The following is a 127,267-nucleotide window of genomic DNA, read 5'->3' as shown; positions in this document are numbered from 1 at the left end:
AAATAAAACATTAATACCTCTATATTCACCCGCACACCATATTATTTGATAATTCTAATGGTCTTAGATATTCTAAATCATTTCTAATTTTAGGAGCTCAGCGCAGTTTTCAGAGAATATAAAAGCAACTAAAATAAACTCACAAGACTCATTGATCATCTTTAGATGACCCAATTTATTTACTAACGCATCAACCCCTAACACACTAAAAAATACTCTGCTAACGGTTGGAAATATATAAATCTTAAGGACAATTTTCACAACACCTTAAGTCATAACTTTCTGTATGTTAACTCAACCGACTTTTAATTTAAAGAAAAATACTATCACCAACAAGCGGGCTTAGTTACTAACACTCATTATTAACCTCTACGTGGAACATTTTGAAGTTAGCAACCTCAAAATACCATTCTATACCAAACATTTGGCCCACATAGTTCATAATACATTTGTAATATGATCATGCACTACAGACATCATTCAATAATTCATAAGTAACTTGAACAAACTATAACCCACGGTATAATCCACAATAGAAATAGAAAAAAATACCAAATATCCATTCTTTGACATGATGGTTGTTAAAACACATAACTTGTATACCAAAGTTTATAGGCAATCTAAATATGCGGTTAAATATTTCATTTATAAATTAAACTCCTCAAACGTTTGAAGAATAAAGTCACACACTGTCTAGAAAATATAAATAAAAAGTAATTTTGTTTCATTACATGTTACAACACATTGATAATGAATGTGCTTGCATTCAAAGAGAAGAAACATAGCAATCTCACTACAAGTTTTAAACTAAATTAATCCATTAAATAAAAGAAAACGAAAATATCTTTTTAGTAAATATAAATATATTTAGTTGTTTTGCATGGTTTGGGAAGTTGTTTACATGTTTTTTTTGTGATAAGTCTCTTAAACTATTTCAATCTCACGAACTCCCACCCCCAGTCGCAGTGAGCACCACACTTCCACTATTTTTGTCTCAACAGCCTTATGACTAGCCAAATGACAATTATTGCTTAAAATGTTGATCAGTAGTATCATGTACCTTTTATACAGTGTTAGGTAGATTTCGGCTTATTTTTGTATGAAATTATATTGAAATAGGTAAATAGAAATATTTTGTCATATGTTGAGTAACATTACCATTGTGACTAATTTGCATATCATAAAAATAAATGCCTTATGTTTCTAATAATCTCTACAGACAAGAGTGAATACTCCTCACAACGGGTCCAGACTTTGATAGAATATGAAAAATTAGTCTTAATTAAAGAAAACTGAAACTTTATTCATGGTCAAATTACGGCACGAAAGAGTATGCTCTGAAAAGTACATATGTTACAATGACTCGTTAACGGTCATTTAATAAATACGAAACCTCTTATCAACTTTAGTATACACCATACACGTATTGATAATGCATTTTATGTTAATTTTAAATTATATAGCGTAAACAGGTCTGAAGTTATGAATTAGAAACCAATATATGAATATAAAATGTCATATTTGAGGTAAAAGGTGTTTGAAAATTACGCGCAAAGTTTTCACGTTAAAGGTCTTTGTGTAGTTGAGAAAAGTGTGCGTCATTCTACAAACTGTGAAACTTATACCTTTAATGTTACTGGGTATTAAATAGTATATGTTACCTTAACATTAATACCTCAATATACATAGACATCGTACAAAATTTGCAACAAAATTTGCATTTAAAATATTGCTGAATGAGAAAATCCAGAATATTTTGTGCATTGTTTAATTTTCGAAAAATTGTAAATATGTAAAAAGGATGACAAATCAGTTTTTAAATAAAACTTGCGTATTTTATGCTCGTAAAGAGAATTAATTGTCAGGTGAACAGTTGAGGTAATCGGAGCAAAGAATAATAGCACAGTGGAAGATAGAATATAAGAATAACAGGATATTTCATGATTTGATAAATCTTAGTTTTGTGAAAGGTGCTGTGTACCAAAACATTACTCTAAAGACAATCAGCCTCACAGTGACTTAACGATAACCTTGAATATTCTAGAATTTAAAACCGGGTTTCGATACCGTGCTAGGCACAGCACATATAGCCCATTCTTCTCTTTAACAATACCCTTTAGGAGCAGATAGAAGGTGTTACTATGGGTTCTCCACTGGATCTTAGCTTGTTAATATTTTTTCTTTGTCACTACAAACAGAACTGAATTGACAACTGTCCTTTAAGCCCTAAACCTGTTGTCTACAGAAGGTATGTTGATGGTACTTCCTTATCTTTCACCATATTCATGATATCCAACACTTTATTGACTATCATGATTCACAACATCCTTTTATACAGTTCATTCATAAAACTAAGTCAGATAACTTCATTTTTAACTTTTATCTATCGTAAAATATATTAAATGGCCTTTTCACTCAGTTTGACAGTTTTATACCCTTTTGTTTCAAATGCAATCTTTTTTCTGCGTGTTTACTTAGTAGGCCCTACAAATTTACTTCATCCTCTTAAACCCTTCACAAAAAAATTACTTCCATACAAAACATTCTCTTTCAAAATGGCTACCCTATAGATTTTTTGGAGAAGATAAGTTCCTTTTTTCTTAACTAATTTGTTTGTCAAACCATCTAAGATACCCCTGTTCCCAAACTTCTCTTATACACCTGCTTATCATATCTCTGGAGAAAAGGCTCCGTTTTAACGAAACAATAAAACAATTATGTAAAACTTACTATCCACTAATTGACTCCAAAGTAATTATGAAACCGAATTTCAGACTCAGATGTTTTTCCACGACAAAGATTGTTTGCTGACTACTATTGTTCACATCTCGCCTACTTACACACATGCGGAGACTGTAATGCCTTCTATACTGGTGAAACCAAATGTCACCTTAAAGTACGAGCATGTGAACACATGGCCATGTTTATAAAATCTGGAAGGAAGGTTAGAAACCATCTCTACTGTGCTATCTATCAGCACAATAGAGAAACAGGGTATCTCTCTATAACTTTAGAATTATCTCAAGAGCCAAATATCGTAATGAATTTCTTATAAAAGAAACATTATAAATAATGCGTGTGTTTATGTTTTCCTTTTAGCAAAGCCACATCGGGCTATATGCTGTGTTCATCAAGGGGAATTGAACCCCTGATTTTAGCGTTGTAACTGCAGAGACTTACCGCTGTACCAGCAGGGTACCATTATAAATAAAAACACTCCTCTCGTCCCTAAATAATATACAGTTTGCACTGGATTGTAACTTATTTAATTTAACTATTTTATTGTTCCACATCTTCAATTTTTTGTCTTATATTTAAATAATGAAATTGTTTATTCTTGTGTATATATTTCTGTTGTGATTACAAATACTGTTGGTTTGTTTTGTACTTTTAAATTAGTAACGATGGAATTGTGAGGATTAAATATATAAATCTTTAATTCACATAAAAAACTATGTATAGTAAATGTGTTGTTACATTAAATCATTTTGTAGGAAAATTATGAACAAATACACCATTTACATATTATTCGGTCCAAATTTGGACAAAACGTTTTTTTGGATACATGCTTATATCTGTAATATCCAAAATATATAAAACATTGTCTACACATTGAAGGAAAAAGAACATTGCACAACCTTCTTATTGTAATTTCACGTTTGGCAGATCTTTTCTATGAATGTTCTTGTGGAGGCTAAATGATGGGTCAAAATATTTTTCTTTCCCATTTCCACCAATATAGGCACAGACCCACTAACGTCCAGGTTTATGACTTGGATCCAAGTTGACGATGTACATTTCTCCACAGTTAGATAGCTGATTGCTGACAAACACACCTCCAAATTTCCTTCTCATAACACAAATCTCTGAATCATATGTAGTACATTATATTTTAATTCTGACAATGAGAAACGGAAAACAGAGTTTGTATGTCAGTCAAACAAATTTATCTTTTTATGTACTTTACATAAAAGTACAAAAATTATATATTTATCTTTTAAATATAACTTTAAATTAAATGTAATTTTAAAATATAATTCACTAAGATCTATACCCACTTTTTCCTTTGTAAGAGTTTTTTTGAAACGTAATGGTTAATCATATAAAGAAATGATAGTATTGTCCATTGTCTTACAGTTTCGGCTGTGGTCTTCAGATTTGTCCAAGGGGTAACACTGAGATGTAGTTTCTGGTTCTATATATTTTATCTGGTTTAACAACGACAAACGTGTTTTGTATATCAATGAGACTAACAGTCAGTAAAAAAAAAAAAAACTATACATTCGTATAATTTACATAACTGTTGAAAAATATCTTACCTATTGAGTTACACTTGTTCATGTCTTCCAAGCTGAGAATAAATATTATAGGTTTAAAATGTTGAAACTGTTGTCCTACAGAATTGAACAAAAACTAACAATTGAGTGAGAAAACGTTTTTATCTGTAAAAGTGTGACCCCGTTCCTCAAAGTAAAGGGAAACACTCATATTTAATGTAATTATAGGTGTGATTTCAAAAATAACAGTTGTGTAGGCTAAAAATCAGAATTTCCAAGATTAAATTAATTTTCATACATGTCTGCTTTTTTTTTGTATATATGTTTACAAGTCCCTGCTATGTTGCATAAACAGTTTGGAAATCTCTAATTTAACACTCTGGAATACCTCTCTCGACATGACCACATTTTCAATGATAAATTTCCCTAGAAATAGCTGATTCTAAGTTAATTCATTTGTCATCGGATAAAACATTTGGCTCATTACAAACTAAATCATGCCATCATTCGTTGTAACAAGCCCCCCGCTAGTACAGCAGTATGTCTTCGGATTTACAACGCAAAATCAGGGGTTCGATTCCCCTCGGTGGGCTCAGCAGATACCCCGACGTGGCTTTGCTATAAGAAAGCACACACATCTTTGTAACACATATATGGTGAAACATAACATAACATTTTATGAGTGATATTACTAGCTATTACTTTCTTTTTAAATAGTGATTCATGAAGAAAGTTTCAGTTTCAGTAAAATGTATAAAAAGGGTTTCGAAATCGTAGAAGTTAGTACTAACATGCCAATTCATCTCCATGCAATTTCTTTCCATTTTCGTATTACTTGCAGTAAGCTCTCTAGCATTTATTAGAAATTATTCTAACTGCAGTGTTTCAGTAATTTTATCTTCACCTAATGTTCCAATAAGTTACAACTTCCATTCTGGTGTTACAATCTTTTTAAACATTTCTATCTTTTCCAAAACAAATTTTGAAAAATAATTTTTTCTTTCGTTTCACATTTGTACACATTTTGAAGATAAAAATAAAACTGCATTGGTATTCCAACTTTTATTTAAACAAGCGTTCTAAAACATCTCTGTGTTGTTAGAAAAAATGTCCTACCGAACTGAACTAAAATTAACAATTGATAGAGAGAGCAAGTTACCTACTTTACGAGAAAAAAGGAATGAACACCCTACATGATCAAAAAGTGAGGAAGAAAACGTCTTTTATAAATCGCTGAAAATCTCATTACATTAAATGTGACAACTAAAACATAAACAATTTAACGTCAATTATAGCTATTCAAGAACTGTCTGATTTCTTCTGTTGGCCCGGCATGGCCAGATGGTTAAGGCACTCGATTCGTAATTCGAAGGTCGCAGGTTCAAATCCCCGTAACACCAAATGTCCTCGCCCTTTCCACCGTAGGGGCGTTATAATGTTAAAGTCAATCCCACTGTTCGTTGGTAAAAAGAATAGCCAAAGAATTGGCGGTGGCTGCTGATGACTAGCTGACTTCCCTCTAGCCTTACACTGCTTAGTTAGCCCTCGTGTAGCTTTGCGAAATTCAAACAAAACAAACTTAATCTGTAAAAATGTATAAGATTAAGTGTATTCTATTTCAGTAACTAAAATTAAAACATTTTCAACTAATTGGCTGAAATCATCAACTTTGCAAGCCCAGCAATTATTCTTCCTATGTGAAAATTAAGTTACTTCACGAGAAAAAAGCAACAAAATCGTGATGTCTTCGGCTGTGGTAGATATTGAAAGGTTTTATTTGAAGAACGAACTATACGTTGTTAAAAATAGCATTCAGATGTTTTATGCATTGGCTATACAGGTGTATTTTTCTTTAAACAAATGTCTTTGAAGCATTAACTCCATAATTAATGTACTGTATAACATGTATTCGCCCTGAAAAAGACGCTTACCTAAACCTTTAAAAAATATATAACAATTTAATTGTAAGAAATCTATGTCTGTTTGTTTTTTGAATTTTGAGCAAAGCTGCACGTGGGCTATCTGCGCTAGCCGTCACTAAGTTAGCTGTGTAAGACTAGAGGGAAGGCAGCTAGTCATCATCACCCATCGCCAACTCTTGGGCTACTCTTTTATCAACAAATAGTGGGATTGATTGTCACATTATAAAGTCCTCACGGTTGAAAGGGAAAGTATGTTTGATGCGGCGGGGATTCGAACCCGCGACCCTATGATATGTGTAAACATAGCTTTCTCTTTCTCAGGACGTAATGGTTCTGAAAAGAACCTTTAATCTGTATTTAAACGAAGTCATATCTTCAAATTAATATCCTTTGTCTGAGTAAATCCTCATTTTAAGAGAACTAAGAAGTCGATCTTACAGTAAACCTTTAGTACAGCTAAGTGTTCTACCATGTAAGTAATCAAATATAATAAATCTGTAAACAAAAACATAAATCATTTCTTCATTTAGAAATTCTACAAAACATATCATGTATTTGAAATCCATGTATAAATTCAGTGTTCACTTTGTGCTGAAATTATGTACAATATACTTTTCCACCCTATCACTTACAGTCTGCCTCTATGTCATTTTGTCACTTACAGACCCCGCTTATACAGCGGCAAGTTTAAGGATTTACAACGCTACAATGCGGGGTACGATTTCCCTCGTTGGACTCAGCAGATAGCCCAATGTGGCTTTGCTATAAGTAAAACACACACATCAATTACAGTTTGCTTTTATATCATTTTATTAGGAAAAACGTTTTGACTGTCGCAAATTCTAAGGATTGTTTGTTTGTTTTTTTTAATTTCGCACAAAGCTACTCGAGGACTATCTGTGCTAGCCGTCCCTAATTTTGCAGTGTAAGACTAGAGGGAAGGCAGCTAGTCATCACCACCCACCGCCAACTCTTGGGCTACTTATTTACCAACGAATAGTGGGATTGACCGTAACATTATAACGCCCCCACGGCTGAAAGGGCGAGTATATTTAACACGATTCGGATTCGAACCCACGACCCTCGGATTACGAGTCGAACGCCTTAACGCGCTTGGCCATGCCGGGCCAATTCTAAGAAACACGTACATTTAGCTGCTTTCTAATCCTGGTAACGACATCCAGTGAAAGTAAGTCAAAAACACCTTATTTCTCTAATTGTTTTTAGAATACCAATATAAAAGTTCGTGATAAAATATTTACATTTTGTTTATTCTTTAATTAGATTTTCACGTAGGATTTCAGTTTATGGACTCAGAAAACTGTCCCAGACATTCCGATGTTCCCCTTAACTCAAAAAAGTCCCGTACGATTTTATTTAATACAGAATGATGATAAATTTGTTCTTTTTGCATCCCTGAAACACTTCGAGGAGTACTGTGTAGTTGAAATCATTCTATAGGAAGGAACTACCTTACCAACTATAATAATACTTTTCCACACTTTCCCCTTAGCCGCGTTTTTTGTTATGTAACCTGAGCCCGAGGCTAAGTCATTAATCAACGATAAAAATGTACTTTGCAGTACGTGAAGATAAGTGATGTTATGCCTTTTCGAGCACCTGTTAAATGTATGTTTTATCACAAGTAATCCATAGATACGTACCGTCCATATAAAATGGGATGATATATAATATCTATTTATTTCTCTTTCAATATCTCAGACATTTGTATTACAACATTTCTTTCAACAAAAAAGATTGCTTTTGCTATGGATAGTGCAATCAGTTTAGCTGTTATGCGAAACATGCATAATGGCATAGCTATGTCACGTAGTGGTTTTGACTGTATTGTAAATCATAAATTGACAAAAAATTATATTTATAATGGAGAAGTATGTCGTGTATATCATTTTATGTTGGAAACGAATGTGATTCAGATTCAGTGGCGTTTATGGGTTATTAATAAAAATATAAACAAGGCAAAATAACAAACGCTGGCATATTATATTTAAAAAATAGAGAGTTAAGTCTCACACATAAAAATCAAGTAATGTTGTTATTTTCGTCAGAAAAAAAATCGACTCTTTAATGCTTTCACATCTTTATTCGCCATGCATTTCTATAAGATTACTGAGTCTAAACAAATTCATACATATTAACACAAGACAAAGAGTTTGAGACATAATAAAAGCAATAGTTATATAGCTCATATTAGTAGCCCTAACTACAGTCATGTGAAAAAGTTAGGACACCCTATGAAAGCCTGTGTATTTTTGTAACATATTTCGATATATAGATATTTAATCTCAATTTTAACAATACTGAGAGATTATAGGAATATAACTAAACAATTAAAACTGAAGAAAAAACTTTTCAAGATCTTCTGTAAATGTAATTCTACAAAAATGCATATTCTAACTGAGGAAAAGGTTAGGACACTCCCACATTTATTCAAACTTAAAATAACTCAACTCACACACAGGTGAATCACACCAGGTGCACATCATAAGAAGATCGTTACTCAGCATTTTGAAAGAGGCTTGCCCTATTTAAATCTCAGACATTTAGTCTGATGTGCTCCTGACTGTTGAAGTGAGAGTGAGCATCAAAATGAGAGCAAAAGAGCTGTCAGAGGTCTTCAGAAAGAAAATTATAGCAGCTTATGAGTCTGGTAAGAGATTTAAAAAGATCCCAAAAGATTTTGAAATCAGCCATTCCACTGTCCGGAAAATAGTTAACAAGTGGAGGGCTTTCAAAACAACTGCCAACATGCCCAGGTCTGATCGTCCAAGCAAGTTCACCCCGAGAGCAGGCCGCAAGATGCTAAAAGAGGTCTCCAAACACCCTAACATGTCATCACGGAACCTACAGCAGGCTCTGGTTACTGTTGATGTGAAAATGCATGAAAGTTTAACTTGCATGGGAGGTGTGCAAGGAGGAAACCTTTGCTCTCTAAAAGAAACATCAAGGCCGGACTGAAATTTGCCAGAGAAAATATAGACAAAGATCAGGACTTCTGGAATAATGTTCTTTGGACAGATGAGTCCAAAATTGAATTATTTGGACACCAGAACAGAGGACATGTTTGGCGTAAACCAAATACAGCATTCCAGGAAAAGAACCTCATACCAACTGTGAAGCATGGAAGTGGAAGTGTCATGGTTTGGGGCTGCTTTGCTGCAGCAGGACCTGGACAACTCACAATCATAGAATCCATCATGAATTCTACTGTGTATCAGAGGGTGCTTGAGGATCATGTGAGACCATCTGTACGAAAATTAAAGCTGAATCGGAACTGTTCCCTGCAACGCGACAATGACCCAAAACATACCAGTAAATCCACCAAGGACTGACTGAAAACTAAGAAATGGAGAGTCCTGGAATGGCCGAGTCAAAGCCCAGATCTTAATCCCATTGAGATGCTGTGGGGTAACTTGAAACGGGCTATACATGCAAGAAACCCCTCAAACATCTCACAGCTGAAATAATTCTGCATTGGGGAGTGGGGTAAACTTTCTTCTGACCGATGTCAGAGACTGATAGATGGCTACAAGAAGCGTCTCACTGCAGTTATTTCAGCTAAATGGGGTAACACTAGCTATTAGGGGGTAGGGTGTCCTAACGTTCCTCAGTTAGAATATGCATTTTTGTAGAGTTACATTTACAGAGCACACGTTCCTCGAAACACCTTCCAACCACCTCACTCTGTAGCAAGATTATGATCTTGTTCGTTACTGAGCCCAAAGCTACACAAAGGGCTACCTGTGCTCCACCCACCACAAGTATACAAACCCAGTTTCTAACAGTATAAATCAGCAGACACGCTACTGCACCACTGTAGCGGAAGGGGATACAAGGTCATAAATTCAGCTCTTTAAATAAATAACTTCTAAATCTACAACTCATTTTATTTACTCCAACAACATAAAAGTAGCATTCACATCCTCCCCCAGTGGCACAGCGACATGTTTGCACTCTTAAAATAATAAAATCCTGGTTTTGATACTCGTGTTAGGTAGAGCACAACAGCCTTTTGTGTAACCTTTTGCTTAATTACAAATAAAATATCACTTGCATATATAAGATATATGGATGATAAATATTTTCACCATACTTCAAATTTCATAAGCAATGTTACGTTTAAGCCACTATAAAAACAACCTAAAGCATACGATTACAAATATTCTAAAGTCGGTCAAGCAGGTTTGTTCAAAGGTTATATTTAACTCTTCTGTACACTGTCCGTTTTTCCAGATCTTCTCCTTCCAACCAATATGTCCGGATCATCCCTTTTCCCTGTACATATTATGAAATAAATAGGGCATAAGCCTTTGAAATGGATAGTATGGTATGTGATAATATTACAACAACCTATAACATAGGTATGTACGTATATTTTGAAAAATAGGCTTATATAACATATAACATTTATTGATTATGATTATAGGTTATTTGTCTTTGTTATGTGGTTGAACGTTGTGCACAAGTATGACGAAATAAAATAAAAAACGAATAAATGTTTATTTACTGAATGGAATGGGTTTAAATGTATTTATTAGCTGGAATAAAACAGAAAATAATATTACAGTTCCAACACTAATAATGATCAAACTTTGATTTATATTAGACTAATTGATTACTGAAAAACAATAAATATAGTATCGCATTAAGTATCTATAAAATTAACTCCCTCTAATACAACGGTTTGTCTACGGATTTACAACGCTAAAATCAGGCGTTTGATTCCCCTCGGTGGGCTCGGCAGAGAACCCAATGTGGCTTTGGTATAAGAATACACACACATCTATAAAATTCATTTTACGACATTTATTGATCAAGCAGTTATCTAATCAACAATTTAGTAAAATATGTGTTAACGAAAATTGCCCTGTTGTAAGAGTTTTATTGACTTCGTAATTCAAATTATAATTGTGAGGAGCAAATAAATATCAAAACAGTTTTATATCAATATCCCACAGTATACATTTGTGTTAGTTTGTGGTTATTTTTGTAAAATGAGTTTGTAAATAGACTAGAATGTCTACAATGTCATAAAAAATAATTAAAAGTTCATATTTTTTATTGTTAGGACATAAAATCAAAATATTATGTTACATTGGAATTTGGTAGCAAATTTGAAATAACACCAAATACGAAGTAATAAAAAATAATGATAAATATATAATTAAGTTACTAATTATTCATAATAAAATTACTATGTACCAAATTTTATTTTAAATTTTTCGGTGTGCGATGGCAATAGAATCTTGTGGCTAACTGCCTTATTTTTGTGTTGCTAAGCCTAACGAAATATTTTGAAGCAATTTAAACAAAGCAAATTAAATTTAAATAATCCAAGAGTTTGACAAAAATTATTGGTGCCTTTCAGAAAAATCAACCTTTTGTAGGCCAGACTTCAGTTCTTTGCTTCTCTATTTAAACAACTTAAACCAATCCTCAGATAATTCCAAGGCAACCATCTCTTAGACACTTAGCTGCAGCAGAAACTTCAAACAATTCTGAAAAATAAGTTAAAGAAGTTTCTGTTACACAAGTAATGGAGTTCGTGAAATCTGATCAGATCTCAAACCAGATCTACAAAAGTAATTTGCGTCCAGTTCGCGTAGTTCAGTTGAGTTTAATGTTAAGTGAGTTCTTTCTGAAAGGTATGTGTCAAGACAAACAAAAAAAACGTTCTTTATGAATTGAGGGCTGATTTTCGTGAAGTTCCACAAAACTTTGTCAAAATAAAATGATTGAGAAGAAACCTCTGAGATAACCTTTAACAAAGGTCGTTAGCTCCTGGAATTCTAACCTACAATGAACTAATCCAATACAGACTAGGAAGCGATTTAACTATCCTTGTGACAAATTAATTTATAATGGCCAATTAACATCTGCTTTGGCTTATTCACTTTCCAATGAATGGAGTCACCTGTTAGACTCCCCCAACTTTCTGAAACAAGCATAATCCTTTTTTATTAGATGCGCTGCTTCTGTTGAAGTTGCCAAGAGTAAAAATAATCTATTGGATTATTTCTATCAGGAAACATTCTGCACTTTGCCCCCCTCACACACACAGATCTTTACAGAACATTTCAAATAGTTCTTCTGATTTCATATAGTACTCTGAAAGTCAAGAGAAATTTTTCAGTTAACCTGCATGAAAAATTTTGATATCAAAATACCTAGTACATCAGAAGAAAAAATTCCTGGAAATCGTAATTGACAAAAAGATGAATAACCGTGTATGTTCTGCTTCACAAACGAGTGTCCAGTATTTCTCGACCCATAAACAGCAGCTCACAGATGAAACTCAGATGGCTGGAGGGAAAACTTGCTCAATTGATCAAGGAATTGGAAGGAAAAGCTGCATGCAGGAATCAATGCAGCGATTCATCACATCCACAACAATGGAGTATCTGACAAATATTCAATATAGGCTGTTTCTCTTACTGTTTGAATGAGTTTTTTAGATACAAAATGGATTTATTAATTTCTTACGTTCTATCTGTCAAAGGGTTTATTTTTTACTATGCTATGTAAAGAGAGAAATAAAATGTTTCTGTAAATTCTGTCAGAATCAATGTAACCTGTATATTGTATTTGTCGGTCATCTCTTTTATTGTTTAAATGATTTGATTTAGATATCTGGTACATTTAAATGACTTCTTACGAATTATCTGTCAAAATATTTAGTTTTCACTACATTGTGAGGAGATAAACAAAGGGTTTCCGTCTATAATAATAATGACATATATCCCCCGTTATATCAAGCAAAAGTCATAAACAGCCATAGTTTTTACACAATAAGATTCAAAGGTTCTTTGTACACTTGATAGAATCTTTCCAAACTATAAGATCATTTTTATTTGGTTGCAGTAATTCAGGTAAACCTTAATGTCATTACATTGCCACAAGAGGTGGTAAGCAGGAATGATAGAAATATAACTTAGATGTTCCTTAGATAAGACATTATCATTTTATATTAGTTGTAGTAATCTATATATAAGTTAAAGTATTGTGGGCATGTATATAGCATACGTTGATAAAGAGTTAGAACAATGTGTTTGTGTGAAATTTTGAGCAAGTCTACACGAGGTTTATCTGCGTTGAGAATAGTCAATAAGCTTCTTAGACCATTATATGATTATTTTGTTTTAAATGCAGATGTAACCTAGATATAACTATATGTTTCATTAAATGGTCACATGTCTAACAAATGCTGTAAAATAGAAAGGGTAGAAGTTTAGTTTTAGAACTTCTTAGACCATTAGACCATGATTTGTTTTGGCTTTAGTAATCTAAATATTCTTTAATGTCTCTTATATGGCAATAACCGTAATACTAGAAAATACTAGATTATAGAAACCTAGATATAATTTAATGTCTTATCATATGGCCACATGCATTGATAAATATGCATCGTAAAGTGTAGGTCATAAGATCATTTTATTTTGGTTGTAGAAACCCAGGTATAACTTAAATCATTACATGGCCATATGGTAAATAGAGCAGACAGAAATATTGTCAAGAAATCGTAACACTCGTAGATGTAGATAATCATTTTGTTGTAGTTATAACAACCCAGGTGTAACTAAATGTATATATGGTCGTATTCATAACATACGCCAATATATAAGCAAGGTAAAACTGTAGTCTACAATCTACCTAAATCATAATATCACCATTTGTTTTTGTAATTAGGCCAGCTATAATATGTTGTCATTACATGGCTGCATGCGTAATATTATATAGTAAATACTCAAGGCAAAAGTATTGTTTAGAACTTCCTAGACCATTATTTTGTTTTAACTGTTAATAACCAGAAATATCCTAGTTTCACTACATGGCCAAGTATAACCTGCTCTGATATGTGGGCAAAATAGAAATATAGTCTAGAAATTCCTTAGACTTTAAATAATAATTTTGTTTTTGGATTTTAATATTCAGGTATGTAGTAATGCTGTACATTTAGTTAGTGTTATCGGAATAGTTATATATAATTAATTCATCTGTAGATTTGATGTGTTAATAGTAATTACCAAATGTACATTACTGTGCAAAAATGTTAGGAAAAGAGAATATTTTGCCCTTTTTTTCCATTTTATAGAGTTAGTGTTTCCATATCATTACAGAATGTAAATTTCAATACTATGATAATGTTTCACTGATTCCTGTTGGCAAATGAATGAGGCAGAGTAAGAACACTTATCATTATTTAGAATTCCCATATATTTGTACCAAGGGAATGCCATAAGAGTTTTGCATGAGTGAACATACTAATCAAATTTAGGTTTTTGAAGAGTTGTCATGGTATTCTATGCAGTCTTAACTATATAGAAAGAAGCTATCAAGGAGCTAGCATATGGTGCATATGGTACTGGTATATGCTACATAAAATCAATTTAAGAGTACTTCACAAATAAACCTTGATAAAAACAGTGTTTAACACTAGACGTTAAGTTTTGATGTCATGACGTGGCCCATAAAAATGCATAAAGAATTGTCAGTAGAGCATATCCTAGTCTGTATAAAAGGTTTACGTGATGCTGGTTGAACTATCTAACAAATTGCTGTAGACTTGAAACACTCCCCCAACACTGTCAAGCACACTACAGATCGTGAGACCGAGACAGATAAATTTAAAAATAGAAAAGGAAGAACCAGAACACCTCAACTTAACTATACTGATGTTAAGTATCTCTCGTCTGTGTAGCCTTCGGAACAGAAGAAAGACTTTCACTGATTTTAAGCAGAAGATAAACGACCAATGACAGTAAAGTGTCTACAGTATGAAGAAGACTCAACGAGAATGGAATATTTGGTCGTGTAGCAGTTGAAAACCCTTTACTTTGATCTCAAAGTATTATCAAGAGATTGTAATTTGATAAAAATACAAAAACTGGACTGTTTATTATTGAACACTCCATCCAACCTATGCAGAAATTACTTAACTAAGAAGGAAGCTGTTAGTGTCATGTGATGCAATAGCCCCCAAAGAGCCAATTGAGCAGATTTGGGATTTGATAGATAAAACAAATCAAAAGTTATTTCCAAAGAAATTTTATGGGAGTGTATCAGAGACATTTGTAGTTAAATCTCAAAGGACACTTTTGTTAGATATGTTGCAACATTACCTGCAGTCAGTAAAGCAAAACGGGAGCACATATAATATTAAAGGAAAAATACAGAAAGTAAGAAATAACAAAGGTAATTCTGACACAATAACATAACTTGACTCAGATCAAGGTGAGTCAGTCAGAGTGTTTGAATGTATGCTATACAGGCATGCCAATGACATTTATGAAAAAAAGAGGAAAAGGTATATAGCCTGGCACCAGAGGCGCCACAGCTGCGCCTGACTAGGAGGTCCAGGGGCATGCCCCCCCAGGAAATTTTTAAAAAATGGATGCTATTTGGTGCAATCTGGGACATAATTTCTTTATGTTTTTTGACATTGCAATGTTGGAAAAGTACACAATATATATCATATAAAATAACAAAAGGAAATTAAAAGACTAAATCAAACTAATAAAAAATATAACTTTCATTTACAGTTTTTAGCAGATTGATTTATTCTTTTAATTTGCATTCATTTTTAGAAGATATATCAAAATATCTAAAATTGACAAATAAAATAAAAAGTAAATAAATGAAATTTAAGATTGTTTATTTGCTATTTATTCAGTTTAATTTTTTTCTAAATCAAAATATATTAGTAATATGAGTTAATAAAGCCAAAATAACTCAGTAAATATTTCAAATACAAATAATTTCATTATTATCCTTTTTGTCATCAATAACATCATCATCATCAACTACTGGTATGCTGCCAATTAAATGTTTTACAGTCATTGCCAATAACTACTTCTCTGCTGCATATATTCCATACAATTTTCAAATCACATAAAATTACTCTTTTGACTAATCATGACTACCTACAGTTCAAATTGTTCATCTATGCAATCTTGTCATTATACTACTGGTACCTTAATGTCAGTGAATTTTCCATTCTTTCACAAATTGACAATACAAACTAAAACAGCATATGAGGGAAAGCTATGATATTGCTTAAAAATTCAACTACTGATATGGTTCAATACTGAACCACTGATATCAGTGATATGCCTCAGAAATTAAATTTTGTACAGTCACTGACATCAACAACTACTGCTCTGCTGCATGTATTCCATTAAAATTTCAAATTACTTAAAATTACTCTACATGACTACCTACAGTAAAACTTGTTCATCTATACAATCTTGTCAGTAAATTATTGGTACTTCAATATCAGTATATTTTTCATTCTTTCACAATACAAGCTGAAACAGCAAATCAAGGAAAGCTTTGACATTGCTTCAAAATAAAATTAATGATATGCTTTAAAATAAACCACTGGCACTGTATGCTGCAGATAATAATAAAATGTTTTTCAGTCACTGATATCAACTTCTGCTCTGCTGCATAAATTACAGTCAAATTTCAAATCACTTAATTTCCTTTAATCAATCTTGGCTACTTTCCTCTTTTTCGAGACAAGGGTTTCCAGTGCTCTCTTCCGAGCTTTTTTTCTCTCCTTCTCTGAATGGGCAGCTTTCTGTGCCTATGCGGTTTTCTGAACTTTTTCTTTAGCCAAGGTGGCTGGGCCAGATTTCACAGAACCATAGGCCTCAAGCCTTTCTGCCCTTTTCTTCTGATTCTCCCTCAGCTTTGAGGTATACTTTGAAGCTGTTGATCTAATATCCTTACACATTCTCTTGTCTACAGGATCAAAATGAACATCTTTCCTTTTAAACATTTCAATCGCTGTTATTTCTTTGCAGCGTAGAGAATATTTTATTGTCTGGTATGCACACGAGACCTGCAACGAGACAAAACGAGACTGCCTCCAAGATGGCGGTCAGTTTTGTTTTTTTTCTGCAATAAACATTGAAAAAATACGATTTTTCCTCAAAAAACACCTACCCGGCCCCCAAATCGCTCATATTTTCTCATCGAATTTACACAAATCTCGTGGGTGATCGTTGGCCGTTTGAAAACCGCGGAAATCCGCGTTTCAGCGGAAAAATGGCACGCATGGCTATAAGAGCTGGATAATATACTCTGCACAGCATATAGACACCCAAATGTAAGTTACAAGAGCTGGATAATATACTCTGCAGAGCATATAGACACCCAAATGAAATGATGATCCAGAGTACCCTAAATCCTAGTTTTTCTTAGTAACACAGTCTGTAGAAATGTAAACGAAGCAAATACGCCTGATGCACCCTCACTGGAATTAAGTGAAGTAGCTACTTGGGAGAAGGTACGACAAAACTAGATATATAACTCCCAACATGCTACAGTAAATGTAGTAAATAGTAATAAAATTAAAAAAGCAGGCCGGTAAAACAACCAAAATAATCCCGATGCCTTCCAGTATTTTCATTGGGGCAGAACTGGCTGTGTAGTAAAGAACTGTTTTATTTTGTTTTTTAACAGAAGAGAAATGAGCAGCTATCTTGCTCTATTTGTGGTATTATAGACTACGTGGCTCAAGACTACAGATGCTCTCTGAAGACAGAAAACAAAAAAAAATCCCAAAGGCTCGGGCTTTAAGAAGGAAGTTCCTGAGAAATACCAGTAGCTCCACGTTCACTACAGTATCAAAAAAGTTCATTCTCACCGGGTTTACTAAGCAAAAGTAGAGAAGTACCTCCTTCAGTATGGTATAAAAGTTAAGTGTCCGTAATGTTAATGAAATGTCCGTTACTGGTTGACACAGGCACTCAGTTTCCACTGCTAATTGCGGAACTAGTGGTTAAAAATTCGAGTTGCTGAATAATGCTTGGAAGAAAGTTCCTAAAAGTGTTTTAACTTCCCCAATAGGACATCCTGTTAAGATGCTAGACAAGTTTAGTGTTCAGATGAAAATGAAAAGATTAGATACAGAACACTGATTTTAAATTTGTAGGCAGATAGAATTAGAAACAGATGGTATTATAGGGCAGGATTTCTTAAAAGTTCATGACTGTAATATATGTTGCCAGATGTAAGCTACACATGGAAATCTTAAGCTTTGAAGAGCTTGTACATTCAGCTTTAAGTGCAAAAGTTGAGACAAATGATACTTTTCCTACTGACTAAAATTAATAGTCAGACATCAAACTCTAACATCAGAAAGGTTAAGGATAAACAGTCAAATATGAAAGAACTAATCCTTCTAAGCATAATGATACACGAAATGGTCGGTATGGTAAGAATACGCAGTGTTCAATGCTAAATCCAATGAGTGAAAATAAACAGAAAAGCTCTAGGCCTAGCATCAGTAATAGTAGTAGTGAGAAGACAAATAATAAAGTAAGTGTTAGTGGTATAAGGTAGAATGACATAAAAAATATAAGTTTAAGACAGGGAATTAGTAATTCAGACCCCTCAAATGACTCTATATGTATGTCTAACATAAATGTTTGAGAGAAAGCATATCTGTGAGATTAAAGTAACTGAAATGCTTGTGAGAAGTCAATTCATTGTTGAAGCTAAAGTGTTAACTGATTGAAGTAGAAGAGGCGGGAGTTTGTATGGCTTCCTCTACTAGTAAAGTGTTCGAGAAAGACACAGCACCTATAAAAGTATTGAATATAAAAAGTAATGCTTCCCAAACATGTAGTAGTAGGTAAGACTACTAAAAGAGAAAAATTCGCTACAGTGCGATAGCACAGTATAGGAAATATTACGAAACAAATACAACAAAGTAAGATTGATTGGGATTCCATCTTAGGAAAAGTAGAAGAAAAACATAAACAAGGTTTGGTGCCGTTTCTAATAGCTGTAGAAATAAGGTTAAACTTGAAACAATGTTGAATAACAGTAAACTTATAACACAGAGACTCTGTAGAGTGCCAGATAATCACGGGATCAAGAATGTGTAAAAAAGATGTTTGAACCAGGATTAATAAAGAACAGTAGACATTCCTAGTTGTATTAGTTCCTAAAAAAGACGGAAAATTAAGGTTCTGTGTGGATTTTAAGAAGGTGAATGGTTGAACAGTCAAGAGCATTTATCCCTTACCCGATACCCAAGAAACAATAGACTGGTTAATCAAAATAAGAAATAAACTATAATTAATATTCATATTATTAAGTAACTGATTACGTGTAGTTCAGTGAAGTATATTTTATGTATTATTGCATGATGGATATATGATTGGTTTAATCCTGACCTAGTTAGAAAAAAGTTAAAATATATCGTTAGTTTTGGTAGCAATTTCATACAATACAAAGATTAACATGTTATTTATAACTGACAAATATAATGCTCAATAAATATTTTAGGTGTCTTTTGTTAGAACACCTAATAAGCTACATTTACTAAGAAAAGTATTGATGTCAGTAGCTTATAACATGAAATGTCATTTTAAAAATAGATGGCGATTTGATATTAGTTCTGTAGAGTGCTCTTAGTCAGATGAAGGTTAGTTACTCGATATGTCGCTTTCAAGGAAATTCCTTCTTTGTGTGTTGTCTCTTTTTTTGAAATAGGTTCGATTCCCTTCGGTCCACACAGCAGATAGCCCGAAGTGGCTTTGCTAGAGAAAAACTCACGCACAAGTTTTTAAACATGTTATTTTTGTGTTTATTTTAAATCAAACAAGCAATTATTTTGCTGTAAACAGTTACGATTTCACGCTTCGCCAACCTGCTTTATATGTAAAAGTTGATACTCAAACTTTCTAACAGACAGCTTAGGAAATGTTAGAATAATTATTCACGTCTGTTAGTTAACATGATAAGAAGTTGCATTTTAACAAGAATATTTGTCATATGCGAACTACATGAAAGAGTGTGTACTTTTTCTCTGATGTATTAACATTCAGTGCCAGTATTTTACAGGTTGAAGATCAAAGTGGTGGTTATAATGTTATGAAGTGTTCCATCTACACAGTACTGGAAAAGATAAGATTTTCACATATCCATTACATCTTATAGAACTTGCAAACGAAATCTAAGTTGTACATTGTTACAAAAAATTATGTAAACTTTGGATTGAAAGACTAATGTACCTTAAGAGTAACTTCTCCTCGCAAAGAGATTCTGAATGTCCCAAAATTCTTCAGGATTGTTCTAGTATCTGGGCTCACATGGATTTTCATAGCTGTAAATAAGTTGTTTTTTTTTCATTGATTGACAAATTGGTATTCAGACATATAACATAAGACATAAAATGAAAATTGAGAATTTGAATATTCCTACAAACATAAATTATGAGCTAAATTTTAAATAAATTAAAATTTAATTATAAACTACGTCTATTATCACGTATTAATAACAAAGAGGCCTAATTTTATTCGTTAGACTACTTTGGTGGGGTAAAAAAATATGTAACCCACATACTGGTCCTACTGCAACTATTTTGTTCTCTGGTATGGCCTGAGCCATGATGTTATATGTCAGTGACTTGAATTTTGAACCAGCCCGTGCATCATCCAGAGGACCATCTCGAACAACTGCTCTAGAAGTTCACGACATGCACACATTTACCACTTCATATCAGCAGTGTTAAGTAGTGGAAAGTACAAGTTTAATATTGTATAAAATGAATTTTTACGAATGCTGAAAAACTATTGTACATGATGATAATAGAACTAAGTACCTCTCATCATAAAATCTAGTAAACTCCTTATGGCTATCCACTACTGGATAAACTGATAGTTGATATAGTGTTAACATTATCTTCTAAAGGCTTATTTATGTGAAAATAGAATTAGTGCTATATGTTTGCAATTTATATTTATAGAACCGTTTAAATGAACAAAACGTTATATTAACAATGATTAAAAAAGAGGAGTATAAGTTAAAAACCTTAAAATTCAACGTTATACATTTCTGAACATGGGTTGAAAGGGTTACTTACACGTGCAAATGAAATATTGCTAAGGTTTTCCTAAGTACTAAACCATATTCTACTGAAGAATTAATGTGAACTTCATCCAACAATCAAGACTAAAGAGAAAGATAGAGAATCAGGTGTGCCTGATCCTCCTTGGTCTCATGACCAAACAATAACCAAATGAAATATTGCATAATACACACAACAACAACAAAAAGACGAATAGACACAACATATACCATACGAACAAACTAACACACAACTTATATTACCAATAATGAAGACACCTCTTCTTCCCACATCCCAAAATACATGACACCCAAAAACATATGCTAGAGTAATCATTAATGTTACAACATAGAAAAAAAATTAAAACTAAAACAAACCAATAAAGAAACTTAGAGCCAGAATAAAAACAGTATTTTATCACAATACTGATAAAACTCGCCAAAAACACCTAACAGCAGTACCACTAAATATAATATAAAAAATAACAGCACACCCATTCGCTCACAATGAATAAACTCACAATTCTCCATATTAACTTGAAGGTGGCCTAAATTCCAAGAGACATGAGATAAAAGATTTAACAAATCACAGTGAAGTGGATATAATTATGATCACAAACACAATGCTAAATAAACATAACAGATTTAATTTAAATAAATTTCTTACTGTAAGAAATAACAGACAAATTAAGGGATCATACTAGCCTCTTATAAAAACACATGATATAGCCTTCATTTCCGAAAATAAAAGTATAGGACTAGAAATAACCCTAAAAAATAACATAACCTTACTATCACTAGCCTATATTGCTCTGAAAGCAATAACCTAGACATAAATCTATTACAAGCATTGTACAACCAAAAATTACAAAATAATAGAGACTTATACAAAAAGAAGTATTCGAATGTTGTACAACAACGACTGATGGCAAAAAAAAAAATTAAATTCATTGAGGACACCGATAGCATCTTACTAAATGACAGTGGCATGATGCATACGAGTTTTGCATATAACAGAAACATAATTATTGACCTTTGTGTATGCTCCAGTTCTGTAGTAAGCTCTTCCATTTCCTTTAAGGTTGGGAATATAGACAGCAATCCTCTCTACATTTGATGTGATTTCGATCTCACTGTATATTATAACCCACCAATAAATAAATTTTAAATTAAATAAGCCTAAATTTTAATACATAAATAGGAAAAAAAATTTAAAGTAAAGTCTGGATCGTTGGTTATTCATAGAGTTTCTATTCAAAGTATCCAAACCTAAATATATGCTGAATTAAAAGGTACGTAAGCAAATAAACTGATACAAATTGAACAGACTTTAAAACAATTTTCAATCTCTACTTTAGTTGGAAACTTCATATGTCCCCGTATGGGACAGGAGAAAGTCTACAGATTTATAACACTAAAATAAGCGATTCGAATTCCCTCCGTGGACACAGCAGATCATCCAAAGTGGCTTTCACTTTTACTGGAGCACAAACTTCAATCAAATGAACAACCATTTCTTGATTAATGTTCAAAGTGTACTCTCCTGTTGTTGTTTGTAAGGATTTATTGAAATATCAGTTTCAGTCTTTTGTATCCAGTAAAATATAGAATGTTACTTGAAGACATACACAACTTTAAACGTTTTGATTAAATCGCATATTATGTTAGCATTGCAGTAGTTTGGATTCTAAATGTTTCATCTTTAAAAATGCTGCTATTTTTGACTCTAAAAATGAAAAAAAAAAAGTTCTAACAGTTTATTTCTCGTTTCACTATTACTGTGATAGTTATTTCATAGTTTCATACAGACTAGATTTTTGACATGCATTAAGATTTTGTTTCATTTTGATCCATATAGGTGAATGAAACTGTCTAAATTTTTGTGTCAATTTTCTCGTCTCAAAACAACATCAAAATTTTAGTTGTTTCCTCAATATATATTTATTCATTTTAAAGGTCTATGAAATGAAGGTAACATATATAAATTTTCAGTGTAGCCATATCCCTGATACCTATACCTTTTTACAGGAATTAACACCACAATCATAAATTTATAAAATGTAATCCTTGTATTGATATGGAGATGAGTGTGTAAAATGTAATCCTTGTATTGGTTTAGAGATAAGTGTATAAAATGTAATCCTTGTATTCGTCTAGAGATAAGTGTATAAAATGTGATCCTTGTATTGGTCTAGAGATAAGTGTATAAAATGTAATCCTTGTATTGGTATAGAGATGAATGTATAAAATGTGATCTTTGTATTGGTCTTGAGATAAGTGTATAAAATGTGATCCTTGTATTAGTCTAGAGATGAGTATATAAAATGTGATCCTTGTACTGTTCTAGAGATGAGTGTATAAAATGTGATCCTTGTACTGTTCTAGATATGAGTGTATAAAATGTGATCCTTGTACTGTTCTAGAGATGAGTGTATAAAATGTGATCCTTGTACTGTTCTAGAGATGAGTGAATAAAATGTGATCCTTGTACTGTTCTAGAGATGAGTGAATAAAATGTCATCCTTGTACTGTTCTAGAGATGAGTGTATAAAATGTGATCCTTGTACTGTTCTAGAGATGAGTGTATAAAATGTGATCCTTGTACTGTTCTAGAGATGAGTGTATAAAATGTGATCCTTGTATTGGTTTAGAGTTGAGTGAATAAAATGTGATCCTTGTATTGTTCTAGAGATGAGTGTATAAAATGTGATCCTTGTACTGTTCTAGAGATGATTGTATAAAATGTGATCCTTGTACTGTTCTAGAGATGAGTGTATAAAATGTGATCCTTGTACTGTTCTAGAGATGATTGTATAAAATGTGATCCTTGTACTGTTCTAGAGATGAGTGTATAAAATGTGATCCTTGTACTGTTCTAGAGATGATTGTATAAAATGTGATCCTTGTACTGTTCTAGAGATGAGTGTATAAAATGTGATCCTTGTACTGTTCTAGAGATGAGTGTATAAAATGTGATTCTTGTACTGTTCTAGAGATGAGTGTATAAAATGTGATCCTTGTACTGTTCTAGAGATGATTGTATAAAATGTGATCCTTGTACTGTTCTAGAGATGAGTGTATAAGGCTACCAAAGTAGGGGTTAAATTTTGTGAGAGAAGTTTTAATTCTTGTTTCATTATTTTTGTAGTAAGATCCCTACTTTATTTTAAAATTTATAAATTTTAACACACTTGTTTCTTTATATTTCTATATTATATCTCTCTGAAAGATATACTTATCTGGGCTATCCATCGATATGTATCGCCATCTGTTGTGTTTAAAAGATATTTAAGTACGGGCATGATATGATGAAACTCTGTAAATAGACTGCAACTGCCTGTTGTGGAGACACAAGTGCAGAGAACGACGTTTCGAAAGTCTTTCGTCTTCTATAAAGTTTCATCATGAACACTCTGCCTAAACAAACTATCAAAGAATACAGGGATAATATTTACCATGTCTGAAAAATCTGTGTATATTTATCGGAATATGAAAATCGATCTCCCACAAGGAAGATGTATGTGAGTGAAATGTTGCTGACACATCAAAATTTCTACTTCTTTCCTAGTTCACCGATGATGAGGCGAAATGGAAAAATTCTTATATTCTAACCATTGCAGCGACTAATTGACAACTACGATTAAATCAAATAGAAATTCTACTGCAACAAATGAATAATCAATTATAAATGCACCAAAAACACGAATCACATTATTCACAAAACCAACCAAGATAAGCAAACAACATCCAAAATACCTCAATGGAGCTCTTTTTTTATTCTAATTTTCAAAAATAAAAAAACTTTTGGAACTACTAATTTTGTCATGAGATAAAGTGCAGAAAGAAGGACTCAAACTTGTAAACAACGATGACCATGAATGAATATATTTAATAAGCTGTTCCATCACTAAACTGTAAAAAATAGTTTTTGATTAAATAAACCCAAGTAAAGTAACAGACAAACGTCAAAACTTTCTATCAGAAGACTGTAAAAGTAAGTTATACAATATTAAAATGAAAACTTCTATAAACGCGTCCAAGAACCAAACAGCTAAAAATAGTAAGTTAAACTGTTAATTAGTCAAAACATATCATGTTTAGATACATAATTTATTCTATCGATAAATCTAATAAATAATTAATTATTAACAATGACAGAATTAAGGTTTCTTCAACTTAGTAAATATTTAATTTCTGATAGTAAAGAACAAAAGTTTCAATATTTTACTGAACACGATAATCAGCAATTCTGTAGACATTTCGGGTTTGCAAAAGAAAAAAATTGTGTTTTTTCTTCAATTCATATGATTTTACTACGTGTCAATTTGTAATGCCATAAAATATTTGTTTCCCATTACATCCCTTTCTCCGTAAACTATTTTTTTCCTTAAATCGGTGTAACTTCTCCACTGGAAGTACATAAAGAGAAAAATATTATTATTTAGCAGAAGCTTAAAAATAATAATTCTAAGTAAAATTATCGAAACAATTGGGACATATTAAGTAAAAATACAGTATGGAAGGTTATAATTTAACACCTACCACATGACAAAACCCGTCGTAATGACGTGTATTAAAAACATGAATCTTTATGGAAAGATTTGGGTTCTGTTGATTGGACAAGTTGAAAATGTGTTGCACTATTTCGAAATATAGGCCGCTGTCTGCGCTAGCCGTCCCTAATTTAGCAGTATAAGTCTAGAGGGGAAACAGCTAGACATCACAACCCACCGTCAACTCTTGGGCTACTTTTTTACCAATGAATAGTGGGATTGACTATAACTTATAACGCCCCAACGGCTGAAAGGGCAAGCACGTTTGGAGGCAGCTTTGATGAAAGAAGAACTTATTCAACGATCTCCCAATCGATATGACGCCAGTTGGAATAGAGATCCTTCAAATCATTACTGCATTGAGAGCAAAACATAAAGAAACGAGCACAATAGTATTGGTAACATCAAAAGGAGGAAGGAGTGATTGGAATCATATATAATGTTTCTTAAAAACCAATAACACAGTAAAGCCCAAAGTTAACGTTGAAGCAGATGCGTGATACATTACAAGATGGTTTCCCAAGTGACACCAAATTAAAAGTGCCATTTCTTTAATATGAGAAAGATAGTATAATATCCACTATGGTACCACTACGGTATATTCCATATAAATTTCGTCATGCTATATAAAAATATTCCTAAATCGCCAGTTTCTGGAACTATCTTTTTGTTGGCCATCATAGGCTCTCTACTAAAAGATGCTGGTCTGGCTCGTGCGACAGGTATTAAAATATCAACTACTTAAAAAAATAAAACATTCATATTAGTGCAATATTTTGATTTAAATAATGAAATACATAACAAAAATAATTTTTTCTCACGTTCTCCACTGGTTTCCATTCTTGATGCTGTGTTAACAGTGTCACCAAACAAACAGTATCTCGGCATCTTCAAGCCTACTACTCCTGCAGCACACACTCCTAAAATAGCATCAGTTGAACATTTTAGAATGAACCCAAATACACTTGGGTTTACAACGTTGTTTGAAAAGTACGCTATAACTACACATCCAAAATCGAAATGACGTAATGCATCTCTCACACACACACGGATCAATGATTATCATGTTACTTTGCCAAAACTGTAAATTGCATTAATATTTTCAAGTTTGTGAAAAAAAAAACAACCAAACTTTGAAGATTTTTAGTGAAATGAATTGAAAATCAATTATATGTAAATTCAATAATATTCTTTAAATCTAAGCTTAGATAAAGAACTATTTCATAATGAAAACCAAGTATGGATGTTTGATATACTGCGTGTGAAATATATCGTTGTGTAAAACCTTGTTTGACAAAAGTAGTGAAAACTAGAATATGACTGTTTAATATACATAGCGAATGTGAAATATAACAGTGTGTTAAATCTCATTTACTTAAAATATTGAAAAACCAAATATGGTTGTATTCTCAGTGATGACGAGAAAACCCACTTGTAGAACAAAATTAAAGAAGCCTTACTTATACAATATCTCAAGCCCAAAATAAACCAATACAAAGGAACACCTTTATACCTATATTAATAAATATAATTCAACATCTAAGCACGGCCTATACATTCCTACACTCAGTTACACAACCCCCTTCAAACATGTGGTTAGCTATCGGTCAGTTACCTCTTTCTTTCTTTGTGAACGTGACGATGACCGAAGAAGGTCGAAACGTTGTTCGCTCCTCTACATAAAAATTTTTCTCAACCCAAACAAGCCGTTTTTACATATATATGGTTTTATCCTATACACAGCGTGTGTGAAATATATAGTTATTCCATATCTGTTTGTTTTTTGAACTTCGCACAAAGCTGCACGAGGGCTATCTGCGCTAGCCGTCCCTAATTTAGTTGTGTAAGACTAGAGGGAAGGCAGTTAGTCATCACCACCCACCGCCAACTCTTGGGCTACTCTTTTACCAACGAATAGTGGGATTGACCGTAACATTATAACGCCCCCACGGCTGAAAGAACGAGCATGTTTGGCGCGACGGGGATGCGAACCCACGACCCTTAGATTACGAGTCGCACGCTTTAACACGCTTGGCCATGCCGGGCCTATTCCATATCTTATTTGTTCAAAGTTGCGATAAGTTTGTTTTTGTTTTTTCTCGCAAAGCGACACGAGAACTATCTGTGCTAGCCGTCCCTAACTCAGCAGTGTACGACTAGACGGAAGGCAGATACTCATCACCACCCACCGCCAACTTTTGGGCTACTCTTTTACCAATAAATAGTGGGTTTGATCGTAACATTATTACATCCCCACGGCTGAAAGGGCGAACATGTTTGGTGTGACGGGGATTTAAACCTGCGACCATCGGATTACAAGTTGAATATCTTAACTACCTGGCCATCCTGGGCCGAGCAATGCGATAAAATACAGTTTGTAAATAATATACCAAAAACATTATTTTGATGTAATCCATCATTTAATAAGACATGCTGAGAGAGTCTCTGATTCGCCTTATTATTCAGTCAACTCACTTTTATATATACATCTTTGGAGGATAAATAATTCTTTTTTTTAGGGAATAGTAACTTTTTATTATCAGGTTAGGAAGTATACCTAACATTTTGGAAAAGAGTTTATGCAGAGTATTTGCTGTAGAACTCGTTGTTAACTGTATTTTGTGTGATATTTTCTGATACAGGTGAGAGGCAATTGCTTGCTTGACAAAGTTATATCTGTTGTCACTTCTATCTTGTCAGATCCATCTGGTTGACATGTGGATCTACTCCATTAATACACCATTATTTTGTATTCTTTTCTGTATTGTTTATTGTACTTTTTCCAATATAATGCTCTGGATGCACTTATATTAATTATTCGCTATGAAATTTACCAATAAGAAATAATGACACTTAGCTCTCCAGACTCCTTACGTGCTAGAAAATCTATACTATGTAAATCTACTTAATTTGTTTTAATGTTTTTCAGTATATAATATGCAATTTCACTCATTGTTATATTTCAACAAAAGGCTTTAAGATGTTATAAGAACTATAAAGGTATTTTCGTCTCTCTTTATTGCTAACAAAGCAGTTTCTACGCTACTGTTATAGGTCAAATAATTCAAGACGCTTTTTATTTCCAGTGTTTAATACTAACAATTAATTATACACACAAAAACAATTCACAATCCTTGTAAAAACTCTCCATAGAATTATTAAAGCTGCGTTGAATGTAATATTTAGTTCATAGCAGTTTATGTCACTTTTTGTAAATGATTTCGCACAGAATAGTGAAAAGAAATCTAAGTGCTTCATGATGTCGTTTACCATATTGCACGTATTTCTGACTGTAATCAATAAAGTAGTTAAATAGTAGAAACAAGTTGAATTATGACTTCTAACCTGAATGAATTCCAATTCTAAGTTGAAGCATATTTTGGGGTTGATGACACACTTTAAACAGTTTAATAGCATCACGAAGTTTCAAGGACATTCGGGCAATTTCTCGGGCATGATTCATGCCGTTTCTAATTGGAAGGCCAGACACAACCATGTAGGCATCTCCAATAGTTTCCACCTAAATGTCGCGCAGTAAAAAATTCATTCATATGGTGAGAAACTACTTTTAAAACCATATATTTAAAAGATAGTAATAATATTCAAAATATGTTTCAAACTAACACACAATAACATGTCGAACTTAATTTCATATATCCAGTTTGGTTTATAGAAAACACTTAAAACTGACAAAGATAAAGAAACAAAAAGCAGAAAAAGAATATGGACGGTGGGCGAGTGAATATATTTATACATATATCAAGGTTTGGTTATTTGCGCTAACCATCCCTAATTTACCACTGATAGACTGGAGAGAAGGCATCTAATCAACAACACCCACTGTTAAATCTTGAGCTACTCTTTCACAACGAATAGCAGCTAAAATGACGAATGGCAAGCATATTCGGTAACATGGATTTAAACCTGTCACCCTCAGATTGCGAGTCAAGTGCTCTAGCTACCAGGTATTGATATACAAAGGAATCTTTAAAATACATTATTAGATTGCCTCGTCATACAAAGCTATGAATCATGGAAATTTTCTTTTCGTTTGGTTTGGTTTGAATTTCGCACAAAGCTACATGAAGTCTATCTGCGCTAGCCGTACCTAATTTAGCAGTGTAAGACTAGATGGAAGGCAGCTAGTCATCACCACCCACCGCCAACACTTGGGCTACTCTTTTACCAACGAATGGTGGGGTTGACCTCACATTATAACGCCCCAACGGTTGAAAGGGCGAGCATGTTTGGTGTGACAGGGATTCGAGCCCGCGACCCTTAGATTACGAGTCAAGTGCCTTAACCACCTGGCCATGTCGGGACCTTTCTCTTTTTATCTAAGGCTTGTAAGCACGGTTCACAATAAGCATGAGTAATACACGTACTAATAATATAATTTGTTTTATTTTATATGAAGATAAAGTTAAATTACGGCGGTATTATTCTACTGAACTTACATACGTTTTTTTTTTTTACTTCTTTTATACTGGGTAATTATTTATATTGCTACAAAACTACTGAATTGTATTACAAACCACGACCCACCACGTATTTATGGTACCTACCTTGTACACGTCGAAATTCCCAATTATTGAATCAAATGTTATGTACAGATCGTTAAGAAGGTCAATTACCTGAAAAAGTAATTCATATGTTTAATTTTTATAGAAACGTTTGTGTACGCGATAAGCAATAAAGGTTACTTATGTAACAAAAAACAAATTAAGTAGATATGTTATTATTTTATTTTGCATTTTATATCTGAAAATATTAGAAAACTTTTAAACTAATAACGAAGCTTTGTTACTGAAAACTTTGTTCTCTGTAAACTAACACAATAACTAAAGCTTACCTCCATAGGTGAACTCTCTGCTGATAGTTCTGTAAATCCTACAATATCACTGAAGTATATAGTAACGGATTCAAATGTTTCTGGTTGAACGTGGTGTCCACTTCTTAACTGGTCAGCAACATATCTTCATGAAAAAGTATTTCAGTGTACTTTAAAAGAAATTGTCTTAATTTTGTTTTAGACTGTCCTTTATGAAAAAATTCATAAAGAAGGTAACATTTTTATCATGTAATATTTCATTGGAACAATTAAACAAATGGTAATTGTTCTAAATGTAGTTAACATTCCACCACTATTTATTACAAGTGTTATATTTCAGCCAAATTACTGACTGTAACAATCTGTTAACAGACGAAGCTGAGCCAACAAAACTGCTGTGAAACTCATTTAATTTACATATCTTTATTAGTAACTTTTAACTTCTTGTTTTAAAGTCTTTACGTACAATGTTTGAATCATTCATCACGTAAACCTGAATCAAAAATAAAAATGTTGAAACAAGTCGCAAACTGAAATCAACGTTTGATTAAACCATATATGTCCAATAATACTGGGTATCTAAAACTGTTACTCTCAGAGTAATTTTTAATACCGTTTTCACGATAACAAACTGAAATTATTTTTATGGAAGAAATTGTATTTTCATGAGTGAAAAAAAAAAAAGAGATGTCCTATGTCACACTAAATTAATGTTTTCTTTGTTTATTTCTGTGGTCGGCCAGGTGGTTAAGGCACTCGATTCGTAATCTGATGGATGCGGGTTCGAATCCCCGTGACACCAAACATGTTCGCCCTTTCAGCCATGGGGGCATTATAATGTTCGCTTAATTCCACTATTCGTTGGCAAAAGAGTAACCCAAGAGTTGGCAGAAAGTAGTGATTACTAGTACCTTCCCTCCAGTCTTACACGACTAAATTAGGGACGACCAGCGCAAATAGTTTTCGTGTAACTTTGCGCGAAGTTTAAAAAACAAAATTTCTGTGGTTAAGTTAATAGATATAGAAGTTAATGAGACGTAACGATTGTAAACCTCTTAAAAATATACAGGAAAACGTTTCTCAACTCGCAACATTATTAAACCACAAAGTAAAATATTCTGGATAGCATTGTACCCACACGTGGTACAATGTTTGGACTATTTCAAAACGGCCGTTATGAGGTTTTAACAGTTTCTGTCCGAACTGAAATAAAGCTAAAACCTTGTAAAAACCCATCCGGTTGTAAAAAAGAAATCTGCATTTCAATATTCGACATTTTGTTTTTTACCGGAATAAAGGACTCAGTTTTCACCTGTGTAATTTCCAACATTTCACGATGATGTAGAATTATACACGGACTTTTTTCGAGATGGCCCGACATGGCCAAGCGTGTAAAGGCGTGCGACTCGTAATCTGAGGGTCGCGGGTTCGCATCCCCGTCGCGCCAAACATGCTCACCCTTTCAGCCGTGGGGGCGTTATAGTGTGACGGTCAATCCCACTGTTCGTTGATAAAAGAGTAGCCCAAGAGTTGGCGGTGGGTGGCGCAGACTAGCTGGCTTCCCTCTAGTCTTACACTGCTAAATTAGGGACGGTTAGAACAGATAGCCCTCGAGTAGCTTTGTGCGAAATTCAAAAACAAACAAACAAACAAACAAACTTTTTTCGATATTTAAATATTTTCATTTGCAAGCCCTCGGTCCTCTTATAGAATCCTTCATCAGACAATTATGTACATGTTGATATACCTACGTTATCAGTATTGAACAACAATTTTACGATGGCATCAAACCTACAACGCTGAGAGGTTTGAAATGTGGTAGATTAGCTCGTTACTCCAAATTTAGAGTGGTAGGATTAAAGATGTTGTAAATTAGCTCCATAATTCAGAGTAGTAGGATCGAAAATGTGGTAGATTAGTCTCATAACTCAGAGTGATAGCACCGAAAATGTGGTAGATTAGATTCATAACACAGTGGAAGGATGAAAAATTTGATAGATTAGTTTTATAACTCAGAGTGGATTGAAAATGTGGTAAATTAGTTTCATAACCCAGAGTGGATTGAAAATGTGGTAGATTAGTTGCATAACCCAGAGTGGCAGGATTGGAAATGTGGTAGATTAGTTCCATAATACAGAGTGATAGGATCAAACACTTGATATATTAGTTTCATAACACAGAGTAGTATGATCTAAAATGTATTAGTTTAGTTCCATAACACAGGATCAAACTAATTTTCACTTCCTAAAACTGAGTTTACGAAAAATCGTTCTACCATTTTAATATTTTACTTAAGATTCAGCTACTTGGTGAGTCAGTAGAAACATATGATACATTATCAAGTAAAAATAGACGACCTGCGATGATAATTAAAGTACTGCAGACCATTTTAAATGGAAATTTAGTATATTTATATTAAATTAAAATAATTATGATGAAGTAGAAACTTTGCTGATTAGAAACCGTGAGATAACTATTTATTTAAGTTATATTATAAAAAACCTGAGAATGTTATGCGGATTAAACCATCTTGTGCAGAAATAGTTAAAACTCTCAGTTAACAATAAACCTCCCAACAGTAGTTTATATTACTTAAATATATATATATATATACACCTTATTCAAGTTTAATATTAATGTAAATAATCTTAAATTATCAGTGCTTCATATCTTTTTTTTTATTTAAAATGCATTCACAGAAATTAGGTTTGTATGTTTCCTAATAGCTTTAAGGTTTATTTAAGCAGCTTTCATGATTTTATACCGTTTACGTCTTTACTTATTGGTGTTCTTAACTGAACTACTACAAATGTATTCATTTCTAAATGGAAACATTTCATCGCGTTGAAAAAATTAGAAAATCTCATGTCTAATCACCATTCAGTTTAAGTAATTCACTTTATAAGAAAAGAGTGTGTTTCTTAATAGTAAAGCTACATGGAGTATTTGTTGTCCCACCAAGTGGAATCAAACCGTTGATTCTAGCGTTACATATCTGAAGACTTACCGCTGTCTCACCAGAAAACATTAGGTTTTGAAAATGAAGTCTGTACCATAGAAGTAACGCAATTTAGTTGGGCTTTGACGGTAAAATGTAGCACTAAATCATTAATAATGTGGACATTTTATTATTAAAGTCTTAGTTAGTGATTAGATGAGTTACTTTATTAGGGATAAATCATTCTTTTGTGTTTTTTTTCAGCGGTAAATAAATAGCAATTTATTGGAACTACTAATAAACATATTTCTTCAAAGGCTTATTTGATAAGATGAATATTCCCAACTATAGTTATCAGTTAGTATTGTGCAATAATCTATTGCAGCTAAAAAAAAAAAATGTATATTTTTTGGATTCTCTCAGTTATAGGTTTTCGTATTTCTGATGTTAGAAATATTTTGGAACATGAATTATAGTTTTCAACATTCATAGGTTTATTGTGCTAACATGGTAAAATTATTTAACTATAGTATTACTTATACGGTCCATATCGAATTTATATACAATTTTTTCTAAACCATTTATCTACCAAATTAGTTGTAAACACATAAAATATAAGCAACCGAAATTGTAACAAAATTAGTCACAATAGTGTAATTATAATAATTCCATTAAGTATAAGTGAGCTTCAATATCCATTTTATGTGGCCCAGTATGGCCAGATGGTTGAGGCTCTCGAATCGTTATCTAAGGGTCGCGGGTTCTAATCCCCGTCCCACCAAACATGCTCGCCCTTTCAGCAGTAGGAGCGTTTTATTGTCACGGTCAATCCCACTATATGTTGATAAAAGAGTAGCACAAGAGTTGGCGGTGGGTGGTGATGACTTCCCTCTAGTCTCACACTGCTAAATTAGGGACGGCTAGCGCAAATAGCCCTCGAGTAGCTTTACGTGAAATTTAAAACAAACCAAACCTATTTTATTTAGAAAATAAGTAATTCCACATTTTCTTTTCGTCAGCTGTTTGCAATAAGTATTACATAAGGTAAAAACAAAATTACTCAACATAATGGACATTACCGGTAGTAAATGATATAAAAGTGATGTTTCAATATTTTCTGATTTAATGATAACAAAAGTTTTTTTTTTATGTTTTAATGGAAAAAATTTTTATTCTTAGATCTAATGGTTATTTTTACCATTCGTTCGTAAAAAATACACAATGACTTTATTATTATGGTCAAACTTCATTTACTGATTAGCTAGTCTTATCACCTTCGTTTAACCCGGGACGGCATGGCCACGTAGTTAAAGAGCTCGACTCCTAATTTGAGGGTCAAGGGTTAGAGTCCCCGACACACCAAACATGCTCGTCCTTTCAGTCGTGGGGATGTTTAAGTGACGGTCAATCCCACTGTTGGTAAAAGAGTAGCCCAAGAGTTGGTGTTGGGTGGTGATGACTAGCTACCTTCCTTCTAGTTTATAACTATTAAATTAGGGACGGTTAGTGCAAATAATTCTCGAGTAGCTTTGTGCAAAATTCTATAACAAACAATCATTTAAAATTTTGAAGTTGGCAACAAAGAATTCATATCGATGTGGACAAAAATGTGATTTAATTCATACAAACGATTTAGGCCAAGTTGAAATCTTTTTTTTTTTTCCCTAAATAGTGATTAATTATTAACTAAATATAGCGATTCTTCCTCGGCGAAAGTGTGCAAAATTCCCTTGTAACTATTGTACGTCAGGTTCCTTGACACATTCACTCGTATAAAGTGAGTTATTTGAACTAAGTGGAGCTAGACGTAAGATTTACTAATTGTTCCAATGCAACCAAATATTTCCATTTAGAACTGAATGCATTTTAACAGTTAAATTTTATGAATGCAATAAAATAATGTAAGCTGCTTAAATAAACCTTAAAACTAAATAAAAAATGGGAATAATGAAGATATTTTAGAGATGATGTAGTTGAAAATTACATCTTTTTATCATATATTATAGCAGTTTACAATTTTAAAACTTTACAAATTGAACAAAGTAAAACCATCACTAGTGATAACTATAATGTTCAACAAACGACGTTCTGAGAAGGCTGATTAGTTATCTGACTCTAAATAAACAAAAAAAATCTAACACTTAAATTGTCATCAGTAGAATTATTAATGTTCATAAACACAGATAATATATGCCTGTATACGATACATCCCTAAAACCATCTGAAATTCACTATTCCGTTTGTTTTGTTTTTTTCTGATTGGACATTTTGCTTTAATTTCTTGATAAGCTTGTTGTACAAACTTTGTAACTTGCAGATAAAAAAGAATCAATTCAGTAATTAATGAATGATTTTACCATCTCTCTAAAAATCATACTTTGTAAGATAAATATTGTCAGTCTATTATAGGTACTTCATATTAAAAAATATAAATTCTTTACAACAGGAAAGTGAAATTTGTTTTCCTATTTTACTGTGTAACTCTGTCGTTAGATACATGAAAATAGGGATATAAAATCACCTATAATTACAATGTACAACGTATACTTGAAAGAATTTTCCTAAGCTAGGGCAAACATCATATTCACAAACTTACTATCTGAATCAGTAAACAACAAGCTTCTGAATTATTCATTAATCATTCATCTAATAAATATCTGATTTCCTTGGTTATTATTACTAATAATTGTTTCGTTTATTTCTTAGATGCCTCTTTTATAATTTAAGCATTCAACAATTATATTTATGTTATGCATTTACTTTGTAACTGTGAACTGAGCTTGTGTAGAATTTTGTGATAATCCTATTATTTATACATATATTAAAATACATTCATGAACACAATATTTTCATCCTATTACCTTGGTAAAATCTGGTATAAAAGCTCCTCACTTTTTTTTTTCTCTTCCAGAAAGGCTTGCGTTTTCTCCTCCACTAAATGTTCCAAGTTACTAGCGTATTGCTCCATCCGGTTTAAAAGATTATCCATAAAGTTACCACTGCTCGTTTCCCTAAATTAGAGAAACTCAAATATCAGTGTGGTTCCCAAGAGTCTTGACTTCATACCATATGGCTCGTATCGCTTTTCATTCATATAATTGTTAAGTAATAAACGTTACCAGTTTTGTGAAGGTTTTGATCGTTCTTACATTTCAAAGACATTGCTTTGATTTTAAGAAATAGTTCATCATTCATCACTCGACTCCATCAAGAAACATAGGGCCGCAATCACTTGCGGTTTCTTCAACAGGTATTTAAGTGAGTAGGTTGTTAGCCCACTGCACCGAGCCGTCCTTAATTTAGTAGTGTAAAACTAGAGGGAAGGCAGCTAGTCATCACCACCCACCGCCAACTCTTGGGCTACTCTTTTACCAACGAATAGTGAGATTGATCATCACATTATAACGCCCCCACGGCTAGGATAGATTGGATAGATATCTATCATATCTATTTATGATAGATACATAAATCTATCAATTTATGGATAGATTGTCCATAAACTGTCAATAATCTTACAAAATCTATAATGTTATGAGTTACTTAGTTTAAGGATGGTATCAGCTATTACCTACTGCTATGAGTGAAAACTGTACTCCTGCTCACTGTGAGACTAAACATTCTATTCTAAGTTCACACTTTTCTTCATTCAGTTTCAAAACAGAAGTCCCAATGCAGTGAAATACCATCCCGAGATTCAAAGCTATATTTGAAATGTGCAACCAAAATATCCACAGAGAACAAAACAATTGAAAAAATGTATCATCTACGTACAAGTGACATCATTCTCTCGAAATATTGCAAATATATTACAGACACAATAGCATGATTCAGATGTTAAACAATTTTCAATAAATTTTGGAAACAGTATTAGGTCTATTTCTGTTCTCAGTTTTGATTCACTGTTGCTCGGGTGTTGAACCAATGAATTCATTTCAGTGTACTTAAACATTCATCTGTGTGATAGCAGGTAGATATAAATAGCACGACTTTTACATGCATAAAGTAAACACAGAAAACTGGCTTTTAATCTTTCTGCTTTTTGATAATTACTACTGTAGATAGTCAAACACTCTCTTCTACCTTTTGACATCACTCCAGTCATTGTTAACTCCAGTAATATTCCTGTTTCTCCAAAATAGCTGAAGCAATGATTTTATCAAATGAGCATCATCTGTGTCTATATGATGTCATGCAATTGTTATAAAAGTTCTTTAACTTTACAGCCTACAAATACAAATTCTTGAAAAATTTATTGAGCTCATGTCACTAAGTTGAACGCAAATTATTAGTATAATCCTCAGCTAGATACTTCCGGGAATTTAGAAGCTTTAAAACCATTATTGTATATGGCACTGTAGTTATAACTCTAACTTACGCTTCTGTCACCATGATGGTTACCATTCCAGCTAAACACTGAATAACCATGATACGCCTGTTACAGAATAGCCTGGTACATTGTTAACAATTATATAAATAAATATTCAAATAAATCTCCATCATTTTGATCATTCTATCACCATCACAGTAGATGGTGGCAGTACACTAGACTGTCTATAGTCTATTGTACATAATTAAATGTGGAACACTAAATGCACAAATGAATATATTTCTTGTTATTTCTAAACATGTACCTATGCAGTCGCCTGTCCTCATACATGATCTCATTGGCTCTGAATAATTTTAGTAATGACCTGCATTCCACATGTTGTTCACAAGTTTTGAGGTACGTTCATACTTAATATACCATTGTTTCATTTCTAATTACAGGCCCCCATATGCGATTTGCAAGTGGATGATAAAAACAAAATTGGTGAGCCACCACTTCACTTAAATTAAACTTATTGCTATTTGCAAGAATGGAATTTATATTAGCTACAAAAGAGGTTTTCTTTGGGGTCTCTCGTACACAGCAAGATTGAGCAAGGTTCAGACATGTCTTGTATCTATTAGAAATACAATTTCATGTTTATGTACTGTTATTGACATGGACCAATTACATCATGTCCATGTTTTTCCAAAGTAGGTGTAAAATATGGTGCAAGCCAACTGCTTTGGCAGCCTTAGCTAATGCTAAATCTCAATGAAGCTCCAATACTAGTCTTTTGATCGAACTTTCTGTATATGTTGCAGCATATGCCCAACAGCTTTATATTTAAATAATATAGAAGCATTGGCTACCTACATGATGTTTTTGGTGCCTTTGATAGCTCAATACCTGTTGTATTAGTGTTGTAACCACAGTAATCGGACCTGAGAAGACTTATTGCCCCATCTTGATTAATGAAAGCTGTAACACCTTACCTTGTGGCAACTTCTGCAATAGAAATAGTGGTGAAATCTTCTGTCAGGTCGTCATTGAGCACAGAAATCACATCTGTAGTTACCATTTATGCTGCTTTTGTGCGACTACAGAACCGTTTCATCGGTAGGTAAAATTCACAAGACATATGAATGCCACAGTTTCACTTAACAAATCTATAAATGAGAATATCACTATGATTACTGTGATTTGTGCTCAGGAAAATATTCCATAAACTTCTTTGGATTGTCAGCATAAGTAGCCAAGTAACAAGGAACTTTATTTAAAGCTATGAATGAAGCCCTATGAATCACATTGTTCTTCACAGGAACATATTTGTAATATGAATCATTGTAAAATATGTCCTAATTTTCGAATCATTCTTCTTTCATGTGCTCTAAGGCATTGAGTACTAGTCATTAGAGGCGATAATTGTTTAGAAATACTTCTAAAAAGGTCCATTCTTTTCTTCAGCATCCTTTTAAACACTGTTGTGTTTAGTTGTTTCACATAAACATCATAACCAAACAATAGTAAGTGGCCACAAAAGTTTCAGCAATTGAAGAGAACTTGAACCTTCTCCAGTGACTCGAGTTGCAAACCTCCTGGTTAATGTATTGTTTTCTAAAGTCTGGATAGTATATCGTTATATTCTGTGTCAGCCTCAGATATAAAACTTAGTCGAGAATAACAAAAAGAATATAGTTAATCGCAAAGGCGACAAAAGTCTGGGTGTTAGAATAGGTTGCCAAAATTAATAAAATAAAAATTGCCAATTTTTATGTTTTTGTTATAAGAGTATGACGTTTCAAATTGGTGCTTTTCGTCAGATCGTACATCTTACAACAACGATACATGCACAGAATTTTAAAAGAATACGTGAACAGGACTTTGAACATTGAGCCTAAAATTACTCTGCAAAATTGCATCTTGTACATAAATTTAGGAGTCAAGAAATTATAATTGAAACAAAATTGCAATCAAATATTTTTTAGACCAAAAACCCACACTGGATTCTCCAACACTCAGTTCTACATTTAGTCTAACTTGTACTCACACTTAGTGTCTTTACTTTTAAAAGTAACTACTACAAATAGACCTGCGGTGTCGCTATGGCGACTAAAATGGACCCAACCTTTGCAACTTCTTTACTGAATACACGAAAATCGTATGTTTAATCAATACAATGGCTCAGAAAACATAGCTTTGCGTTACTACATGAAAAACATAGAAGGGATGATTGCATCCATGCGAAAATAAGATTTTCTATCCACCTTCTTTAAACTTTACTAGGAAAACATCCAACACAACAAACACTCCCCTTTTATGAAAATAACATTAGAATGCAAGACGACCATGTGACCCCTAGTATACATGACAAAGAAATAGATGCAAATATGTACCCACATTTCGAATCTTCCCACCCGTACAGAAACAAAAAATCAGTTCCATAATTACAACTTCTATTACTACGCAAACGATGTAGTGATGACAATGATTATAAATCAAAATACAAAGACATGAAATTTTCTTTTCTAAAACACTCATCCCTGATTCTCTCATCCACGACGCAGCTACGAAAGCTAATTCATATACCCAGCATCAAACAATCAACCCTAACAAGAAATAACACACCGATGGTATTACACTTGTAAGTATACCATAAGACCAACAAGTAAATCAAATATATTAAACAATTATACAATACTCACTGAAGACCCTATTATTAAATATATTTTAAAGAACTAACTTATTATTTCTTACAAATGTGGGAAAACGTAAAAGAAATCCTGATGTCCAGTAACCTTAAACAAAAACAAAATGATACTCCAGACATAAACACGAGTAAAAAAAAACAGTTGTGTCACCTGTCCACAGATAAACAGCACTACACATATATAAGGAAAAATACATAACTTGCAGCATAAGAAAGTCCTTTACAAGTACTACTGAATGTGTTGTTTACCACCCGAAAAATTTGCTTGGTGTTCGAGCAGGAGAACATATAAACAATATAAAAACTGTGGAACCAAGTTACACCTACACGTAAAAATTTCACCATCAATCAAAATATATACTTTATCGCAGGAGCAATAACAATATTGAAATTAAAGATCAGGTTAGACGATGACCAAGTTTTTTTTTTAATTTTATTTTAAGAGGGCGTTTTGAATAAGCGCTCTTCGTCTTCTTGTAAAGTGAACGACAGAACAAAGAGAAACAGTTCGAAATGTCATTGCCTTAAAATAAAATTAAAAATCATTGGCGATTGTTTAATCCATTCTTTAATTTCAGTTTTACCATCAACAACCTCACAGTTAAACACTTTTTGATTCTGGGATGTTTAGTGCACCAACAGCTGTTGTTGTATATTATTAATCACAAAGCTACATGCTCCAACAGTTATTGTTTGTTATTAATCACAAAACTACATGCTTCAACAATAGTTGTTGCTTGTTATTAAGCACAAAGCGACATGTTCCAACAGCTGTTGCTTATTATCAAGCACAAAGCTACATGTTCCAACAGCTGTTGTTGTTTATTATTAAGCACAAAGCTACATGCTCAAACAAACTTTCACAAAACATAACTACAGTCTGAAAATCCTACAACCATCTGGAATAAATGAACATTTTTTCTTTCCTATAGATTATTATTTTTCCCATACTTTGTTTAAATTTTAATTTTAATCTGTTTTAACTTTTCATGACTTGTAGTATTTATGTATAAGATACTATTTTGCAGAGAAATTTCACGACCAACACTGAAAATGCTACGCATGCAACTTTTTTAAATTCTGCGCATGCTCCTTCGTTGCAATGTACGATATGATGAAGAGCGCTAACAAGAAACGTCATCCTCTTAAAATATTTTTTTTAAACTTTGACGATTGATTAACCTACTCTTTAATTAGTATAATGGAACATTATTATAACTTGCCAACCAAATATTCTCCTGACAATATGATTTTGGTAACATTCTGATTGTACGGTCAGAAACTGTTATGAAATCATTTGTATATTTCCACTATTCTTGATATATGAAACACAAACCGGAACTTAACAACCCCTAACCATTTGGAGATGTATTAAGTATCTTAACACAGTTCTTACAACAGCCAGGTACTGCTCTAGTTCATACTGCAACTTCCCCTTGTCTTCGTCTCAAAAAAATTCATAGCAACAAAAATATGAAATGAAAAAAAGAAACACATTCGAAAAAACTCTGCAATAAGCAATTATTCTTATTACAACCCCATAACGTAATTTAATAACTTATTATTCACTCTATTATCTTACAAAACATTATCCAGCAGATCATAATGTATCGTCCCCCCCACGGACAGTGGTAAATCTAGGGATTTGTAATGCTAAAATTAGGGGTTCGATTTTCCCTCGGTTGACACAGCAGATAGCTAGATGTCACTTTGCTATAAAAATACCCACATTCATTATGTAACGCTTACAATAAACTTTTAATACGAAAAATGTATTAATTATTATGGAAATAATTATAGTAATTATTAACGAAAAATACATATGATCCTCGAAGATCCCAAATTTTTGTTTCTGGATAATTTTCTGGTCAAAAATAATTAGTTCACTTTTATTTTGTTTCATTCCGACACATTAATGATTGCATTGTTATTCCTTTATTATAAATTCAAAATGAAAGGATATTAAGTTCCTGAACAAAGGTTTATTTTATTTAGTCAGAAGATTTAACAATTTTATAAAAATAAATTATTTGCTGTTTTTTAGTTTTATTGCAAAAACAAAGCCTTATTAATATTTTTACAGTGGATAATGTTAGAAACCAATCTCCTTTCCTTTAGGATAAATAATTTTATTTTGAGAACTGATCATTAAATTTTGGGTATTTTTTTTAATTCTGCGGTTGAATTTTTATTTTCAAGACAAAGTATCTAACAAATTGGCAATGTAGTTCTCAGTAACTGGAAAGTTAAACTAAACATTTAGCTAAATATAAAAACATTAAAATGAAAAATAAATCCAAGTTTACCTTCTCTCCGTTCTGAAAAAAAATATTTGTACAAGATATTTTATATTTATATTGTTATAGTTACATAATCTTGAGATACTTGTAACAAAATAACTTTTCCAAAACGTTTATAAGTAGCACCATAGTTAATAAGACTGTTTTCGGCTTACCTTGAAATTTGCTTTAGTGTGGCTTTTATTACAGCAAACGATGGTCGAATAGATGGATCTTCTGCCCAGCACTGATGGATCAATGTAAGAAGTTCCACAGAACAAGTATCTGAAGAAATTTCTGGTCTAAAAAGAGGTATCCTTCCTCTCCTAATTTTTTCTAAAATTTCTGATGTAAATAAACGATATATTTTGGTTTGTTTAAAGGTATAAAAAATTTGCATATCATATACAAAAATAAACAAATTATTATAAATGATTAACGTATATTTGTCAAAATCTTGCATACACGTCTTTTACCTCTACCTGTGTTTCATCTCATCCCAATTCTACTAAATCTTTTCACGCTGCTGTCAGTGAAGGACGGTTTGAATCTGGCAGTTTTAAAGTAAACATCATTTCTATCCGTATATTTATTGACTGAGGCCATTGCCTATTAGCCCTCGTAAACTTTTCTGTTTGGCCACTAACCTCCGAAGAATATTTGTTCTTATTAACTACTGTTCAAAGAAAATACAGACAGTCTTTAAGAGACAAAAGAAGATTACATCTTTGACTTTCAAGAAGTCAATATTTTCAGTTGATAATTTTACTGTTCAATTTGATTTTTTCTCATTAATATTCGTCTCACAGTCGTTTTTCATGTCAATACACTCTGGTCAATTACATTCATGGACAAGCTTCTTCCAAGGTGTTAACCTCTTCAGGAACACCCCATTACTTCTGTATGTATGGCTATTTGAATGAGTAAATTAATTCCTTCATTATTTACCGTTCTTAACATACCCTGGATGGTGGAGAAAAATACATACTGAAGTACAGAATATGTATATTATATTCAGAAACAAAACAGAGTCATTGATGATATTATCACAGGTACGATATATGTTATGAATCAGATACACAACGTTGTTTTACATATGCCAGTATGGGTCATAAAATAAGAAGCAAAGTTTAGAAGGAAAAAATGTTATATTGGGACAATAACTTTTATTCAATGAAGGAGTCCAGTATGAACTTACAGTATTTTGTCATAGATTATGAGGTAGTCTCTTCTCTTTACATTTATGATGTTTTCTATTTCGACACAACCAACGTCGCCAAACATTAAGGGAAAAAAACTGCGTTAAATGCATCGATTTTACATCCTCTATTTTTGGCCTAACGAGTAATATTAGTACCTTGTTGGCCATCCAATCATTATCACTAACAACTTTTTCTAATCTAAATTCTTATTATGAATGCCTCACATGCAAGTTATATTTCCAAGGAATGGTCAACTAGTTCCAGGCCTAGCATGGCCTGTTTAGACAATTGACTCGTAATATATGAGGTAGAGTTCAAAATCACGTCTCCTAAGATGTTTGCTTTTTCACCCATGGGAACGCCATAATGTTATGGCCAATCCCATCATTCGTTGGTAAATAGAAGCCCAAATAGTTGGTGGTGAGTGGTGTTGATTAGCTCTCCTGTTTACGCCATATTTATTATAGTTAAACTAGTGTTTTTCTTATAATATAGCATAAAAGTGTTTCAGTTATTGTTTGAACTTTTAAATATCCTTTACGTTATGATCAAAATTTTTAAGTGGTTAGGCTAAGTTAAAAAAAAACACATGACTACGCTCTCAATTTGCGAACACACCCGATTATAAGCAAATAATGAAAATCCTTAGATGAACTTATCTTTCTAAACTCCATTGAACTACATCTAAGAAGTTTTTTAATGAAACTATAGCTGTATTCAGTTATGCAAGTGTGGTCCAGAACTTCTGTAATTACCTATCATATTACTTAAGGAGGTGAACTGAACTGGGATCACCCATTTCACAGGCCTCTCAATTCTCCTTCAGTATTTCTACGAGAGATTAAACATGATCTTAGACGATATTGTTGTCGAGATTTGTTTGTTTGTCTTTTTGAATTTCGCGTAAAGTTACTCGAGGGCTATCTGCGCTAGCCGTCCCTAATTTAACAGTGTAAGACTAGAGGGAAGGCAGCTAGTCATCACCACCCACCGCCAATTCTTTAGCTACTCTTTTACCAATGAATAGTGGGATTGACCGTCACACTATAACGCCCCCACGGCTGAAAGGGCGAGCATGTTTGGCGCGACGAGGATGCGAACCCGCGACCCTCAGATTACGAGTCCCATGCCTTAACACGCTTGGCCATGCCGGGCCTGTTATCTAGGTATTCCAAAATGAAACTGAATTGTTATTTGGCTGGAACTAAGATGCTTTATCAAAAATTACTGAAAATTTGTTAATTTATCTGATCCAAAAATCTACTTAAAATAATAGGTTTGTTGGACTTCCACCAATTCTTAAGTACCTCATTGGTTAAGGATAAGTAAAATAGACTAAAGCAAAAGGCAAATCTCTAAAGGTAATATATTCTCTTTATAATAGAACTGTAATTGAAGTCACAGTTAATGAAATAACAGTAACAAGTAAGAAACATGAAGAGATGGTGTAGAAACATTAATTTTCTCTGATGGTGGTCGAGAAACACTTAAATAATTAAATAATTGTTTACTCATGTATCTCAGAACGGCTGGCATGAGTATTAACACTTTTACCAAAATAAAGCTGAGAACAACGTTTCGACCTTCTTGGGTCATCTTCAGATTAACAAAGAGAGAGTTTGCTAGGCACACGTCTTAGTGAATCTGGCATGACGAGGAGGATAAGGCACTCGACTCGTAGTCTGAGGGTCAAGAGTTCGAATCTCGGTCACACCAAACATGTTTGCCCTTTTAGCCGTGAGTGCGTTATAATGAGGCGGTTAATTCCACTATTCGTTGGTAAAAGATTAGCCCAAGAGTTGGCAGGTGGGTGGTAATGACTAGCTGCCTTCCCTCTAGTCTTACACTACTAAATTAGGGACGGCTAGCGCAGATAGCCCTCGTGCAGCTTTGCGCAAAATTCAAAACAAACCAAACCATGTCTTAGGGACGAGAGTGTAAACAGACACGGGATTGTAGGGGGCGTTGCAGGTGGACGTTAGGTTATTAATTAGTATAGGTACAAAGGTGTTTTTATATTAGTTTAATTTTGGTTTTAATTGCTGTATAAGTAAGGCTTCTTTGATTTTGGGTTTGTTTATATTTGTTTCCCTGCTTAGTATCTGAATGTTTTCTATGGTTATATTGTGTTTATTTGATTTGCAGTGTTCAAATACATGTGAAGGTGTTTTTTTTGTGTGTTTTTGAATAGTTTTCATTTTTCTGCTTGTTTCTCCAATGTAGAGGTCGTGGCAGTTGTTACATTGTATTTTATATATGATGTTGTTGTTGATGTATTTGCCAGTGTAATTTTTGCATAGTTTTTTTTTGTATCTGTTTTTTTAATAAATTTGGTGTTTACTGGAATGTTGTATTTTAAGTTTTTTTCAAAATGTTGGTTATTTTTTCACTAATGTCGGGAACATACGATATGCAGCAGTGTAAGGTTTTGTAGTTTGTTGTATCTTGGGATTTATTATTGTTTGTTTGTTATAAATGGTGTTGTTGATCTAGGTGTATGCGTATAATTTTTTCAACGGTTTTTTGAAGAAATTTGTTGATGTTGATGAAGTCTTGTTTTAATTTGGTGATTTCATCGTCAATTTTATCAGGTGAACATAGTTTGTAGTTGTGTTTATTTGGTTTCTTGGTATGTTGAGTTTTTGTTTTATTTCTTGCACTGAGTCGAGGGGAATGTATAATTCAGTATGGGTGATTTTTCTGCAGATATATGTTTTGAATTGCCCCCCCACTCGCTAGTACAGCGGTAAGTATACGGATTTACAATGCTAAAATCAGGGGTTCGATTCCCCTCGGTGGGCCCAGCAGATAGCCCGACGTGGCTTTGCTATAAGAAAAACACAAACACACCGTTTTGAATTTTGTATCGGTTCTTGTGATCTTGAGGTTAAGAAATGCTATTTGATTAGTTTTTCATGTTCACAGGTGAACTTAATGTTGGGATGTATGGAGTTAATGTGACTGAAAAAATTAAGTATGTTCTGTAGATGTAAATCCACCAAATGTATCTCGTCATCTGAGTAAACAACTCAGATTAGAATAATTAAACCACAAGAAAGTGTGTGTTTCTATTGCAGTTTAAAACTACTACACACATTATGAAAAAACGATGAGATAAATGTTTTATTTGGATTTATTAATTAGTCAAAACAAATATATTAATAAAAGTGAAAGAAAGTAAATATAGAAAATAAATCGATATTCTACAAGGGTACTTTTTCAAAAAATGTCTGAATAAAGTTTCAGAAATTTCACAACATGGAAATTTATATAAAACAAAATTTCTTATGAATTTTTAAAGGTAAAGCTATGTAGTATTCAATTTCTGTGTGTTCTAATTTTCGTACAGTTTGGTTACGTTTTTCTTTTACTGAAAAAATAAAAGAATGTCAGATTAACTAAAAGTTTAAGGAAACTTGTTCACGCCTGTGGGATTGATAAGAAGTCTCGTAACATAGCTATACAAATACCATTGTTACAAATGATCTGGTAATGAAAGCTTTAAAATTGCGTCAAATAGAGAATAGTATACCAAAAATCTCAGATATTAAAGACAGATAAGTTTATAGAGTTAAACAATACTAAGATATTCTTATTTTGTAGATTGATCTCACTGTTCTTTCTCCTCTGTGATTAACCAGCATCAGATCGAATTCCAAGTTATAGAGCCATACATTTATAGCTGAAAAAGGTGTTACGTGGTATTCGATTGTAGCAGTATTAGTGTTAGTTAATACTATAAAGTAGACTGAGACAAACAAATGAAATAAGGTGCAGTCATCTAGCTAAAGGGTACGGTGTGTTTGTTCATCACGAGACCAAAGTCTACGTCTGTAAATGAAGTCTCGGACATATAATCATTGACCGAATAAATAACCCAACTATAACTGTTTAACTGTATCAGCTGGTGTGACGAAATTAAAAGATAACTATAAAGACATTCACTATTATAATGAAAATATATTATCCACTACAATTTATATGGTGTAATCAACTTGTCATACTATCGCAAGTTCAGGTGAGGGACTCAAAATAAACTACATATGTATTACACCTTCCAGCGTACTCGAAAAACCACTATTCTTCTGTTGATCCCAAGTGAGAAATTTTCACGCGCATGACGTCACAGAACGCGTGATCTCCTGCCCTCTAATGTGGATGACATCGATTGATTTCCTAACCTTTTAAACCTCCGATGGTGTAGCTTCTTTGGACCTACATTAGGCACTCTTACTATTCAGACATTTTAATTAATTATTACGCATGATTAGAGGGGAAACTAAACAATAATAAAATAATAAATACAATTTCTTTTAATTCTAGAAGAGCGTAATTAACGTAATGGTACATCTTTGTAAAGCTTGTTTGATGTACTTGTCTTCATAAAATACATTTTTAAGCACTTCAAAACTATTCTGACTAATTCATAGCACAAAAATTAATTATTTCCATAAATATTACCTTTAGGATCTAATTCAGTTGAAGTGGTACTATAAGGTTCTGAACGTGTTACCACTTCCTGGAGAATGATAGCAAAACTGTAGACGTCACCTTTCTGAGATCCATGCATGTCTGGATAACGTTCTCGCAGTTGTTCTGGCGAGGCCCAAAAGTAGGAACCTACACGAAGCAGTACCAAGGAAACAATTTGTTACAGTTTTAAACATAAACATGTGAACCTAAAACGCATGTGCTGATGGAGAAAAACATTTGACTTTGTAGTGCTACATGTTTAAATACCAGTACTAAAGTCAGTCTGGTGAATCATTATAAAATGTTTAATACCAGCACTAAAGTCAGTCTGATGAGTTATTGTAGAATGTTTAAATACCAACACTAAGGTCAGTCTGGTGAATCATTATAGAATATAAAATACCAGAAGTAAGGTCAGTCTGATGAGCCATTGTAGAATGTTTAAATACCAGGACAAAGGTCAGTCTGGTGAATCATTATAGAATATAAAATACCAGTACTAAGCAGTCTGGTGAGTCATTATAGAATGTTTAATTCCAACACTAGGGTCAGTCTGGTGAGTCATTATAGAATGTTTAATACCAGCACTAAAGTCAGTCTAGTGAGTCATTATAGAATGTTTAATACCAGCACTAAAGTCAGTCTGGTGAGTCATTATAGAATGTTTAATACCAGCACTAAGGTCAGTCTGGTGAGTCATTATAGAACGTTTAATACCAGCACTAAGGTCAGTCTGGTGAGTCATTACAGAATGTTTAATACCAGCACTAAAGTCAGTCTGGTGAGTCATTAAAATGTTTAAATACCAGTACTAAAGTGAGTCTGGTGAATCATTATAGAATGTTTAATACCAGCACTAAAGTCAGTCTGGTGAGTCATTATAACATGTTTAAATACCAGTACTAAAGTGAGTCTGGTGAATCATTATAGAATGTTTAATACCAGCACTAAAGTCAGTCTGGTGAGTCATTATAACATGTTTAAATACCAGTACTAAAGTGAGACTGGTGAATCATTATAAAATGTTTAAATACCAGTACTAAAGTGAGACTGGTGAATCATTATAAAATGTTTAATACCAGTACTAACGTCAGTCTGATGAGTTATTGTAGAATGTTTAAATACCAGCATTAAGGTCAGTCTGGTGAGTCATTATGGAATGTTTAATACCAGCGCTAATGTCAGTCTGATGAGCCATTGTAGAATGTTTAAGTACCAGGACAAAGGTCAGTCTAGTGAGTCATTACAGAATGTTTAATACCAGCACTAAAGTCAGTGTGGTGAGTCATTATAGAATGTTTAAATACCGGTACTAAAGTGAGTCTAGTGAATCATTATAGAATGTTTAATACCAGCACTAAAGTCAGTCTGGTAAATCATTATAAAATGTTTAAATACCAGTAGTAAAGTGAGTCTGGTGAATCATTATAGAATGTATAATACCAGCACTAAGCAGTCTGTTGAGTCATTGTAGAATGTTTAAATACCAGCATTAAGGTCAGTCTGGTGAGTCATTATGGAATGTTTAATACCAGAAGTAAGGTCAGTCTGATGAGCCATTGTAGAATGTTTAAATACCAGGACAAAGGTCAGTCTGGTGAGTCATTATAGAATGTTTAATACCAGCACTGAAGTCAGTGTGGTGAGTCATTATAGAATGTTTAAATAGCAGCTCTAAAATCAGTCTGGTGAGTCATTATAGAAATGACAAAATATAAATCGACATATTTTTAAAAAAACAATCCTTTTACGATTTGAAACACATTGATTCTCTGTGTAGAAAAACCCTTATCATCAGCTATTGGGAAAGAAAAATAATTTGGAGAGATTATGTCTTAAAAAACCGTTATGTATGAGGAAATTAAAGTAATTTAAATTATTTTTCTTCGCATGTGGTTATTCTGGACTTTACGGCAAAAGTAACTCTAATATGTTTGCCTTTTAATATCTCTGTATATGAATTGGTAGATTGAATAACCTCTTATTTGTAGTTGTTTTAGTGTCTCTGTAATTTTCTTTTGTTGTTCTTATAATTTTCATTTACACAACATTTCCTAATTTGGAGGTATCGACTGTGAGTGATATTTTATTTAGTTTTCGAACGACAGTAAATGTTGTAACTCTGTTTTAAGGACACTGTAACAGTGCAATATTGTATATGGGTAAGGAAGTAGTTAAGCCTATACTTTAGAGTTTTTCAGCAGGAATTAGAATGTAAAAAAAAACCAAAAAGTAATGATCATCGAAATGTTAGTGATATACGTTTTCGAGATATTGGCAGTAGGAGGACCCATATCACTTTATTAACATAATGCTACATTTTAGCGATAGACAAGTCGGTTAGATCAACTACTTTTTCAGGTTGGGATAGATTAGAGTAGCTTGTGTTAGTAGATTTGTTTTTAAATTAAAATATATGCTTGCAAAATCTGTTTTAATCTCTTTGGGTATTAATAATTAGAATACGTTTTTTCACAGTTAATATTTTAAAACAGTTTTTAAAGTTTATATCTGATGGTTATAGTAAACTGAGTTCGTTGGGTTACGAAAAGCAACATCAGATCTCTTGTTAACTAATTCATTATAATCTATTTTTAGGTTGTAAAGAGCAGTGCGTTTTTCTTGGCTTAAAAAAGACTGAATTTATAATATTGAATATTGCGGTAATGTTTTCAAACGTGTTATATTGCTTAATATCGGTGTTTAGAGGAGTACAAGCTGGCTATCTGTGGAGTAACAGCTGTTGTGAAAGAATTATGATTAATATTGTAAGAGTAATTTGACGTTCAGTAACTGCGATAGCTTGGGAGCGATCGTTTGACAACGTTTGGTGGGTAAGAGAGTTATGCTAATTACCTGCTTTCTATAAATTTAGTAATAAATAGTGTAATAATGTGCTGCAATATAATGACCTTTTCTTGAAGGTTATTGAAAAAATGGTGTATTTTTTGGGAGGTATGTCTTGCGATGCAGTAGTGTGTGTGTATAAAAGAAGTCTTACTACTTTGTTATTTTTAAACTAATCGATTTTGTTGTTCTGTTTCAATGAAGTAGATGGAAATTTCCTGTTGATAGTAACTCTTTGACATTTTGACTCTGGCTGATTTAGTAATTTCTAGAATGTTTGAAGAATTATTAAAGACAGTTTGGCGTCTTTTCCTACAGTAGTCAGTGTAATGTTTTCTCTTTATGATAATTCTTATAGTATAAAGTTATTCTTCTAAGCCTTTATTAGTTTCTTTTCTTCACACATCCTCTGTTCTGCATCTTCACATCACCCTCCATAGTGGACATTTTTTTACCAAATAAAGCTAAACACCCCACATTATTAGGACAAGCTACAATAAAAGCCTATGTATAACATTGAGCATGTTTCAACTTTGGCATTTTGAAATTCCAAGCACATTATGTTGAAAAAGAAAAGCATATTTTCCAAAACGATTGAATTATTGTTGTTTGTTGTTGTTCTTTTTCAATTATGACTTAACTATTTTTCAAATATTTGACAACACGTTTCAATTCGGCTGTATTGATGCCTAATTAGTAAAACTATATATTCTACTTTTACTTATTTCACATCAAGTACTGTTTCAAAAAAATAGTCACCCCTTTTAGAAATAATGTAAACGATTGTACTGTCAGCCACTTCCTTAAATAATCACCCCTTTAAAACTGAGCGTGTTCACACAAACTTCTTTAAAAATATTTCTTTTATAATATTGTATTGTGTTCCATCATTCTTTCTTAACAGTTACAGTTTACAAGCGTAAGAATCTATTTTAGTCATGTAAGGCACCTTATGTACACATGTATTAAACGGTCATGTTTGAGAAATTCAGAGCTCAGAAATAAACGCCATTACATATGAAGTAGTGACCAGAAAAAGCAGCGACTGAGAAGCTTACTTTGCCGCAAAGGCTTTTTTTAAATATTGTATCAAATAAGTTGACTATTATAAATCTCCAACAACAAAAAGTACGGCTACCCCCCTAGTGGCATGTCTGCGGACTCACACCGCTAGAAACCGGGTTTAAATACCTGTGGTGAGTAGAGCACAGATAGCCCATTATGTAGCTTTGTGCTTAATTCCAAACAAACCAAAAGTGCGGAGCTTATTGAAAAGCTTTCTGGAGCGAGTCTTGGACTTTCTGATCGTTAATAAATACTAAGACACTTCCGGTTTATAGGTGAAACAGTAAATTTAAAATGTCTGATTCTTATTATAAGATAATAGAAAGACTAAGCACTTTATTGTTTCATTAACTGTGACATAACTTCTTTAGTACAGAACTATGATCGTGGTCACAGTAAACAACAAATCCTTGCCGTAATATTAGATGGCGCCATATTGTTATTCACAACAACGACAGTATGCTATTATGTAAAAATAACCTATCTTATACAGTCAAACACAGTAATGTGTGAAACTGTAAGTGGTTAAAAGCGACAAAAGAACATTACGACAAAGAACCAAGTAAAAGTTGAAAAGTTTTAACTCTAAAGTGAAAAGAGTAGATATCTCTGATTTGGAAGGATAGGTATCGAATTGGGCTATTTTTTTTTACCAACGAATAGTGGGATTGACCGTCACATTATAACGCCCCCACGGCTGAAAGGGCGAATATGTTTGGTGTAACAGGGATTCGAACCCGCTACACTCAGATTACGAGCCGTGTGCCTTAATCACCTGGCCTTCCCGGATCCAATCGATATAAAGTTCGCGATGCAACTGCAGGTATTAGAACTATTTTTGCCATTAGTTCGTTTTATTTTGCTTTTGGGAAGTGGCCCGGCATGGCCAAGCGTGTTAAGGCGTGCGACTCGTAATCTGAGGGTCGCGGGTTCGCATCCCCATCGCGCCAAACATGCTCGCCCTTTCAGCCGTGGGGACGTTATAGTGTTGCGGTCAATCCCACTATTCGTTGGTAAAAGAGTAGCCCAAGGGTTGGCGGTAGGTGGTGATGACTAGCTGCCTCCCCTCTAGTCTTACACTGCTAAATTAGGGACAGCTAGCACAGATAGCCCTCGAGTAGCTTTGTGCGAAATTCAAAACAAACAAACAAGCTTTTGGGAAGGATATGTAATACCGCTTTCCGATACAGAATGTTCATACACTCAGATCATAAAGCAAAAGGTGTTCAGGTCGCGAATTTAAAATTTTAAGACTGGGATATCCCTTGCACGTAATGGCAATAGAAAACAAAGAAATATAGATCAACGTATGACACGAGAACCAACCAGAAAAATGTCTACAGCAAACTATACAGCAGCCATTGTGAGAAACGAGTGACGTCTTGTAACAGGTAACAATATACGAATATAAATGTCAATGGCTAAAACCTTCCACCTGAATAGAAACTACAATGTAGGTATATTATCAGAGATAGTATGACTGCAGCGACATATTGAGGCTTAAAAACTCAATGTACTCAACCTCTGCATTGTGGTGATTCCAGCTTAAAGAAACTCATTTTAATATAGTCTATTAAAATACATAACTGTGTTTCCTGGAATACGTTACACTATTTATTTTTTGTTTTGAATAATGCATGTTAATTACACTAAGTTTCACGTAACATTCTACCATGGCATTGTGAAATAAAAACGTTTTATTACATATCAGCATTGTCAGAAATACGAAATAGTATTTCATAAATATTTACAAATTACAAGCCTAAATGCAAAAACAATGTACAATTAGACGTTCCTATTGTTTATTTACAATTTAATCTTTTGCTGATAAGTAGTATGTGGCTTTGTAAGTGAAAGATTACACATTATTTTCCTGGTGGTGTCCAGCTTTTATGAACAATATATATATATATACCCGTCGACCTATGTATCTTTTCATATGGTGTGTTAGATGATCACTTCCAGGCTATAAAGGAATGCAGCCAGCGCATTTGTAGTCAGTTTAACAGAAATGTGGAAAACCAAATAAACCACAAGGTTCGAATAAGGCTTCATAATGGGTTCACATCTAATAGATGTGAGGACAATATTTTAGAAACTGCTTAAAAACGTTGGCCATTCGAGTTTATCAGCAATGGCAAAAGGTGAAAATAGCGGGTGATATGAGAGAAATTAGTCCAATTGTCGCCAAATAATATATCAAGTGAAAGAGGCATTCAATGTAGGCTACTCCATATCTATTTTCAGCAATACTTTACAGAGAATTTTGCAATAAACGGACTGTAGCAGAAGAAGACTACAATTGAATAAACTACTGGACTTAATTACAAAAAGAAATATACCTTGAATGATATAAGAAGTGCACTGAACTATTGAGAACTATCAAAAGTGATACAGTTCAATGATACATAGTTTTATTTACACAGATGAAAGACGATAGATTTGAAAAAGACCACATAAATTACTCAACTCTCTTATATATGATCTTAACTGTCCATGCCTCTGATGATAAAGTCATGATTTAGAACTTATTTTCCTGGCATAGTTTGGGTGTCGTGGTTCATTTAGAAGGCGGAATGAATATCATATCTTACTTTATCATCATTTCTGATCAATTGCATACATCGGTGCTTCATGTACATCTTTATAGGGTTCGGTTACTTCCAAGATGACATTGTTTCCATGTACTGTACGCAAATGTGTATGCATAGTTTTAGGAACATTATGGTGATATAAGGCATTTGCCATGGCCAACACAATCTATGAATCCTTGTACAATCAAGTATTGATAATGTGAGCGTAAAATACGAATTTCTTATCACAAATAAATCTGCCTACTTCCTTCTAGAAATTGCATAAGATATTAATGACTGAAAGGAGAATACTCCCTAAGCAACATGTAAGCTTTATACCATGTCATATTATGTGGATTCTATGCTATATCATGTCTTGTGGATTATAAGCCACGTCGTTCCTTACGAATTCTGTGGCACATCATATTTTGTAGACTCTGCTACATCATTTTATGTGAATCTATGTCACCTCATATTTTGAATTATGTATTCTATACCAGATCACGTCATTTGAACTCTATGTCACGTTACGTCCTGTGGATCTATACCATGCCATTTCATGTGAACTCCATGCTATATCATGTCTTGAGGATTTAAGTCAATCCACGCCTTCTGGACTCTATGCTATTTCTTATATTTAGAAATATATTCTATATCAAGTGTAGCCTGTGTCACATCACGTTTGTGGGCTTTATACCACGTCACTTATTGTGAATTTCATGCTACGCCATGTTTTATGGCTCGATGTCACTTCATGTCTGTGAATTCTATGCCCCGTGACTTCTCGGGATCTTTTTGTCACAACTCGTCATAACTATTTTTAAGTAAATAATTGTCAAACCCATTATTACACATAGGTCATAATAAATGGATCAACCAGTGTATATGTGTGTGTATATGTTAGAAATATTCATTCCTTACAAGTAGGTAAATGTAGATGACATGAAAATGTAGACAGTATACAAAATATTAAATTAAAGATATAAAATATTTTTGTTGAGTTTAGTACCTACCTTGGAGCAGTCGAGCGTTTCAGAATTCCACGTTAAATATCAGAATGAAAATATTAAACTCTTGAAGACGTTGATTTCAGGTATTAACCATATATAGAAAAACAGAAAATACAGCGTTTAGTTTTGAATACATTTTCACAGTTTCGTAGAACTATTTATTCGATCAATTGTAAATTTTTCAGCAAAACCAGTGTACTATACTCTAAAAACTTGTGCAAAGTTCAGTTTTGCTTGTTTGTTTTGAAGCACAAAGCTACATAAAGGGCGATCTGTGCTCTGCCCACCACCAATATCGAAACCTTGTTTCTAGCAGTATAAGTCCGCAGACATACCGCTGTGCCACTGTGGGGTTCAAAGTTCAGAGGTAATAGTAAAATTGCTGTACACTTTACAATGCCATGTATAAAAGAAAATGTAATATACACATATGTACGGTAAACCATCAGTAACTGGACAGCCAATATTTTACTGTAACGTTTAAGGTTCAGTTTAAAAGTGATTTTTTTAAAATTCTACTTCAGTATAATAGCAACACGCGTTTATTGTTAGGTTATTTCTGTCTCTTTTTTTTCGCGTGCTTACGAGAGAATGTAATTCATAAAGTGTATAATGCTTATTGCACAGCTCTATTTTTAGAGTTTGGTTAATGGGTTTTATGAACTTGAATATGAAAGTGACCAGTTTAAACAAAAGTACCTTTTTCTAGGAAATTACAGTCCTTCAGCAGATCTCTGAATTTTGAATCTGGCTTCTAAACATTGCGGCACTAGAAAATATTGGAGAATCTAAAGGCACAAAAGTTTTGTAATCCAAATAAAGTATAATTGTTAAAAGACCCACCACTTATTTCTCATAAAGTTCTACTATGTTAAATTTGTGGAAGTCTAATACAAAATGATGACGAGTTTTACATAAGATACAAAAGATAAGTAGGTACTGAATAACACAAAATTTTATAAAAACGGAGAAAGGTATAAAAATTTACATGGAGATTAACGAGTGACTTAGAAAACAATAGGAAGACTATTGCCAACGGTAGATTAGTGAGTTTTTGTTTGTTTTAGAGCAAAGCAACATTAGAGTGTCAGTTGTTAGTATTGTAAGTCCGTAAACGTACCGCTATCCCTCCGTGGGCATATTAATTAACGACAAGAGAGAAGACTTCCCTTGCAGTTAAGTTAAAATAGATAAGTTTAACAGCAAATGAAAATCGAAAGATGGCTTTAATTCATCGTATAACCAAGAACTTATAATTTAAATACTAAGTCAAAGGTTTGTTTGTAGTTAAGAACAAAGATATACCCTGGGCTATTTGTGCTCTGCCCATCACAGGTATGGAGGCGCTAAGCCAGAGATATGGCAGAGTAATTTTATAAACTGGAGAGATATGAATAATAAAATTTAAAAAAAAAACAAGAAGGAGAGTATCATAAAATAATAATAAGTTATCCTCCCCCCCCCAAAAAAAAGACACAAGTTTCAAAATATAATAATAAAGAATTTTGTAGAAATTTAAAACCCAGTTAATTGTTTGTGGTGATTCAGAATACGAAACTGTGGTAAAACTGCAATCTAGCTTAGATGCCCCTCAAAACAGAAATAAAGAACTTAATATTATCATGGCTTACCAAAAGTGCTTAAAGAAAAAAATTCTATCTTTTAAAAAGTTTTATAAATGACACCACAGGAGAAGAGATAAAAGCGCTTATTAACTCAGAAGTGATGTCGATATTTTCATAGAAAAAGTGACAACGCCCATGCTGTTGAATGTTTGGACAAGGATGAAATTTATGAAATTATTTGTTTGTTTGGAGTCTCGGGCACAGCTAAACGAGAACTATCTGCCGTCCATGATTTAGCAGTGAAAGACTAAAGAAAATGCAGTTAGTCGTCATCACCCACCGTAAATTCCTGAGTCACTCTTTTATCAACGAATAAATGGATTGACCGTCACATCATAACGTCATCACAGTTGAAAGGTATAGTATATTTGACGGAAAGGGGATGCGAGCCCACAACCCTTATAGTCCGAATCAAGCGCCCTAACCACCTGGTCATGGACTGTAATAGACAGTAAAGTGAAGTTTAGTAATAATTTAACAAACATGTTCACAAATGGTTAAAAAGAAAACCTACAACAGGGCTGAACATTTTATGTTCAAGCACATCTACAATACTGCACGTGCCAAAAGCTCTAAGACAGTTGTTCCCAACCAGGGGGTGCGAGTTAACATTTGTTTTGGCCACCTTCACCTTTATTCTTAAATAAATAATTACTGTGAGGAGTGCGAGAACATATTAGCATTTTTTAGGGATGCGGAACATAAAAAAAGGTTGGGAACCACTGCTCTAAGGTTTTCTTCATGGCATTTGAAAAAATATCGTGTATTTAATTTTGTACCTTAGGAACGTGAATGTTATCTCACATACATCCATCGGTGCACGTGATTTCATCTTGCAGGCACATACCAGGCTCTGAGCTAGGCTGACTTTACTCGCGGTTTATCGAAAATTCATCTTGACTTGATCACGTAATTCACACATATAACTGTGAAAGAGATTGTTAGCTGTGAAGTGTGTTAACAGGTTGAACTTTGTTGCAGCTTTACTGAGGCTGAATTTTTTGCAAATTTCCTGTTTCATTACTGTCTGAAATTAATAACTGTAAATATTCTGAAACTTAACAGGAAAATAAACAATGTAGAAGAGGCCACGTTTCAACAAGATGATATATCAATAGACGCAGTAACATGTTAGACCAGTGGTTCTTAACCTGAATTCAATCGAACCCCAGGGGTTCGGTGAGTCAGTCTCAGGAGTTCGGAGGAGGTCAAGACACACACACTGTGTGTGTGTCCGTTCCGTTCACCCCATTGTATGATTCGTGACGTCATGCTCCACTTGGCCATAATTGGCTACGGCTGATCACGTCACATCACTTGGCCTTAATATCTGTGCTGCAGGGAACTTCGTGCGCTTAGCAGTCGATTTCTGACTGTAGTAATCGTGCATCATTTGTGATTTTTTTCCTGATCTTTCAATCCCTTCATACTATGTTGAGCAAAAACAGAAAGTGGTCGGACGAAAACGTACAATATGCATTCACGTGTATAACGGAACATGATGGGAGTAAGCATCCTCAATGCATGATTTGCAATGCCAAGTTGAGCAATTCTAGTCTAGCACCGGCAAAATTAAGAGAACACTCTCTAAAGCTGTATGGATATGGGAAATACAAGAACACAACGCTTGCTGAATTCAAGGTAAAGAGAGCCAGGTTCGATGAAAAGGCTATTTTGCCTGTTCTCTGCTTTGTACCCATCGACAAACCGATCCTCACAGCATCGTACGAAGTTGTGTACTTGATCGCAAAGTAGAGCAAACCACACACCATTGGTGAAGCACTCGTTAACCAGCTGCGTTGAAGATGGCGAATATTATGCTAGGAAAAGCTGCTGAAAATAAGTTATCCCAAATTCCTCTTTCAAATGACACCGTCAGCAGCAGAATGGATGACATGAACGATGACATCTTGGCTCAAGTAGTTGCAGATCTGATTTCAAGCCCAGCAAAATTCAGCCTTCAACTCGACGAGACCACCGACGTTTCCAATCTAAGCCAGCTTGTTGTATTTGTGGGCTATGTGAAGAACGACGAGATAAAAGAAGATTTCTTATTTTGTAAACCTCTTACAACGACAACTAAGGCAGCCGACGTAAATAAAGTTGTGGATGACTTCTTCAGAGACAACGATCTTTCGTGGGATATGGTTTCTGCAGTTTGTTCGGACGGAGCTCCAGTCATGCTGGGACGAAACTCTGGTTTTGGTGCGCTGGTGAAAGCCGATGCAACACACATCATTGTAACGCACTGTGATCTGCACAGGCATGCGTTGGGAAAAAAAACTGGCAGAAGTATTAAAAATTGTAGTGGGATGTGTGAACTTTATGCGAAATAGTGCCCTGAAGCACCGCATCTTCAAAGAGCTGTCTAATCAAGTGGGCTCTGAATTCGAGGTACTTCTGTACCATTATAACGTTCGGTGGTTATCCCGGAGAAAGGTGCTGAATCGTGTTTTTACCATACGTGTGGAATTAGCTCTGTTTTTGCGAGATCACCAACATTGTCATGCAGATTGCTTCGAAAAATCTGAGTTCATTTTCATTTTGGAGTACATGACCGATATCTTCAATGCTCTCAATCATCTTAATCAACAGATGCAGGGCGGTGGAGTCAACATCATCGAAGCGGAAGAAAACCTGAAGGCTTTTCAAGAAAACCTACCGTTATGGAAACGACAAACAGAGAATGATAACTTCGCAAACTTTCTTCTGCTGGACGACTGTGTAAGTAAGATCGAAGATGTGTCTGAAATCGGAGACATTTCTGTACCCGGGGAACTGAAGCAAACAATTGCCATGCACTTACATGAGTTCACAAAGTCTCTCGACGGATACTTCCCCACCAAAGAGTCATATCCAGCATGGGTGAGACAGCCTTTCACGTTTAGTGTTGCGACAACAGATGTCAATGATGAATACCTCGACAAAATCATTGAAATTCAGCAGAGCCAGATTCAACAGCAACTTTTCAGAACAACAATGCTCTCAACAGTTTGGTGTCACCAAATTATAGCGTACCCTCTTATTGCTAAGAAAGCCCTTGAGATACTCATACCGTTTGTTACAATGTATCTTTGCGAGCAGTCCTTTTCGAGGATGGTAGATATAAAAACAAAGAAAAGGAACAGACTTTGTTGCAAAAATGATATGAGAGTGGCACTTGCCAAAGTGAAGCCGCGCATTTCTGAACTTGTCTCTGAAAGGCAACAGCAAAAGTTACGTTGATTTGCAGTAAATATTCATTGAGTTATGTATTTGTTTTTGTGTGAAATTCATGTTTTGTTGGTTTTGTTCTTTGAACACAGTGATATTGTGTGCAACTGATGCATGGTTCATTTTGTGCACTAATAATATATCTATTTATGTTTTGAATTTGAAAAACTCATATTTTATTTTCTAATTACGAAGAGTTCAGTGAATGCAAGTACGAAACTTCCAGGGTTCAGTACCTCCAACAAGGTTAAGAACCACTGTGTTAGGGGATCCCATTTCTTCCGGATCAGATTTGAAGAAAGAAGATAAACGTGGAGTCTGACATCGAGAAAAGCGCAAGTAAAAACAAAGGTTATTATTCTTTTAACGAATAAAAGAGGTTCGGATTTGCTAGTTTTGGGCTTTTTTGGCAGTCAAAAACAGCTAGGGAAGCTAAAGAGCTACATAAGGTTTAAATAACTTTTAGTGCGTGTACCATACTGGAAGGTATAAACAACTTGTTCCATTCCTTACTGTTGCCAGGACTTTATCTCAACAATGGTAATTACTGAGGTAATACGTAATGACTAAACTTCATTGTATATTATTTTGCATTAGGTTTTGAAAGTCTCTCTTAAGATGAGGAGTTGGAAACGTCTAGATTATTTAAGGATAAATACTAAAAAAAATTAAGAACTCTAAAGACAGTGGTCACTCTTGAAGAAAAAACTGAAAACCAGTCCGCAAAAATAGACCATGAAGGAAAAGGGTAAATGAAAAACTATTTGCTATGCACAACAAATAGAGCGTTATTTTGTAAATAATCGAACAGATAGTTGATTAGATAAATTGCTATGTTTCTTGACCTGAATTTCATGCTCAATCACGAGAGATAGTTAAAATAAACAAGAAAGTGTTTAAAGTTATGTAACTCTTTTGAAACAAAACATTGAAAAGCGAAAGACCAAAGGGAGGTGTTTTTTGGCCCAGCATGGCCAGGTCGTTAGGGCGCTCGACTCATAATCCGAGGGTTGCTGGTTCCAATCCCCGTACACCAAACAAACTCGCCCTTTCAGCAGTGAAGGAGTTATATTGTGTCAGTCAATCGTATTATTTATTGTAAAAATAGTAGCCCAAGAGTTAAAGGTGGGTGGTGATGACTAACTGTCTCCCCTCTAGTCTTACACTGCTAAATTAGGGACGGTTTAAACGGATAGTCCTCGTGTAGTTTTGTGGGAAATTCAAAAACAAAGATGTTTTGCTTACAAAATACACACGTCATGGAAGTTTCACAATCAAAACTACACGCTACGTAATAAACATCAGCAAAAAAGTGGATTAGTTGGAAACATTTCACATATTATAATACAATGTTTATTATACATTCTGAAATTTCTTTTAGCCTTTGAAACTGTTGGCGGACAGTCCCTAAATTTCACCATTTTAATTTGGAGTACATCTTTCTTTGTATGATAAGCATCAGGTCGAAATGAAGCTAAAGTCAGAAATCAATTTATTTACTTACGAGGATTGGGAGATTGCTCTCGTTGGTCCTGTAGAAGAAGAGATCGCAATCCAAAATCTGTTAACTTCACTACAAAGTGTCCGTCTATAACACAGTTTGAAGACTTTAATTTTCCATGGTAGGAAATAGAGCTATCATGTATGAAACTCATGCCCTGTAAAACATTAATAATTTTACATTAATGGTAAATACAATATGGCATGTATAGTGTTTAGTATTCTTATACATGTATGATTTGCTGTTTGTGTTTCACTTAGTTGTAGTTACACATATAAAATATCTCTTGATTAATTTATTAACATCTGTCTTCCTAGTAATCCATTAATCTATTTATTTGTGTGCTGTCTCGCTATACATACATATACTGATGTGATTAATTGTTTGTTCTATTCCTTTTATTTCCTCAGTCATGTATTTCACCTTGGATGTTTAACTATCAATTAATAACATTTTTTGGGTTATCTATAAAAAACACAATGTATAAGTTTCAATCTAATAAACCAAAATTTATTTACTTATTTACAAACGTAGTAGCGTTTATTTTCAGCATCTTAACGTGCGTAATGTAAAAGTGGGATCACAGTTTGTTTGTTTTTTTGCAGCTATGCACTGTGCTATCTGTCCCTAATGTGTAGCTGATAAATTAGAGCAGTGGTTCCCCACCAGGAGTGCGAGATAGCGTTCCAGGGGGTGCGAGATAACATTTGTTTTGGCCACTTTCACCTTTATTCTTAAATAAATAATTACTGTGAGGTGTGCGAGAACACATTAATATTTTAAGGGGTGCGATGCATAAAAAAGGTTGGGAACCACTGAACTAGAGGAAAGGCAGCTACTCAACAGCGTCCACCGCCAAGTCATCGGCAACTTTAATGGAAGATAAGGATTTTATCGTCAGCCTTATAACACCCATTGTCCCAAAGTGTAGAGGCTGGTGTAGCCAAGTAGTTAATGTGATGCCAACCTGTGGATACGTGTGTTCAGTTTCCCCGTTACGTTACCACAACAAAAAAAAAAATATTGCACTTTGAAGTCGACTGTTCTTTCTTTGAGTCTGAAAAGAGTTGTCCAAGAGTTGGTGGTTGGTGACGTTGACTAGTTGTCTTCCATCTAGCCTGTCATATCAAAACTATAAATGACTGTCAATATAACCTTTGAGTAGTTGTGCATGAATACCTGAAAATAAAATATAAACCTGGAACGGATTGTGATACTTTGCTGCAATAGAACCTGAAACATGAACAGATCTATAATCTGAAATATTAATGATTGAAGATCATGCAGACAAGTACCTATAAAAATATTATGTGCATCTCAAACCAGACTATCAGTTAGGACATTATTTATTTACAAGATGCCCACATTACATTTCAAAAGGAGTTGCAGACACACATCGTTTTATTGTTGTTCACTAAAGAGATAAGAAATACAAATATTTTTCACCGCCTTTTAGTAGACGAGTGAAGCAAATATATTATATGTACAAAAGAAAACATCTATAATTGCTTACCTCGACTATATCATTAACAACTGAGTATCTGAAATTCCAGTCAAGAGAAAATCTATCATTTTCCAACAGGTTCTAAGGTAAAATAATAATAATCATTTTAGTATTTATAAACATAATTATAAGATAGTTACAAGACTAAAGTATGAAACAATTATTAAAATGTAGAATATAGTTGAAACTTATTAAGTCAGGTTTGGCAAATGCAAGTGGGCTGCCATTCCTTACCGTAACAATAGAATATATACCACCTGAGAATATTTTAATAAATTTATTTATTTATTTTTACTTGGAATGTGTAAATAAATAAACAGACGAATTGTGATGTTTATGTTTTAATTATTATTATTTCTTGTTTCACGTTGTTTTTAATGTGTAACCAAATTAATCAGATTCATACATTTTTATTTCTTATGTTTTCAGCTTCTAGATGTTTCAAAGTGAGTAGTCAAAGTTTTGTATTTATAAAATACATAAAACAGAATTTACTAATTCCTCTGAGTTCGTCAATAGAGCAAACAGTGTGCAAATTGCTTCACACAATTGTGAAGCACGGGTTTTCATTTAAGTTATAGTTTATCAGTTATTTAGTAAAGTTAATGGAAGAATAGATTTATTGCGTTACAATTTATCATGGGGACACACTCTCTTTGTACTTTGTAATTCTTTCGTATATTCTAGCCTAAATTAATGAGAAGAGGAGAGCAAATGCTCTATGAATAGCATATCATTTATCAATAATAAAGTATTCATCACTCATATCATATATTGGTCATACACACCAAAACACATAATCACTTGCCTTATATTATATAATAGTGCTATGTTATTTCTGTATATCTTTTAAGATTTCTACAAAAGACTAGTTCTATACATAAATTTATGGATTCTGTCTTTCGCTTCATAGCCTACCCATCACGCCTATCGGGAAACACATCCACAACAAGATCTGTAACACTCCTGTTCTTCTGGACACAGACTTCTTTGCTTATGCTTAAAGATCTCGAGAAAGTCAAGAAGAAATATGGAAAACCTTTTGTTATAATAATCAAAACATCACTATTGTGAGTGTTATGTGCTGACAAGAAAAGTCAAAACAACACTGGCTTAATAAGAGGACAGACAATACACCCAGGAGTATTACAGACGGCGTCCTCTATGTGTTGAAGTGTGTGTGGTCTGTTGAAAGATAGGCCACAAGCCTACTCCTGGATGAAGGAGATTTGATATTGCTGTAAAGCTCAATACAAGACATCTCACTAGTGCTGTAGATCCAGAAAGTCAATGGATAGCACCTAGTACACTCAAAAGGGCTTATAAAGTTCTTCCCATGAGTTTAAACCTAGGTAGTAGAGCCTATGTGATGAAGAGTTGTAGATGAAAGACAACAGAGCTAAATGAACTTCATCACTGAAAGCTAGCTCACCATAAAACGAAACAGCAAGTACTAGCCAATGCTCAAATAGATGCTTCTGAATAGGGAAGCAATACAAGAAGAGATGTATCTAGTCTATTTATCAGTGGGAACGGAGGTACCATGGGTAGATGAAGTCCACTTCATCAACTTGTACCACTGGCATGAGACACAGTTAATCCCCCTGATATTGGCAAAGTGGAATTTGTGAAACACAGCTGATGCGAGTGATTTTAGTTGCTGAAGAAGCGACAATAGCACACCTCTTTGTAAACTACAAAGCTCCTCTGATAAGGGACGCAAGTTAGAAACCTCAGATATCATGGAGTCAGTGATCTCTATGACATCCCCATCGATTTAGGCTTTCACTCTAAGACGGACTTCAAGTCCAGCAAAGAAAAGGACACTAAATCACGCGATTTCAAGGTGGAGGTAAAGATAACCTTTCTGCTGGTGGCTGAGAGAAAAACTACTGAAGGGCTTGGTCATGCCTTGTTTGTTTCCGTTCCGGATCTTTCTGGAGTGAGAAGATCTGGAAACAGGCAGTGAAGTGTCTAAGGCTGGACGTGGAGGGTCATGAGCTTGTTTCCTCCAAGGAATCAATAAGGCGTAGCAGTTTCAAGAATCCATTGGTTCATTCGAACCCGCATCCCTCAGACTCTGAGTCAAACTCCCTAACCACCTTGTCATGCCAAGCCCTGGAATAAGGTAATGCATAGTGTATGATGATTGTTTTGGAAAAAATACGATGAATGAAAAGGATGTTTGCACTCTTCTTGCTTTTCAAGCACCTGTGTAATTTTCTGAGTGAAGATCTCCCATTGTGGGTGTTAATTAAGACACTGTGATGGAAGATTGCCTCTTTTATTGAAGTAATGGTAGTTTGCCTAAACCTGCTACGATTTTTGGACAGTCGAGACTCTACTATGCTATGGATTTAATGCTCCAATTGTACGCCAGGGTTTGTTTCTCACAAGCATGTTGATTTTCAAGTTAATGACAGAATAAAAACTTTTAGTGATAAATATTGACAATTCACACTACATGAACAAAAAGTAAACATTATTTTCCTAATAGAGAACAACTTAATAATCTGAAATTATTGATTTCAGGATGTCGATTTATTTCAGAAGTTTGAATAATATTTAACGTTTTAATTTAATAGGCTTCTCTTGTCTCTCTACGAGTTGTAGTTTTGAAATTGGTTTCATTGCCGATGAGGGTAACATCGTTAACAGAATAACTGGGTTGGTTAATAGAAGACTTATGTTCGTTGAGACGTTTTCCGAGAGTCGTTTTGGTTTATCCTGCATACTGGTAATTGCACTTTTTACACTGTATGAGATAAATGGTATTTTCAGCTGCGCCAGTAATTCTTTGGAAATTTTAAGTATTTATGGTAATATATGTGGGAAAAAAGTCAGTGGATTTTACAAATTTGCGAATTAGACAAGAACTTTATTGCTTGGATTACAACCGTTTTTATGAGATGTAATCCACCTTTGGATGGAAAAAAGATGACTCTAAGACCTCTGCTCTCTCAGAAAGAGACGACGGGAACTACAGGATATATTTGTCTTAGGTAGTTATTGAGATGTGGCAAATGAAAACGTTTTTTTCTTGTTTGTTTTGAGAATGCAGGAAACGTTTCTGAGTTTAAAGTGACAAGTAATAACAACAGGAAGTCTGTTTGTGACTTTAATGTTACTCTGTTTAGGATGAATTTTTGTTTAGTTTTGTTAGCTTTTTCAATTGCTATGTCTATTTCGGTAACTTTATATCTTTTTGTATCGTTTTCTTCGTTTAATGTGAGTGGTGTAGCAGCTTTTATAGTGAAAGTATTGTAGCATGCCTGTTGGTTTTATCTACAATCAGTGTGTAATATTCTGTCCTTTGAAAAATATAGTGACATCGAGAAACTTAATTTTTGTAGGGTAGAAATCGAAAATAAATTTGATTGTTTTATGAAAGGAATTGGTATAAGAAATAAAGTATTTGTGTGATTCAAAACCGGTTGTTAAAATTAAAAACGTCATCTATCTAACGTTTCCATCAATACGGTTTCACTGGGCTTAGTCTGTAAAAGATGGATTTCAATATGATCCATAAATATATTGGCATAATTACGAACCATTTTGGTACTAATTGCAGTATGCCGTTAACCTGAAGGTTATGTCCTTCATTGAAGTCAAAAGTATTTACAGATAAGACAAGGCTAGCATGTTCAGTTACTGCTTGATATTCTAATCGGTTGGAAATGGTTAGGACAGATAACAAAATTTTAAGCCCTTCATCGTGTGAAACGTTAACGTAAAGGGAAGAAATGTCCATCATTTATGAAAGGTTGTTAGGCGGTAAATGTCTATTGGTACTGATTTCCTCTTCGATATTATGAAATTGAATATCGTCCACGCACCTTTATTAGCCTATCAGACGAGTTACAAATTCTTTTAAGTTCATTTTCTTTACATCTACGTCACACCACAATGTTTATTCAAATTTTGTAACTTTTGGTTAACTTTGATTTTGCTGCGTTTTAAGACTATGTTGTTACGCCTTTAAAATTGCATACATTTTACTATTTCTTAAGTTTGTTTATTTTTTGAATTTCGCCCAAAGCTACACGAGGACTAACTGCGCTAGCCATTCCTAATTTAGCAATGTAAGACTAGAGGGAAAGCAGCTTGTCATCATCACCAATCGCCAATTTTTGAGCTTCTCTTTTACCAACGAATAGTGGGATTGACCGTAACATTGTGACACCCCCACAGCTAAAAGGGCAAGTATGTTTGGTACGATGGGAATTCGAACCCGTGACCCTCAAATAACGAGTCGAACTCCCACATGGCCATGCTAGGCCTATTTATCTGTTAATAAATAAAAATTATCAATTTTATCATAATTGAGTTTTTCTAAAGTTACTTTAATATATAATATATTTATACTTTATTACAAAATGTTATTGGTAACGACATGACTTCTCGATATGTTGTACAATGACACAGTCCAAACATAAACAAGAAAACATAAATGTGTGTCTCAGTACAAACACAAAAATACACAAGTATTGTTAGATCTATGTAAAAGATAAACTAATAATAATGTTGAGTTCACTTCATTAAATTTTATGTTAGTGTGTGTTTGGTAACGTACAGTGATATAGATATAACCTTTTAAATTACGTGGACTTACTCGAAGGTTTCCACGTGGACAAAACTCTGTGAATAATGCTACATGAGGATCTTCTGGACACATGCCAATAAAACGTACTAGATTTTCATGCGATGAATTACGTATCTGATAATAAAATATGAATAATAATTATTTTAGGCATTCACATGCGACAGATTCAACTTGTGAAAACAATAAAGATAGTTGTAATATTTTGAAAGCAACAAACGAAACTCGTTTTCAAATGTCTTATAGCTCTTACATCATATAAAACAATATTTATTTTAAACAAACCTGTCTAACCCTTAACCTTGATTAACACCACCTTCGTACTTGTATTTGTATAATGTTAAATCATATCAAATTCCATCGAATACTAAAGATACCTGCCTCCAGTAGAAGCATTTATCTTGTAGTATCTTATCTAATATGGCTGAATCCATATTGAATGAATTCCACTCGGCGCATCAGCCTTGAACATGATAATAAAAGATTAACTACGGAGAGAAAACCCTTTCCATTTCAATAAGCAACGAGTCAGAAAAGAGCCCCCCATAACTGTTGGATAATACCTCGTATCTTCTCAACCATTTTATTACTTTACTGCCTAGCGCATCCAATTAATTATTTCTGATTAATATTTAACCACCCACAACATCCTATTTCTGGCAATGCACGAGAAACCATATGCCTGAAAATGTTACATCACTTTAGGCTCATTCAAGAAGACAAATCCATTAAAATCTACCATTCTGAGGTTATCAAAATATAGATTGATATACAGAAAGGCTGTGTGTGCCCACTAGAGAGTGTGACGGCAAAGAAATGATGCCACAAGTTCTGGAATCACATCAAGATATATATGAAATTGATTTATTATAGTAGCAATAATGAAAACGTAAAATATCTAAATATATTTTAATTGCTTTAAACCCTGTGATATTAAATTTTATCCAAATGTTTAATTTATTCATTTCAATTTTCATATTAATTTTAACTTTACATATCTTCACGCCAAAATAAGAGCGATGATACTGTTGGTTATAGTATCATTTTCATTAAACATATTTCTTTTAAATAATACAAAGTTTAGTAAAATACATTTGTAAGATAACCAACAGAGATAACGTTTCATCTCTAACAATGACCATTAAATATTTTTATGAAATTTATAAATGTGCAAAATTATACTTTCCTGCTTCAGTTCCATCAACACCAAGCGAGATAATGTTAGTCGTTTAATGTTTAATCGTTTCACAGCAACTCGCATGCCCTGAAATAGAAATCGTGTCTTTTAAATACTCGCATGTTAGTATATTATTTACGTGAGACTTACCAAGTAAATATACTGATGGATACAAAATATTTGAATTTCTTCGAATGAGGCCGGGCATGGCCAGGTGGTTAAGGCACTCGACTCGTAATCCGAGGGTCGCGGGTTCGAATCCTTTTCACACCAAACATGCTCGTCCTTTAAGCCGTGGAAGCGTTATAATGTGACAGTCAACCACACTATTCGTTGGTAAAAGAATAGCCCAAAAGTTGACGGTGGGTGTTGATGACTGTGTATCTTACCCCCAGTTTTACACTGGTAAATTAGGGACGGCTAGCGCAGATAGCCCTCGTGTAGCTTTGCACAAAATTTAAAGCAAGCTAATCTTCAAATGATCTCATTAGTTTCGAGATTACATTTTCTTTATATACACCTTTTTGGAAGTCTACATAACGATTATTTAAACATGGTTATTTTTAACTAACAATATACTTACAAAAGTAATTGATGTACGTAATCTACTATAATACGATGTTTGGACAAACAAAACCATTAGTTCAGAGATTTACACTTCAATCGTACGAGATTACTTTTAATACTTTGGTTTAACGTTACCATACGATACTTTGTGATGTCAGCTTCAGAGTTTTGCGATTATTTCTATGTTTTCTGAATTTCGCTCAAAGCTACACGAGAGCTATCTGCGATAGCTGTCACTAATTTAGTAGTGTAAGACTAGAGGGACGGCAGCTAGTCATCACCAAACATGGAGGTGTTATAATGTGACGTGGATTCGAGCCTGCGACCCTCAGATTACGAGTCGAGAGTCCTAACCACTTGGCCATGTCAGGGCCAAAAATGTTTCTACGCGCCAAATAAACTCAATAAAATATATTTCAAATATCCTGCTATGGTGTTCAAGGAATTAAAATCGAAGCTGAAATGAAAAACTTTATGCTTTCATCAAAACATTATTGTAGTAAAGGCATGAAGCAGGCACAGATAATACGAACTAAACCATGAAGCTGTCATTACTGAATACACAAAGTTAGATCTTACAATTTTGGATAACGAAATTATTATTAAAGCTGTAGTATATTTTAAACTATTATAAGAAACATAATTCAAAATATAAGAAAGGTCACCTCATAAATGTGTGTTATTTATCAGTTAGTTAAATTTATAAAAATCATTTTCTTTAACAGCTCTAGTTCAGAGCAGCGATCTACCACGGACAAACGAGCTTTAAATAATAGGTTAAAACTTGTTAGGTTTACAGTAAGAAATAAAATAAACTTTTAAAATGTCCCTTCATGTACTTTAATATTCTAAATAAATTAAATTATCGTTATATTTACCGAAATTAAAAGACGATACGAAAAGCTATACTGACATAATAAAAGTTTGAAGTTGTATAACTTAATGTTTAATTACAATTGTTTATTTCCTATAACTACATAAGCTTTTGAGAAAAGAAAACGCATGGAAAAAATATATTATTTTAGCCAGCAATATAGTACGTTATTTATGCAAATAATTTTTACATGACATATATATTGTAAAAGTTGATTTGGTTTATTTATATAGTTATATATAATGTATTACTTTTCCCATATATTCAAACGATACTGAAGACTGTAAAAAACATATTTTCTATTAAAGGTTTTCATGTTACGTACATTCATATTTCGGTTGAATTTCGTAACAATTTTACAAAAAAATATTTATCAACAACCAACCTACCCAGAAAAAACAACGTTTATGTAATAAGAAATAGCTGTAATAATTTTGAAAAAGAAAACTAAAGTATTATACAAAATGTGTGTGTGTGTTTTGTTTTTTGTTCTTACAGCAAAGCCACATCAGGCTATCTGCTGAGTCTACCGAGGGGAATACACAAAACGTAAAAACAAGTACACAGATTAGTGACACCATAGTTAATATATTTTCCAATTCCATTATTTAGCATGCCAAAGGACAGAAATGATATTTCGGTATTTGGTAATTTTCTTTTATTTTTAAGAGTCGTACAAACAATAAATCACGTGATTTAAAAATTACGCCATTTTTTTATCACGCTTGGAAGTTTTAACTCAGACGTACATGAAATAACACAAAATACTCACTAAAAAGTTAAGATATGACATACATTTCATTATATATTTTAAGATACATAACTCCAGAGAGTGTGTTATAAGAAAATTACAATTCGCGTAAGACACTCATATTAAGGATTTAAAAAAACATTTATTCATCAATAAATAAAAAGTTGGTCCGATTAAAATTAGTTTCGCTTAATAATAACATATATATATATATATGAAATTTTAAAATATTACTTTTGTTCTTAAATTTCTTTATGTCTTATCGTTTACGGATTAAATACTCTTACCTTGTGTAATCCAATCCTGAGTGTACAGGAAGTATCATTATCTTCACTAATTCCATTTATCTTCTTGATTTAAAGAAAAATTAATATTAATTTAAACCTAATAAAAAAAAGATCAGAACAATTTATAAAAAGTAAACATGAAACGTATAACCTGTTTTTATTTCCACATCAAATGTTAAATAGTTTGCAACACGTGTGTCTTGTGTTATGTTTGTACTGAATTACCACTATTCTCATTTCCTGAGAAAATAGTTTTCTGTGCTTACCCCCCTTTATTGTGTTCACAGATTTATAAACGAATCGTAATTATCAACTTTCATAAAAATATATATTTCCACTAGCAAGTAGAATAATAATGGTAAAAAATCAAGTATTAATAAAGCTACCTAATGGACATTAAGTGGAAAAGGGCGCGTTATATAAGAGAATGTTTGACGAACACTGTTAGTAAACTTAGTGCAACTCTCTAAAACATTCACAAGTATTTTATTATAACATAACACCTAGTTAATAAATATATATTTATGCTGTTCTTCCTCAGGCTTCATCAAGAATATCACATTTTCATTTTTTTCGAATGTTTTAGCCACGGCTCAATAAATATTATCAGACTTTGAAACGAAATTATAGAAATCCATGCTTTCCAACTGTTTCTGTTGTTGGTCTAGAATTCTGGACTTATTCGGTAGAGAAAACAATCCAAAGTCAAAACCACTTTGTAACAACAAAAGAATTTTATTTATTTCACTAAAAATCAAGTGAATTCCACGGTTTAAATTACTAATTATAAGCCTAATTTCACAAATAAGCCATATATAAACAGATATTCCACTTTTTTCATACTTCTTGTACTTAGAAAACACATTCACAAAACTACCTGCACTGGCTGACAGCAACAGAAAACACATATCATATACTGATTACTCATTAATAAAAAACTGGGAACAAGTTCTCTTCTTTGGCCAAAGCGTTTGAAAATTATGAAAATAACTTTGTAACAAACAATGTAACCGTCTAAATTAAAAACATGGCTAACAACAGCTGAGAAGAAGAATACGAGCAGTTGTTTATTTTTTTTACGTGTTTCAACTCTTCCTTCATTACTTTAAACTCGTCTCTGTTATATACATTTTTAATCTTAATGTATTTGAAAATATCTTATAGCTTCCTGTAGGTTATTTTTCATGAACAACATAACAGCGTATCATAAAATAAGCTGTTTTTTGTTTGTTCTTTTGCTATTTTAAGTATTAAAAATTTAAGTTTCTAATAGACTAAAACGAAACGCTGCAGGGTAAGACAGAAACAATTTATGAAATATAAAAAAATCCAAACTTTTCAAACAACTACAAATTTCATCACTGACAAAAAAAACAATAATTTATTTTAAGTATATCCGTGAACTAACTCATTTTATATATCAAGGAAGGATTTTTTTTATTTTGTTGTTATGTCACAAGATTACACATCATGTGACTAACTTATCATAATCTACATAACCTTTCACAATATTAATATTTGTGCGTCATTTTTATGAGAAGCTTGTGCTAGTTTCATAAACACATGCTTAAAGTGAACATATTCTAACTATAAGATGAGTTACTAAAATTCATAGTAGAATTAAACGATAGAATTAATAATAAATGAACAGTAAGCAAAACAAATACAAAACAAAAGCAGAATTCACTATCTCACAAGTCAATGAAAGAATGCAGAAAGTAGTATTTAACTGTTTTCAGGTGTGACTCTCCTATAGCGTAAGCCTTAATCGAGTATTTTGGAAGCATTTCTTTACCAATAAATCTTCTAACGCTTATCATACCAGTGGATGAATCCACTTGTAACAACAGTGTACAAGATATGGCTGACAGAGTCGTTGAGCTACAGAAAGATGAGAGGTACTTAACTTTGAAGTACCAGATGTATCAGCAATCTAATATTATACTCGATCTCAAAACAATCAGGTAGGAGACAAAAAAGAGCTGTACTGATAGAACATGAACCATGCATACAACAGCTCTTTATAGCTGATGTTGTTAAGGATCGAAGAGTCTAGCAGTGCAAGTTTAGGGTCTGCCAAATGAGGCTATGAAACACCATATCAGTCAAAAGGAATATTTCTACTCTAATATCACAGGTTAAGAAATGAGATATAAAGAATAAGTTTAAATAATTTCCAAAGTTAATGCGCTTTACTATGAGAAATCCACCAAGATAGACGTGTAAAAATAAACACATTTTATTTTACTCTCTAACGAATCGGCTCGTAACTATAGCAGTACGACAAACAAATCAAAGCCTAGCTTAACGTTATTAATCTTAAAATAAAATAAATTAACCGAAGTTAACCACTGTATTCCAAAATATACTGGTCATTCCTTGCATTTGTATCTACACGCGATTTATGTACTTACACACATTCTACATGAAAACAGTTGATAACAGATGTCAATAAGATAAATAATTTTAAAAGCAGGCTACGTGGATACGTGGTGTTTTATTAAACAGTTGAGATGTAATAAATTACTACTGCACATCATTGGAAGCCATTAACTGGTTGATATTTTAGCCTTAGAAACATATATATATATAAAGAATATTCTCGTGCCAAGACTTAGCATAGCTGCTCAATTATTGTAGAATAAAAGCTCATAAAATAAGCTTTTCTTTCCTTGCGTCTTACTGAAATACTGTAAGAAACTTCAAGCAACACCTATGCTAACTCTTTGCTATTGAATTTAACTAGTTGATCCAGAGAGAACTTAACTTCCTGTAGCTGTGTAGACTCTGGCTTGCAGGAAAGCTGTCTTGTAAAAAGATGTATATAAGGATTCGGTGCGAGTAGTCGCTCGGCAGTTAGGACTGAGAGTATTGCCTGTTCTATCACACCAAGATTCTGACATTAACCTTCTGATCATTATAGCTAGGATTAACTGTTTGTTTGTTTTTGAATTTTCCGCAAAGCTACACGAGAGCTATATGCGCTAGCCATCCCTAATTTTGCAGCATAAGACTAGAGGGAAGACAGCTAGTCATCACCACCAATCGCCAACTCTTGGGCTACTCTTTTACCAACGAATAGTATAACTGACCGTAACATTATAACGCCCTCACGGCTGAAAGAGCTAACATGTTTGGTGCGACGGGGATTCGAACTCGCGTCCCTCGCATTACAAGTCGAGTACCTTAACCACCTGGCCATGCCGGACCTTTTGTTTGAAACATTCACGCAAAACTTCACGAGGCCTTCATGAGTGAGATCCTACTGTGTTTTAACTTTTTGCCCTATTTAGGCATGACCATGAAGAAGAAATCAATAAATAAAGTGTTTTATGTTCTTTCCGTTTCATTATCCTTCCAAAATAGATTATCACTGTGTAAAATATGTTTAATCGTGTTTTAGATACGGTCTTGGTTAAATTGTCCTGTGACATAATCATTTCGTTTTTGTTTTAGTCTAATAACGATGAAATTGTCTATCAATTATTTGAAATTCCTGTTTGGTGATTTTTAGATCTAATCTGGAAAACAAGCTTTACATAAACTCTGAGTGAAATACGCTTTAAAATTATTTTCAAATTCATCGTTTCTTTCTACTTCAATATTTAATATATACAATTATTTTTAGGGACCTATACATTTCCCGTTTTCAAGAGCATTTTTGTTAAAACGCAATCAAAAACATTTTATTTTCTGTCTGTTTCTTTTTAATTATAGCATATTTTACATTTCCTTTACGCGGAAAGAGATAAACAGTTTTATAAGCACATAAAATTTGATTCTAACACTTATGTTTTCTGAAATGGTAAATTAAATCAATGTCTTATATTAAGCCTCTTTTTTTTATTAGCATAAGCATGCCTTGAAGTAGATAATACATAGTCAAGGCCACTTTTAATTCTACATTAAATAAACGCCAACTTTATAAATTATTTCACAAGTAATACAAAACGCGTTTTATTAATATACTTTTGGATACAATATGCATAAATCATTACAGATAGGCACACTATTTAAAACTTTATCGTATATTTATATCTTGCACAAGTTTCATCATGCTACCTCTTACCCCTTTTCTCTTCACAAAGTCTTCACTAATGTTGATACTGGTTTGTGAACGAAGGCCAAGTTTGAAGAGAAAAACATCATTGCAACTCATTTTCCACCATTCATTGTAGAGGGAGTCTTCTATCGATATACGACTGGAGAAATTATGAAACGACAGGGTGCATGCAAAAGAAAAAAATCAGTGAATTATTTACAAATACAATCAAAACATAGGATTAAAAGTTATTAAGTCTATGATTTGGTACTCTGAAAAAAATATTAAATCATTCATATACATTAACGAAAAACTTTTATAACAACGATACTTGATAAGCTGAGCTTTTATGAAAGAATGTGTGTGTTTTCTTATAGCAAAGCCACATTGGCCTATCTGCTGAATCCACCGAGGGGAATTGAACCCCTGAGTTTAGCGTTGTATTTTATGAAAGCGTAACACTTTAAGCTACAATCCTTTCAAAAAATTTTATTAACTTTAATTTTCAGGAAGAAACAGTTCGAACCACTTTTTCCAACTTTCTCATTGTACACCAGCCAAGAATGATTTGTTCGTGTATCTAGTGAGATGAAAACGTTCTACATTCTTCATATATCACATATTTTTTCGGCTATACTAAATTTCAACCTTTAGATAGATATGTTTTCAAAATCAAAAAGGTAATATCTGAACTTAACATTGTAACCATATAGCAATATATTTACCTTCAGGTGAAACATAATCATGAGTTAACTTCAAAAAATAAAAAAGTGAGCCCAGAACATGATCTGTTTAAATCTCAAAAGGCCCCAAAAATATATTTAAATTAATCGCAGAAACTGAAAAGAGAGCAAATATCGAAACTTAGCCCACTAAGATTCAGTCTTAATGAAATGAGTATAGTATTTTTTAACTTAGTATTTTCGGGCCCGGCATGGCCAAGCGTGTTAAGGCGTGCGACTCGTAATCTGAGGGTTGCGGGTTCGCATACCGGTCGCGCCAAACATGCTCGCCCTCCCAGCCGTGGGGCGTTATAGTGTGACGGTCAATCCCACTATTCGTTGGTAAAAGAGTAGCCCAAGAGTTGGCGGTGGGTGGTGATGACTAGTTGCCTTCCCTCTAGTCTTACACTGCTAAATTAGGGACGGCTAGCGCAGATAGCCCTCGAGTAGCTTTGTGCGAAATTCGAAAAAACAAACACTTTACTTTCTAAAATTGATTTGAATGGCTACTTATAAATTAATGAAAATGTGCAGGTAAATTATATTGCAAACCTAAGATCCTTAAAAAAATTCCATATTGAGATTATCTCAAGACTTTTTAGAAAAGTTTCTTTCTTTGTATTCGTGGTACGATGTACCTAAATGCAAAGCTTCAAATATTTTGTCAAAAACTGTTAGAGAAATTAAAAAATCAATCAAACACGTTATGCGTTACTTTATACATAAGCTTATAAGTCTAAATGCATTTTTAATTTTTCATACAATTACGAATGATCTTAATAAACATTTTTAATATCAAGCAAATGTGTTACGAAAATATCATATAATTTTTAGTGTGCATTCAAAATTAAAATAGTATCACAAATTAAAAATTGTCTGCTACATCAGTGTATTAAGCAAGCATATCAAGTGTTTCGTAACTTCATTATTTAGTTTTTTCAAAATATATGTACGTATCGGATATTTAGTTTTAATGTGTAAAATCTGTCAAAAGATCTACTAAATTCCTTCGCCCCAGTTATTCACAGAACTAAGTCAGTCAGATTGTTAGAATTCTATAACGCCACCATTCTTCACGGTAGTTGTCTCTGACTTATTGGTGGTAAATTTCAACAATAAACAAACAGCACATAATCCACTTACTTCAAAATAGTATATTAAAACAAGACAAATCTATATCTAAATGTTCGTTACACTTTTGGTTACCAGAGTTGTGTCCAGAACTTTAAATAACTGTCTCTTTTTCTTTAGAGTCTACACACAATCACCCTGCCTATATGTGTTTCTTTTTCTTTGCCTTTTACTTTCACTAACTTACTTGCACAGGCTTGGCTGGTTATTTATCTATATTATCCGACTGAGGCTTAGAACCTTCTACAAACTATGAGACGTTATGATGTAAAAGTACTCACTTAAAGCAACGAGAAATATTCCAAATGTTCAAATAACGTGATGTCAAATCACAACAGTTAAACTAGAAAACAAATGATTCATTAACAGTTACGTACCCAAACCTGCGATAAATTATCACTTCTAAAAACACTAAATTTAACTTTCACGCTTTATAACTATATAAATCATAATTCTCGCATTAAATCTAAATAAAACAGTCGTGTATATCTAACATAGAGAAAATGTCACATTTACTTTTTCGTGGAAAATATTTCATAACGTAAAACATGTTATATATAAATCAACAGTGATATTTTCCCCAAGAAATTCATGTGATTATCTGTGGATATAATACTTTTTTGTTTAGAAGTGATTGTGGCTGTTCTTCACGTTTTTGGGATTACTATACGATTATATATTTACTTGATTTGGAACAATTTAACTCCAGTAAAAGCACCACAAACTTGTCTTTAATGTGCAAACTTGTGTTTAAAATCTTTCTTTCTTTGCATTCAGTCAAGATCAGCGAAAGAAAAATTTCTATCCTGCAATAAATATTCTAATGAGCCCATTATTCTACGAGCAAGAACCCTTCTCAGTTACTCATTGTGAATTCACTTAATATAAGAATGCCATAGCCAAAACACGTATGGGGAGAAAATGAAAGGGGACAAGAAAAATTTAAGCAACAACGAAGTCGATACTTTGGGTTCATTCAGGATAATGCATCACTGATAGAAAAGCTAATATAACGTATCAAACCCATTTATACCTAGCACTGGGATGTCAGCACGATATTACGAACTTACAAAATAAACCAATCAAAATCTAAAGATTAACATTAAATATAATAGTAGTTGATGAACAAATAATATCCTATCTACACTAATATACTGACAAATATAATATGTTGGCAGGGTATTAGAAAGTCTTGAAGCAGAATCTAATAGAAATTTAATCTATTCATCATTTTATTTAGAAGTGATATAAAATGTAATAAAGAACTAACTTTTTTTACATTGTAAATGACAGAATCGCATGCAAAGTTTCATCTTTATTCCAAGTTGTACTGCTTTGAAACGAGAAAAAGTAATAGATCAGGCAGTTATTATTATCAATGATAAACTTTTGAAATTACCCATATTTTTGATTAATAAAATAAAGTTCTTATTACAAAATGTTTGAATTGGCAATAAAAATCACAACGATCAAATAGTTCTATAGAGACGCATGTGTAAAAAGTATCTTTAAAATTACTCCATCGTTATTGTTATTTGACAAATGAAATTTGAATAAAGCAATCATCCTATACGTTATAAGATTATTGTTAAGTTAAACTTAGAAAACTTATTCCAAGATTTTGTTTAATGTTTACTTAATTAAAGAAATATATGTCAAAATTTCAAAACTCATAGTTTAGATAGAATAAAACGCCAGCCATGAATAAATACATATGTACAAAAAAACTAAAAAAAACGAAACTTCTCTGTCAGTTATTGTGTGTTAAAATGTGAAAAACGTTATTTTAATTTGTAATTTATTGAAGGATGTGTGTTCGTGGCGATTTTATTTTTGTTGTTTTTTCTTTTCTTGCTAAACCTCAAGTATCCATTACAATTCTATGAAAAATATTATCATACCAAAGAATCCTATTTTTCCCCAAATATATTTTCGTAAAGAATTGGTCAAACATGCTGCAGCAACAGTAGATTTAACGAAGTCTGTTAAACAGACTTCCTAACCATATAAACTACCAAAACCTATGTAATGATAAAATTTACAATAATTTATACAATTCAAAACTTGATTACAAGGCAGAGGAATCAGTTGAATATTATGCCAAGAAAGAAAACTGAGCAGTTGGTTGGAGAAGATCAAGTAATAGACACAGAAGATCACGATATAACAAAAAGAAATGTTATAGTGGACATGGAAAATAGGTATACTACCTAAATTTGAAGATAGGAAAAGAAATTCGAGAAAATTAAAACTAGATTTGTAATGAAAATATTTGCAAGGCAAAGGAGTAAGTTGAAAAGAAAAATAACAATTCAGATGTGACGCTAAAAACTAAACAACAAGAAGTGTTAGAAAAAGGCTTAGATTTTGGATCTAGATGAGCAAATTATAGTAAGGAAGAAATTATAACACATATTGAAACTGATTTATGTAAAGTGACAATACTAATGACGTAATGGCTAATAGAACATGATGTCCTTGTTTTTTTAATCAAACTGCAATATAATAAACAAAATATTGATTATAAAATCAATAAATGAATATAAAAATATAGTCGTTTGTAAATTACATAAAGGAGGAAAAACTGTAATATTTAATAAAAGTGGTTATAATAAGGGAGCAGAAGACAGAAAAGAAAGTGCATCTAATTGTTTGAAGTTAAGCACAAAGCTGCACAAGGGAATATATTTGCTCTACTAACCACGGGTATCAAAACCTGGTTACCAATAGTACTGGGAAGTAGTACATATGAAAAGCTTAATAATAACCTAATAAACAAATGTGATAAAAAAGTAAACACTAGTGTTAAAAATAATATAACCCTAACTCCTGAAGAGAAAAAAATGTTTAGTACTAAGTAGATTTATAACACCAAGTTTTTTATATAGTACCAAAAATACATAAAAACAATAACATAATCTAGTATAGATACATCATCTTATAAAATAGCAAACTTTGTTAAATAAAAGTTATTTATGGTTTTTTGTGTGCATGTGTTTTATTTTGTTTATGCCACCACACAAAGAATAATGTCCTATAAAAACTTAAAAAATCTCTACATTTTACACGTAGCTTTATAGAGCTTTAAAATATGTTCAAAACAGGAAGATTTCAATAACTAATTGTTATTAAGTATATAACTATTGCAAGAGGGTTTGAACCAAATATAATAGACAAAGGTGTAAACACAGTTTAAAATACCACATTAATAGCTACTTATAGAACAAAAGGAAACTTCAAGATTTAAGTTTAATAAGTTAAATACATGAAGTATTTAAAAAGCGTTATAATATTTATCCTATTTTCAAATCAATAAATAAGATAAAAGATATGATTGAGAATAACAAAGATGAAATAGAATTAGAAAACAATAGGGATATTTATAAACTAGAATGTATTGTACATACTAAAAGAAATTAAAAAAGATTGCAAAAACATAAAGGTTATATAAGAAATTTCATTTATAGTCGAACATGTAAAAACTACCCAACATACAATATTATGGAGAAAAAACTATAATTTTAACTCAACCTCTTAGTGTTATAGTATTAAATAATAGAGAATCATTAGAAATAATGAATGCCCCCGCTAGTACAGCGGTAATCTACGGATTTACAACGCTAAAATAAGGGGTTCGATTCCTCTTGGTGGGCTCAGCAGATAGCCCAATGTGGCTTTGCTGTAAGAAATCACACACAGAAATAATGAAATATAAAAAAATAGACAGAAGTAATAAATAGAGGTGAAGGACCAGCAAGTCAATATGTTTATATATATGGTGAAATATTAAAAAAAAATGTTGACCGACGAAATTTGGAAATAATAAGGAAGCAATGCGACAAGAGGTACAAGTATACAGTGTATCTTGTAAGTCCTGAAGATGACGTAGATCACATTGAAACGTGTAAATGTCATTTTATAGTGGAAGTCGTACTGCTTCAATAAAGTTTTAAATTGTGTCAACAAGAAACATTGGATTTAATTATTTATTTTAACCATCACCCAGTTAGCTTTGCATGGCTTTAGAAATTTCCATTTCACGATTCACCTCTTAAACACGAAGAATAACTTAGCACTTTCTTTTAAATGAAAATGTGTTTATTCTTAAACTCTCATCTGGAACCAAAAATTAGAAATATATGAGTACATATAAAATCTAAATGAGAATATACATATATTAGCAACATAAATCAGGTTCGATAACAATTTCTGTAACATGTAATCAGTCAAAGACGATCAAGATCATGAAAATAACAATACTTACAATTTGTAACAATTGTATTATATAAATAAATTCTTTTCATGCATATAAACTGTTGAAATTGTAATATATACATAATTTTCAATGGACAATCGTAATGGTTGTTCTTTACATTTGAACTAAACTAAAATGGAGAAATGTTTTTCTTTAATTAAACTATATATTTGAAAGTAAAATGATCAAACATAAATACAAATCACATGCTAATCACACATTTTCATTCAGATCTTGTTCAATTTAAAACTACGTAACTAAACTGAAAATTAACTGACCAGTTGCAACCACTTACCGGTATATTAGCAATCCGCACAAAATAACTACTACCACAGCTACAACAACGACAATGCTAATTGTGGCTGCGACGGAAAATCCTTCTAGAATAAAAATTATAATACATAATAAACCTTAGTCAACAAAAGTACTGATTTACTATTACACATACATAATAACAATCCATAATAACTATCCACGACACTAACAAAACAGCTGTTTCTTGCTACTGGTGTTCAGTTTACTAAATTGACATCAAGCGTAAAGGGCCTAACCACAACACTAGCAAAGCAATTGTCTTTTGATATCCGAGTTAAGTTAATACAGTGGTACTTCGGTTCTCGAACGACTCCCTTCTCGAACAATTCGGTTTTCGAATATATTGTTTGCGAAAAAAATGTATCGGTTGTCGAACATAAACTCGGTTCCCGAACCAAGCTGTGGTGGCTCGAACCCCCAAAATAACCCGACTGATGACTCGAACAACAGTTCGACAATTTTCGGCCCACGCCAAGCTTGCCAAAAACATTTTACCCGCACCTGTAGCTCAGTCCACACACACACACACACTCCTAATATCTGCTGTGAACGTTCGCGTTTTTCTTTTTGTTTTGTTGTTTTTCTAAATATTCTGATTAAATGAGCCACCATGGGGTCAAAAAAGGATAATGAAAGCAGCAAACTAAAAAGAAAAGTTGTTAGAGCAACAACAGAGGTGAAAAAAGATCTCATAGTGAAGTATGAGAGTGGTGTTCGTGTGTCTGACCTCCCTACACAATTTGGTATAGCGAAGTCTACAGTCTACACCATACTGAAAAATAAAGAGGTCATCAAAGGAGCTGTTATTGCAAAAGGTGTGACAGTGCTTACAAAACAAAGATCACAAACAATGGAAGAGGTAGAAAAACTATTTTGATTTGGGTAAACGAAAAACACCTGGTGATAGCATTTCTGAGACCACCATTTGTGAGAAAGCAAAGCAGTTGCATGCTGACCTTCTGAAAAACACCTCTGGGACGAGTGCTGATACAAGTGATGCCTTGAAGGCTAGTTGGGGGTGGTTTGAAAAATTTAGGAAGAGAAGTGGCATACATAGTGTGGAGAGACATGGGAAGAGTGCCAGTTCTAACAAAGACGCTGCTGATAAATTTGTTAGGGAATTTAAGGACTATGTAGAAGCTGAGGGTTTTATTTCCCAACAAGTGTTCAACTGTGATGAGACAGGCATCTTTTGGAAGAAAATGCCAAAGAAGACCTACATCACCAAGGAGAAGAAGTCACTGCTAGGACACAAGCCATTGAAGGACAGGCTAACTCAATTGTTATGTAGTAATGCAAGTGGGGACTTAAAACTTAAGCCTTTGCTTGTGTACCATTCTGAGAACCCAAGGGTTTTTAAGAAAAATAATGTCCTGAAAAGTAAACTAAATGTCGTGGAGGGCTAATAGTAAAGCATGAGCAACCAAGCAATTTTTTGTGGAGTGGGTCCATGAAATGTTTGCCCCAAGTGTAAAGAATTACCTCATAGAAAAATAGTTGCAACTCAAGGCCCTTCTTGTGATGGACAATGCACCTGCTCACCCACCACGCTTGGAGGACGGGTTGTTGAAGGAGTACAATTTCGTTATGGTGAAGCTCTTGCCCTCTAACGCGACTCCTCTTATTCAGCCCATAGGCCAATAGGTCATATCGAACTTTAAGAAACTCTACACCAAAGCACTGTTTCAAAGGTGCTTTGAAGAAGTGACCTCTGATACAGAGTTAACCCTTAGAGAGTTCTGGAAAAATCACTTTAATATCCTCCATTGCTTGAGGAACATAAACAAGCCTGGAGGGAAGTGTCTTTGAGGACCAAGAACTCAGCCTGGAAGAAATTGTAGCCAGACTCAGTAGCAGATAGAAACTTTGAAGGCTTTGAGGCTGAGCCTGTTGTCGAGGATATTGTCTCACTAGGCAAGTGTATGGGCTTGAATGTGATTGGTGATGATGTGGAGGAGTTAGTAAAAGACCACAACACTGAGCTCACCACGGAAGAACTCCAAGACCTTCAGAAGGAGCAGCAACAGAAGGCAACTGAGGAAGTGTCTTCAAATGAGGAGGAGGGAAGGGAGGATGTTCCTAGTTCACTAATCAAGGAAATGTGTGGAAAATGGGGAGAGTTACAAAGTTTTGTGGAAAACTTTCACCCTGACAAAGCTGTAGCAAACCGCAGCATAAACCTTTTCAATGACAATGCAATGTCTTACTTCAGAAACATTTTAAAATGCAGGCAGAAACAAACCTCATTAGACAAGTTTATAGTGAGAAATAGGTCCAGTGAGTCTCAAGCAGGTTGTAGCGGTGCAAAGAGACAAAAAAGAGAAAGAACCCCAGAAGGAGAGTTGCCTGACGTTTTTATGGAAGGTGACTCCCCTTCCAAACAATAATAACCCTGCTACTCTCCACGTTCCTCACCACCTTTCACTTACGCCATCAGCTCTCCTCAGTGCAGGTAAAGTACAGTTAAATTTTCATCTATTGTTTTTTTATTGTGTTTATAGTTTTTGTGGTTGACTTTATGCATGTAAGTATTATTATACAGGTATAAATAAGCAATATTTTTACTTAAAATGCTTCATAATGCGTAATTTTTGGAGGTCTGTAATGGATTAATTTAATTTACAGTATTTCTTATGGGAAAAATTAATTCGGTTTTCGAACAACCTTCTGAAACTGATTAAGTTCGAGAACCGAGGTGCCACTGTAAATTAATCTCAAATGTGTAGGATCTGATCAGAACGCTAACAAAACAACTGTTGTTCACGCTATATTGCTTTAATTCATTATGATTTAATTCAAGAAAACCTTAATCCAACTCAAAATATTCTAATCATTTGAGATAAATAGGTTTCATTTGTAACTGTATAATTGATAATAAATATGACATGTAAGATAATTTTTCAAAAGGAAGAATGAACAAAATCTGATATGTGAGATCACAACTAAAGTAAAACAAACTGTTGTTTATTTTAGAAATTACAATAACAACATTCTTTCATATGTTTAAACAATGTGAGCAGCTTTACGTATATTGTTGGGGTGGTAGTGGTAACAGCAATTGCGGGAAAAGGGGGTGCAGTAATCGAGAAGGCCTAGGTGAGTAAAAAGTACTGGTTAAAAAAGTCCCAGATACGTTTCTATTTTACCTTTTCACTTGAGTATGGCTATATACATTAAATTGATTCTTATATATTACACAGACGAGGAAGAAAAAAATGAATGTTTATGGGTGATACTGTATAGGATAGACTGAAACTGATTAGCGACAGGTTTGTTTTGAATTTCCTACAAAGCTACACGAGAGCTATCTGAGCTAGCCATCCCTATTTAGCAGTGTAAGACTAGAGGGAAGGTAACAAAGAATAGCACTCGAATGGAAGAGTAAAATAAATATATCGGGCAAGGATGACGTTAAAGATATATTTGATGAGATTGGTGCATCCAGTAAAAATTAATCAGGAGAAGGAAATTCTACTCAAGATACTTCGAATGATAACAGTTCCAATGAAAGTAGTATCTCTGAAAATAAAGGCTCACAGATTAAAATATAATGCTAAATTAGCTGGTGTAGACAAAGAAGGTCTTATAAAAGACAATCTCTAGTTTGACATTTGATTACGATTGTTCTAGCTTATGGTATCAGAGTTGGAGTATGAACAACAGGCGGTGAACAAATATTTATGGAAATTACATTTACAGAAGCTGAATGTCTGGTATATGAAGTACTTTTACAATGTATTATAAAACAATGTACAGAATAATAATACTTAAAAAGATTAGCATAATATAAGCATTGCAACAACCACAAACTGATCATAGAAACTAAGTGAAGACTAATGGATGAATATGGATATTATAAGTTGGAAGCTGTTTTAGCAAATGGGTAAAAAATTAAACATTTTCTGAATCATTTCTTGGGAAGGAAATTAGATTATTTTTGAAAATTGGAGTATATATAGTTAATGCTTTATCAACTGAAGGTTAATAAATAAGTTGGATGAATAATTAATATCTATATGTGAATTAAAATTATTATCTAATTAATGTGTGATTAATTAAAGGTTAATCAGCTAATTGGAAGTTATATTATTTTATTCAATCTATAAATTTTGTTTAATATTAGACGAGATCAGGTGGATAAAATTACTATTTTTTATTTATCTGATCCTCACACAATACCCCAGGCCTGGCATAGTCAGGTTGGTTAAGGCGTTCAACTCGTAATCTGAGGGTCGCGGGTTCGAATCTCCGTCATACCAAGCCTGCTCGCCCTTTTAGCCGCAGGAACATTATAATGTGACAGTCAATCCCACTGTTTGTTGGTAAAAGAGTAGTCCAAGAATTGATGGTGGGTGGTGATGACTAGCTGTCTTCCCTCTAGTCTTACACTGCTAAATTAGGGACGGCTAGCGCAGATAGCTCTCGTGTAGCTTTGCGCGAAATTCAAAAACAAACAAACACAATACCCCCTACTGATGATAAGAAAAAGCTTGAATGTCTACATTCTTTAATAAACAAAGTGTGTGGCGGAACAAGTTCAAGTGAATAATCAAAAGTATATGAACTTTTATTTCTTCAATAACACATTTACTTGCCGACAAAAAATATGAAATAAATGTAGTAAAGAAATGTTTATTTGAGCTTGAGCGTAACTTTTCATAAAGTTACCCAATCAGCTTACCCAAGAATTAAAGACACTAGTTCTTCTGTCTAACCTTTTTATTCAAAGCACTTATCTCAATATTTACACGCGATCACTAAGTTTATAGTTCTTGATATACTACCTGGTTCTTACAAAAACCTAACAGATCTAAGATCACAACAAATACACACATACACATACACTTTACTTTACATTCAATTTTTTCCCTGTAGGGTTAAAAGTTTCACGGTATATTTCTTGGCTCCATTGAAGAATATGTTTTCCTAAAGAGGGATTATAAGACATTGAAACTGATGACAAAATATGGAATTCTGAAACAAAGGCCATAAAGAGATAATATGAATGTCACAAATACCTGTATTTTTTTCGCAATTTTAGCTTTTCCATCAAAGCCACAGTAAGGAACATCTGGAGGGGGCGTTTTGCGAGTTCCAGGCCATTGAACAGATACACCATCGATAAGACGAAACTGTTGTTTGGATCCTGCATATGTCCCAACTGGCTGTAAGATAAATATATTAGTGCAAGTAAATGTAATGATATATGATATATGGTACTTAAATATTTTTAATTTTTCATAAGCTTTATGAGTTTACTTACCTTCATCACTCCAGTAGCTTGATCCATATCATATAAGGTGTAGTCTGATTCACGGTCTCCATTTGAATTGATGAAAATATCACCTGTCATCCCTAAAATAAAACAAAAAGTGTCGATATTCATATTTAGTGTGTGTTTCATATTTTAATTTATAATTGAAATGTGTTTTTTAGAGAAGAAAGCCAAAACTATACGAATAGTTTGTTTTGTCTGTTTTTAGAACTTTTGAGCTTATCCACACAAGGGCTATGCGAGCAAAACCGCCCCTGATTTTGGACTGGTAGACGATAAAGATAGCAATTAATGAAAAGCGCTTTCTTTTATCTCCAGGGTGCTCTTATTTGAGTAAGCAATAGACTTAGATTGTCGCTCTCTTAACACACAGCCACAAAGTGCGAAACGCATTACTGATATTGCAGCAACAGGACATAAACATAGAGTTATCAGATTCACAGTCACCAGTTAAGTTACGTCATTTTTTAATAACAGTATAACTTCTTCGTTGGCGTCACACGTGGTCGTGTAGTTAAAGGCATTTTACTTGTAACCTGCGGGCCGTGAGTTCGAAGACTGTAATCGAATATAGTCATCCATTCAGCTGTAAGAACGTATAAGTGATAGTTGATCACAGTATTCATTGTTAACAGTAACTACAGGTAATTTTTGTATCATCGTTTTAAACAGTTTATATGGCAGAGACTGGAGTCACGTTAGAAGACAGGATGATATTGTAAATGGTTTATATGATAGTAGTATATAAGTTAGGATATAAGATAATTCTGCCGTGACTCTATATACAGAACCAAACTTTTCCCTAGATCTGAGATGCTGTCACAATTGTCCCAAATGCTTGAATGCCTTCATTCTTATTTATCCAAATTGATGTTAACACTTTCATATTGCATTAAAACAGTAACTTAATATTTTTAAAAATAATAAGCCTTCGGAAAATGGTAAAATTATTGTTCTTCTGCTTTTTGAAGAAGCAAATCATACAGTAAACCAAGAAAACCAGCAGAAAATTCAATTTTGCTCATAAATATTAACATAACCTCGTGTTTTTGACGAATGAATCACATATATTACCTAATACTTTTCATGAATATATTTTGGCAACTATAATAATGAATTGCTCTTCGCAGTCACAACTTTAAAACTGGTTTCTAGAAATACGTGAAAAATCTTAAGTGAAGGAATAATATAATGAGTTTGATTTGTGGTTTGCGACAGTTTGTTATTTATTCACCTTGTTACGTGTACAATAACTATTCTTTATTCTAAGGGTTATCTTGTTACACATTCTTTGTAGCTATTCTAAATATTTTGTTTGTTCTTATTACTTATGATATCACCCGTGGCTAAAAAGACGAAAAACGTCTGTTTGGTATCTTATCCTGTAAGCCGAAGTTCTAATCTCATTTCAGGTAAAACGTTATTTGTAATTAACTTAAAAAGCAGTAGCATCTTATCAAAACATTTTAATGTACAAAAAGTTACAATAAAGGGATAAGTCATATAACTATAAAATAGATGGGCCTCTTTTTCTATTGCAAGTGAAACTAGCAGAAAACTAAGTAATAAGTTTTAGCTAAATTGAATACCACAAACTCAATCGAAAGCACATAATAGTTAATTTAGATTAATATAAAAGAATAAACACTTTTATTTCTATTTACACGATGACCTGACAATGTCATATTTTCGTGACAAAAAAAAATGGTACGAGTTGGGTGATCATAACAAAGTAACATTACAAATTATTTTGCAACAAAAAGGGGTGGTACGATATAACTCACGCGATCATTCACTAGCAAGTTTGTTAACAATAGAAGCTCGTCCTCCAGAGGGTCAGCGATAAGTTTACGGACTTACAGCTCTAAAATGCGAGGTTCGATTCCGCGCAGCGTACAGAATGTAGATACCCCATTGAGTAGTTTTGTGCTAAAATCAACAGCGAAAAACTCCTAATATTAGTTAACAATTTGGTGCAGGTACATCTATTGTAAATAGTTTCACAGCACCGGCGCAGAACGAAAAAGAAAATACTTTAAAAATTCTCCAGATAACACAAAACACAAAAATATTCGCTGAACTAAATAATCAAAATTGTTTATTCGATTGATATAGAAATTAATCTGATAATGAGCTTAAATGTTGAAATTATGGAATTCACCAGTTTGTTACAACAATCTGTATAAGAATCTGGAATTTTTTAATTTATAAAAATTAATTAGTTTACAGAAAAACAAACTCGCACTGTGGTGTTAACACAAAACTATAAAAATTGGTTAATTTTGTTTGTTTTTTTACCTACGTTTGGTTTCGAAACGCAGCTGTTAACATAATGACGCTGTTGATTTACTACCATACCATTGCAATATACTAACCTAAATTAAATGAAATGTATAAAAACACTACGACACTTTTTTCTATTCTACAGTATTATACAGTAGATCAATTATTCAATAATTGCAGGTTTCTTTTCAATTTTGCGCTCGGTGAAACAACATCTGTGACGTAGAGGCCCAAATACATTTTATATACACCATTATAAGAGGTATTATGGTATTTCTGTGGTTTTGTTTGTTTGTTTTGGAATTTCGCTCAAAGCTACACGAGGGCCATCTGCACCAGCCGTCCCTAATTTAGCAGTGTAAGACTAGAGGAAAGGCAGCTAATCATCGCCATCCACCGCCAACTCTTGGGCTACTTTTTACCAGTGAATAGTGGGATTCACCGTCACATTATAACGCCACCATGGCTAAAAGGGCGAGCATGTTTGGTGTAATGGAAATTCGAACCCACGACCCTCAGATCACGAGTCGAACGTCTTAACCCACTTGGCCATCCTGGACCATTTCTGTGGTTTATTGATCCAAGCTGTGCTTATAACCCTTGAATAGAAGAAACTGCAGTTCACAGAAAGAGTGCAGCATATCAGAGAATGCTTCAGGCCTTTACGTCACTGATTATATTTTCATTTGTACTTTTAGTGAAAAGAAAATAAATCTATAATATAATTAGCAACAAAATGGTTTTTGTTTACTTCAATGAATTTAACAATAAAAATTTTTAAAACTGAAATCAGTTTGTACTGATTTACTGTAATTGTTCCCTTTTGCTCTTTTAAGCGTAATATTATAAATTGGCATTTCTTAAAATTTTTACTTTGCACTAAAACTTTCCTAATAACGTATGAAATCCAAATCTAATTAATTCAAACAATAAATTAAGTTTCAATAAGACTTTCCTTTTGCCCTAATATTGCTACGTTTGGTTTTCTTGGCTCTTATTGGATAAATTTTCAAAACAAAACATCACTTACCAAATGTCTTTGTGATTACTGGAAGCCCACTTGAAGCAAAAATTTATTCTAAAGATGGCTGGTATGGGTATTAAAACTTTAATTAAAATAAAGTATAGAACAACGTTTAAACCTTCTTGGGTCATCTTCAAGTTAACCTGAAATCACGGACCAAAAACGTGTGACATCTTACCATACGTCCACAAGATATGATTCATTCTGTTTCTGTTTTTAATCTTGACTGATAAGAAAACTCAAACTTTTACTGGATTGTAAAACCTGAAGGATTTTGTTACATTCATCAGTGCAACAAAATAAATTATTATTTTACTTGGCTCACGTAAAGACTACCTAAAACAAACTCGGAGCTCTATTAGCAGATGCCAAAGACATTTCAGCACAAATTCCAATCATAGAAGACGTCTTTTTGGCAGCACGTTTTCAGAACAGTGTTATAGTCTACGATATATATGTCGTCACATGGTGCTCAACGAATCATACCTTTCCACTTGCAAGAAATAAACACCAAAAATGAAGACACCAAGTTATCGTGTGGCTACTTTCCACGAAGAAAGAATGAAAAACCATAATAAATTAACTCATATAACAGAAATCGATCTTTGAGTATAGATGAAAATAAGAAAAATCAAAGACAGTATTGTAAAACGCGTTTTAATACGTGTTTATCTTTAATGATAAATTTCAACGTTCATTTTTATTGTCATCAAGTTCAAGGTTTACACATACATTAGTTTAATTATAATATAGGCATGAAAAGGATGACAGTTTCCCTATTAACAGAAAAAAAACATTTAAATTCGATACATTTATGTATACATTAATATAACTACAACTACACAGTCCAGAAACTGACTGTCTCGTATCATTTTATAAGTAAAATGTACAAACTCTACATATACGTCGTATGTATCATATCAACTAACTGCTATGCAGTATAGTTTGACTCTATAATTTATATATACATGACTACACAAATACTAGTTTATATCACAAATAAATAATCCTAAAAAATACTTTTTGTGTTAACCTAAAGCATTAAAACTCTAGATGTTTTCATATCAAAATGGAAAAAAATGACGAAAGGACAATGAGGAAAGTTAAAAAAGAAATGTGGATTACTTTTAAAGATGCTACTGATAGACAAATGTTTAGGAAACAATAAGGACCAAAATTACAAAATTATTATCAATAACATGCTCGATAAATTCAAAGAGTTGAGTTGTTATATGAGCTTGAAAGTTAATTTATTACACTAAAATATTGACTATTTCCCTGAATATCTTGGTGCAGTCAGCTAAGAATAATGGAAAATATTTCATCAAGATATCAGGGAAGTGTAGAAGAGGTATCAGGGAAGGCAGAGTATCAACATGATGACTGGTTACTGCTGGTCATGGAAACGAGATGCTCCAGACATAATACGTAAAAGAAAGACCACAACACGTAGTTTTAAGACTAAAAGATAGAATTCACGAAAAATTAAGATGAATGAAAATACGTCAGTGTTCTTTCCTTCTCTTTAGTTTATTTGTATTTTTATTAATTTTTGTTTGTTGTGGTAAACAAAATAATAATTTGATCAAAGTAACAGTTATTTCTTCGAGATTTGTAAAATATCCTTACGTGATAGAAATAAATAAATATTATTTTCCGAATGATGTGTATCTAAATAACAATAAAATATTCGTTACTGAAACCAAAACAACTTTTATGAAGTTTAAATTCGCGGGCCTGTGTTGGTTGTTTTTTCTTCTTCTTTTGGTGAGATATTAATCAAGTAAGCCTAATCTATACAAATAAATAAATGTCAATGTGTGTGTGCGTGTTTGTTTGTTCCTTAATCATTTCTCAATAAATTAATGCCAAACTTGAAGCAATGATACACGATGACATGAGAAGAATAATGGCGGAAGTACCCCTATCTAATTCCATATACAATTTTATAAAATTACCAAATCAGCAAAGTGATACAGGATGACATAAGAAAGGTCATAAAGTGGGTCGGAACCCATCTACTTTCTTATTAGTAGAATTCTCAAAAACAGTATCTTTATTTTCAGTATCGGTACCTTTATGTACTTTTATTGTTTTTTTTTCAGTGTTTATTATGCTAATAAAACAAATAGAACACAGTTTCTTAATCTTTGTTACAAACAAGATTTTATTCAATCCGTCCAACGAACGAGTACTCCAATACTCCAGCTTGTTATAAATGAAACTGGCCGTCTCTTCTCTTTTGTCTTTCATTGGTTTGTTTGTGTACGTAATTTCCATTTTTCTGTCTGTCGTGTTTACCGAAAACGGCTATCATTGTATCTATTTCTTTGGCCTCTGTTCATCAGTCATATACTTGACACTGACAACGAGTTGTGAAATACACGTGCACTTCTTGTAACCTTAAAAGTCATGCACTTGTCTGATAAAACAATCGACCCATTTTTAAATCGGGACTATCATAATTCGTTTTAAAATTTATCTGAGAGCATCAAAAAACATGCAGATGAGGAACTATTTCATGCCCTGTGAGAAAATGCTGCAAGTAAATGGTTACAGAATAGCAATAAACATTTTTAGTGCCACGACTTATGCAAGCCGTATTGTAATGTAACTAACTGACTCGCAATAATGTCAAGATTTCAAATTCTTTTCACACAACGTTAGAAGCAAAAGCTGCGTTATTTATTGTAATATTAACGTCAAGTCGAAATCTTTATCGTTCAAATCGCTTGGAGTTCTTATGCCTTTTTAAAAGCTATCTCTGACTACCTCCAACACCCAGAGTAGCTCAAACTCGATCAAAGGAACTGTTTTGACAAAACATTTGCTGAAAATACTTGCACTGCTACGCGAAAAATCCGCAGATACATGAAAAAGGCATTTCGATTTTATAAAGATATTTTAAAAGCTGCATCCGACTTTCATCCACACCCTCTGAAAATGTACATATGTGACTGATTTCATCTAAAGTAAGTCATTCATTTAGAAAAATGACCTCCAGTAGCACAGTAGTACGTTGCAGACTCACAAAGTTAAAACCGGATTTCGATACCCGGGGTGGGCAGAACACGGATAGCCCATTGTGTAGCTCTGTGCTTAATTGAAAAACAACAAACAACAACATAATTTAGGGAAAAAATGTTTCACAGCGCATAATATTAATTATAGTCAATTTAGTTAAGCCAAAACTATTTTCTATTCAGTTTAATAACTGACTTGTAATAATGTATTGATATAAATATGATGCACAGTACGAATATCTAGAGTTTTAACGCTTTATGTTTGCACGAAAAATGGTTCTTGTCAGGACTACGTAGATGGTAACTTATATTAATATGTGCATAATCATATGATTGAATTATGAAGTACAAATGATCAAGCTATAAAAAACACGATGAAACAGAATACTAAGTTAAGTTATTAAAAATGCTTTCTTTGTTATTAAATTAGTTACTATTATACATTTTCGTTAACACATAAAATGTTAATGTTTTTATGTGATACATAACTAGATTTTTAATATTTTATGTTAATAGAAAAACAGTCCTCCATGTGCAATTGTACATTAAATTAATGTATCTATAAACATAAAATATGCTATACAAAGATTTAAACTGTAATATTAGTTTAATGTATTCAGAATCAAAACAGGCACTATGTATATATGGCATGGTAAATTTAATACACTGTTACTACCTGTTTTCCGTTTTTACATATTGTAGTACGTTTAGCTTATGTGTTTCAAGATAAAGTATCTAATGTTTAAACATTATAAATATAAAGCTATATCAAGAACTAATTAAGTACCTCATAATATAATACATACGGTATGCGTCTAGTGTTTGAATGTTTTGTGTTGGTATGGAAAACTGGTCTCCACGTAGATTGTACGTTATATCAATATTAAAACATCAATTTTCAATACCCAGTACTTTATCATTATTACTGATGTGAAACTAAGAAGGTGAAACCGACGGTAATGCAGAAACTAATATTGTATTAAGATTTATAGAGAATGAAGTAGTAGAATATTTGGTGGTTTACTAACTACTTGCATGGGACTGTCCATAAAAACTAGAACAGCGCTAAGCAATCTTTATTCTTCTATATACATATGTGTGTGTTGGAAAGAGAACCTGTGACGTATTACATTCCTTGATTGAACATAACTTCTGCTGAGGTTTGTATTTTTGCCTATTAAAATTCTTCAGCTCAACTTGAGTCAGCAAATCAAAGAAGTACCATTAGGCCTCTTATAATCCTTGTTCTTCTACATCGCATTAACATAGTGAAATTATAGAACATGTGATCTCTCTCTCTCTAACTCCACATTTTGAAAATCAAAATTTAAACAACACCTAAATTCCAAACAGAACTCTTGATAAAAAAAAAGTTTTTATATAAGCAACACAAGTCTTCACTTAATAACTGTCAGTCTCTAGGGTTGTTTTTATTTCAATGTAATAATTGTTTACACCTTTTAAAATGGTTTAATTAATTGTAGTTTAGAATCCTTTCAGGAATGATTTAATTAATTAATGATTCATTATTGACATGATGAGATATATATTACATGAATCATAGTCGTTTGTCATGTCGATCTAGAAATACTTCTCTACTTTGTGATGCAATCATTCATCTTGACTGCATGTCTGGTATGAAACTGTAATTTCAGTCCTGCATAAGTTAGTTGCGCCTCTGGTGACAAAATATGACATCATAACCACCTGTTATGATAATCTTGCAACGCGTACCCAACGACAGACAGAAAATCAGAGTGCCACCCTTACTACTCAAGTGTATCATTTTAATTGCTTGTCATTTAATCCATAACATTTTATTAATTATACAATTCAGTAATACTATCAGCTATTCAACATAGTGTTTAGTTTGGGTGAATCATTTCACCAGTTTTTTTTTATTATTATTTTGTGTGTTTACAAGAGTCAGTAAGAAAAGTGAACCATTTACAAATACAAGTTAATTTAAAGTGGATAATGGTAAAAGAGGATATAACACCTACCATTTGAAAATGTGTGATTCCATAATAGCTTGGAAACCTTTTCACCATCCAGGTGGTCACCGCCTTCTGTTATCGTCGTGTTCACAGCCCAAGCATACATGAGAACACAATCATAGAAACCCGCCAGAAGTATATTGCTCTAAATAGATCAAAGGTTTATAGAGTAAAACTATATTCATAACACTGGCCGTCTAAGAAAACAACTAAACTTAGGCATTAGTGTTAGCTATTTATCAAACTAAAACTCAATATCAGACTTGAAAAATAATTCAAAACCTCAACTTCTAAGTGCCCATTTGGCAAGAAATATCAAGTTGTTACAAGTGTCGAATAAAAATCGGTGCATTAAAACAGATTCTTGTCAAACTAAATTACTTTAAAATGTATTGAAAAGTGCAAACACTAAACTACCAACATAAAGTTTAAACGAAACTTCACGCATATAAATCCTAGTAAATTTCACTGTGCAATAATTATAAAATTATACAAGAGCTCAATACTACACATTCACTACACTGTTAACAATGAAATTGCGTATTCTATTGTACGAAAAAATATACTTATACACCAAAATATTTTCTTCTAACTGAGACTACAAGCGATAATACAATTGCATCAGATTTTTTTCTCAGAAGTTTCTTATATTAATTATCAAGAAAACTAGTAAATTCATATGGTTAGATATATCCTTACTTCGACTTGTTTCCTAACATAGCAATGTACAATTGTTCAAAATTATGGATGTATGACTAATCAAACATTTCACTAAATTAACTATGTTTGTTGTGGGAATGAATATAACAAATAATCCAAAATGTTTAGATATATGAAATATATTTACTTTAACACTGGCAGGGCCGGATTAAGGGCAACTGATGCCCAAAGCACAGCCCAACAGTGGTGCCCCCCTTGGCCCCTCCATTGCTTAACTGACAAGACATTAAGACTCAATAAGTGCTGAAAGTGAAATAAAGTTTGAAATTTATAACTCTTCTTCAGTTTACTTCCAGGTCAGACCCTACAACTATATTAAATAAAAACTTTTTTATTTTACTTATTTAACAGATTGGGCATGGATCAAAATCAAGCAATGACTGAGGCCTTTTATTTAGAAAAAATGAAGGAAATCACTTTTTTAATTAATGATAATTAAAAAAAATAATTCTTACCATATATTTGTTTTCACTCTGAGTTAAAAACTCTCACTTTGGTGTTAACAAATTCATACTTTGATGCTAAAAATTCTCACTTTGATGTTAACAAAAATGAAAAATTTATTCAAAACCCTTTTATTAAAAAACTCTCAATTGATGTTAGCAGTTTCTTACTTTGTAAGCAAATTATTTATTATATCTTAATATTTATTTAAATTTTAAAAAGTTTTCTTGTAGATTTTTTAATTGCAAAATCTTTGATCAAGTCCTCAAAACTAATTTGGCGTAATAAATCTGCTTCTACACTTAGCAGAGACAAGGCATCCAGCCTGTCTTGTCACATAGTTGTTCTGTTGGGATTTTTAATATGCTTTAGTTGAGAAAATGAATGATCAGCTGTGTAATTTGTGACCATTAATGTTAAAAATATATGCAATGCAATGTCTACGTTTGGAAACGCACACTCAATTTTGTCTTATGAAATTATTTTATAAAGTTCATCATGACTGAATCTGGTGTTTACAGTTTTTGTTGCACTGAACTAATAACGCACATATGAATGAAACTGCTCAAGCTCGGCAAAGAGATTAATATCCAAGTCCTCTGGGTAAGCATCAATTAGCTTTAAGGAACACTGAGAGTACCTTTCAGTCTCAGCAGATGAAGTGACATCATTTAGCACATCACTTAGGAAAGAAAATCTGTTCGCTACTTCTTCTCATCTAGGTTTCTAGTTTGTCAACCATTGTGTAGAAGGTGGTGATACTAAATTTATCTCTGGCATTTAGATCTACTTCTTGTGCATCTCTGTTGTTGAGTACCTTTTTTCTGGCACGTTTGCAAGTTTAACTTGCATTGTAATCAACATCTAGTACTACTTCCTTTGCAACTGCTTCAAATCTTTCAAAGTTATCTCTTAAAGTGCATAGTTGGTCAGCTAATGACCCATTCAGATCTGCTCATGTTTTTAAGTTCACATCCTCATTTTGCAGGACTTGAATTGCTTTATGAAACTTTTGCAAAGTCTCATTCCACATGATCAACATAAAAACAAATTCTAGCTCTTCCATCTTATTTATAATATTGTCTGCTTCTCTTCCAGTGTCTCCCTTTTGTGACTGGTCTTCAACTACACATTCTAAAGCTTCCAAATTCTTAAAGAAAGACTTCAAAATTGCTGTTTGTTGCCATAGCATGTGCCTCCCATCTGGTATCAGAGAGGGATTTCAACACACTTTCATTTCCAAGAATTTTCCACCGGCTGGTTGAGGCTCAAAAAATGTAAAGAGCAAATGTATTGTAGACAAAAATTAACTTACACTAGAGAGCAGTCAACAGCACTTCAGCCTACCAGACTTAGTGAATGCACTGCAAAGGCACAGAAATGGCAAACTTATTTTATTCTAAAATCTTTTGCTTCATCCCCTTATTACTCCCAGACACGGTAGTAGCATTCTTGTAAGACTGACCCCTACATTTTGAAAAATTAAGTTTGTAAATTTCATGTAAGTACTGCAATACCTGGTTTGCCATTTCCTTACTGGTGTGGCTTTTCAGTTCCAGAAAGGTTAAAAAGCGTTTAATAGGCTGCCCATCTTTTAAGTATCGAAGTACAACACTTAACTGATCTATATGTGACAGATCTGGCGTCGAGTAACTGACAAGCTAAAATACCCAGAAAAATTTACTTCATCAACAATGAATGCATGGACATTGTGAGCCATTGGTTTAATGAATTCTTCACAAGTAGTTTTGGGCAAGTAAGAAGAATTTCCTTTTCCAGAATTTCCATATTTCTAAATCTGCCCTGCTAAAAATGGATCAAACTGACTCATGAGCTCAAGCAGCTCTAAAATATTCCCATTCTGCAGTGGACCAAATTTTTTATCTGTTCCTCAAAAAGCCAGGCCAGGTTCACCTAATGCACGAATAATAGCTATTGCACGCTCCAAAACATGTTCATAGTAATTGCACTTTTCTTTAATTTGTTTTTCCAACTCTTGTCGCAAACATAAACCTTATCTGCTAGTTAAGTATGTGAGTATAGAGTCTCAATGGATAGTGCTTCTTTCATGATGATCAATTACAACAGCATTTCACCAGTCACTGAACCCTTCTCTTTCAACAAAACGCAAGGAAAATTTAGGGTCAAAAAGTTTACAAACAAAGCAGTAAACTAACCCTGTTGATGGTGGCTACAATAACCACTCTCTCATGTATTTTGTATTTTTCACCATTGGCTTTTACCCCAAAGAAACCCCAGTATTTCGTTGGTTTGCCACATTGAAAGTCCGACAAGATTTGCCAAATGGCCCATTGTGGTGTTGACAGTCAGTGGGTCCACAAGCAATCCTCATCAGCAGAGAAATCGAGCCACAACCCTGGATCTTTTGCTTTAGTTTCTTCATTTTTGTAGACTGAAGCGTTTTACCATAGTCCAGTAGATTTTCATTTTCAGCAATTATTTCAACTTCAGACTGTCTTGTAAAGCAACTTGCATCAACATTAACACTAGATATATCAGGAGAATTTACAGGCAAAGTGAAATCAGTTGTGAGACTTGTGCCAGTTGAGCCAGCCTGTGACACCTCAACGTCATCATGACATTCAGACCTTGAAGTGGACAAGATGGTACTTGTAGGTGTGAAGCTATGTTCATCTTCAATCTTGTCAGAGTCAGGCGCAGTACAAGTGACTTTTGATGGTGGAGATGGGTTTGATTTGGAAGATCATGTTGTATAAGTGAGTGAAACATTAGTCAGCTTTTCAGTCTTGGCCACTAAATCCAAAGCCTTTTTTTAATTCTTTATTTACCAGTTTTCTCTTTTGTGCATCATTTAATTGAACATGTTTCATCTTGCTGTCTGAAAAATACAAAATAAAAAATAAAATAAAAACACGAAGGAATATGGATCATATATAGTTATAATGGTTAGAAAAACACTGAAATTCATAAAGAAAAACGTTAGTCAGACAGTCAAACATACTAATCTCTAGGTCTACATTAAGACAAAGATTGTCAGAAAGTTATCCTAGGACCAAGGTTCATCAGTACATAAACATGAATTCATAAATACCTTTAGTGATGTGCTGCATTCTGATTTGTTGAAAACCATTCGAGACTGGCTTCAATCCATTTTAGGAGAATTAGTTTTCAGTCATTGTAAAAGTTTCATTACGGTTGTTGGAATGGATAGGTGGATAAAGCACTCAACTCGTAATCTGAAAATCGTGGGATCGAATCCCATCACACCAAACATGCTCGCCCTTTCAGCCGTGGAGGCATTATAATGTAATGGTCAATCCCACTATTCGTTGTTAAAAGAGTAGCCTAAGAGTCGGCGGTGGGTGGTGATAACTAGCTGCATTCTCTCTAGTCTTAGACTGTTAAATTAGGTACGGCTCACACAGATAGTTTTCGTGTAGGTTTGCGCAAAATTCAAAAAACAAACAGTAGCTAGCCCGATGTGGCTTTGCTATAAGAAAACATATTTTTGAAACGCGCTAAACGAAAAATATGATTTGCTGAAAACAGAAATTCTGGTGAAATTATGTACATAGAACGTGAGAGTCAACTGACCTTTAAGAGGTTCATATAGCTGATTTTTGTTCTTATTGCGACAGTACTTTCCAGAAATAAAATATATACACACTGAACTCTCGACTGAACATAATAAGAAGCTACAGTTAATTTCTCGTTTTCTTCCATTTGTCGTTTTTCAAGTGTTAGTTATGCAAATAATGTTGTCTATGTATATGATACTGAAAGCCTAATGTTAAAATATTTTTTCACTAAGTTCTCCGACTTACTTACTTTAAGATAAAAAAAGAGAATCTACCAAAAAGTAATCATGTCAACGAAACTCCTTGGACATTAGAAAACAAACTAATAGTCCACAAATTTTGAGAGTACAGTTAGAGTGGAGTAAAAAATAGTCGTTTTGGATGCATCAAATGTTATGATGTACACCGAGTTAAGGAAATCATGTAGTTCTGTGTAACAATGAATAATAATAATCTGCTAAAATAATTTGTCACAATTGTCCGTTACCATAAATCTGTAACTACCTATTTCAGTTGCAATGATGTTAAAATACAGTGAAATACTAACACTAGTGTTTTAATACTATGATAAGGCTGTGTTATATTCCGCTAGTAACGTAATTATAGTATGACTATATTGTTATATTCTCTGCTGAATTGAAATGATAGATAATATTAGTATGCTTATACAATCAAATAGAATAGACCAATAATAATACTACCCCATTATTTCCAAATGTATTTGTTATCAAATCCATTATATGTAATCAAAATCAGTGATAGTTACACGTCCTAGTATTTACTTTTGAAATAACCTTTTTATAACCTTCATCAAATTCCTTTTTATCTTAAGGTTTGGAGAAATTTATTCTAACAACGGATATTATACTTTTTTCAAGAAATGTTATGTTCTACACAAACAGTACATGTTTATTATTGTTCCTACTAATCTCTCTTCGTCTTTATACATTTTTCTCTGATGTACACTTCAAAATTATCATTACCTGATGTAGAAGCTAAAGTAAGTTTTACTAAGATTTTTTGCATTTTTTTCATAAATAATCATTAATATTTATTAACAAGGAAGGCAAAGAAAATGGGACAATAATGTACAAACAGCATATTTATTGTATTTCTCCTGAAGAACTAGTGAAATGTTAAAACCAGATGTTATCCCAAAGATTAAACAAACAGCGACAAGTCATTGTTAAATAAAAAATCACTGATATCAGAAAACATTACATTTTTGTTGTCAACACGTTGATGTTCTTACCGTTATATTGGAATATGCATCAAATAATTACTTCATTGTCTTAACCCTAAATTATAAACTGGCATTGATAATATTCCTTCACCTGTTCAGTATATTTATTTTAACTGTGCATTGTAATGAGGGATAAAATCAGTGACGACCGGCTGAATACGTCTTATAGCATTTGCATCTTTTGATAACCACTTCTTATGAAGACAAACTGTTTTCATTGATTGTCTTGCGGTTCGACAAAATATGAATTATAATATGTGGTACAAGAGGTATGAAGAAATTCGTGCCAGTATTAAAAGAAAAGCCTTCCACCTCAGTGGTATAGAAGTAAGTCTGAAGGCTTATAACACTAAAAACTGGGCATTGACACTGACAGGGGACACAGCAAAGATATCCTATTGTGTAACTTCGTGCTTAACTACAAGTTTTTGAGCCTTATATTTATCGATAATAAAAATAAAATCTAATACAAAAAGGAAAATTTGTATAGTACTTTACTAATTGAAAAAACAAATGCTCTAATAAAAAAGATGGGCATTGTAGTATCAAATAATTTACGTAACAAACACGAAATGAATCTTGTTTTGAGATCATACATAATAATAATATAAAAGTAGCTGAAAGAGTGCAGTAGATGTTCCAGCAGTTTATTATATCGTTCAAATTTCTAGATTTTCCCAGTAACTAATAAGCACAACCATATCCAATTACTAAATTAATATATCGCATGACAAGCAATAATAATTAATCAAAAATTATATTGATTCATCCAAACTGTAACTCATTAGAAAGTGGATATTCATAAATTCAAACAAAATTTTCTTCAATAAAATCCAACATTATGTAATTTACTTGAGCTGAAAAATTATTGAGATAAAATTTTAAACAAGGAGAGATTAAAACCATTAAAAATGAGTTTAAATTTTATTGTGGTGTTACTTCTATACTATTTCAGTTTTGTGAAATTCCTTTGGAAAACAAAAAATCTATTCCATAGGATATCTCAGCATATTGTATCTAATTACTATAGGAAGTACCTATCAAAAAAAGGGATGATAAAGAAAACATGAAAAATCACCTTCAACAATTTAAACCTACACAACATTCCTATCAAATAAATCTAATGTAAGGTCATGTCGCATTCCACGTTTCAATGCAAGTCACCCTTAATGTTGTTAAAATAAATATAAGTTTACATCAAGAGATATACAAAGTTTTAGTTTCATTTATAAACTTCCACTGTCACCAGTTACACAGTGCTCTTAGCTAAATTTTTAAAAACTCTCCTGTCAAGCTTATAAAAAATAACCAATGTAACGTGAAGATACAGGAAATATTTTTGGTCTGATACAGTTATTATACTATAAACCTCAGAAGCCGTGACTGTGATTAATGCTTATTTATCGAGAAGATAGAGATATTTGGCCAGGAACGATTATAGATTTTGACTTTTAAAAACCGTTTTTCTTCAGTGGATTAGCTTTGGTCGTTAGCGTTTCTATTAAGACACTATAACTTTAGCTGAAAAAAATATCACGTGTGATCATTGAAGAGGTAACCAATTCTATGTTAAGTGAATCGTACCTACTCGTATATCAACTCAAAATTAATTCGCACATCGTGAACCGTCAATAAATGATACTATTCCAGACCAGATATAAGACTCAATATTGATTACAAGTTTCTAAAACTTTTGTATATAAATTATTATTCGTAATAATCATTTTTATAAATTGTATTATTGTTTGTACATTAATATACATTTGTACAGTGGGGTGTTTGTTATGCAGTAATGTCTTCCAAAATGTAATCTACAAGAAAGTTTAAGCACAGTTGTAAATGCCTACTGATCAAACCGAGGAAAAAAAATGATTCATTTTGACCAAAATTCGAGTAATAAGTATAGTACAAAAAACAGATCAAGAAAAATAGATCATAAAATTCTGAATGAAATTTCTATGTTATATTAAAAATAAGTTAATCTCGTATAAAGCTATAAAAGAGTGAAATAATTGTGCATGCATAAAGTTTACTGTTTCCTTATCTGAAACAGTTTTCTATAAATTGGTAAATTTAGTTCTCATTTTTGAAATACCATAATATGTTTACTGTATTTAAAATTGCATTATAAATTATTTTTAGTATTTAAAATTGCTATGTAATTATCATTTTAAAACACATTTACAGCAAAAAATATTTTCTTCGCTGTACTTCACTTAACAAACATTAAGCTATTTGCTATCTCTAAATGTACAGCATACTGCATCTAACAATAACGTACCGTAACATCTTCAACAGAAACGCCAAACTCCTTCTCGGCACGTGTTTTCAATTCTTGTATAAACACTTCATATTCTTGGCCCGTAGGCACACTTAATGACAAGGTGAAAACTGATTCGTACACCTTCCGCAGAACCTACAGTAAAACAAAAAGTGTAAAATTCGTTGTTTATAAGTAAGCATAAAACTACACAATGTGCTTGCTATCAGTGCTCTGCCAACCACAGGTATCAAAACCAGGTTTCTAGCGTTGTAAGTCCGCAAACTTATCACTCTGTCACTGGGGTGGGGGAAGGGCTAGTATGAAATATCCACTAAAACAAGCTTTATCAAAGCAGAGATTTGTAACGTCACTGTTTCATTAAACACACAAATACAACAACGTGTCCACACAAATGTTTCAAAAAATTCTCATATCTCGCCTAGGAAAAAAAGTTTATGTAAAATTTGTGAAAAACCAAAAATAATACTTTAAGTAGTAAATAACACTTAGAATCAACTAAATATCCAAAAACATGGTTAAATATCAGTGATATGAAATCCTTAAACTCTACCTTATCTGTTAAAAAATTACTAACATTTTCTTTATTTGAATAGTTCCAAATTGTATTGTAATATATATATAATGTATTCAACAAACATTTATTCAATTCTGTACATAAAAATCGTAACTTTGTTTTGGGGTTGATTTCAACGGCTCCAAGCCATTGAAATTTATGATAAAAGTCACGTAAACTGCAGATATTTTCCTGCATATTCATTTTAGTTAATTAATTTTGGATTAAAAATTCAGAGGTGAAGCAAAATACATTTATTTCCTGTCTCCCACAAGCCACTGCCAAAGAGGCCTTTGTTACAATACCTTAACTAATTTCCTCAGTTTTGCTGGACGATAAGAGACCAATTGTTCGCTGAAACTCTACATATCCAGTATAATACTTTATATCTATAGTTTGAACAAGGAAAATTGATGAAGTGTGGAAAAACATTTGTGTTCGTAAATGTCTGAATTATTTCTCAGCATGATACACTGTACTACTGATATGAATGCGTATTGAAAGCTCTTTTTAATCAGTGATAACGCGAAAACCCACTTGTAGAGAAATATATATGTAGAAGAAGGTCGAAACGTTGTTCACTCCTCTACGTAAAAATTTTCTCAACCCAAACGAGCCGTTTTTACATATATAAAGCTCTTTTTAGGTTATTTTCAACTGTATGATCCAAAGTGGCTTTCAATACAGCAACGGTTAACGCATAGATCAGAATAAAGTTTAGCTTGGTGATAATGACCTAGAAATAATATATATATATATATGCATATCGCTTATTATTATTACACCCAGATTATTTCTAAAGCTTGTTTTTTAATTTGCACTTCATTTGAATTAAAATGTTGCAGCATTATAGGAAAATTAATTATTTTCACGGATACAGATGAAGTAGACTGTAGTAAATTATTTTGCACTTATTAAATTTCGTTTCACTAATAAGGTTGCTGTTTCAGGCTTTATAAGAAAGTTTTACAAGAATGTAGAAAGGCGTACCAGTTGGTTAATAAAATCTACAATAAAGATGGAATTTGTTATGAAATGTTGGCACAGTGAGTTTGGTTGCGCATAATACTTTTATATTTTATTTCTAAAAGTTATCCCTAGATCTTTTGAAATATATTAAAACATTATATTATGTTAATTCTTTGAATAACAACAAAGTGACAAGTAAAATAACATAAAGAAAGGGGAAATGGGCAGTTGAAATAGGATGCTATCTCAAGATAGCGCCCCTCCTTTAAACTGTTACTACAAACCTTACGTTTTACAATTTAAAATAACCTAAAACTAGTTAAATTGTAATTTGGATTTCGAAGTTAATTAGATGTCAGTATGTATCAAATTTATGATATTTGACAACAAGATTAATACACACAGGTTTCTTTCTGAATACAAATATATTTAATGCACAAACAATAATACAATTTATATTTGTTTGTTTGTTTGTTTGTTTGGAAATTTCGCACAAAGCTACTCGAGGGCTATCTGTGCTAGCCGTCCCTAATTTAGCAGTGTAAGACTAGAGGGAAGGCAGCTAGTCATCACCACCTCTTGGGCTACTCTTTACCAACGAATAGTGGGATTGACCGTCACATTATACACCCCCACGGCTGGGAGGGCGAGCATGTTTAGCGCGACGCGGGCACGAACCCGCGACCCTCGGATTACGAGTCGCACGCCTTACGCACTAGGCCATGCCGGGCCTACAATTTATAATAATGGTTACTACAAATTATGATTTATATACAAAAGCTTAATAAACTTACAAACAATATTGAGTCCTCTATCTCATCCAGAACCTGTTTGATATGCTAACTACTTGGGTTCACGATGAGCGAATTAATTTCGAGTTAATAAAAGTACACTTCATTGCTAGCTCCTCGCTGATCATACGCGAGATTTTCACAGCTAAAGTTACATAATATTTTCGTAAAAATATTAACGTCCGATGTAAATCCACTGAATTAAATGGTTTGTAATGTTCGAAATATATTAACGTTCCTGGTTAATATCTGATATTCCCGATTAATAGGGTGTTATTCACAGTTATAGCTTCTGAGGTTTGTAGAATACCAACTGTAGCAATCCAAAAATATCTATCATTTGATTCCTCACGTTGGTTACGTTTTATAAGCGAATTTCTAGAAATTTCAACTAGCACAACAATACTGACGACACGCTATTGCTTCGTAAAACATATATTGTTGATTCTTACACTCGAGAATCTTCTAAAAATTTAGAGAATAGACGGGAATTTCACAACAGACGTTTAACAGTACAAGTTACATGCATTTCTAAATTATATTTAACTGAAACAAACATCGATGTTAAAATAACTATGTAATAGTAAATCTGTCACACTTCTAAATAAATACTAAATATATATGTGTATATATATATATATATATATATACACACTAAGATTCGGATGTTTGACACTGTGATTTAAATGCTAGTGAGTCTAGTGAAGAGTTCGGACGTTTTAGAGAAATATGTACCGGATTCATCAAAAAATTAGTGTTTTGCTTTAGTTAACTCTCATCTTTAATTATTTCGGAATCAGATCAGCTTTACACAAAATATTGCGCACAGTATAGTGTCCTTGCTATTTTCGTACCTCGATGCGTGCACTTAACAATAATGAAAAACGTATCATTAACAAAACGTTTGGGTTCAACGAAGAACAAACATGTAGATATAGAGAATACACGACTGAAAATAAAATATTATACATAGATGGATTAGAAATAGACATAATAATAATAATAGTAATGTTACAGTTTTTGATACTTGAACATTAAAATTTGAATATGATCGTTCTTTATCATTGTATATTGTATAATATGTATAGTTATGTCACGAAGGAGGTTTAGAAAATAACTATTCTATTGAAATTCTAATTTAAAATGCAGTGTTTAGTTTTCATCCTTCTTATTGCAGAATAAACTAGCCTGCACATCTCTAGTTTTATGATGCTCCTCAATTAAATGTATTTATTGTGCGCGTATAATCTGATACTTTGTATCATAGTTTTATTGGCAGAAGAGAGGTGGTTATAGCAATATATTAATTGGTATTTTATTGCTTTTCTTAGCTATTCTGTGATTTTTGGCTTTTTTTTCTTTTATTTTAAAAATGGAGTTGCATTTTCTGCAATAAAGCCGCTATTTTTCACTTCATAGTTTGTATTTACTAAATGTAATGAGGCTTAATACTGTATCAAGTTGGAGAAAAGTGTTTTCACTTGACGGCTTTTAGTTTTCTTTCACTAAAGTAATTCAAGCTTTATTTCCAATCATTAAAACTAGTGTAAAATATTCTTTCTAGAACACAGTATGAACAATTCAAGTAACGCTAATGTGTTTAACGTTAGAACATCCAGATCTATTAATTAATGGTATTACCGACCAAAATTAAAATATTAAACTTCTTTTTATATTAAAAGAAAAAACGAATTGTTATGAAATGTGTTAGCACTTAAAAAATATAATTTACGTATGCTCTATAATAAATCTTGAAATCTAGCTAGGCTTCATCAGACTAATATACAGGATGTTCGGAAAGTCACTGTGCACTTTTGTATTTATTAACAGACAAAACTGCACAGTGACTTTCCGAACACCCTGTAGTTCTAAATAATTCTTTCATTAATATTTTATCAAACTCTTTTACCAAGTTTCGTGTAAGTCTCTGCACCTTATTTAGAGTTTTTAAAATCGTTTTACAGATATCAATAAAACGTTTTAGTAAAATGTTACAAAATTTTACAAGCAAATATATTACGAATCTATACCTATACCTATCTTTATTTTTCCTATTCATAAACCTAATATTATTATGGCTTTAAAAGATTTAGACCACGCCTGAAGAATAAATCGATTTGCATTAAATCAACTTTCTCCAATGATAATTTAATTTTCTTTTCTTAGTAGTAACGTTAACGCGATCTAAATCTCCATTTCATCTTTTTCACTGAGATAGGCCATCAATTTGATAACGATATTTAACAATTGAAATAATTCTACGATTATTCTGACTGGTATAAATATTCAAGTTTTATTAAATAACCAACAAATTTTTTTATCTTAATATATGTTCACAAAAACCCTAATAAATCGTAGGCTATTATTTTAAGCGAGTACTTAAAGTAACATTCAAGGTTTCTTCTAGGGTTCAAACATTAGAACAATTTTTGTCTCTTGGCTATTTATACATTAGAATAATTTTTCACGCCAGATAAACTTGAGTAAATTGTTTGTTAAGGGCTTGAAGTAATCTGACTGGTTAAGAGACTATTGTTTGTAGCATGCTCATAATACATGATCTAAATACTCATTATTGATATGGGTAACCACAATTATGGTGAAAAAATCATGAATAATTATGAATGAACTTGAGCGTGCTTTAGAACTTTATTGAAAATGTTCTTTGTATTTATTTACTGTACACATTGTAATTTTAAAACGTTTTAACGTGAATTCTTATTATATGGCTTGAAGTATTAAGTAATATATATATACAGCTTTGCCTTTAATTCCTTCATTTTTCGTTATCTTTGTATTAGAAAGATGAAGCATAATATGTGTATTACTAAGACTAAGATAAGGAAACAGAGTCCACCTCTTCTTAAGATGCCAATAAGATATCAACTACTGGTATTGGGATACCGCATAAGCAGTTTTCTCCATTGGAATCAGGCTTTAAATTAACCAGGAAAAGATCTCATGTGTATGTAAGTTATATCCATGCTAGGTCCAATATGATAATCAAGCGGATCTCATGAAAAGTCTGAAAAACGTTGGTGCTCACAAAGACTTGTGGATCATTTTCTCGATCAATAGTATGAGTATGTATGCATATACATCTGTAAAATGTGCAGATAACTACGGAAATTACTTTTATAATCAATATTTAACATACTTTATAAGAAAAGATTCTGTAGTTACTGTTCATGTTAACAACTCTGTTATCGACTGAATATCTGACCTAACAGAGACCAAGCTGACCAAACTCTTGACTATTTTGACTGTCTTATTTGTTTGTTTATTTTTTAAGCTTGTCCTGAATGATATTTCTTTGTTGCCAACTCACATCTCATGAAAAAGTGACTGATCTACACCACATGGACTTTAGAAACCTTCAGGAAGTAGCCCATATGAGAATATCCACATCACACATGGATATGGTTAAAAAAAAAAAATTGGAGGAAGTGCCTTAAATTCAATGGAAGGAGGCTTTCTGCTGGTTAGAACTTCCGCCATCCAGGCCCAAGTTGTAGAGAAATCTGACTGCCAAAATACTATTAATTTTGCCAGAAGATTCTATGTACGTGAGTAAAAATACTCTGTCATAGGATGCTCCAAGTCTTTGAAACGTTAAAATTTGGGTGTGCTTCTACTGCGACATTAAGATGCAATATCAAACATTTAGATCATAAAGGTATAGTATTTAAAGCATTATAATCCATCAAAGAAGCTCTATAGATCAGATGCTTAAATTACCAGCAGTGCAAGCATGAAATCTGACATTCTAATTGTCTAAGATATGATCTCTAGTGAAACTGACGTTACCACTTTATACGCCATTCACAGCGAACTATAACAAATTATCTAATTAAAACATAACTATAAGACTCAGGTTACAGGAAAGGCTACCACGTTCTTTCATACAGAGAAGACGAGGAGGTACGTCGTGTCTTTACTCTGCTCGAAGTTTCATTTTCATGTAAATACAGCTTCGTTACTAAGCTTGACAAATTATAGTGGAATTCTATGATATCAGTATAGTCTGTTATGATTTTTTTAGTTATTCAACTATATATATATATATATAACCCAGAAATATTTTGTTCGATATTCTCCTCATGCAGAGTTCTAAATGGCTCAGCAGCAACCGAGTTCAAAGGTTGTAATTAGAATAGCTAATTATTTGCTTCACTTGTTTATTTATTGTTCTATATTTTAACAAGAACTGATTTCATAACTTATTTCCAAATAGTAATAATCTATGTACATATATAATGTATAATAATTAAAATTTGACTGTATATTACAAAATACTAGTCCACCAAAACACAGCCAAACATGTTCGCCCTTTCAGCGTGGGGGCGTTACAATGTGACGGTCAATCCCACTATTCGCTGGTAAAAGAGTAGCCCAAAAGTTTGCGGTGGGTGATGATGGCTAGCTACCTTCCCTCTTGTCTTACACTGCTAAATTAGGGATGGCTAGCGCAGATAGCCCTCGCGTAGCTTTGAACGAATTTCAAAGCAAACCAAAACAAAAACAGCCAAGACAGAAGACGAAAGGCCAGTTTATATTATAGGATGACGACTGCACGTGCGTAACGTCAGTACAAGTTATGTAATGTTAGCCAAGCTGACTGGAAAGTCAATATAATAAGAAATAATATAAATATATAACATTATGAGACTTAAGCTACTTAGATTAAACATTTGTATTTTCATATTATAAAAAAAAAACAACATAATTTATGTTTATTTCTTATTTTTTTATGATGATTACGAGGTTGATGAATTGACAGACACCACAGAGTTATGGTATAGAAAATAACATAAAGTTTACTGAAAACAAACGTTTAAAATGTATTTAGCAAGCTTTGAGATTTTTAGAACGAAAGAAGGGTATTTTTAGTCATAACATGAAAACACTTTGCTCTCGAACTAGTAACGAAACAAACTCGATAGGCCCGGCATGGCCAAGCGTGTTAAGGCGTGCGGCTCGTAATCTGAGGGTCGCGGGTTCGCATCCCGGTCGCGCCAAACGCCCTTTAAGCCGTGGGGGCGTCATAATGTGACGGTCAATCTCACTATTCGTTGGCAAAAGAGTAGCCCAAAGTTGGCGGTGGGTGGTGATGACTTCCCTCTAGTCTTACACTGCTAAATTAGGGACGGCTAGAACAGATAGCCCTCGAGTAGCTTTGTGCGAAATTCAAAAACAAACTCGATACTTTCACAAACAAATCTTTAGTAAAATATTATATTAAAATCCTTATTTTTTGTGTAACAAAAATGTAATATTTTCTAAAAGTCTACCAAATTTTATAAAGATACACATGCTGTATCAAAATATATAGTTCATATACGTAAGGTGTGCAAATGTGTAGACACACTCGTGTAATATTATGCAGTCTGTCGCAAAAGCGACATTTCAAAACTTAATTGATTAAAACTATATATTTGCAGAAGGAACATGTACGCGCGATACTTTTGAATAAACTTATTGAGAAATAGGTGAACGAAGTTTTAATTACAACATAAAAGCGAGTTAATATATATACAAATATTCGTAAATACTATACCAAAAGATATTTATATCCATGAAAATATTTCACACGCTTCTGATCTTCTGGCACTATCAATTTTTTTTTAAATAATGAATATACGAAAAACAAAGTTTATTACCGAATTTTTTGAATCATTTGGCTTGAACCAGGGAAAGTTTGAAGCTGAGTCTTTCTGACGAAACAAATCAATGGCAATGAAAACATAATCTCCTCCACCCATTTCTAGTCGATATGCTTCAAACAGCAGGTTTCTTTGAAGCTCTTCAGACGTGTAGATGATGAGAACTGGCGAAATAAAATAATAACAGATCATAGAACCAAACTTCTAGTTACAAAAATAAAAGCTACTGTTAAAAGATATTTGAATAAGACAGCTGTTCCCTTTTATTTTGTATTTCCAAGCAACGACCACTTTCAGGAATTGTCTATGACTGTACCAAAATAAGTATTTTCTGGTTTGAATAGAACAAAAAAAACATGTTGTCTGTTGCTTTATGTGCTTGTTTGACATTGTTCATTGTTGAAATGTTTTCGTTGAAACCATTATATATCATTAATAATTGGTAACGGTAATTATAGTGTATTAAATATTCATAAAGATCCGAAAAAGGCTGATGATGTAACTCATATTTTTTCCAATATAGTGTATTAAATATTCATAAGTATCCGAGTAAGGCTGATGATGTAAGTCATATTTTTTTCTAATGTGATCTGGAATTAACTTTTTATAAAATAACAGTAAGAGACAAACAGTCGCATTATTAAATATAACACCTACATATTAATAATAATTACATTAACTGGATTAAGTTAATCTGAAGAAACATCATTTAAATTCACAAGTAATTTCACGGAAAGCTTATAACTTATTTTGCATTAATTCTTCCCACAGTAGAACAGAACAAGGGTGCTTACAATTTACATGAAATTTCCAGACGTTTTGATACTTAAATTAATCTTACGACACATAAGTTTTTTTCATTGTGCTTAATAATACATTATTTTTCCAGCAAAGCATATATTCATCGATTGTATTTAGTAAAAAGAGATTAAACGTATAAATCAGCTTGATTTTTATTCCATTATTGTGATATTACTTTGTGCCTGTGATGAAGTTTAATGTTTTTTTTTTCGCATGACTTTATATTCTTGTTTGTTTGTTGTATAAATAATGTACAGTGTTACAAAATAATACGTTTGTAACTACATAAGTACATAACTAATAAAGTCGTGCGAAAAATACGAGCAATATAAAGATGAAAGAAACGTTCTTCATCCACCAAACTCATAGCACGCTCAGCCAATCTATCAAAGATGTTAGCAAAATCTAAATACGTCACATAAACACGTTCAAACAGGTTAGTTAATTAAATTTCTGTCGGGGAAGGCACTCATATGAGTTAACACTGCAAAATGTCTCTATCAAGAAGGCCCACGACAGACTCCAAGTGACTGTATTACTGTAGAAACAGCTCTCATCACCTACTCGAAGAGTGAAACAGGATAGAACTAGAAATTAATTAGTATATGAGCTAATTGAAAGTAATTGCATATGTTACTAGCGTAACAACTTTATATTGTCCTGATGATAAATTGACTATAAGATGCAAGTACTCATTGTTTGTGTATATTTATTACACATGTGTTTTCATAATTGTTTCCAATATTGTATGAATAATTAACCTAATTTAAGGTTGTACGGATGCAGTATTGTTTTGTTTATTTAGCGTGACATAATTTTATCACATGATTTAATCAACCAAAAAGTTTAATTACAAATTAATGTAATACTCTAATAAAATCAATTTGATAATCAAAAAATAGATCACATATTTGTAAACAACATGTTATTAAAATGTAGTTATATTATATTGCCTTCTGTGAGGTCATTCACAATAATTGTCACACAACTTTTACAGACAAATCAAGCTTTTTAGTTATGTCACACGGATCTACAACACTCACCGGTAGCCCGCATGAATCAAATTCACTCTACAGTTTCACATCACGGGCTATATGACCTTCGACAACCAATCAGTGATTAAAGCATATCTGTTACTGTACTATTCAAAATGTCAAGGTGCTCGAAACTTGTCAAGTATATAAATAACTTCATAAATTTTGATTAAAGTATTCCGATAATTCAACTTTTTGGCTTTAATAATGTTCAGTATTTTGCACGAAATCTGGAAATATTTCAGGAATTAATTTATTACGTTATAAAATGAAACATATGTAAAATATGTCTGTGTTTAATACATTATTTGTTTGTTTTTAATTTCGCCCAAAGACTAGAGGGAAGGCAGCTAGTCATCACCACCCACCGCCAACTCTTGGGTTACCCTTTTACCAACGAATAGTGGGATTGACCGTCACATTATAGCACTCCCACGGCTGAAAGGGCGAGCATGTTTGGTGCGACTGGAATTCGAACCCGCGACCCTCAGATTACGAGTCGAATGCCTCAACGCACCTGGCTATGCTGGACCTAACATATTATTTATTCTTTTTTGCTGTTTTTTTCACTTAAGACTCCTTATTAGTAACTACTGATAATTTCCTCTCGTTGAGACTATTTTTCGATTACAGCTTAATAGACTCCCAAATTAGAAATATGTAACGAGTTAAATTTAGTAAAAAAAAATAGTTAACTATATATTTTAACGTTTCCATCCAATAGCAGTCCATAACCGTTCTTATAGAACAATTTACGTCAACCACTCTAGTTCATTTTTATAAAATAAAAACGTAGAATAATTCATCAAGTGACCTAAAATTCAAACGATTGTTCAGTGAACATCTTGATCGTAAAAGAACGCATGATATAGATGACTATACCTTTACAACTAGCGATATTATACTATGAACTATGGTTACCATGAATGTCAAAGTCGCAGAACTCAAATGTAAAATTAAATTAATTTCTTACGTGGCTGGCACATAAGACAAGTTTCTGGAAAGTGACCCCTGCAAGAGAAGATGGCATTCACCTGATTTGGCTTTGGATCAAATACTTAATGAGTGCAGCGAGCTTCAGTAGACAAGCAGCGATTTTCTGTTTTTCTTGTATATTAAATAAATTTTCTCCAAGTGTCGTGCAGCAAGCATAATTGACTGTTATTATAATCACTAAGCTACATTTTTATCTCATAGTGGCATAACCAAAAGCTGCATATATCCATGTTCATCGTCACATAGCTACGTACATGGACTATGTTCATCATCACACAAGTACACACAACAACTATAACATGACTGCATACACGAACTATGTTCATCATCACACAAGTACACACAACAACTATAACATGACTGCATACAAGAACTATGTTCATCATCACACAAGTACACACAACAACTAAAACATGACTGCATACAAGAACTATGTTCATCATCACACAAGTACACACAACAACTATAACATGACTGCATACAAGAACTATGTTCATCATCACACAAGTACACACAACAACTATAACATGACTGCATACAAGAACTATGTTCATCATCACACAAGTACACACAACAACTAAAACATGACTGCATACAAGAACTATGTTAATCATTACACAAGTACATACAACAACTATAACATGATTGCATGCAAGAACTATGTTCATCATTACACAAGTACATACAAGAACTATAACATGACTACATACAAGAACTATGTTCATCATTACACAAGTACATACAAGAACTATAACATGACTACATACAAGAACTATGTTCATCATTACACAAGTACATACAAGAACTATAACATGACTACATACAAGAACTATGTTCATCATTACACAAGTACACACAACAACTATAGCATGACTGCATACAAGAACTATGTTAATCATTACACAAGTACATACAAGAACTATAACATGACTGCATACAAGAACTATGTTAATCATTACACAAGTACATACAAGAACTATAACATGACTACATACAAGAACTATGTTCATCATTACACAAGTACATACAAGAACTATAACATGACTACATACAAGAACTATGTTCATCATTACACAAGTACATACAAGAACTATAGCATGACTGCATACAAGAACTATGTTCATCATTACACAAGTACATACAAGAACTATAACATGACTACATACAAGAACTATGTTCATCATTACACAAGTACGCACAAGAACTATAACATGACTACATACATGGACTATGTTTTCACAAGAACTACAATGTGGATACATACATTGACTGTGTATATACAAGAACTACAACATGGCTACACACATGAAATATAAATCTACTACAATGTGGTTGCATACATACATTGACTATAACCACTATCATCTCACTACATAAACATACGTGAATTGTGGTACATATTGCATAGATACTTGGATTATGATTAGTATCACATAGCTACATACACGAACTATCATGGAGCTACATATACGAAGTATTAACTTTACCACATGGCTTCATATATGAATTATGGGGTTTTCAAATAGTTACATATATACATTAGATTTGGTCAATATAAAATATCTTCATATCTCAACGGTCCCTTTGCTAAAAACACATGAAATATGGTAAAAGTCACATGACCACACACAAAAATGGAGTATAATTTGTGTCACCTATCTACGTGTGTGGATTAATACGGGTATTACATAGCCACATAGATATATGAGCTAACTATATTGAGTGTCACATTGTTATAAGCATGAACTATCACACAGTTACACACATGCATAAAATGTGGTCAATATCACATGGCTACACACATACTTGGATTATGGTCACTATCCCATTGCTCCATACACACCTGAAACATAGTAAGAAGTCATATACACACATGAACTATGGTCAGTATTATATTGGTACATACCTACATGGAAAATGGTAAGGAACCACATAGCTACGTTTAAGAATTTTCATATGGATATATGGATTATGTGCAATATCACATGGCTACATGTATAGATGGATATTTATCAGTATCTCCTAGGTACATGAATGTTTGTCAGTATCACATAGCTACATATATAGATGGATTATTGTTAATATCATCTTATTACATACATATATGAACCATGCTCAATATCACATACGTGAACTACTGTCAGTACCACATAGATAAATACAAAAACTATCCCATGACTATATGTATGAAATATGGTGATGTAACACAAAGCTAGATACGCGGATAAAGTATGTCCAGTACCACACACCTACATATGCAGTTCAGCCATACTTTGTATCACATAGCTACACACATTCGTGAATTATAGTGAATATCATACGTCTAAATGTATTATTAATTTTGGTCAAAATCACATAGCTACATAAATGCATATACTGTACTATATGGAATAAAACATGGGGTTTGGCACGCGCTTGTATATAAAATCATGTTATCTCTCTCCCAAAATGGACATACCTCTGGTGTTCAATTTGGTTTTCTCTAATGTGCTTGACAGGTTAAATATGGGCTTATCAGGGTTGAAGGCTTCCGCACGAAAATGAATCTCGTAGTTTTTATTCCGATATAGCAGGCTGTCCAAAAAGGCCTTTTCAGTAAGCTCGGCTATGGCAATACGTAGATCGTATAAAAATATGACATGGTGCCATCCAAAATATTCCATAATGTTAATTAGAGCTTTGCCAATTGCGGACATGGTAAATGTGTTTCGTATCAGTGTATTAAAAAGAGATTTGTCATCAAAGATCGGGTCCGAACCTACTGATGAACATTGAAAGACATTCCAATATGATGCTAACAGGCCTACTGTGTAAAGGCTCGGGCTGCATCCCGGTCCAACAAATGCTGTAACTCCCCGTAAAATAAATTCTTCAGCTGCTAAAGCTGGGGGATCAGCTGCATCACACTTATCGTAACTCGATCGGTAACGGACATCAAATTTTATATGTGGGTAAAGCTTTTTAACCTTTGTTACTGCGATATCAACAGCAGGTTTAGAGTGATAATAAGAAAATGATTTGTTACTTATACCACTAGGAAATATTCCAAGAATCTGAACTTGGAAAGCTTTCGAAACTAGTAAAAGAGCCAACAAAATCAGTACTCCACACAGCTTCAGTATCATCCTTACTACTCCACTTCACAGAGAATTGTGTGTTCCTTCAGTTACAACAATATACCTCGTTCCCATCGATCTAAAATGAATCAGTAACTACGCGCGACACTTATAATAAACATAAAACAATGTCTAATACAAGACTGTTTTTGATGATCAATTTTTTGTTACTGACAAACTCGCTACAGGTTATTCTTTATTAAACTGGGCTTTTCTAAAACATACATAAATATATACGAACCACATGCTGAAATTTATAAATTTCGTTGGAATAAAGTTATGTGGTTTTGTATAAATTTTATAAGAACTTTGATAGTACTATAAAAACAACTTGTTCAAATAACTCTGCTGTATACTGAGAATTAATCAGGCTCTATGTAGAATAGTACACACCATAAACATAACTTTTGCTCTCACCTAAGCATTAATTAGGCCTTACATACTTGAGTAGACTTTGTACGGATAAACTCTGCTCGTTCTGAGATAATTGTACTTTATATGTAAGAATAGGCTATACACATATAAACTGTGCTGTATATTGGAAGTTAATCAAAGTTGATGTGCACACATAAAGTCTGTACGTACCATTTTGCTCCATACCGAAGATTCTGTATACGTAAACTGTGATCTATATGGAAAATTTGTGATAATTTATGCACAACAGTAGACTTCTCATACATAAATTTTGTTCCAAGCTAGATTAATCATAATTTAACTGCCAGAGTAGACTCCATTCACATACAAATTGCTCTACACTAAGGGTTATTCAGATTTTAAATGTCAATACTGAAGGACTTTGCATACATAAACTATGCTCTAAACAAAAGGTTAATCATCTTTACATTCCAGAGTAAGATATGAGCACAGACTTTACACAATATTAATCAGATTACATCGGAGAGGTTCATACATTGGGTTAGTTGGGTTAGTCAGACTTTATATACAATAGTCAATTAGGCTTGACATAACAAAACAGACTGTGTACATACAAAATTTAATCCATAATAGGTAAATCGATTTTAAATGCTAATGACAATCTGTGCAGATAAGTTCAATTCAATACTAATGATTACTTGGACGTTATGTAGCAAAACACACTATGTCTACATAATTTTTGCTCTATTATGAAAATTATTTAAGCCTTATATGACAGTGTAGACTGTGTACACATAAATTTTATTATATGCTAGATTGATCAGACTTTCTATGCCAGAGTAAACACTGTATATCTAAATCTTCACTATACAGAACATTAAGCATATTTTATATGTCAGAGTAGACTCTACGTACATAAACTTTGCTGTATACTAAAGACCAGTTATACAGTATATGCCAGAACAGATAATGTACACATAAATCCTTCTTTGCAGGGGATGTTAATAACATTTTTGTACAATAGTAGGCTGTGCAAACATAAACTCTGCCCTATTATGTACAAATAAGATTCTAACAGCTGAAGTAAATTTTGCTGATATACATTTTATGTATATACTGAAGTGATTTTATATGTCAGAGTAGGCTCTGTACACATCTATTGTACTCTATAACAACGATAAATAATTTTTTATACTAGAGTGTAATATACAAATATAAATAAATTCTACTTCATGATACGTTAATGAGATTTTCCGTAACAAAGTAGATTTTGTTTACGTACAATCTGCTCTCTATTAAGAGTTAATTAGACTTCATAGGTAAAAATAGATTCTCTACACATTAACTCAGCTCTGTACAAAAGATTAATATATTTTTATATGCAAGAGTACTGTATTTATACACAAGTTCTCCAGTCATATCAGACTTTACGTGCCAAAGCAGATTTTAAACGTGAACTCTACTTTGTAATGAAGATTATTCAGAATTTACATGTCAAATCACGCTGTGTATTCATCATTTCTTCTCTATGCTAAGTATTAATCTCTAGCTTTATGTGATATGGTAGACTCTCTACACATAATATCTGTACTATAATGTGAATTACTCGGACTATGTATGTCAGTGAAGGCTTTGTACTCATAACGTCTTTTTTTTTTTTTTTTTTACTCTGAATATTAAGCAGATCTTATATGCTCAATAAACACTGTACACATAAATTCTGCTCTGTACTAAAGAATACTCAGGATTTATATGCCACCGTAGCTTCTATAAACACAAACTCTATTTCGTGCTAAGTTAGTCACTCTTTATATGTTAGAATAGACACTATGCACTTAAATTCTACTCTGTACTCAAAATTAATTATACTTTATGTGCCACAGTAAACCCTGTATACATAAATTGTACTCTGTAACAGACTAGTCAAATGTTATATGTCAGAGGAGACTTTCTACACAAATTCTTCGATATGCTGAAATTTGTTCGGATTTGATATACCAGAATAGATTTTACACACATCAACTCTCTCATTTCTTCTTGGGTTAGTCTGACTTTACAATATATTATTATGAATCCATTGTTATTTTCATTTGTGAATAACTTTTAGTTAGTTGTGTTACTTGTGTGGCAGTGACATTTGTTTCGTGAAAAACTGATATATCTAACTTGTCGGCGTTTGGTGTTGATATGCTTGGGTATTCAGGTACAAATAGTTTTGCCTTTGGGTTCGATATAGTTTCGTTTGGTAAAATGAAATCAATGTTGTTATCTATATTTCAATTTTTTGTGTATGTAAACCCCACTAGCATTTTTAGAGTGCTTATTATCTGTCTTTCATATTCTCCACCAGAGTTTTGATAGTCTAAAAGTTCATGTAAGGTAACTGAGTTTATTGCTAAGCCAAAATGTTTATTAAACACTTTTACTATTGTTTATATCATATAGGTTACGTACCTTAAGTACTACGATTTCAAATAACCGGAAATTTTAATTTTAATTTAGAAGTCAACTAAATGTTGATACATATCAAATTTATGATATTTGTCAACAAAATTGATACACACAATTTTCTTTCGTGTCACAAATATATTTTAATATACAAACAACAATACAATTTATAATAACAGTTATGAGAAAAGTTTTACAAACTTACAAACAATACTGAGTCTTCTATCTGGCCTGGAACTGAATATTTATTCAACGGTTCATGACGAGCGAATTAATCATTCTGAGTTGATATTGTTACACTTCGCTGAATGACTATCCACGGGTGAGACAGCGGTAAGTCTTAGGGCTTAGATAGACCGATTTGGCTTTGCTATAAGTAACAACACTCATACGCGCTTAATGTCTGGACTCACGCCGTTTAGAAGCTGCCTTTTCTCCGACAAATATATCAAAAGTCCTCCAAGAAATACTAACGTCCAAAGTAAATTCATTGAAGTTAAACGGTTTGTAATGTTCGAAATCTATAAAAGTTCCTGTTCAAATATCTTTACTTTACTGATTAATAAGCGTTTATCGCAGTTACAGCTTCCAAAGATTATAGTACACTAACTATAGCAAAACAAATAATTTTCTAAAACTATCTTTTGGCGCGTCGATTTGTAAATTTTAGACGACGTTCTCGAAAGCTCAGTCGGCAATAATATAATATATATCTATTATTACTTGTTACATTTGAGAATCTTCAACAAATTTAGAGAACAGGTGGAACTTTCACACACAATACACATTTAACAATGCAAGTTACATACATTTCTAAATCTATATTAAATTGAAACAAACATAACAATTAAAATAAATATATTATATTAAATCCTTTCCATTTGTTTCGTCATTATATATCTTTTCTGTGTAAATATTAAATTTTTATTTTAACGAATCGTACCTTTCGTCTCTGCTTGTGTTCGTGTATGTTTTTCATGCTTGTTATTAGGATGTTTTGGGGGTATCGTTCACGTACGTGGTGTTTTTCGGATTACTTTTGTTGAGGATGAGACTTTTTTTATATATAATCATGGATCGATATGTTTTTTGTGCTAGTGAATTTAATTTGTTTATATGTTGAAAACTATTTTCTAAATGTTTCTGTACTTTGAGCAACCAGTTAATGATATAATGTGATTATTTCCACAATTGGCAAGGAAAAAAGAGACTTTTCAAGGACACATTTTTTCAATGTTATGTTTCCCCAATACTTAAGACATCGTGTTTTGGAGTGCCAGAATCTTTGGAAATTGTAAAATTGGATTATTGGGCAATTTTTGCCTTGAATTCTTAAATTTTGTGAAGCCTGTACCATAAGTGTATTCTTTATTTGTTTTGTTGCTTCCTAGGTAACTATGTCTGCTTTTAATGGCGGTGTATGTGCATTTGCGTTTTGCAGAATTATTCTGGAACTGTCTATAGTATCACAACCATAGTGTTTAGTGTTATTATTTTTGAACTCCTTCGTTTGTTATGTTAGCCACACATTTTGTAATTATATTTGTATTTTTAATTAATATTTGAACCGTTAAAAGCCTTATTGAACCATATGTTTATTAACTCGCACTCTTTATTGTTTACTGGTCTTATTAGTGTATTTCCTATGGTCAGCCTCTTTAATTTTTAACTTTAACTCCAGGTTTCCATTTCACTATTTTTGTTGACTAAGTGTTAAGCACACCCTTAATAACTACTGCTTGAGTGTTTGATATTGCTTGTGATTGTGGTGTGTTTTATGAAGTGTAATTGTTTATTTGACATGATTATTAAATCTTACATGTCACAGTAGATTATGTACACATAGTTATTCTTCTAAAGTGAAGATTAAGCAAAATTTATCTAATAAATACACAGTAAGCCATAGACTCTACTCCACGTTAAGATAACCAAACTTTATGTACCAAAATTATGATGTATTAATTCATCTAGTCAACAAAAGTTGAAGATTTCCATTAAAAACAACTCTCAGTTAATTTCGAATTACCACATGAAGACATGCTTTGTGATTTGTTAACAAACTGCTCAGATGTAAAACTTTGGTAGAATATCATAGGTATATTTAGTTAATTTACATAATATTCATTTAATGAAAACATATATGTAGTTACTGTTAGGTAGAAAAAAGTAGCTGTAAAACTGGCAGAGAAAAGATAAGTTCATAAAACGTAAAGTAGCAAAATTGCATACGAAGTTGACAAAAGCCACTATCTTTGCCATTATTGAACAGTATCAGATCTATGAAAAAGTTGGCTATATAATAATGCACAATATCACTTTTGTTTCGTGTAGCAATGAGATACAATAACATTATAGCCCATGTTAAGTCATTGTTAACTGAATTGCATTCAACATTTAAATGTGCATGTTGTTGGTGTACATGAAACCATTATTTGTTGTAGATACTCACCTATATAATGCACCAACCTAAAAAACAAAAACAAGATAACACAATAATGTATGGTAAATCGTTTGTGTGTGTGCAATGTGTTATTCAATGATCATATTGTGTAATCATTAACAATATGTCTCATATCGTGTCAAAGGAACATGTTTGTTGTCTCTAACACTAAAAGAGGCAGATAGGTGATTTCTACTATAGGTAGTAAGGGTGATTAATGGGTCTAGTTGGTGTTCTACACCTAGAAGGACTCCTGCCATTTCTCAACACCAGTAATCATTTTTTCTTGGCAGTTTTCTAAAGTTTATGTACTTTCAGTTATTTTCAAATTTAAAAAATAAGCATAAAAGGAAAAATTTTTACTTGTTTTGAGTTGCAGGCAAAGCTACACGAGTGATACCTGCTCTAACCATCCCTAACTTAGCAGCAAAAGATTGAAGGGAAAGCAGCTAATCATTGCCACCAACAGCCAACTCTTGGGCTACTCTTTTATCAACAAACAATGAGATTGGCCACACACTATAACACCCCATGGCTGAAAGGACAAGTATGTTTTTTGTGACTGACATTCAATCCTGTGACCCTCATATTTTGAGTCAAGCATCCTAACCACCTTGGGTCAAAAAAAAAGAAAGTTTTGTGTGTGTGTGTATAATCATACATTCTACACTGCTTTAACTTGTGATAAAGTCTGAACACAAACTCTGCTCTGAGCAGAAGAATTATCTGAAACTGCTCACATAAGTATTGTTGAATAACTTTATTTTTTCACATCTTCACTAGCAACATTCATGTTCTATCTCCATTTTACTTCATTTGTGAAAAACGAGAAAAATAAATGACAGAAGATACTATTCTGAGATGAAAGGACTGTGCTACAACAAATCACATATTCTAGGTGGTTTGATAAGAACCTATAGAGACTGATCATAGTTGAACTCTTTCCAATGCTTCATTGTCATTCCTGTTATTATGAATCCAAGACTGAAAAAAATATTTCAAGTGTTGCTTAACTAATGACATTATAACCTATTTGTTCTGTTTCTAGCAACATCATATTGCTTAGATGACTAAGAAATTGATCAACTAAAAATCAAATTACTTTTCTACTGTAATATTATTACAGTTATTTCCATCAATATTACACTCATAATTCAAACTATGATATTCCATGCACTTCAATTCGAATTTATTTTTAATAAAAGACATCTGCTATTTTTTGACCAACTCACCAAATACTCCTTACAGCCAGCAACACCCAAAACCTTAATATCATTATCAAATATCAATAACTTATAGATCATTCCATCATATATGTCATTGATGTAATCCTAAGAACATTAATTCTAACACTGACCCCTGAGGTCTTCTACCTGTGACATTAATCTAAGTTTTACAAAACTCTTCTTATAACAACTCTCTGCATTCTTCCATCTTGCCAGGTTTTATCCAATAAAACAACCTATCCCCCAAACCTATCAGAAAAAAACTTTAACAAGCTTTTTTCATTACATCTTGTTGAATGTTTTCTGAATATCCAAATCTACACTCATACCTTCATCTACATGAAGAATAACCTCATAATAGAATATCAAAGATCATCAAGGCACGATTTTCTCCTAATAAAACCATGATGGCTATCCAACAAAATCTTAAGCTTGTTAAATCACTTTATAAAGCATCTTTTATTTTCAAACATTTTTCCCATCACTTATGTAAGATTGACAGTACTATAATTACTGGGGCAATTTTAATGTTTTCTTTTGAAAGAGGAGCAACATTGGCCAACTTCCAATCTCTAACACCTGCTAACATAAGGTTTAGTAATCTCCTTTACATGTCTGCATGAGAAATTTTCATGCCACTATCATTGAGGTGTTTCCCACTTAATCTCACGTACTTTAATATGAATTTCCTTATGAATGATGATGTCATCAGGCAACAAAATCCTTCCATCAATAAAAAGATAACAAACTTGCATGCACAATAACTCCCAATATGCACTTGCACTCATGGTAACTCCATTTTCAACAAGGCAAGATAAGAGGTGCAACAGAAATGGAAAGAATGGGTGGAAGTATGTGTTGAAATATCCATCAGAAATAAATTTTCAGGTAATGAAAACGTTAATTTTCAATACAATAACTCAATTACACACCCAGTTTACCTCAAACCCCACAATGAATTGAATGAGAGGCACAGTGCAAATTTTACTTAGGTAAGCCCATGAAGAATGACATTTGATGTCTGAGACACAACTGTAGGAGACCACATTTCATCTCAAACAGGGTATATTCTTCACCCAGAAAAGGAAATGAAACAAGGGAGTTCCATGTATCTGAGAATGGCTAGTATAGGTATTAACACTTTTATTGATAAGCAGAGAAAAACATTTCGACCTTCCAAAGTGTTAATCTGAAGATGGCCTAGGAAGACTGAAACATTGTTCTCTGCTTATCAATAAAAGTGTTAATACCCATATCAACCATTCTGAGATACATTTTTATTTCAAGTGGGTTTCTCATCAAGAAGGGAGTTCCATGTGTCACAGGAAGAGGTGAAATGAGAATATGCCTGTCTGAACAATTGCATGCAAGTGGTCAATAAGCTAATGCATGTAGTGTGATTGTGGCATATTCAGAGTGCATATTGGGTGTCCATCTCAACTCCACTGGCAAACATTATAGAACATACGCTGGCTGTAGAAGGATGGCACATATGGTTTCATATGATGTATGCTCACCTCAATTCCAATGACAGCTTTTATGTGACAGACTCCAACTGTAAGAAGAGGATACCATAGTTATGCAGAATGGATTCATACTGAACAAATGCTGGCTGCAGCGGAAGAGCATATCAATAATATTGCAGTATTATGAAGTAAGTACTCACCTCAACTCTACTGAACAGACTCCAGCTGCAGAAGAATGGTAATATATTATGCAGTCCAGTTTCATATAAAATATGTGCTCACCTCAACTCTATTGAACAAACTCAGGCTGTGCGAGCAGCATATAAATGGGATGAGGTTTTATAGGGGTGACCCACACTCACTGACAGTGCAATTACTGGCCTGTTTCTCACTATACCTGACTCTACTGAATGGTCTCTGCAGCTGAACCACATTATTGAAGATTTACTATGTTCTGCCACCCCATTACTCAGGAAATTGTAAGAGAAAAAAACCTTCCATGGTTCATTCGAAAAAGAGTTTCACCTTGTAGATACTCTGAAATCTACGATGTCAGAAACTTTGTTCTTAAGCCTTTACCTCAACAGTAAACTTTTATTCCTCACATCAGGAGGTTAAAGGTTTTATAAGTATATTAAACTTTTTTTTACTTTTCTTATCAATATCCTGGAAGCAAACAGGTGTTTTTTTGCTATGGATTTATTGTACCTTCAAACATTTAAAAATGGACCATGAGTCTCTGGTGTACATATGATAGTGTGCAGGGATAGTGATTTTGAAAGTTTGTTTATGTACACTATCATGGTCTAAGACTATGCCCATGAAACCTCTCCCTTTGAAAATCCATAGCTACATTAAGTCCTTTGTACATCCACTCCATACTCTTTGTAGCCAATAATTCTTGCAGTATGCTGCAGAGTTACTATTACTTCCCTACCCTACCAGTTTGCTTTCTGTTTTTATGTTTCATTTGGCTTTTAGAAGAAGTTTATTAAGTATGTCTGTCCTTCATAACAGTTGCTTTCTTTGATGGTCACATCATTCTCCTATCATTGATTATTATTACTTCCAACAATTTATCCTAATATTTACTGTAAGACATC

At 32.9% G+C, this 127,267-nt stretch overlaps 1 protein-coding gene across 1 annotated transcript; it reads right to left on the bottom strand.

The window, feature by feature from the left end:
* Positions 1–8,309: 8,309 nt before the first annotated feature.
* LOC143254933 (atrial natriuretic peptide receptor 1-like) lies at positions 8,310–118,211 on the bottom strand. Its single transcript, XM_076509844.1, has 18 exons — positions 117,552–118,211; positions 112,260–112,426; positions 104,284–104,418; positions 96,042–96,180; positions 87,697–87,788; positions 87,452–87,598; positions 68,325–68,429; positions 63,722–63,793; positions 62,212–62,365; positions 48,363–48,521; positions 42,876–43,044; positions 36,266–36,415; positions 30,488–30,611; positions 30,201–30,269; positions 28,981–29,155; positions 26,457–26,555; positions 20,248–20,339; positions 8,310–10,495 (listed from the first exon to the last, which is right to left on the bottom strand). Exons 1-18 carry the CDS (start codon positions 117,787–117,789, stop codon positions 10,409–10,411), a joined length of 2,373 nt encoding a protein of 790 aa, XP_076365959.1. The 5' UTR covers positions 117,790–118,211; the 3' UTR covers positions 8,310–10,408.
* Between the last annotated feature and the right edge of the window lie 9,056 nt (positions 118,212–127,267).

The sequence above is a fragment of the Tachypleus tridentatus genome, chromosome 7, assembly GCF_004210375.1.
Source record: "Tachypleus tridentatus isolate NWPU-2018 chromosome 7, ASM421037v1, whole genome shotgun sequence".
Taxonomy (NCBI): Eukaryota; Metazoa; Arthropoda; class Merostomata; order Xiphosura; family Limulidae; genus Tachypleus; species Tachypleus tridentatus.
The sequence above is the reverse complement of the archived record's forward strand: the minus strand, read 5'-3'. Positions and strand labels throughout refer to the sequence as shown.

Bases quoted from the DNA above. Each gene is read 5' to 3' on its own strand.
- LOC143254933 (XM_076509844.1), bottom strand. From the start codon at position 117,789: ATGTCCGCAATTGGCAAAGCTCTAATTAACATTATGGAATATTTTGGA. The intron at 87,599-87,696 runs GTAAGTAAACTC...TTTATCTTACAG, and splicing joins AAGCTACTGGAGTGATGAAG to CCAGTTGGGACATATGCAGG. The intron at 43,045-48,362 runs GTAATATTTATG...TATTTACATCAG, and splicing joins AACTGAATTAGATCCTAAAG to AAATTTTAGAAAAAATTAGG.